The sequence below is a fragment of the Phascolarctos cinereus genome, unplaced genomic scaffold, assembly GCF_003287225.1.
Source record: "Phascolarctos cinereus isolate Bilbo 61053 unplaced genomic scaffold, phaCin_HiC Scaffold_2;HRSCAF=192, whole genome shotgun sequence".
NCBI lineage: Eukaryota > Metazoa > Chordata > Mammalia > Diprotodontia > Phascolarctidae > Phascolarctos > Phascolarctos cinereus.
In genome coordinates this window covers 41,690,604-41,834,173 of record NW_027555625.1, presented here as the reverse complement: position 1 = coordinate 41,834,173, position 143,570 = coordinate 41,690,604, and the positions used below count along the sequence as shown (strand labels likewise).

At 43.6% G+C, this 143,570-nt stretch overlaps 2 protein-coding genes across 6 annotated transcripts; both read left to right on the top strand.

Annotated features, from left to right (window-relative positions):
- The first annotated feature begins 30,679 nt into the window (after positions 1–30,679).
- On the top strand, positions 30,680–74,768 carry CSNK2A2 (casein kinase 2 alpha 2). Of its 4 annotated transcripts, none has more exons than XR_013484498.1 (12): positions 30,680–30,833; positions 32,152–32,263; positions 44,007–44,108; positions 46,275–46,325; positions 58,832–58,891; positions 61,506–61,589; positions 62,188–62,298; positions 62,465–62,566; positions 65,207–65,307; positions 66,036–66,184; positions 67,825–70,656; positions 72,636–72,935. XR_013484498.1 is itself a non-coding variant. In XM_020963706.2 (12 exons), exons 1-11 carry the CDS (start codon positions 30,730–30,732, stop codon positions 67,899–67,901), a joined length of 1,053 nt encoding a protein of 350 aa, XP_020819365.1. In that variant the 5' UTR covers positions 30,680–30,729; the 3' UTR covers positions 67,902–67,918; positions 74,290–74,768. The 4 variants fall into 4 exon arrangements, 3 of the variants coding, with proteins under 3 accessions (XP_020819365.1, XP_078005466.1, XP_020819366.1); XM_020963706.2 differs by lacking the exon at positions 72,636–72,935 and adding an exon at positions 74,290–74,768 and having other exon boundaries at positions 67,825–67,918; XM_078149340.1 differs by having other exon boundaries at positions 67,825–67,918.
- Positions 74,769–92,888: 18,120 nt separating this feature from the next.
- On the top strand, positions 92,889–131,642 carry CFAP20 (cilia and flagella associated protein 20). 2 transcript variants are annotated; one of them, XM_020963708.2, is made up of 6 exons: positions 92,889–93,244; positions 103,817–103,896; positions 104,424–104,535; positions 105,185–105,373; positions 105,775–105,885; positions 129,051–131,642. In XM_020963708.2, exons 1-6 carry the CDS (start codon positions 93,161–93,163, stop codon positions 129,060–129,062), a joined length of 588 nt encoding a protein of 195 aa, XP_020819367.1. In that variant the 5' UTR covers positions 92,889–93,160; the 3' UTR covers positions 129,063–131,642. The 2 variants fall into 2 exon arrangements, with proteins under 2 accessions (XP_020819367.1, XP_020819368.1); XM_020963709.2 differs by lacking the exon at positions 129,051–131,642 and adding an exon at positions 106,839–107,341 and having other exon boundaries at positions 92,893–93,244.
- Positions 131,643–143,570: the final 11,928 nt, after the last annotated feature.

Here is a 143,570-nt window from a genome sequence, read left to right as displayed (position 1 = left end):
CCATTTTTCAGTGTCAATGGCTTATTTAAACAGGTCAATATCCTACCCATTTGGGGAATTTAAAGGCCTTGAGAAAGAATCTAAATATAAGACACCTTTATTACAGCTTTGTTTTCATTCACATAAGAGAAGGTCTTGAGATTTAAGAGGAAATCCTTTGTAGTAGTACTGAGGGGGAAGCAGAGGGAAGAAGGGAAGAAAACAAGTGTGGTGGCTGAACATTTTTAAGTCATAGGAAGAGGAAGGGGAATCCAATGATGGACCTATAAAGAGGCTATTCTTGTACCTTGATACCCCCAGCTTCAGCTCTCCTGTTCTTCTTCCTATTTGGTGTGGGGGTTAGCTCAGTTTTCATCTTCTCCAACCTGACAGCATGCAAATAATTCATATTGAAAACATAAGCTAATCTCTCATAAACTACAAAATGTCCCCTTGCCTATGCTGCTAGGGCCTCTCTAGGACAGAAGACCTCCCGGAACAATGTAGAACAGAAATGAAATGGTTCAGGACCAAAAAGGATTCTGTGAGAGACAGGGTCTTAGGCACATCTGGTTTCCTACCTCTGATATTATCAGTTATGAGATACCAATTACCAAGGTTGCATGAGAAATAGAAGTTACTGGCATGGAACATTCCAGGAACAGAATATTCTAGAAAGGAAGGGGGTGCCAACAGGAGGCAGAGGAGTACAGATATAGAGCAGAGACAGCTTATTGCAAAATAGATTAGTAGTCAGGTTGGATTAGGTTCTGTAACATGCCACATCTTTTTCTCCTATTTAGAATTTCTTCTAATTTGGTATTGATTCAGGTCTTTCTCTAACTTAAGGGCTAGGGTCCACTAATTTCATAAAATATTTTGATAACTGCATTTCAATATAATTTGTTTCCTTGACTTTATTTTATGCATTTCAAATATGATTCTGAGAAGTTTTCCCCCAACTGTCACCAATGGGGTCTGTGACACAAGCCAGGTTAGGACTCCCTATATTAAGTCAACAATCTCACTGCATATGAGCAGCTGATTGAGAAATGACTCCCACACTGGCGGCCAGCCATTTTTCTATCTGTTAAAACAAGCAATCAATTTCAATTTTTGTAGTGTTGAGTGGTGCTTGCTGTGTTTGGCACCTCCTGATTCATCTTTAAGAAAACACTCATGATCCATGACTACGAGATTTCTGTATAGCCTACATAAGCCTTTAGCCTCACTCTTTTCTTACTCCTGAACCATGTTTTCCAACATATTTTTGTTGTCTCTGCTATACCTACCTTTGCAGTTAAGTCACTGGTTATTATAGGTTTTATTTTTGTTTTGTCTTGTTTTATTTTGGCAGAAGGGAACCAGTGATTTTGTTGGAAACCAGTGCTTTTGCACACTGGCTGTCTCCCATGCCTGGAATGCATGCCCTCCTTATCTCTGCCTCATTGAATCCCTCTCTTCCTTGAAGATGCAATTCACCCCCTACATGAAGCCTTTCCTGATCTTCCCAAATGCCTGTGCCCTCCCTCCCAAACTACCTTGCATTTGTCTATCATATTTATTTTGTATTTATTCTATATACTTATATAGGGCTTCCCAAAAGTCTTAGTGGGACTTTTGGGATATACCGTCTATGCTCATATCTCTTTCAACAGAATGTAACTCCTTGAGAATGGTAGTTGTCTCATTTTTCAGATATTTTTTGCCAGCAATTGGAACAATGCAATATAGTGGTATAGAGGAGCTCAATAAATGCTTGTTGATTGATTATTAATTGATTGAGATAGGGAACTTCCAGTGAGGAAAGTCTTCCACCAGTGCAGTTTGATACCTGCTTTATGGTTTAGTCTTGGAGACTTTTCTGGGGGGACTGACTCATCCAGGTCATATCTCTCAATCAGCTGATAAGCATTTATTAAACACCTACCATATGCCAGGCAATTTGCTAAGTGCTGAGGATACAAAGAAAGGTACAAACACAGCTCCTTCCCTCAAAGAGCTCACATTTATAATATGCAAACAACTAAGGACAGAGAAAATTCACAGTATAAATGGGAGATAATCTCAGAGAGAAGGCACTAACAGGACAGGGGTGGAGTGGGAAAGGTCTTTTTAACAGAAGATGGGATTTGAGCTGTGTTAAAGAAAGCCAGGGGAACCAAGGGAAGAAATGGGGAGGGAGGGCATTCCAAGGGTGAGGGAATAACCAGTGCAAAGACAAGAAGTCAGTCTGATAAGAGTGTCCCACGTGAGGAACAGCAAATTGAGGTGGAAGACTTTGCACTGAGGTTGTTCTGAGTTGAAGGCTGGCTCTCTATCCACTACACAATCCTGCCTCCCTACAGACTATGGCAATTGAATTTGGAGGATCTAAGAAAGTTCTTCATAGAACTCTTTTCTTCCACAACAGAGATTGGTGCATAAACTACAATTATCTTGAACTGGAGTCTTTCTGCAAGTTTTGTAACAGTGCAAACAAAAGGACCAGACATCCCATGAAATAATGCTTCTTCCTTTGGATACCTGTGAAAACCCAATTCTGCTGTTTCCTTTCTTTGGCCCTCCAGGGAGAACCTGGGTGCCATCTTGCCTTTGAGCTACAACTTTCTTTTTTGTCTTCTGTATTATTTTATAATGTTAAGATTGCTTCTATTCCTCCAAATAGGAGGTTCATGCAATGGTCACTGGACAAGGAGGTGGTTTGGTATAAAGAGAAGAATACTATATTGGAAGTCGAGACCTCAGTTGTTTCTAATGTGATATTCACTATTATTGATTCTCATTGTGGATTTTTCCCTCTCCAGGTCTCAGTTGCCTCCTCTGGAAAATAAGAGGGTGGGGCTGGCTAACCTCCAAGCTTTCTTCTAGCTCTGAAATTCTATAATTCTATTATTATGGTCTCTTCACATAAAAGAAAGATATCACTTAGCGAGGTTTGACTCTCACCCTAACCTAGAACCTTTCCGTCTCTTTCTTTTTTCCACCTCCCCCAGGAAAGCAGGAGCAGAGTCTAGCCAGATTTTTTTTTCTTCTGAAAAGAAACAGGACACTGGGCGTGACTACGAAATGAAAGACTGTATAACCTCCTGTGTTTTCAAAGCACCCAAAAATAGATCTAAGTCGCAGCTGAAGCAACGGCAGCCAGAGTTCCCAAGGAGAGCGCCAGTACAGGGGAGTGTTGGCCAATTAGCACCCACAAATTGTGAAAAGCAGATGCCAGAGGGAAATGCCAAGAGCCATAGGACACCCAGTCCTTCTGTTCTCCTGATGCCTTTCCCTAATTCTCTTTGGGTCCCAGCATGGTTGGCAGTATTCTTTCCCATCTCTTGGTCATGGAACAGGGAACCAAGGTCTTTTCCTTTAAGCCAATTTCCACTCCCAGGGTTGTTCTCAAGATCAAATATGTGTGATTGTGTGTGTGTGTGTGTGTGTGTGTGTGTGTGTGTGTGTGTATGTGTTGGGAAGAAGAGGAGGGTTAGCACTGAGACATGTGATCCAGAAATGACTGGTGGGGGTGACATGTGGGATATTAGCACTCAGTTCCTCCATGGCATTATCACCAGGTTGAAAGTGCCAAAGCTTAGCAGTTTTTTTTTTGATGGGTTCCTGATTTCATTTGTGTGAATAGTCTCTCCACCAGTGTAAATTTGATTCAATTCAGTTCACTTCAGCAAACATTTTATAGACATCAGCTGATGGAAGAGTGGTAGTCTTCAAGGAGTTTACCCATTCTTTTGCTATTTGTAACATCTCTCTATCTTCTCTTCCTGGGGAATCTTGGTTATGTTATTCTATGAATCCCTCCATAGACAACCCACTCATGGCACCAAAGGCCTTCTTCTGGAGCTATTGATATTTTATTAATTGATTAATTTAAATTAATTAATTATTGATTATTATCTGTGTCTTTTAGGATAATATATTTCCTTGATAATGTATTTTAGGCCCTTCTTGCATATAGGTCATTATTGGTAATATGCTCCAGCTAACTTAAACTCATTTCTCCAGGACCTTTTGGATTACCTCCATTTCGATCTTCAGAGATTTTGTTATTCCCCTACTCTAAAATCCTCAGTGGTTCCCTATTGCTGACCAGATCAAATATAAACTCTGGCATTTAAAATCCTTCACTTTCTAGCTCACATACAATTTTTTAATTTGCATTAATAAAAATGTAATATTATAAAGTAATTTTTACAAGCTTTTTTAATCAGTCACAATGAAGGTGGAAAAAGGTAAAATTATAAGGCAGCCATCCATTGAATCATTTCATGTTTAGGAAGAGTCAAGAAAAGAAACATTTAGAGACTGGTTAAGCCTCTGAATCAGGGGAACAGCAATGTCACTCATGGGGGCATCCAACTTGTTGGAAAAATGCCATTGGGAAAAAAAAACACAAAGTCAATCTGTTTATGTTATGCATTTGCATTAGGCTGAGAACAATTGGAAATGCATTCAAAGTATCATACATCCCCTTTCCATAAATAAAACAAGTTCCTTCCTGTTTTCCTAAGGTTGACATCAAGATACCCAAAGAACAAAGGAATAACATTGCTTATTTTCAGTTCACAACATCTCCAGTTTACTCTCTTTGTCTTAGGCACTCTTCTAAACTTAATTTTTTTTTATTTTTTATTTTTTAAAATTTTTTATTACTCCCCTTCCCACATTCTAACCAAACCAGCATCCTAGCTATTCCTAGAACTTCATATGCCATTTCACATTTCTATGCCTTCGAAATGCCTTCCCCATGCCTGGAATGCCCTACCTTCCCTTTTCTGCCTCTTAGAGCTCCTAGTTTCTGTCAGGGCTTAGCTCAGGTGCCATTGCCTGTAAGAGGCCTTTCCTGAGTCCTAAGGTTTTAGGGAAGGGGGAAGGAAATAAGTATTTATATATCACCTCTCAAGTGCCAAGAGACTGTGTTGGTGCTTTAAAAAAACAACCAACATTTATTAAGTGCCCATTGTATGCCAGGCACTGTGCTAAGTGCTTTAGGAATATCTCATTTATTAATACCCTTCCCCATGGATGCCCTACTGTGGGCCCTTTAACTCACTTGCCAATTATTTATTTGTTTATTCTTTCATTCATTTATTTGTTTACTCATTTATTTACTTATTTATTGATTGACTTATTTATTTACTTATTGATAGATTTACTTACTCATTTATTTCCTTGTTTACTTAGCATTTGTGTGTAGCAAAAGAATGGTCCTCTTTTACCTGAAGGCCATTGTTACTTAGAGTACTTACAGAAGCCGAGCATCCTTGCAGATGTAGACAAAAGCTATATTTGATTTGTTTTCCCAGAGGCAACTGAGCTTGGGAGCAAAAGGAATCAAAGAGATCTGATCTGGGGAGAGACTCTCAAATAAACCTGGTCAATCAGTCAGTCAGTGGCAAGGTTTTATTATGCATTTACTCCGCATCAGGCACTGCAATAAAGGCTCCCTGGATATGATGGGAAAAAAAGAACAAAAAAACCCTGCTCTCAAGGAACTCTCATTCTAGTGGGCAAGACAACATGGTAACAAATAGGTCCATACAAGATAATATATACAGAGTAGATGAAAGATAATTTCAGAAGGGAAGGTAGCTGAAGGGACCAGGAAAAGAGATGGAGCATCCAGGTTGAAAAACAGCTAGGAAGCCATTGACACTGGATGATTGAATTTGTGGGAAAGGAAGAAGGTATAGTCCAGAGGTAACAAGGGCCTGAAACAGGGTCAAGGTGGCAGCTGTGGAAAGAGGCTATAGATGAGAGATTACGAAGGTAGAAGTGACAACATCTGACAACAGATGGGTGAGAATGAGGAATGACTTGTGGATTGTGAACCCGAGTGGCTGGGAAGTTGATGGTGACCTCAACAGTAACAGAGAAATTGAGAAGAGGGAAGAGAGGGTTTAGGGTCAAGATAATGAGTTCAATCTTGTGTGTGTTAAATTTGAGGTACTTATAGGACACCCAGTTTGGATGTCCAAAAGGTAATTGGTGTAAATCCAGAGACTAAGGACTTAGGTTGTGGGTTTATATGCAACTCTGTGGACATAGAGCATCCTTCCACTAGACCAGAAGATCCTTGAAGGCACAGGATTGTTTTGGATTTTGTTTTTGTATCCCCATCATCTTGTATGCTGTAAGTGCTTCATGTTTGTTGAAACTCTGAGGTGCCACCTCATCATATTGGCTAATATGACAGAAAAGAAAAATGACAAATGCTGGAGAGGATGTAGGAAAACAGGTACACCAATGCACTGTTGGTGGAGTTGTGAACTAGTCCAACCATTCTGGAGGACAATTTGAAACTAGGCCTAAAGGGCTACAAAACTGTGCATATCCTTTGACCCAGCAATACCACTAGATTTATACCCTAAAGAGATTTTTTTTTTTGAAAAAGAAAAAGGATCCATATATACAAAAATACTTATAGCAGCTCTTTTTGTGGTGGCAAAGAATTGGAAATTGAGGGGATGCCCATCAATTGGGGAATGGCTGAACAAATTATAATATATGAATGTGATGAAATACTATTGTGTGTGATGAATGGGATGGTTTCAAAAAAACCTGGGAACATTTGTATGAACTTATGCAGGGTGAAGTGAACAGAACCGAGACAAGATTCTATACAGTAACAGCAATATTATAATGACAAGCAACTGCAAATAACTTAGTAACTCTAGTTGATACAATGACCCACTACAATAATGTATAACGTATAATGTAAAATGCTATCCTCCTTTTTATAGGGAACCGATGGACTCAGTGCAGATTGAAGCATTTTTTTTTCCATCCTAAATTTTTCTTGCTTTTTTTTTTCAGATCATGGCTAATGTGGAAATGTTTTGCATGATTTCAAATATATAATAGATATCATATTTCTTGCCTTCTTGATGGGGAGGGGAGAGCTCAAGGGAGGGAGAGAATTTGGAACTGAAAATAAATTTTTTTTAAAAGTTTGTTGAATGGAATTTCAAACTAATAATAATAAATATAATTATTATAATCCCTTCTATCTGTACCCAAATTTCAAAGGCACTATCTTATCTGGTCCCCTAGATGTTTCTTTGAGGTCAGCAAAGGGTGATTAGCCCCATTTGACCGATGAGGAACTTGAGACTCAGAATTAATATTACAGAGCTAGTAAGTGGAGGAGTTGTCTAGAACTCAGAATGTCTGATTTCAAATCCTGTGCTCCTTCCTAGTTAGACAGAATTTGAAAAGGCAAAGAATTCTTTATATGGCTCATGTGTTCATATTCTGCCAGGCTAGGCAGGCTTCTTGCCAAAGGCAAGTCCAGAAAAGGGTAACCAGAATGGTGAAATGACTTCAAATTCACACCATATGAGGACCTATAAGGAAAGGTGAGCTTGGAAAAGTGGAGACTTAGGTGGAACATGATAGTTGTGTTTAGGTATTTGAACAGTTACCACATGGAAGAGATTTGTTCCACTTGGTCCCAGAGAGCACAACCAGGAGCAAAGACTGGAAGTCACACACAGATGGACTTAGCCTTGATGTCAAGAAAAACCTTTCTATCAATTAGACCTATCCAGAGGTTGAACAAGCTATCCTTTGGAGGTATTGGTACCCACTCCCCTAGAGATCCTCAGGTAAAGACTGGATGATTACTTGTTGGCTATATTATAGAGGAATGCCTATGAGGGGTATCCCAAAAGAAAGGCAACAGAAGTCCCATCCAGCTCTAAAATGCTGTGATTCTGTGAAGTTTTACCTAATTCTTTCTATAACCCTGGATTCTCTACACCAGTGATGCTTAGACCACACACTTAGCAGCACTTGAGATAAGTTAGCTTGTATTGTTACATTCAACAACATTCATTCAACCACCAATAATTAAGCACTTGCTACATATAAATGTGTTCGCTTTCCCAAACTAGATCATAAACATTCCATTAACCTTCAAAAGGCAGGGATTATGCCATACCTTACAGTGATGCAGTCTTTTCCAAGCTCTACATTAGGACACATGGTCCAACAAAAGATATTCAATCCCTTTGCAAAGCTTTCTTAAAAGCATTAACATTTTATTTTCTTGAAATCAGGGAAATCCCAGACCTCAGAGTGGTTATACTTGGTTTTTCTTGTAGTCCAGTGCCCTTCACATAGTAGACATTTCAAAAATGGCATTGGTGATGCTGTGACTTTTCCACAGGGATGTCATCAGCTCATCAAGTTGTCTAATTCCTGTTTTATATATATTAGAATATACTGCATAATTAGGCTTAATTATACAGGGTGTGTAGGAGCTGTGTAACCCTTTTAGTTAATGACCATTATAGATCTAAACCAATTTCAGCCAAGTGTATCTGCAGCATTAGGAGTGAAAAGTCTGTGGGTAAGGTTCCATCTGTCAGCTCCTTGGCTCTTGCCTTTTACTGAGAAGGATATTGATACATGAATAAAATGACTTAACTAGGGCATAAGCTGGGTGGGGTGTAGTAAGATCTCAGTTCTTATAAACCCAATATGGGACTTCAAAACAGCACACAGACTTTATTCCTTCCATCTTCTTGTTTCTTCTCAAGAAATGGTTTAAGAGATGTTTTTTCTATTACCATCAGACCTCTTTTTAGCCATGGTTTAGGAAAGAGCCTAGGAGTAAGGGACAGTTTGTGAGACCCACCCACACCCCAATGTTTGGGTACAAGGGAAATCAGGCAGGTATTGCTATCCCCCTTTTGTTGTGTTTTTTGCTGAGTCTTTTTGGTCTTTGTGACCCCATTTGGGGCTTTCTTGGCAAAGATACTGGAGTGGTTTGCCATTTTCTTCTCCAGCTCATTTGACAGATGAGGAAACTGAGGCAAACAGGTTTAAGTGACTTGCCCAGGGTCACTTAGGGTCTGAGGCTGGATTTGAACTCATGAAGATAAGCCTTCTTGGTTCTAAGCCCAGTGCTCTCTGCACGCTATGTCCCCCTTTTCCAGGTGAAGAAACTAAGGGGTAGAGAGGTCATATGACTTGGGAGAACCTTGAAAGGGAAATTACAAAAGGGCAGACAGTCTTGAAGGAATCATGTATGGAAAGTGACAGGAGAGGGGAAGGATCAGAGAATCACAGACTTTTAGAATTGCATTTCCACCATGTTCTCCATGCCTGAAACTTTCTCCCCTCTTCCCTCTCCCTCCTGGATTCCCCAGTTTCCTTCAGCTTCCAATTAAAATTCCATTTTCGGTAAGAAGCCTTTTTCTTTTCTTTAATGTTGGCTTCTCCATTCTAAGATTATTGCCCAGTTTAGCATGTTTATAGTTGGTTTGTACATAATTGTTTTCACGTTGTCTCCCCAATTACTGTGAACTCCTTGAGCACAGGCCTGAGTCTGGGGTTAGGTTTTTTTTTTTTACTTGTCTTGATCATTTCTGAGTCCCCTTCCAGCTATAAAATCCTATGGCCATAGGGGTCTATGGGAACTTAGGAAAGTGAGGAATATAATTGCTTAATAGGTATTCAAGCATAATCTTCCAGATAATGAAGGGAGGAGGAACCAGATACCCCAGTAGACTAGGAAGGTTCATCATTATGTGTAGCTCCCCACCCCCACCCCCACCTGTCTAATTCTGGTGTAACACACACACACACACACACACCCCTTTGTATGACAGGGAAAACACCTCCCATTTAACTATCTACATTTTAGCTAGGGGGTGCCATAGTGCACAGAGCACCGGGCTTAGAATCAGGAAGACTCATCTTCCTGAGTTCAAATCTGGCTTCAGGCACTTACTATCTGGGTGACCCTGGACAAGTCACTTAACCCTGTTTGCCTCAGTTTCCCTCATCTGTCAAGTGAGCTGGAGAAGGAAATGGCAAACCACTCCAGTATCTTTGCCAAGAAAACTTTAAATGGGGTCACAAAGAGTCAGACAACTTAATAACAACAGTATTATAGATTAGGAAATGAAGGTACAGAGAAATCTAGCTACTTGCCTACAGTTACATAGAGCAAAGACTAGCACCAAAATCTCTTGACTCCTACTCAAGGGCTCAGTCTACCAGACTAGGCTGCCTTCCTACTGACTCCCAAGTTATCATCAGAATGGCAATTCGGCTAGAAGGATGGCTTTGCCTCTCTGTTCTCCTATTGTGACCTCCTCTGTGGGTGTTGGCCCTGTGGCTTGATGGAAAGCACGTTGGACTAAGTCACAGGGGTGGAGAACCTGTGGCCTTGAGGCCCTTTTGAGTGAGTCTAAGTTTTACAGAACAAATCCTTTTATTAAGGGAATTTGTTCTGTGAAGTTTGGAGTCAGTCAAAGGGCCGAACTTGAGGACCTAGAGGACCACACGTGGCCTTGAGACGGACTATGAGTTAGGCTACCTGAGTTAAAATCACCAGATCATAGCTCTGTAAGCTGGAAAAGACCTTAAAGCCTATGAAATGGCACCCTCATTTTATAGGTGAGGGACCAAGGCCTAAAGATGCCAAATGTCTTGCCCAGTGTCATGCATGGAGTAAGTAGCAGAGCTGGGATTCACACTCAGGTCCTAGGTCTCATTCTGACCTCGAGGTACTACCTAAAAGGGTCTTGGGGATCCCCAAACCACACTTTGAGAACCATCGAAATAGACTGCCCCTCTCTTTTCTTGAAGAAGGAAAATAAAATCCAAAGAAGGAAGTCAGTGTCCTTTCCACACCTCCATTGCCACTATGCTACTGTGTGACCTTGTAAAGTCACTGAGTTGACTCAGTTTCCTCATCTGTAAAATGGGGTCATTAAATTCATCTTGCCTACCACATAAGGTTGGGAGGTGAGGGGAGTTGTTAGAGGCCAGGACTGATTCAGGCCAGTTTAGTGTTTCCTGTTCAGAACTGGAATGAAGTCAGATAGTCCTTGAATTGCCTACTAGATAACAAAAGGAGCTTAGCCATCACATGGAAAAGATGGAGCGCTGATTCACTTGAATGTAGCTTCCATCTCATCTCACCAGAGAGAAAATAACTCTTTTTTTTGTTTGTTTGTTTTTTGCTTTTTGGTGAAGCAATTGGGGTTATTGCCCAGGGTCACATAGCTAGTAAGTGTCACGCATCTGAGACTGGATTTGAACTCATGTCCTCCTGACTCTGAGGCTGGAGCCCACTGTGCCACCTAGCTGCCTCGGGAAAATAATTCTTGCCTCCTCCTTTTAGAACTTAGACCACTAGGAACCCATGTCAGGAGTCTCAGCCTTAGTCCCCTGAGCCACTTAAATTTGGAGGACCTCTTGAGGGAAGACTAGTCTCATCTACATGATGAGCATTACACCTATCCCAGGGAGTGTCAACTAGCCCCAGAGCCCTGAACTACAAAGTATAGTATAAGTCCAAATGATTATTTATGTCTTTCCTCTCTAGCCCACTTCTTGCAAATCCAGTGACCTCTTAATTTATTTTGTGTCTTTCCCCTAGCTCCACCTTCACACTCCCTTCCTCCCCTTCCTTTCCTCTGATCATTGAAACTTATCCAACTCCCACTGGCTCATTCCTTCCTAGGTGGGATGGAAATCACCATTTGTGCTTTTACACCATCAGGGGTAACTCCTCCTTTTATTGTCACAGAGACTTGGCTCTTAGACAGATCTGGCTTCATCGGTGGCTCCCTTGGAACAAAAGCAGTGAGCCACTTCCAATCTTCATGAAATCTTAGTCATACCGTCAACCCATCCCATAGCAGTCACTTCGGGTTGGACTAGATTCTGGTGAAGTAAAAGCCACATTCTCCCAAAACTGAGAAAAAGACTTTTGGAGAAGGAAAGAGAAGGAAAAATCCAAAGCCCCCAGGAAGGAATGTTAATGGGACTCAGGCCCTTAGGACAAAATTCAGTTATCACCATTCAATCTCTTCATCCCTCTTTTCTGGAAGAATGCCCTCGAGGTAGAAGAGGAGAGGGGAACATAGAATATCTCCAGAATGTAGGACAGCCTCTTGACTGAGATTCTAAGAAGATCTGTTTCTTGCCTGATTCAACAAGCATTTAGGATACTCAGGGAATTAAACAGCTGGAAGCCATTTTATGACATAGAATGTTAACCTTACAAGACCATCTAGTTCAACACCCAGGTTTTAAGGGTGAAGACCCCAGTTTGTAAGCTCCTTAAAGACAGGGGCTGTCTTTTGCTTCCTTTTATATCCCCAGCATTTAGCACAGAGCCTGGCACATAGTAGGTGCTTAATAAATGTTTATTGAATTGAGTTGAACCTACGACCCACAAGTTTTTGTTGAGTGACTACTATACTCCTATCATTGTTAGGCAACAGGGGCTTACACTCCACTGGTAGGAGAACAACACTTTCACAGATAAGTAAATACCTATATACAACATTATTTGGATGAAGGAAAATCAGAAAGGCTCTGGGTACCACCAGGTGGTACTTGATATCAAACACGCAAGCAGGGGATCATGGCTATGCCAATTGGTCTGGACCAGAACTGTGCCTTGGGAAGATCAGTTCAGCAGCTCTTTGGAGGATGGAGGGAATGGAGATAGCAAGAACACTTTACTGCAATAAAAATTCCAGAAGATAGGAAGTTATGAGGTCTCAAACCTTCGTGGCCCTTTGAGTAGAAGAAGGGGATGGACAGATGTGTGAGATATTGTAGAGACAGAGTCCACAGGACCAGGCAACTGATGTATTCGGAGAGTAAGGAAGAATGAGAAATTGAAGATGACTCCAGGACTGTGAATGAGTGACTGGAGGGAGGATGGTACTCTTGACAGAACTGACTAGCTGTAACTAAACGGTGCTATGGATACAAGACTAGAGCTGGAGTCAGGAAAACCTGAGTTCAAATTCTTACCGGCTGTGTGACCCTGGGCAAGTCCTTAACTTTTGCCTGCTTCAGTTTCTCCATCTGTAAAATGGGAATAACAGCACCCACTTCCCAGGTTTGTTGTAAGGATAAAATGAAATAATACATGTTAAAGTACGTTGCAAACCTTGAAATGCTCTCTAAAGGTGAGCTATTATTATTAAATCAGGAAGTTAGGGAAAGGGATAGGTTTGGGGGAGACAGTTAAAAACAACGAGTTCTGGTTTTTTGGACTTGTTGAATTTAAGATTCCCGTGGGACCTCCAGGCAGAGGTGTCTAACGGGCAATTGGTGATGGGGGACTGGAGCTCAAGAGAGAGGTATGGGCTTTATATCTAGAAAGGGCAGTTATCTGCCCAGAAATCACAATTGCCCAATCCCCTCCTAGGACACTAAGCCTCTCTGCAGAGTCTCTCTGCGGCTCCACACAGACACCTTTGGCCAAGGTATGTGGCTGGGGATCTTTGATTGTTTCAGTCAGTAAGTATGGGTTGGATTGTCCTTGGAGATGGTGCTTAATGAGTTTTTGGTTTTGATTTTTATTTTTTGCTTTTTTTCCCCCTTAAATAAAGCTATCTCCAATTTATGGACTAAACAGAACAAATTTCTAAACTTAAAAGCAAAAAAAAAATCATGGAATATCGGAACAATATTGGAACAAGTGACTTTCCCTGTTTTGGCCTCAGTTGCGTCATCTGTAAAACTTTGGACTAGTGAAGATAATCTCTAAGGGCCCTTCCTGCTCCAAATCGTCCCCTTCCCCGTAAAGCTGGAAGCTCTTAGAAAAAGGAACGAACGTCAAAATGCAAACGGGTGGGGGATGGGGAGAATCGAGAGCTGAGCTTTTCTACATTTTTTCACCTTCCAGGCACAAGAATAAATCTGTACGCTTGCTGCAGCAGGTCTTGAAGGAAAGCTCACATGATGACCAAGAAACTGTGTTGGTAGAGGAGACAGTCAAAACGTGGAGAAAAAGAAGAGGAGTCGATGCGTTGCCAAGGGTGAAGAGGAGAGAAACTATGTTTCAGCCCGTATTGATTACGGAGAAGCCACATGCCAGGGAACGAGGGGAGGGGCCGGAGTGGGGAGTATGGGTATGGGGCATTCTCTTCTTTCCTCCTCCCCCACCCCCATTATGTGGAACGCTTCCTTCCGTCCCCTTAGACCCCTGAGTATCCATCAAGGCTCAGTCGTCCAATCTGTTCCCCGTCCCACCCCTCACCCAGTTGCCGCTGCCCCATTCTCCAGACTCAGCCACCACGCCTCAGCGGCCTTCTGACTCCTCCTGAGCGTTTCTTCGCCAAAGCATAGGGAAGGACCCAGACCGTCCACCCCAACACCACAGACCTTGTTGCGTACCTCCTCCCTCCCCGACCCTACGCCCTACTTTTCAACTCCCCTTTCACATGTGCGCTTTTTGGATCCCTCCGGCAGAGCATAAGCTCATAGAGGACAGGGACTTTTTTGTAAACTGGACAGTGTGGCTTGCACATATCACAAATACAGTAGGTGCTTAATAAATGTTTGTTGGTTGAAGCACATAGTGACAGGAACTCCCAGTCTCAGGAAATCAAATCAGTGAGCATCTATTAAATGCATACTGTATGCCAGGCACTGAATATGCCTTGCATCTTGTGGTCAAAACTGTTCTCTGGAGGTGTCCTGAGGACCACTGTGCCTGGCACACAGTAGGTGCTTAATAAATGTTTGTTGACTGATTGTGCCCGGGGACTCTGAAATGTTTTCTCTTGTTCCAAGTCCCATTTCCTGCAGTCCTCCAACGTAGGCTTTCTGCCCTAGCCTGACTGGTGACGTACTGGGAAGGAATCGAGATTTCAGCATCAGAGGGACTGGGTTTGAATCCTGTCCCTGTTCACTATTGCTAAACCTTCCACCTTCTCTGTATGGATCTTGTATGTGCCTCGTTATTTCCATGTCATCTCCCCCTATAGACTGTGAGCTCCTTGAGGGCAGAGACTCTCTTTTCCTGGTCGTTATATCCCTATCACTTAGCACAGTGTAGTACACAGTCATCCCTTAGTAAGAAATGTTTGTTGAGGGGTAGCTAGGTGGCATGGTGGATAGAGCACCAGCCCTGAAGTCAGGAAGACCTGAGTTCAAATCCAGCCTCAGACCAAACACTTGACACACACCCCGGACAAGTCACTTAACCCCAATTGCCTAAGAAAGAAAAGAAAAAAAGAAATGTTTGTTGACTGACTAACTGACCAGCTTCCTCTCTCTCAATCCTATTTTTCTCACCTATATAAAAAGGGGGGAATTAGACTAGATGTTCCCAACCTTCAAGTAGTATGACCCTTTTTAACATCAAAGACTTCCACATACCCTGCAAGATAGAAATTGTATTATTAGCATCCACTGATTGAGAAAACACATAACAAAAAGCTATTAGGAATTCAGTATTGCTTTTAAATGAATTTGTGTTTTATTAATAATATCAGCATCTATTTACATTTGAATTGTAATACACAGTCTTAGAGACATTCAGTGTACAGAGGGCATGCTTACTTGTTTATGGATTCACATTCAATTCAAAGAATTGACATTTTAATTTTATATATTCTATTCATAGGATGAGAGATTTAGAGCTAGAAAGACACTGGAGGTCATCTTGGCCAGACTTCTCTTTCTACAGAGGAAACAGAGAACGAGAGAAGTTAGTGACTTGCCTAAGGTCACACTGATGGGGTGATGGGACCTGGACTCCTAAAAGGAAAAGACAGTGTCTTTGAAAGCAATCCAGTCCCTGAATTTTCCCAGCATTTCAGCAGCCCAGATCACTGGCACCTCTGCCCAAGGCACCTGGCCCACCCCAGCCCACCTAGATCACCTAATTGGCCTACTTGATAGTCCTTTCACAGTAACACCTGGCCCACCCCATAGCCCCTTTTGTACATAATCGTCAGTCTCACCCCTATTAAGTAGCAGGTTCACTAGGAACCGGGCCTGCTCTTACTGGTGTTACAATAAACCTTGTCATTTGACTGTAAGGTTTAAGTGCATGAATTTATTCCAAGTGAACGATGCTCTGTACCCTGACATTTCAGGGTCCCCAGCAGCACCAAAACCGCATCAACACGGCTATTAAGAGTCAATGTCAAGACTTGAACCCAGGCCCTCCAAATCCCAAATCCAATCCTGGTAATACTATCTTGCCTTTCTACTTGCAAGGCATCATAAAAGACAAAAAACAAAGCAATCCCTGCTCCATTCTACTGAAAGTCCCTCATTTGCACATCAAAATGGGGGACTAAGCTCTTATTTAGGGAGAAAGATAAAGGCATACTTGAGACTAGGTTCCTTGCCCTTTAGACATAGCATTCACGGATCTCTAGGCAGCTGGGTAGTCCTGCAGTGGATAGAGTGCCAGACCTGGAGTCATGAAGACTCATCGTCCTGAGTTCAAATAAGGCTTCAGACACATTCTGGCTGTGTGACCCTGGGCAAGTCACTTAACCCTGTTTACCTCAGTTTCCTCATTTCTAAAATGAGCTGGAGAAGGAAATGGCGATCTACTCCAGTATCTTTGCCAAGAAAACCCCAAATGGGGGTTTTCTGAAACAACTGAACAACAGCAATTTTATAGATTAGGAAGCTGAGATACAGAGAAATTCAACAATAACAACAAATCCACGGACCGCAGATCAGCCTTTGACCCACAATTTGGGAGCCTGAACTAGCGCATTTCTCAGGTCTCCTTCAGCTCTAAATTCTGTGATCTCCTCACTGTCTCCCCCAGTACATTCCTCTCCCAGAAGCTTCTCTTCCGTTCTTCTGGCCTGCCCTGCCCTCCTTATTTCTTTCCATCTGTCCTTCGAAGGAGTCTGCCCATGCCATTTCAGCTCACTGAATCCCACTGAGTTTAATTCAGCAATTGAGCTTTTATTGTGTGCTAGGTACTATGCAAGGCCATGAGAATACAGAAATAAATAAACAAATAACAAAAACCAATCCCTGCCCTGCATTCTAGGAGATTACTCTAGTGAAGAAGAAACCATCTGTACACAAAGAAATAAATACAAAATAATTGTGTTGGGGTAATGGGGCAAGAGCCCTAACTATTGGGGGACTCAGGGAAGGCTTCCTGTTGGAAGTGGCCTTTGAGATATTTTTTTGAAGGCCAGTCAAAGGTGAGAAGGGAGAGCATTCCAGGGAGGGGGAATAACAAGTAGACCACTTAGGCTGGAAGGCCATCTTGAGAGGAAGTAATGTGTGATCAGTCTAACAAAACAGATTGGAGCCAAACTATGGAAGTATTTAAATTCCTAACAGAGAAGTGTGTATTCTATCCTAGAGGCAAATGAGAGCCCTTGAAGCTTCTTGAGGGACAGAGTATCAATTGGCAGCTGTATAAAATGTGGGTTGGAAAGGGAAGAGACAGGCTAGGGAGACTGGTTTGGAAGCTATTGGAATAGCTTAGATTAGGTGGGTCTGAATAAAGGAGATGGAGCATCTTCCCTAGTTGTTCCCCGAGCTCTCCCTCCTCCTCTCTGCCTCTTGGCTTCCTTCAAGTGCCAGCTAAAATCCCACCTTCTACAAGAAGACTTTCCTATTTTTATCTTAATACCTTTCCTATGAGACCACCCCTCAAGTATCCCAAAGTTCTTGGTAGATTATCTCCTCTTAGATTGTAAGTTTCTTGAGTTGCCATACATTTTATCTCTAGTATTTGGCAGTGCTTGGCACACAGCAGGCACTTAATAATTGCTATTGACAGGTGACAGAGACATCTTGGAGATAGAAATGACAGAACTTAGTAACTGGTCAAAGTTGAGAAAGTAAGGAAAAGAAAAGAACTGAGCATGACTCCAAGGTTTTGAATTTTGGCGAATTTGGTGAATTTGGGTATATGATGACAAAAACTGGGAAGTTAGGAAAAGGAGTAGTTTTAGAGGGAGGATGTTGGACATGTGTTTGAGATGCTCATGGGACATCCAGGAGGCAGCTGGTGATTTGGGATTGGAGCTCAAAGAGAGATGAAGGCTTTGTGTATTGATTTGGCAATCGTTTACATGGAGAAGATCATTGCACCCATGGGATCAGATCAGATTACCAAAAGAGAAAGCAAAGTGAGAGAAGAAGGTCCAGAACAGAACCCTGGTGCAGATGTCTATAAAGCAGGGCAGGACAGTGATAATACTCCTTCGGTGAAGGAGACTGAGGAGCAGAACAGTCAGACAGGTAGGAGGGGAACCCCAAGAGCATAGTGATGTGAAAACCCAGAGAGAAGAGCATATCCAGAAGGAGAGAGAGCGGTCAACACTGGTCTTACTTTTCTGAATTCTAATAGTCCTTGGAATCTATACCATTTGCCAATGTACTAATTATATAGGATTCTGAATTTTTTCTTCTTCCTATGTTTGTTGATCTTATCTTCCCAATTGGGTCCTAGAATCCTTGAGGGAAATGACACCTTCCTTCTATCTGTCTAAAGCAACAAATACAATAGGAGAGACTTAATAAATATAGTAATTAAATGTTGAAATTGAATTTTTTTCTCCACAGGCCATTTTAGTGAAACAAAAGCCCCCCCGGGGTACTTCCCTTTTCTGTTTCTACTTGTTGCTACAAGACAACCTACACAGAATAAATAAGAAGATGGGTTTTAGAGGTTTATTAATGATCAGGTCATGTCATGGGCAATTCTATATGCAGGAGGGCTCTCAATATGGTCCTGGAGAGGCCACCAGCTGTCAGATTAATGTCTATAACATAATGACACCTACACTTTGTTTGTGGCATTAATGAAGGGATAGAATTTGCCCAGAGAATCTCACAAGAAAAGCCAAGTACATGAAGGATGGTTATTGCCTAGATGATGACATTTGGGTAGATGAACAGCTGGTTGAATTAGTCCATTGGTACATATTATCTTGGACAAGCACTGCAGGTGAACAAGGAGTCAGACCCAGAATTGAGTAGGAAAGTGGGTTAGATTGTACTTGGAAAATTGTTCAATGTTTTCAATGATCTAAGCTTCCATTAAGGCCCATTGTTCATGGTAGGGTGGAAAGGACATTGGTAATGGAGTCAGTGGACCAGAATTTGAGTCCCAGCTTGGCTACTGGTACAACTTTAATGAAGTCCCTAGATCTCAGTTTCCTCATCTGCAAAATGATTAGGTTGGACTTGCTGTCTTGGGTCCCCTCTAATTCTCAATCTGTAAAACCACAGTCCCTGAAGAATCAGAATCACGGGAGACCTAAAAGCAATGAAAAGAGATGAACGTGGGGGGGGAGGGGGGAGGGGTCATGTTATGAAGAATGATTTAGCTATAAAAAGTAAAGATCTCATGAAGGTATGGGAGGTGGGCCTGCAAAGGTGCAAGATTGAGCAAGTAGAAAATGCTGAAAAACACTGCTGAATTTGTAGCCACAAAACGTCAGAAGACCTGGAGGAAGTCCTCTGGATCATTGGTTTGGGCCTCTATGGAGGACGAACAAGAAGACATTGACAAGGATGAGAGAATTTGGATGTGTCGCAATCTTAGTAGTGGAGGGACAACCTCATGAAGAATCAATGAATAATCCTTTTATGATATTTCACCCTGGCCCTCCCTCCATGAGTGTCCCATTAAACAGATGCTGTTCTAAACCTGCCATTATTGGTTCTCTACAGTGGCTTCCAGATGACGAGTTCTGCCAAATGAGATTCCCGCCTTCCCCTCTACCAGGACACGGCATTGGGATAGTTGATGCTTCCCCATTTTGCTGGACTGCCCCAGGGACAAGGAGGGCCAATCCAAATGTTTAAGTGTTCCTGCAACTGAAGAATCAAGGGCTGTTGCTTGACATTTGATGGAGGTATGACACCACTTCTACTTCTGGGAACTGTTTACTTTTTGTTTTGGGAGCTGTGGGGGAAGAAGAGAAGAGAGACTAAAAGACACCTAGGAGAAAGGGAGAGACAGAAAGAGGGAAAAAAGGAAAGAGAGGAAGGGGGAGAGAGGATAAAGGGAAAGAGGACAACAGAGGTAAGGGAGAAAGAAAAAAAAGAAAGGAGACAGAAAGAAACAGAAAGGAAGAAAAGAGGGGAGAAGAGAAGGAAGGATGGAGGGAAGGAAGGAAGAAGAGAAGGAAGAAAAGGAGGGAAGATCTCAAGCTCAGAGTCCTAGTGACTGAAAGGTAAGTCGAAATAAATGTGGCTCTAGTCTGTACAGGATGCGATAGGCAGGACCAAAACAGCCAGGAGCCAGGGCCCAGGGCCAGCTAGGTCTGACTCCATTGCCCCAATTACCAATATCCATTTGCTTTCTTCCTGTCCAGGGCCCTTTGTTGGTCTGAGAGGCTCTTTAGCCAACAGAGCCCCCCGTTACCTGCTTTGGCTTCCTTTGTTTTTGGCTTAACCTCATGAACGACTCTCGGAGAGAAAAGAGCAAGGTCAGAGGTCGGCCTCAGTGGTCTCCGTGGGGGACATGGGAAGGGGCCTGCTTCTCCAAGAGATCTGTAACTTGTGTACAACATGATTCTTCTCTTCACTGAATGAGGCTCATTCCCACAGTAAGCATTCGTTCCATGATTATAGGACACCTTTCTCACGTAAGCAGCACAAAGGCCTTTGCAAAAATGTCTAAAAATTCATGTCTTTTGGGTCCTGGAACTATTAGAGTTCAAGTTATGAACTTTGTGGTAAAATAATCATACCCTTGAGCAATGTTTGGATAGAATTTTGGACTTGAAATCAGGGAGTACTAGGTTAGAGGCAGCTAGGTAAGCACATCAGATAGATTATTGGACCTGGACTCAGAAAGACCTGAGTTCAAATCCTGCCTCAGATACTTACTAGTTGTGTGACCCTGGGCAAGTCACTTAACCTCTTCCTCAGTTTTCTCAGCTGTAAAATGGGGATAATAATAGCACCTACTTCATAGGTTTATCTCAAATGAGATAATATTTGTAAAACGCTTAGCAGTGCTTAGGTACTTAATAAATGCTATATCCTTCCTTCCAAAGCTGCCTTTGATATTGACTAGCTGTGCAGCCCTGGGTAAGCCACTTCGATCTCCTTAAGCCTCAGTTTGCTCATCTGTAATATGGGGATAATGATGAGATTAATGCATAGTCAAAGTGCTTTGCAAACCTGAAAGCATTCTATAAATGCCAGCTATCACTACTGATTGTTGGGACTGTGTAAAGGGAGGCAGGGAATATGGTATTGCCACAGGCCTCTGTGTGTGGGCAGACACGTAAGTCAGCCACGCAGTAGGATGTGACTTGTGCCCTACCCAGAAATTACTCCTTTATGACTGCCATTAGAGATTTATTCCTTTGGGTTATTCCATCACCATTCTCTTTCAAAATGCAAGTGTCCCTTATCATTTCAACTAATGACAGCTATGAACTGAGAACCCTGAGGGAAATTGGATGGGAAGAAGGAAGGAAAGATTTGGGATCTCCAACTCTCACGCAGAGAGCTAGGCCAAGCATGGTTTGGAAGTTGTATGCCCTGTGCATGAGTACTACCACTTTACAGAAAGGTGGAAGGGGTCAGGGAGAGTGGAATGTTAAAAGTGTGTACATTTATGGCATTGGAAGAATTTCCTTTTTTGTATCATCTTGGCTATTTTGTGCAGCCCTAGACTTTGTTTTTTGGGGGAAAGTGTGGGCGTGAGAGAGGAACTTGGGATGGGGGGAGCCATCCCAAGGGAAGGGGCAGCAACAGTGGGGTGGAAGAGGAGGTGGGAGAGGGCCGACACTTTTACCTGCTTCGTTTTTGGCCTGAAAGCTGCTATGATCTGGCAGAAGGTGACAGGTGTAGCAGAACAGACTTTCCTGGTTCCCACTCTCTTCCCTTGCTGGTGCCTTGCTCCTGAGATCACCTCCCATTCATCTTGTATATCTAATATGTATACACTTGTTTACATGTTGTCCTCTCCATTGGAATGCCAGCTCCTTGATCATGGGGAGCTTACCACACGCCTGTTTCTTATTTGTTACTGCTGTTGTTCAGGGGTCTTCTTGGCAAAGACACTGGAGAGAGTGGTTTGCCATTTCCTTCTCCAGCTCATTTTGTAGATGAGGAGACCAAGGCAAAGAGGGTTAAGTGACTTGCCCAGGGTCACCCAGCTAGTAAGTGACTAAGACTGGATTTGAACTCAGGAAGATGAGTCTTTCTGACTCCAGGCCTGGCCTCTCTCCACTAAGCCACCTCTCTGCTCTCCTCACTATTAAGTAAGCACTTAATAAAAAAGTGGGGCAGGTAGGTGGCTTAGTGGCTAGAACACCAAGCCTAGAGTCAGAAAGTCCTGAGTTCAAATCTGACCTCAGACACTTACTAGCTGTGTGACCCTGGGCAAGTTGGTTAACCCTGTTTGTCTCAGTTTCCCCCTATGTAAAATGAGCTGGAGAAGGAAATGGCAAACCATTCTCTCCAGTGTCTTTGCCAAGAAAACCCCAAATGGTATCACCAAGAGTCAGACGACTGAAATGACTAATAGCAAAATAATAAATGAACGCTTGTTAACTCAGAGCTTTGCCAGGGATGAGCCAGCTTCTTCCCCTTCCCACCTTTCAGGCTATGTACTTCTGGCTTGGGGGTAGTTCACATCCATTCCAATGATGGATAGGAAAGAAAGACCCAGAAAAGGTCATCCTAAGCATAGCAATTCACATGTAAATAATGTCAAGCAGCCTTATTCTTCTTGGAGGATTTCATCTGAGGTGGCTGCTATTTCTGTAGACTCTACTGAGGGGACTTCAGCAGGCTGGGAGTCAGGATCGCTGACCTATTTTTAATAGAACTAATATATAGGACCAGAGACTAGAACTGCATGGGGTCTGGGCCAACACTTGCCCAAGGCCACTTAGGTAAATAAACATCGGAGAAGGGATTTGAACAAAGGTTCTCTGACCCCCAGAGCCTTTGATCTTTCCACTGTAGCCTTCAGATAGTTTTAAACTACTCTGAGACTTTTGAGACACCTGGATTATGTTACTTTCCTTGGATGTACCATGTACTCACTAGCTAGTGACATTTCCCATGATACTAAAAGCTCCTCTTTAGACCACAAAGCACACACACACATACATATATATATATATATTTACGTGCTATATAAAACATTATAAGATATTATGTATTAATATATTATATATAACAAAATAATATATATGATACATGTACATATAATGTATATAAATATATAAGGTATACATGGTATACCTTATATGGTATATTGGTATGGTATATGATGTACATATATACTATATGCATATCTAATAGATCACATATATAAGATGTGTACATAATATATGTTACATATGTAATTACATATGTATATCATATATGTATATGTGCGTGCATCCATCCATACACACACGTATTGTATACAAATATATTTTTGAGCTTTATCCTATAAAAAGTCCCCAAAGTGGGCAGTGCAGATATCATTCCCATTTCAGCTAAGAAAACAGAGACTCAGAGAGTCTCAGAGTTGATATCAATGCCCTATTCATGAAAAGCTCCTCTAGCTCATGGGTGCTTAGATAATTTAAAATGTTGAATATGATTTGTCAAAGCTTCTGAACTGGGGGACAGGCCCCATGAAAATGCGCAGTATTCCCATCTTGGGGAGTTTGGGGATTTGGGGGATGGAGTTTGTGGAAGTAGGAGTAATTGAAAATAATTTGTAGGATTACTTGGAATTCAGTGTCCTCATCACCCTCCTCCTTGTGCAACCCCAGGTTTTACACATACACAATAATTACGATGAATATTTTAGGGAGTTCATCAGATTGGGTTTCTGATGTCCCACCCCACCCTGTCACCACCCATTTAGGGCTTTCTGCCTACCTTTCACCTTTGATGAGTGAGGCCTTCTTTCTTACTAATGATTGGATTCTTGCCATCTTAAACTACTGGCCTTCCCTCTTGCTAGCCTGGCTATAAGTCCCCGAGGGCATGGTTTGACCCTTTAGCCACCTGTAGGGGTCCCTGCCCATGACCTTCTCCTCCAGGATTTCATTTTTCTGCCTGTAGAGAGGTCCAGGCTACTCCTGACACATTGTTGTTCATTCTCTGTTTTTCAGACAGGACCAGTGATATCACAGGGTGATGCTTCAACTCCCAACTGAATTGGATTGAAGTGAGCCAGAGTCGCACAAGGTCCTCAGTCTTGCTCATTCTTCCAGAGTCATCAAAATCCAGCGGCAAGACAAAAATCAGGACGACTGGCGATGGCTTGGAACAGCAGAGAGCCTCTGCATCTTCAATGTCTGATCAGGCTTTAAGCGCTCCCCAGCACCTGCTTCATGGCGGTTGGAACCAATTGTTCTCATCCGTCATTCTACCAGGAGGAGTCTTCTTGTGCTCGGGGTAGTCATGCCCCTAACTCACTGATGGGTTTGTGGCCCTTTGGTTACCCTCCACCTGGCTTGAGACGGTCTACCAGGGTGGGGTGTGAGGGTGTTCAAGGAGGACCAGCACCTCTGCTATGAGAGCTGTTCAGCCACCTTTGGTGTTCATTCCACGGAGGGGCAGGAGGTGAACGGTGGGGGGAGACTCCTGACATACAGGCTTTCAACCTAGGACTCACACCACCACCGCAATGTCCAAGGCCTGCTGCTTTCACCTTTGCAGTATCTCTCAAACACTCTCCTCTCTAACACTGCCCCCCACCCTGGTGCAGACCCTCACACTCTTACCCCTGGACTGTTATGGCAACAGCGGCTGGTGGGTCCCTCGCTTTCAGTGTCTCTCTTCCATTCAGCCACCAAAATGATTTTCCTAAAGGCAGGTCCAATCATGTGTCACATACAGCACCCCTTACCCCCTACCCCCTACTTAATAAATTCCAGTGGCTCCCTCTTGCTTCCAGGATCAAATAGAAAATGCTCTGTTTGGCATTCAAAGCCCTTATAACCCAGCCCCCTTTCCAGTCTTACACCGCACTCTTTGATCTAAAGACACTAGCCTCCTGGCTATTCCCCAACAAGACCCTCCGTCTCTTGGCTCTGGGAATTTTCTCTGGCTGTCCCCATGCCTGGCATGCTCTACATCCCCTACTCTGACTGCTGACCTCCCTGGCTTCCTCTAAGCCTCAACAAAAAGCCAGTCTTCTATAAGAAGGCTCTTCCTCTCTTAATTTTAGTGCCTTCCCTCTTTATTATTTCCTATTTATCCCACATATGGCTTGTTTGTATGGATTTACTTATTTGTTGTCTGCCCCATTAGACTGTGAGCTCTTAAGGGGAAGGGTCCATCTTTTGCCTCTTCTTATCCTTAAGGTATTTAGACAGTCCTTTGCACACAGTAGGCACTTAATAAATATTTTATCAACTGACTGACTGACTGATATTACGTAATAGCCAATTATAAAGTACTACCCCATTTTGTGCTGTGAATGGCTCCTAGGTTCAAGGACCAGTTGAAGCAGTGTCTGACACAAAGTGACACCTGCACGGGAATGTGTGGGTGACTTGCCAGGTAACCAGGGATGGGGTGTGCAGGTGTGGAAGCAGGTTCTATGAGATGGGTGTGGGTGGGGTGCTGAATGACATGCAGAGGAGAAGTGGGTGGGGCAGAGGTGGGCCAAGGGTTGGGATGGGTAGTGGGAGGACTTCAGAATTCAGCCAGCTAGAGAGATCCTGATAATTTTATAGCAATGTTGGGGGTGGAGGAAATGGAAGATTTTTGGAAGAACTCAGGAGAGTTGCCAGAGATTCCAGGAGAAGAAATTTAGGGCAATTGGGGATTGGCACTTGGTTTAACAAATGTTTTTGGAGTGACTTCTAAATGCAGAGCTTGGTCCTAGGGGAGAAAGAACTATTAAATAACAATAAGGGACCTACTTTCATGGAGTTTACAGTCTAGTGGCCAGATACCACACATACAAGCATAACTGTAGTATAAAACAATGTGGTTAGCATGCGAGACAGGCCCACACAAGAAAATAGGCCAGGACCAAAAAAAGGTAAAGCCATTTGTGACTGGGGGGGATCAGAGAAGAAGGAATCTGAGCTGGGTTTACAGAGTGGAGGAGGGAAGGGTGCCTAAAATGGTCATTAAAACCGTGGGGATGGAAAGGAGAAAGAAGGGTGGGGGTGGTGGAGGGGGGAAAGGAACATTTCAAGGAATAAAAGCAATAAAGAGAGAGGTTTTGAGGTTGAAAGGGAAGAAAATATGAGAGTGAGAATCTGGAAGGGAAGGGAGATGTTGGGGAATGAGCTCAATAAGGAGAAGGGTCTCAAGGTTGGACAAAGACACAATAAAAGTGAGAATGTCAAATGGAGGGATATTTAGGGTATATTTATAAAATATCCCTCCCTTTGACATTCTCACTTTTACTATATCTTTGTCTTCCACTGGCTTAATCCTTCTCCATTATCTCAACCTACTTCTTCTGTCCAGTGGAAGAGACACCAAATTCAACTCAACTCAATTAATGAAGCACTTCTAAAATTTCCTATTTATGTCAGACTAGTGCCTATACCAGGCAGTGATAACACAAGGACAAAAAAAATTAAATTTTTAATGGTTTAAAATTTTAATGGTTCCTGCCTTCAAGGAACTTACAATCTCCTGTGGGAAGGAGAAGAAGACATACACATACACATACACACAAACACATATATGTAAGTAACTAAAAAATAGGGCAGCTAGGTGGTGCAATGGATAGCGTGCTGGATCTAGAGTCAGAAAGACTCATCTCCCTGAGTTCAAATCCAGCCTCAGACACTTACTACCTGAGTGACCCTGGGCAAGTCACTTAACCCTCCTTGCCTCAGTTTCTTCATTTGTAAAATGAGCTAGGGAAGGAAATGACAAGCTACTACAGTATCTCTGCCAAGAAATCCCAAATGGGGTCACGAAGAGTCAGACACCATTAAAAACTGAAGTTTCTTGGGCTAGGGTGGTAATTGGTCAAGGCTGATTTTATCCATTTTGCACAGTGTGGAAGATAGATTGGAGAGAGGAGACCTGGAAGGAGATAAAACAATGAGCCTACTGCAGAGAGACCACCTCCCAAGAGGTAATAAAGACCTAATTCAATCAATCACCAGCATTTATTAAAGTGTTTACTGTATGCCAGTACCTGCTTCAGTACCCCTCCCATAGAACTCACCACCCATCATTATTCATCTCTTCTGACTCTTACTCGGGAGGGAGAGAATAAGCATTTATTAAGGGCCTCCTGCGTGCCAGGCACTGTGCTAAGGCATTACACATATCTCATTTGATCCTTACAACTCTGGGAGTTATTATTTCTTCCTTTTATAGCACTTAGGAGGAAACTGAGGCAGACAAAGGTTGAGTGACTTGCCTGGGGCCACATAGCTAGTGTCTGAGGCTGAACTTGAACTCAGGTCTTCCTGACTGCAGACCCAGAGTTCTATCCCACTGTGACACCCAGCTGCCTCAATAGTCTAGTGCCAGACACCACCCTGGGTCCTAGCTAAAATGCTACCTTCTCCAAGAAGTCTTTGAGACCCCCCTAAAAGCTAATGTTTTCCCTCTGAGATTGTCCCAAATCTAGCCTGTATTTATCCTTTGTTTGGATAGCTGCAAACCTAGTTGTTTACATATCGTCTCCTTCATTAGACTGAGACCTTCTTGAGAAGAGGGACTGTCTTTTGTCTTTTTTGTGGTTGTTCAGTCATTTTCCAGGCAAGTTGGACTCTCCATGACACAGTTTGGGGTTTTCTTGGTAAAGATATTGGAATGGTTTGCCATTTCCTTCTCCAACTCATTCTATACATGAGGAAACTGAGGCAAACAGGTTTAAGTGACTTGGCCAGGGTCACCCAACTAGTAAGTTTATGAGGCTGAATTTGAATTCAGGTCTTCCTGATTTCAGGAAGATGCTCTATGCACCTTGGCGCCACCTAGCCGCCCCTTCTCTTTTTGTATCTTTATCTTAGTTCAGGGCCAGGCACGTAGTAGGTATTTTAAAAATGTCTGCCGAATTGACTTAAGTGGTGGTACGCTCATACCTGGTATACACCTGGTATACAAGGACAAAAAAAAAAGGAAACCTGAACTAGAACACCATGAATGGATGGACAAGATGGATCAATGTGAAAGATGTCTCAGAGAAAGAATTGACAGGTTTTGGATACTGACAAGTCATTGGCTCTGGTAGGGTGAAAGGCAGTGTGACATTAGGATGCCGCTGAGGTTGCAAACCTAGGTGAACAGAAAGATGCTGATGCTCATAACAAAAAGAAGAAAGGTCTAAGAAAGGGGATCCGTGGGGGGGGAGATGGGGAGATGGGAATGGATTCTGTTTGGGATATGCTAAGTTTGAGATGTCTGCTAGACATCCAAGTGGAGATGTCCAACTGGCCACTGGAAAATGTGGAAAAAGTGGGACACTGTAGGAAGTCCCAGGAAGTAAGAAGTTTGTTATGTGGTTCTCACGTGTGTGTGTGTGTGTGTGAGCGAGAGAGAGAGAGAGAGAGAGAGAGAGAGAGAGAGAGAGAGAGAGAGAGAGAGAGAGATAGTGAAAGAGAGAGGGAGAAAGAGAGAGAGAGACAGAGACAGAGAGACAGAGACACAGAGAGATAGAGATAGATAGAGAGAGAGAGAGAGAGAGAGAGAGAGAGAGAGAGAGAGAAGAGAGAGAGAGAGAGAGACAGAGAATTTCATTTGGGAAGAGATCTGGAAACCTCCAGCCAAATGTCAACATGGGCAAAGACTGTGGCAGGTACACCTAGAATCCCTGTTCTGAGTTCTTTCTCCCCATTAAGTGGTGCCTCCTTCATTTGAGCTAAAGAAATGAAGCTCTAACTATAAGTTTTCAGGCATTTGGAGTATGGATAGTGGGAAGCAAGAGCCTTTCCTGGGTTCTGCAGCATTTTGTCTGAGTCCAACTTTTACAGAACACATCATTTTAATCTGTGAAGTTTGGATTCCGTCAAAGGGCCATGCCTGAGGACCTAGAGGGTCACACATGACCTAGAGGCTGAAGGTGTTCCACCCCTGTTCCAGACACAGTTAGCTGCTGTAGATAGAAAGAAAAATCTGCTATCCTTGCCCTCATGGAGTTCATAGTCTCTTAGGAGAATGAGGGATACAGGGGAGTGGAAAGTTCTGGATGAAGAATGTTCAGGAAGACCTAGCTTCAAATCCTGCCTCAGACCTTTGCTTGCTGTGTGACATTGGCCTCAGTTCCCAGTCTCTGAAAGGAGGAAATTGGACTGGATTGTCTTTCAGATCTCTTCCAAGTCTAAATAGATGATCCTCCTGAGCACCTGAAGGGGCAGGCACCTGTTGTTTGCCTTTCTTTGCATCCCGAGGGCTAGCACAGTGACTGGCATATAGGGAGAATTTAAGAAATGCCTGCTGACTTAGCTAGGGTCATGATCCTGAGGTCTGGACTGAGAGCTATAAGGGAGGGACAAGGAGTAGGAAGATGTAGCTGGGGGGTCTAGGGAAGAGGAAGGTCCAGTTTAGGAGGTCTACTAGAAAAGGAGGGGTGGCCAGGGAGCATATGGGATGTAAAGGGTGGCCAAGAAGGTTAGGACAGACAGAGGTCTAGAGGAGGAGAGTCTGGTTGGGGGGCAGAGTGGGGGGTCCAAGGGAGGAGGGTCGGGGGAAGAGGACTCGGGGAGGAGGGTATGAGGGGATCCGAGGAAGGAGCGCCTGTCTTGGGTCAGGGTCCGAGGGAGGAGGGTCTGGTTGGCGGGGGGGGGGGGGGGGGGGGGCGCCAGAGGACCCGGGGAAGAGGGTCTGGGGGGGACCTAAGGGAGGAGGGTCTGGCTTGGGGCGGGGTCCGAAGGAGGAGGGTCTGGGACTAGGGTCTGACAGGGGCGGGGGTCGAGGGAGGAGGGTCTGGTTTGAGGCGGGGTTCCGAGGGAGGAGCGCCTGGCTTGGAGCAGGGGTCCAGGGGGAGGTCTAAGGGAGGAGAGTCTGGCTTCGGGCGGGTCCGAGGGAGGAGCGTCTAGCTTGGGGCGGGGGTCCAGGGGAGGAGGGTCTGAGGGTAGGGGGGGCATCTAAGGGAGGAGGGTCTGGCTTGGCGCGGGGTCCAGGGGGAGGAGGATCTGAGGGGGTGGCTCTAAGGGAGGAAGGTCTGGCTTGGGGCGGAGGTCCATGGGAGGAGCGCCTGGCTGGGGCGGGGGTCCAGGGGTCCGGGGGAGGAGCGCCTGGCTGCGGCGGGGGTCTAGGGGGAGGAGGGTTTGAGGGTCGGGGGGGGTCTAAGGGAGGAGAGTCTGGGACGAGGGTCTGACCGGGGCGGGGGTCGAGAGAGGAGCGCCTGGCTGCGGTGGGGGTCCAGGGGTCCGGGGGAGGAGCGTCTGGCTGCGGAGGGGGTCCAGGGGTCCGGGGGAGGAGCGCCTGGCTTGGGGCGGGGTCCGAGGCACGAGCACCGCCTCCTTCGAGGAGGGCGGGAGGCTCGGGCGGGCTTTGCCAGCGCGGGGAGCCGGGCGCCGCGTCCTCCCTCCCTGCAGGGGGCGCTGTGGGCGGGGCCGGGCAGCGGGGCGGGCGGCCGGGGCCCCTCCTGCCGAGCTCGGCCCCTTTTCCGGGTTTCCTCCGCCGCCGCGGCCGCCGCCTCCACCTCCTTGGCCTCCGCCGCCGCGGCCGCCGTCGCCGCTCCTCCTCCCCGCCCGCCTCCTGCCCTTCTCCCGGCCGCCCCCGCCGGTGAGGCCGCCGCCGAGGAGCGCGGGACGCGAGCGGAGCGGAGCCGGGGCCGCCGCGGAGCCGCAGCACGAGCGCCCTCCCGCCGCCGCCGCCGGCCCGCCCCGCCCCGCCCTCCGCCCGCCGGCCGCTCCAGGGCCGGGGCGGCCCGGCCAGGCCGGCCCCGCCGCCCGCCCCCGCGGACCCGGCCTGGCTCCGCCGCCCGCCTTCGCCGCCCTCGCCTGCGCCGCCGCCTCGTCGCTGCTGGGGCTCCTGCGCTCGGCGCCCCGGGGCCGCCGCCTGCTGCTCCTGCCGCCCGTGCCCTCGTCGCCGCCGGCCAGCGCCCCCCGCTGCCGCCCGGCGCCGCCCGCCATGCCCGGCCCGGCCGCCGGGAGCAGGGCCCGGGTCTACGCCGAGGTGAACAGCCTGAGGAGCCGCGAGTACTGGGACTACGAGGCGCACGTTCCGAGCTGGGGGTAAAGAAGCCGCCGCCGCCGCCGCCGCCCCGGGCCCATGTGCTCCGGGCCGCCCCCAGCTCCGCGGGAGGAGCGAGCGCACGGCCGGCCGGGCCCCGGCGGGGCGAGGCTGGGCTGGGCGGGGGGGGGGCCGAGACCCCGAGGAAGGCCCCCGGAGGGGGAGGGGGGGCTGCAGGGGGTCCACTTGTGCGAGCCGGCCCATTCCTGCCCCCTTCCGGCGAGGGTCAAATAGAGCCGGGGCTCCCACCCCCTCCCAGTGGAGCGAGGGTTAATGAGAATCGGGGTTCTTGCCTCATTCCCCCTTCCCACTGGGGTGAGAATCAGTTAGAGTTGGGGTTCCCATTCCCCCCCATGGAGTGAGTCAATTAGAGTCAGGGTTCTTACCCTACCTCCCCCTCCCAGTGGGGTAAGGGTCAAATAGAATCGGGGCTCCCACCCCCTCCCAGTGGAGTGAGGGTTAATAAGAATCGGAATTTTTGGGGTTCCTATCCCATCCACCCATGGAACGAGTCAATTAGAATCAGGGTTCTTACCCTCGCCCCCCCTCCCAGTGGGGTGAGGGTCAAATAGAGTCGGAGCTCCTGTCCCCTCCCTCCCCGAGTCAATTAGAGTCGGGGTTCCTATACCATCTCCCCTCATGGAGCAAGTCAGCTAAAGTCGGGGTTCTTATCCTAGCCCCCCCTCCCAGTGGGGCAAGGGTCAATTACTGTCAGGGCTCCTACCCCATTCTCCCCACACCCCTGGAGTAAGTCACGGGGTTCTTACCCCCTCCCCATGGAATGAAGGTTAGAGCTGGGGTTCTTACCCTATTCCCCCCTCCCAGTGGGACAAGAGTCAGAGTTGGGGTTTTTACCCTAGCCCCCTCCCAAAGGAGCAAGGGTTAATGAGAATGGAGTTCTTACCCCATTCTCCACTCCCAGTAGAGTGAGGCTCAAATAGAGTTGGGGTTCTTACCTCCTCCCAGTGGAGTGAGGGTCAATTAGAGTCAGTTTCCTACTCCATCTCCTGCCTCCCGTTGTAGGGAGTGTCATTAGATAGAGTTGGGGTACCTATCCCAACTCTCCACCCAATGGAACAGGTCATTTAGAGAGATTTGGGTTTCCTACTCCCTTTTCCTGCAGTGTAGCAGGTCAGTTAGGGTCAGGTTTGGAGCAAAGTTAGGAGAGCCAGGGGGAGGCTTTGACACTCATTTGGGGGAAGGAATTATGGCTGAATGCAGTTCCAGGGGCTCCATCTGGATGAAGTGTGTGTGACAGAGATTAATGAATTAGTTGACACCAAACCACGGTCACTCAGATGTGTCTCTTGCTCTTCACAGTAATCAGGACGATTACCAACTGGTTCGGAAACTTGGTCGGGGAAAATATAGTGAAGTGTTTGAGGCCATTAACATCACCAACAATGAGAGAGTGGTTGTAAAAATTCTCAAGGTGAGTCACTGTCCTGTTGATGGTACTCTTGTGATTATTATAATAAGAGCAATGACAGCTGATAATTCTATAGCTTTTGGAGGTTTGCAAAGCCATTTACATGTCTTATCTCATTTGAGCCTCGCCATCCTTATGATAGCATGAGCTGTTTACCCATTTTGCAGATGAGGAAATTCAGACTCATAGAGGCAGGATCACATAGCTAGCGAGTGTCTGGGGCAGAAGTCTAGCTTGAGTCTTCCTAATTCCAGGTCCAGTGCTCTATCCACACCACCACCTAGGTTTTAAATTTTATCTAAAATTTCATGTTAGTTTTCTAGTTCACAAGGGAAACATTTACTACCACCTTCCAGAGTAAGAAGTGATGTTTGACTATGCAGAAGATCTTATCTTTGCTTTCCATCCAACTAAAAATCTTCCTCCATTAATCTTCCCCATCCCATTTTCTATTCACCACCAAAAAATGACGAACTAGGGGTAATGTTGACAAAATCTAAACATGGTGTTTTAGGAATGGACCTGTTACTAACATAAAGATTCTGGGTCCCCCTAGCAAACATCTCAGGTGGAATTCCGTTACCTGTTTTTCAGTTGCCAGGTCAGTAAATCGCCCTCAGTAACTAGTTCCTTTATTTCCTGGGCCTTCCTTTGGGCAAGGTTTACTTGAGCATTATTTATGTTTAATGGATGTTTTTATTCATTTGTAAGAGGAAATTTCATCTGGCATTGAGATGGATTCAAAGGTTGAGTGATGCTGGTCAGAGGTGGGGAAAAAAAGGCCACATAACCATAACCTGTTCATTTGGCTGTGGGGATGATGTGCTGTGAGGTCATGATCTTGTGTGTTGGGATGTTTATTATTAGTTTGTCAGGAATGGTAGAACACGGACTCATTTGGAATAGGTCTTGACACTAACAACAGGAGGAGCCCTCTGGAATCAAATGTTGCCTCTGTGGTGGCTGTTTTCCTGGCAGAAATCAACACTACAAAAGAATGGAGCTAAAACAACAACTTGAGTATGGCATTTTTAATGGAGGATGTAGTGACGTGCTCTTATAGCCATGGACCTTTTTGTTAACTCTTACATAACCCACCTAGGGTAATTATCCCACAGCATAGCCAGAACAAACAGAAATACTGGACTGAAATTTCCCAAGTTGATAATGGAACTGGCTCTTGATAATAATGTTTGATAAGGGGCACAGCAGAGAAACTCTTGGAATCTAATGCTCATGGCAGGTCAGTTCTGATTTATTCAAGTAATTATGAAGAATAAAGGGAATTAAGTGAAATGAGCTCGGCTGGTAGCTGTGCCTTCCTGGTCCAGTAGCATTTTGAGTAGTTTTGCAGACTAAGAGTATGATTAAAACATTTTTTCATATCTTAGTGTTAGTACTATCTATGAATGATGATCCTTGTTTGGTGTGTATTCCTGAGTTTCTACTCTGGCAGTATTGAGGGGGGGAATGGTTTCCCAACAGTGATCCATCCTTCTGCTGGAGGAGCAGGGACATGTGCCATGGCACAACGAGGGAGGGCCGATGATAGATTGAATTTTACTTTCCTCTTTGTGAACACAAGGGATAATCATAATGCAAGCAGTTTTTAAACAGACACACACTATCTTTTGTAAGTATTGGCCTCTTCAAAGTAGTCATCTTTCGAGTTATAGACATTTTTTCTAAGGATGTTCCCACTGTACGAAACATTTTAGAAACTTCTTGAGATTGCATCCAGAACCAGCTGTGAGCATGACCAAAAAAAATCAACCTTATTTTTCTACCTCTTTTTTTTTAAGATTTTTTTTTAACCCAAAATGCTGTTCCCAAACTTGATCACCCACCCTCTTTCACTTGAATTGGCTCCACATGCCTTTTGGTTATTTTCTTAGCTATTGAGGAGGTTTGTTCCAAAAGCCTTTTTTAGTTTCCAAAAGTGTTTTGAGCAAATGGCAACTTGATTGGAATATGTATGTAGTATCATAAGGTTAACCACTTTGAAGAATCTGATACTTGTTGGCAGACATATCTTACCTGTAAATTGAGGAATGTTTATTTCAAAAATCAGTTTTGTTTAATAGTCACACCTTATAATAATTCTGAGTAGTGGCTTCACTGGGCAAATTATACCCACCCCCCCCCAACAAAACTAACACTTGGCTGTTGGTTCTCAAAATAGCTTAGTGAGATGGAAGCTCTGCACCCTGTTTTTACGGGTGGAGAAGCTTGCCAGAGGACTCTCTTTGTGTACCTGAAAGAGATGCAGTACACTGAGGTTTGCTGGGTTTTAGGCTAATGCTTTGTTTACCAAGCTGCAGTGTCTCTGGCTTCCTGACCTAGGATCAGAACACTAGATGATGTTGAGGACCGTGTCAGATTAAGAGCTGGTTCTGGGGTTGATGGGAGCATTGGCTAAGTATCCTTTGGATGAGAACCTCTTGACAAACACGTTTTCATCAGCATGGGGTCAGGATCACCTTGCCTCCCTTTGTGAACACTAATCAGCACAACACATTACACAAAATCCTGACATTTTATGCCTCTTTACCTGCATGGGTTGAGAAACCACAGTGAAGTTAGTGCTTTTTCATTGTATGTCTGACAGGCTGGATTCAAGTTGGTGTAAGTGACTTGAAAAACATTAGAATCTTTGTTTTTGAAATGCCCTACTATATCCAGATAAGGTATAGTTGACATTCCTCCTTTTTGGGTGTGTCTTCTGATAATCGATTAGAGAAGAGTCAAGTCTGTTGTAAATGACTAACTGCATTTAGTACTGGGGGGACCTGAGAAAAGCTGCCTCTTTCAAATAATCCTGCTGTGAGTTAGCTACAGCTGGAAAATGAGTGAATTTAAGGGAAATGCACAAAATGATAAGTCAATTCCTTAAGAAAAGAGCCTACCTTTTTCAGTATTCTGTAAAGTGAAGAGGACCATGGATATTTGGAAGGCAACTCAGAGGCCGTGGAATCTAACCTCCTCATTTTACAGATGAGGAAACTGAGACCTAGAGAGGAGGGACTTACCAAGGTCACACAGAGTGAATGGCAGAGTTGCTCAGTTTCATTTTCAGAGGCAGCATCAGGAAGCACCTGTGTTCAGATTCTGCCTTTGACACTAGCCGTGGGACTCCACGCATATGTTTGCTTGTTCTCTTCTCCTTTAGATGGTGAGCTCCCTAGGGGCAGAGACCATCTTTCTTTTAAACCCCAGCACTTAGCGGGGAGAATGGTGGTACATAGCAGGTGGTTAATCAGTGCTTATTGACTGACTTACCCTGGGTGAAACCACTTGACCCCTCTTACCCTCAGTTTCTCTATCTGTAAAATAATGATAATAGCATTTTCCCTCCTGGAGTACATAAGATCAAATGAGATAATTATGTAAAGTGCTTTCCAAACTGAAATGCCACCTTAGTGGGAGCTATCATTATGAACAGAACCTACTGGATTTACTTCTGTAGGTCCTGTGCATAGTCTGCTGCGCCTCGAGGCCACATGTAGCCTTCTAGGTCCTCAAGTGTGGCCCTTTGACTGAATCCAAACTTCACAGAACAAATTGCTGGCTCTGGCCCCACACGGTGCAGCTTCCATCAAGAAGACCTGGATTTGAGCCCCTCCTTGGGCACATCCTGCCTCTGGGACTCTGGGCAGGGCTTTTAGGACGGCTTGTGCCCATTGGACTCTACTGCTTGGTTTCGGAAGAACAGGTGCTAATCTTGGAATTCCTGTACCGGGAGTTCTCTGTGTTGGTGAAATCACAAGTATAGTTTGATCTGGATTTGTAATGCTCACCTGTTGTCTCTATATGCAGATCCTAACCGTGTGTGTTAGGATTCTGAACTGAGGAAGTGAAAAGTCCACCCCCCCCATCAGTCAGTGGGGCATGATTAAAAAGAAAAAGCCCAATAACTCAGCAAGCTCGCATGGCCCCCAAGGCACAAGAAGAGCCCGGGAGGGTTCTGTACCTTTTTGTTTGATACAGAAGTCTGTGAGAGAAGCGGGGGTGATGTATATAAAGGAATGGTGGGAGAGGTGTGCCCTAGATTTCAGTTGACCGGTATTGAGCAGCACCTGTGTGAATTGGCATTCCCATAGAGCACTGACAAAGACATTGTCCTTGCTGAACATTGGGAGGAGAAATTTTTAGAAACACTTACACGTACAGTGGCTGGGAAATTGTTGTTTTAAAATTGTCTGTGAATTGTCTTCTTGGTAACAGCTCAGCTGACTAGTGTTTCTGTTGGCTTTCTGAGCACGTGACCATTTTTTTACAGAGATGGTAGGGATCCTGGGGGGGTTCTCTCATAAAGGGTGAGAAGCCTGCCCCTTCCCTACCTGCTCGAGTTAGTGGCTGTTGGTGGCTTGAGAGCTGGGCCACCTTCCTCTTCCGAGCCCTGCGTGGTCCTTTTCCTCTTTTATTTTCCCTGATGATAAGTTCTCTCCTTTACATTCACACAGGCAACGAGTTATATAGATCAAAGGCTGTCTCTCTCTTCCCCTTCCCCCGGCAAGATATTCAGGCTGTATCTCTTTGAATCTGTTGTGGAGTCTTGTTTTCAAAAAATCTTTTTCTCCAGGCAACCCTTTAAGACTGCACATTGCAGTGTTCTGATAGTATTGTCAGGTTTCAGAGTGACGCTGCCCTGGATATTTTTAAACAAAATTTCATAGATACTTGGCAGAATACGGAACCACGTATATGAAATATGGTGTGTATTTAGATTCTTAAAGTAATCGATTCTCCGTGGTTAGTTACTTTGGGAGTTGGAGGAGTTCTTATTGATTCTGTTGGACCTGAAGTCTCAGAATTGTGGACTCCCAGTGCCGGGGAAGGCCTTTGGAGTCACCGAGTCCGAGCCCTGGTCTTCGAGGTGAGGAAGCCATGCCCAGGGGCACCTTGAGGACCTGGAGGTCTCTCCTCACGTGGTAAAGTTGTCACAATCCTCTTTGGTTTTTTAGTACAAATTCCAAAAACAACTTTCATTTTACTCTGTGAAAAGTAAAGTTGCTTTTGGTAATTCCAAAAATGTCCTGACTTCATGTAAGTAGTTGGGTTGTGCAATTAGCAAATGTACAATTAATTGAAAGTAGGCTGCATCCTAGTAGCCATTGTTTTCCACAGTTGCTGGTGATGAAATGAATGCTTTGGTGATGTAATCAATGGTTTGTTGGTAGTGGAGCAAAAGGAACTCAACCGGTTTGAAATACCCTGGCTGCTGGAGTCCAGTCCTAAGTCTGCCCCTCCTGCTTCATGGATGTGCCCTTAGGATGGGCAGGAGGGACTTGAGTGCAGCTCTGATGGGACCGGTCACCGAACTCCGTACAGAGTTCATGGCATAGACTTTTTTATTTTGTCTTTGTATTCTTAGTACCTCACACATAGTAGGTCCTTTGGGCTTAGATCATGTACACTGCACCATTAGTGTTAGCATTATAAGGGCAAAAATGAAACAGTCCCTGCCCTCAGGCAGCTTGTATTTTACCAGGGAGGTGCAATGTGTATGCCAGATAAATAAATACACAGTATATAGCAAGTGATACAAAGTAATTTCAGAAGAGCCAGTGAAGGAGAGCAGTAACAACTGGAGCAAATCCCCAAAACCACCTGTTGAAGGGACCCTCCAAGCTTACCTTGAAGGAAACTAGGGAATCAAAGGTACAGTCAAGGACAGAGTACTCTCAGACAGAGGAGACAGGCTGGAGACGGCTTGTCCCCTCCAGGAAGGGCTCCTCACAGTGAGCGTGGGTGTGTACAGAAAGCAGACTGGAACACTAATGGGGGCTCAGGGGGTGGGGCGCTTTACATCCCAGCCTAAAGATGGGGACAGCAGAAATGTGAAAGTGAGGTCAGAGGTTTTAACTGTGCTCACATGTCCGAGGAGTTTGAATCTGCCCGGCAGTGTTAATTACTTGGGATTGCTTGGAGAGTTTCAGCTTTTGCATTTCTTAACAGCTGTCAGCAAGGTTGCGTCTTGTTGCTGTGGGTCTCAGTTTTCATTTAAAAAGTTCAACCTCACATTGGGGAAGGCAAGAGCTGCAGGAGCGACGTTATTGTCCCTGGGCTGCCTAGCGTTAGGTTCTCCCCGAAGTGCTCGGATTTGATGTTTATTTCTGACACTCTAGGGCAGGCAGATGATGGGAAGAGGAAACTTGTTCTCCTTCTCTGACTTGTTCCACAAAGTTTAACGTGTGTATTATTTTCTTTAAGCATATTGTGCTTAAAGTATGCTTTGTTCTCTGTTGTACTCTTATGTAGCTAGATTTAGTGTTTCAAGTTCTCAAATTTAGATACTTTTGAGATATCTGTTCTTCATTTTATCCACTAAAATTTAAGTAAAGAAAATACAGTGGTATGTTAACATAGCCGAACTGCTTTGGTTCAGACTTTCTAAACAAGGCTTCTATGAGCTGAGATCCAACGTGGAGTAACAAAACTTAAAATAGGAATATTTTTCCAGAAGTAAGGGGTTGAACCAGGAGATTGCCATGGAAGCCTTTGTATCTCATCTCAACTTTGAATGGCTATTGTGCATATGTGTTGGTTTGTTAATTCCTGGCGAGAAGTTGAGAATTCTCATATCTGTAAAAAAAAAAAAACCCGAAATAATTCATCTTACCAGATCAGGGTCCTTCATTGGTGTGGAGTTGGAAGAAAGTAATTTTATAGCTCCCTCTGCTCCATTATAAGACCTTCTGTAAAATAATGAAATGCAAAATCATTAACTTTCTTCTATGGTCATGCTCTCCAATTCCATTTGGAAGATTAAAGTTACCATTCCCAAGGAGCTCATTTGTGGTTTGGCTGCTGGAACATCTCCCAAGTTTAAAGGGCTGAGCATAGATTAGATGGAGTCGAAGGTTAATTCAGGCCAAAAATTAGGTGCCTGCACTTTCATGGTATTTGCCTTTGGTTTGGGCTACAGGACACTTTGTGGTCCTCTAGGGAAGGGGCAAAGCCAAGAAAATATAGCCCTGTCCTTGCACACCAGTCCTTCCAGGTATGGGCTGCCATCCCCAACTACCAGAATGGTATTTGAAAGTTGAGATCCTAAGCAAGTGAATAGGTTTTACTCATATCATGGCAGAAATGGGCCATCCAGGAGCACTGTGTCTGCCCTCACTGTTGTTAACTAAGAGAAGAATAGCTAGGATTCATGGAGCACTGGAGGGTTTGGAAGGGGCTTTACAAAGACTACCTCAGAATATCTGGTTTGCATGAGAGATGCTCTTTATTTGTATGGGATAGCCTTGCTAAAGCATCTCATTCAGGGGACCATTCCCTACAGCTGGCCTAGTACTTCTGTATCAAGATTACAGTTGGCAGGGTTGGTGCTTTCTTTGCTGTTATTTCTAGGAAGTTCCTTGCTGTTTTCTACTGCCAGATGACCACTCCACGAGTTGCTTTCCTTTGAAAAGCATTGCTTGTTGTGTTAGCATGTGCTGAATAATTGATAGGCAGAAGGCCCCTTTCTCTAGGTCACTGGGCCTCAGCCTTTGTAGGGAGGAGCTCATTTTCATGGAAACCCTGATCCCTGGGGGCAGGTGTTCCTCAGACTGTGAGAGTGGGGGAGGGGGCTACTGTGGATTTTTTTTTTTGTCAGTTTAGTAACCTGGAGCTAAGCTATAGCACTGTGGTAAACTATAGCTGAGGCAGCTGACTGCAGTGGAAAGAGCACTAGCTCTGGGGCCAGGGGACCCAGAAGCTCTGCTTCTGGTCCTTAATCCCTGGTGTGACCACAGGCAAGTCATACGCCTTCCCTGGGCCTCGGCGTCCTGATCTCTAAAAGGGGCGGTGTGCGCTTGCACTGCATGGTCTTTGAGCTCTGTGAGCGCAGTCCTGGACGCCGTCAGGAGAAGCGTGTGATTGGTGACGGTCCCTTTGGCTTGTGCGTGTGTCTGTGTGTATGTGTGTATGTGTACCAAGTTCACCTGAACAGAATGCTCAGCACATCTTGTAGCACTGTGGCCCGCCAGTTGGCATCACTTTCCGTTTGCCTGTGCAGATGTGTGGATGGCTGTTGATGTCTCATTCTTAGCTTGTTGTTCCCACAGACACATATCTTTGCAGAGTTCTCTTCTGCCCCTGCTCGTCCGTGTGCTTTGCACTCTGCAGTCATGTTTAATGTGTTGTTCTGGAGGCCTTGTCTGTCACTCACTGAAAAAAGGGACGTGCAGTAGGGATAATGCTTTTCTTCTGAAACATCATTTGAGTCAGTACACTGCTCAGCTGGCAGTCTCCTGCTGAATCCTAAATGTGAAGAGGTTTTCAGTCAGTGTCAGAGCACAAGCTGATCTCTTTTGTGCTGATCCAACATCTGTTTCTTTAGAAATGGGATCCAGTGGGGGGCGGGGCCACAGTGGCAGAGTGAAAGCAGTGACTTGCTTGAGCTCTCCCCCAAACCTCTCCAAATACTCATAAAAAAAGTGGCTCTGAACAAATTCTGAAGCAGTAGAACCCACGAAAAGACAGAGTGAAACAAACTTCCAGCCCAAGACAACCTGGATGATTGATCAGAAAAGGGTATCGTGCTGGGCTGGGAGCGCAGTGAACCTGGAGCGGGCCTCAGAGGACTGAATCACAGGCAGCTGTGGAGGTTTCCAGACTCCTCAATCCACCAATGCCAAAGAAAGCTTAGAAGGTCGGTGGGAAAAGTCTGTTTCTGTCAGTGCTGAGAAAGGAAGGTGGGGTCAGTTCCCCAAGAGCTTGGCCCGGGGGGGGGGGGCAGCTGCTTCCCAAGCTTCCAGCCCAGAGACTGAGGGGGAATCCAGTGGCTGATCAGAGAGGGACTGCAGGGATCTCTTGCTTTGCCTGTGTTTGGATCTGGGTTACAGTTCTGGGCGGTGGTGCTGGGGTGAGGAGGATTGCTGGCATGGTACAGCTTGGAGTGGCTGTGGAGAGGAACCCTCCTTCACAGTTACAGGACAGAAAGGAATACTTGTGGTCACAGGGCAGGAAAGGAGTAAACACCTCGCCCCTTATCATACCACCTTGGAAGAACTGAAAATTTACAGGTCCCTACAAGTATCTCTGAAAACAGCTACACAAACCCCTGAAGCTTGGGACAGTACATTCTCCACATTGGAAGCAGACTCTTACCTTAACAAAGAGTTTAAAACTCAAGTAATTGGCTGGGATCATGAGCAAGCAGTGCAAAAAGAGTCAGACTATATTATCTTTGGTGAAAAAGAAGATCAAAATATACAACCAGAAGAAGACAACAAAGTCAAAGCTCCTACATCCAAAGCCTCCAAGAAAAATATGAATCAGTCCCAGGCCTTGGAAGAGCTCAAAAGGGATTTTGAGAAGCAAGTAAGGGAAGTAGAGGAAAAACTGAGAGTGATGCAAGAAAATCATGAAAAACAAGTCAACAGCTTGCTAAAGGAGACCCAAAAAAATACTGAAGAAAATAACACCTTAAAAAATAGCCTAACCCAAATGGCAAAAGAGGTCCAAAAAGCCAATGAGGAGAAGAATGCCCTAAAAAGAAAAATTGGCCAAATGGAAAAGGAAGTCCAAAAGATTACTGAAGAAAATACTTCCTTAAAAATTAGAATAGAGCAATTGGAAGACAGTGACTTTATGAGAAATCAGACATGTAGAACAAATCCAAAAGAATGAAAAATTAGAAAACAATGTGAAATATCTCATTGGAAAAACAACTGAGCTGGAAAATAGATCCAGGAGAGAGAATTTAAAAATTATTGGACTATCTGAAAGCCATGATCAAAAAAAGAGCCTAGACATCATCTTTCAAGAAATTATCAAGGAAAACTGCCCTGATATAGAACCAGAGGGCAAAATAGAAATTGAAAGAATCCACAGATCTCCTCCTGAAAGAGATCCCCAAAGGAAAACTCCTAGGAATATTGTAGCCAAATTCCAGAGTTCCCAGGTCAAGGAGAAAATATTACAAGCTGCCAGAAGGAAACAATTCAAGTACTGTGGAAACACAATCAGGATAACACAAGATTTAGCAGCTTCTACATTAAAGGACCGCAGGGCATGGAATATAATATTCCGGAGGGCAAAGGAGATAGGATTACAACCAAGAATCACCTACCCAGCAAAACTGAGTATAATCCTTCAGGGGAAAAAATGGTCATTCAGTGAAATAGAGGACTTTCAAGCATTCTTGATGAAAAGACCAGAGCTGAATAGAAAATTTGACTTTCAAATACAGGACTCAAGTGGAACATGAAGAGGTAAACAGGAAAGAGAAATCATAAGAGACTTATTAAGATTGAACTGTTTACATTCCTGCATGGAAAGATGATATTTATAACTCATGAGACCTTTGTCAGTATTAGGGTAGTTGGAGGAAAAAATTATATGTATGTATATGTAGATAGATAGATAGAGGGCACAGGGTGAGTTGAAGATTAAGGGGTCATATCTGGAGAATAAAATTAAGGGATGAGAGAGGATTATACTCGGAGAAGAAGAAAGGGAGAGGTAGAATGGGGTAAATTATCTCACAAAAAAAAAACAGAAAAGTCTCTTAGTGGAGGGGAAACGGGGAAGGTGAGAGAGAATGAGGAATCTTATTCTCATAGGATTTGGCTTAAGGAGGGAATAACATACACATTCAATTGGGTATGGAAATCTGTCTTACCCTACAGGAAAATGGGGGAGAAGGGGACAAGAGAGCAGGGGATGATAGAGAGGAGGGCAGATTGGGAAAGGGAGTAATCAGAAGTAAATACTTCTGAGGAGGGACAGGGTCAAAAGAAAGAATAGAATAAATGGGAGGGCAGGATAGGATTAAGGGAAATAGAGTTAGTTTTTCACCATGTTGCTTATGGCATGTTTCGCATAACTGCGCATGTACAACCTATGTTGAGTTGCTTGCCTTTTCAATGAAGGTGGGTGGGGAGGGAGGAAGAGAGAAAATTTGAAACCTAAAGTTTTAAAAACATATGTTTAAAAAAAATGTTTTCACATGCTACTGGGAAATAAGAAATACAGGAAATGGGGTACCGAAGTCTGTCCTGCCCTACAGGAAAGTAGAAGGGGAAGGGGATAAGAGAAGGGGAGAGAGATAGAAGAGAGGACAGACTAGGGGAAGGGAGATTCAGAATGCATGCCATCTTGGGGTGGGAGGGGGGAGATGGGGTATAAATTTGGAATTCAAAAACTTGTGGGAGTGAATGTTGAAAGCTAAAAATAAATAAATTTACATTAAAAAAAAGAAAAGAAAAAAGAAGTGGGATCCAGTGTGAGAGCTTAGTGAGTCTGCTGCCGACTTCACGTCCTAGATCTGAAGTCCATGGGAGCCAGCAGCTGAGACTAACCCAAGTTCGAAATTGGATTGCCATGGACTGGCCTCCACTTGCTTGCTGGAAGGTGAACCAGTGCAAGAACAGGTGTCTTCCTGCCTTGTTTCAGTTTTGGGGTGGGGGGGTCTGTGGACTGTAAGATGTATAGCTGCTAGTTCAGAGATGTTAAGATGTTAGAGAGTGTTAAGATTTTCCAGGTGGCATTTGTCTGTCTAGCAGACAAGCCAGATCTGGAGAACAGACTGACCTGAATGGGATGAGTTTAAGGGTCTCTGGCATCCGAGCTCCACGAGGCTGCAAAGGCCTGGAACTTAAACTCACTCTAATGGGCTCGGATGTTTGACCTCCTGCCTTCTTGAGGTTTAGAGAAACATTTTATCAAACAGCCTAGTTGTGTAGGATACAAGTAAACCAGAGTTAACTTCAAAAGGAGTCTCACTTCTAATTGCTCTTATGTATTTAAGCCAGTGAAGAAAAAGAAGATAAAACGAGAGGTTAAGATTCTGGAAAATCTTCGAGGTGGAACAAATATCATTAAGCTCATTGACACTGTGAAAGACCCAGTGGTAAGTGCCTGAGGGGCTTTGGGGTCCCACACTAGGGTAGTGAAATGTTTTTAAGCTGTGCTTATAATCTGGGATTTTTCTTCTGCCTCCGTAGTGCCTCAACAGCCTGCCATTTTTGTGGTTATTTTAAAAACCAAAGAGAACAGAAATACCCTTTATTTAGGATGCTGATCATGCTTATCTTTTGTGGAATGATTTTTTTTTAACCTGAAAAGAGTTTTGGCAGTCCAAAATACCAACTACCGCTAATTTTTCTTGGAACCCTCGGATTCCATAGAGCATAGTTGTTTGAAAAATACCTTCAAATGAAAATAAGACCCCTGTTCTTCATCCTAAAGATTTAATGCTATAACAATATTGCAAGTATTTCAGGGTTTACATATTCTGTATTCTGCTGAAATTTCCCAAGGATTTTTTTTTAACCTATTTCAGATTTGATGTTGCTGAATTAGTTTCTTTAGTGGGATAACTAAATTTTAGTTATTTTGACTGACTAGTTCAGGTTGAAGAAGTCCCTCACTTTTCTTCCATCTCATGTCTTCTTCTCTTTTGCTTTTCTGTTTTTCTTCAGACACCCCTAGTTACTTTCTCCTTTTCCATAATAACCTAATTTCCTTTGAAGAAATTTACTAGTCTTCATCTGTGGTGTGTGCTAAACAAATTAAGGTGTCTCTTCATTTTTTCTTAAAGACCTGAGACAATTGGTAAGATAAGCCTAATTCAATCCAGCAAACATTTGTGAATTTTTCTTCTTGTGTATAGAGCACTGTGCTTGGATGTTAGGAAGATATGGAGAATGAGTAAAACATGATACCTGCCTTCTTGGAGTTTAGAGAATTAAAATGACAGCATGTATAGCTGAAATTTTTGTGATGCAGCATTGAATTACAGCTGTCTCCTTGAGAGAATGGTCACCATTAATGCCTAGAAATCAATGCCTGCTGCAGGATTGTCACATTTAAAAGCAACTCCATGTCAAACAGTGTGGATTCAAATGACATTGTTTTCTCCTGTGGACACACTTTAGTGGCTCTTAACCATACGCAGAATGCTAGAGAACATACTTGTGTCCCATTCATCCTTGGTGTAGGGGCCATTACCTGGGCCTGAGAGGTAAACAGCACCCTCAGGATGAATGCCCAGCGAGCATGCTTGCTTTGGCTGTGGCAGCTCCTGATCATTGCAGTTGGGATAGCTAAGGGAGCAATAGTCACCTGCCAGCCTCTGGGTGACAGAGACCTGTGCTGGTGGTAGAAGAGGAGGAAGTGGACTCTTCAGTCCACCTGGATGGTGTTGGTGGTGAATCAGTGTGTTAGTTCCTGCCACCACTGTTTGTTGGGCTGGTTAAGGGGTAATCCAGATGGGGCCTGTTCTGGACTTCTAGGGGCTTAGCTCCTAGGTGACTACTGCCCGTTTCTATCAGATCAGACACGAGCTGTAAAGCTTTTCATGACTACTGTCTTCTCTCTTGTCTCCCTCTCTAAACTATAACCTGCTTTTTTCCTTCTATTTGAGAATGAACTTGACCCAAGTTGATCATTCCTTGATTTTACTTTTGAACCAACCTGGTATATGAACATCAGGATTTAGACAACAGATTTGGGGTGGTTGTACATTTTAGGCAAAGATTCTCAAGACTTCTTTAACTAGATAAAGTACAGCATTTACAGTATTAATTATAAACAGCCTTTCATCACCTGGGTCATATGAAGTCCAGCAGTGTCCAGAGTCTAGTCTCTCTCAGCGAAGGGTCCAATTTTCTGCTTTAGCTCACTGAATGCTTTCTAGACAAAATCCAGAATCACTCTGTCAGCTTTTTTTGATTTACTCGGAACAGGCCAAGATATAACACTTAGAACATCATTTCTGGTCACCAAGTGGTAATGCTGAGAAGTGCAATTTCTAATTTAATGGGCCAAGCCTATTGATAATCAGGAGCATTAGGCGGGTTTCATTAGGCACTCATTTTGTATGTCTTCGCCTCGAATACATTGTGGCCCAACTCAGCCCGGATTCTGATCAGAATTATTAAACCGTGGCTGATGGCATGAACTCTTCATTGAGATTCCAGAGCATTGTGGTTTTGAATCTAAGTGGGAACTTGGGAGTATACAGCAAAAGCAAACTGTATTTTTTTTTCTTAAAAATCACTTCTATCTCTTACAGTCAAAGACTCCAGCTTTGGTGTTTGAATACATCAACAATACAGATTTTAAGGTGAGTATATATATCTAAGGATCTATCTATAGAAATTCATTTGTCATCTCTTAGGTATACAGATTAGGAAGGAAGATGCATTTTAGATATGCTAAAACTCAAGAAATGTTGGAAGGACTGGAAAGACTATAATTGGTGAGGGTAGGAAATAATAAAATTGATGAATTACCACGTTTTGTGATAGTCTGGCTAACAGATTAGGGCCTTCACAGAGTAACAAAGTAGAAATAGTACAATTGTTGTTCTTCCTGGTAACCACCGAAAGTAGTGATTAGAAAGCAGAAAAATGAGAAGGGTTATCGCATTTCAAAAAGTTACTCACACCCCTCCCACTCTTAAGATAGCCCTGCCTGCTCTACTGTGTCTTCAGTCTAAGATAATCCCTCTGCTGTGATGGTCTATTTCTGGCCAACCTGTTGATGGAGATGTAGCTTCGATCTGTTCAGAACTCCTGTGGGGCTAGTATGGAGCAATGATAACCGTGGACTGACACGGCCCTTTTTTGGTTAGAAAGAATATGTTATGTATTAAACCCAAAGCACTTACAAATGTATTTGTACACGTCTAGTCTAGTGTCTAGTGTGTCTTCCTTCAAGCCAGTTACAGCACTTGTATGTTGGTGGCTTTTTGGGTTTATGAAGACTAAAACCCTCCTGTTGTGAGTTTGGAGCATGAGATGGAGGCTCTAGCTGAAACACACACCTCTTTATGGTGACACTGTCCAGTCAGCTGTTATTGAGGCAGCATGGCATCTGGTGATCCGAAGGCCTGCTTCTGATGCATACTCACCTCACAGTGCCCCTGGCAGCTTTAAGACTAGCAGATACAGTTTGCTCATGTGCGTTGGCTGGTGGAGTTTACACACTGAGAGTTGCTGAAGCCCATGAAATCACAAGTCTGGAGCAGACTAGACTTCTTAGAAGTACCTTGTAGAACTCTGGGTTAATCTTGAAAAAAAAATCTCAAGTTTTTGGAGGTAAATGGCAAAATTATAAGTGATTGAAATGAGTTTACTCTGCTAACCCTGTATCAGGGAATATGAGGATTCTGTTTTGTTGTGGTTGCCATGATTGAGAAGTGAACTAAGGTGGGTCGACGCTTGAAAAACTTAGGTACTTATTGGAAATGTTGATTTCTGGGGGCAGCTAGGTAGTGCAGTGGATAGAGCACCGGCCCTGAAGTCAGGAGGACCTAAGTTCAAATCCGGGCTCAGACACGTAATACTCACTAGCTGTGTGACCCTGGGCAAGTCACTTAACCCCAATTGCCTCACCAAAAAAGAAAAAGGAAAAGGAAATGTTGAATTCTGTTGAGAATGAAAGGATTTAATCCTTACGTTAAATTTTCCTTAGAATAGTCATCTCTACAAGGTAAGGTTAACAATTACAAAAAGTAAGGAAGAACACCCACATAATAACATGTTGGCAAATTTCACATAATACACGATGCAACTTTTTCTAGCTATGACAGCTTTTCCATTTAGGATTGCTTTGTAGATGTGAAACATTCAATAGTGAACAGTTCCTCTGAAACAATGAGCTCTCTGCTGCCCCTTCCCCTTTTTTCCCTCAGAGTGGTCCTAGAGTATTTTTTTTTGTTTTGGCTGGGCAGTGGGGTTAAGTGACTTGCCCAGGGTGTCGTGTGTCGGAGGCTGGATTGGAACTCAGGTCCTCCTGACTCCAGGGCTGGTACTCTGTCAGAGTATTCTCACTGATATATGGCTCATCGCATTTTGCAGCATGAGTGACCCAGTTTCTGGACATTTTTAATCGGTCGTGAGTGGGAATACGCAAAGAGTGACTCTTTCTTGATGTGCCAGATCTTCAGAAGCTTTCTGAACCCCACTAGGCGGGTGCTGTGGTGGTGCTGATGCCAGCCCGACCACATCGTCTCAGATGGCTTCCACAGGGTTCCGCCTGACACGCCGGAAGCATTTCCTGGCGGGCCAGCCATCAGTTGCGCTTGGCTTTGTCTCTCGCTGCAGGACCACGCCCCCCTTTTTCAGTTCCCGGTGTCTCAGACTAGGGCGTTTGCTCTCCTCCCGAGTGCTTCTTTGTATGTACTGTGTTGCAGCCTGCTTGGTGCCCACCGTGGAAGAGGCAATCTCTTCTTGGTGTACTTGCAACTGTAAGGCTTTAGAAGTGATGGTGTTCCATTTGCTCCTAGACATGTGTTGTCCCTGAAAGAATACGTGTCGGGAAAAAAATGGGCCTTTTTCCCTTTTTTGTCAGGGAGAAGCTTGGGGTCAATGTAGTAGGTATTACACGGTTTCCCAAAGATGATGTAGCCCACTGTTCTCCCATTCCGTTTTGGGTCCCGTTCACTGCCTATTCACTTGTGTCTGTTGAGATATACACGTATACATAAATGTATGCCCCACCAGCTCTAAGTTCCTTAAGTGATACAAAGCCTTTTATTGGAGACATTTAAAAGCAGATCTTAACGGGAGGTTTGTAGTGCCATCTTCCAGTATTAAGATGTCTGGCTGCTTAATGGGGTCTTGTTCATTGGCTCACAGATCACCATGCTCTTTCAAGTGGACAACATGCTTAATTAGCTGAGGTCTTTTCAGACGCATGGCCAGGTTTTTGGATGCTATGGAATTTCATAAATTCCTCATAACAGAAGATTTAGGAAATGATAGACCTGGCTTTCCCCAGGGTCTCTTCACCTTTGGTATGAAGCGGTAAATGTTTTTTTTTTCTTTTTAATTCTTCTTCCTAGTCTCAAATCAGATTTAAACAGAATAATTTCAGTCAGGTTAAGTGGGTTTCATTAAAGAAAACAGGGCTAAAGATTCACATCATTGAGAGCCTAGGGGAGGTGATTATAATCTATTTATAATTAAGCATTTGGGTGACTTGGAATGTTTACAGATCAGTCTTTCCTTTACTGCCAGTTCTGCCTGGTTCCTGACTTAGACTCTTCCAGATATTCTTAAATAGAAATGTCAGCTCTTACAGTTTAATGGCAGTACTTGGGAAATCATTAAAAAAAAATCATCAGTGTTTCATCACCTAGAAAACTAAAACACTAGGTTGCAGAGGTGGGTTTACTAGATTGAGAAAGGAAGTGATAGTTCTCTTCCAATTTTTTTTTTTTTGGTTAGGCAGTGGGGTTGAGTGACTTGCCCAGGGTCACACAGCTAGTAAGTGTTCTCTGTCTGAGGCCGAATTTGAACTCGGGTCTTCCTGAATCCAGGGCTGGTGCTCTATCCACTGCACCGCCTAGCTGCCCCGAGGTGGGTTTACTAGAGCAGTCGGCAGACCATTTGTTGTCCTGATGGTCTTTCAGCCTCACCTGATTTTTGCCCCACTCTTAAGTGGTTAAGCAGCTTGCTTAACAGCAGCATCTAAAAGGCACCAGTGGTTCACTGTCAGCTCGAGGGGACGCATCAGGTGGTCCACGGTGATAATTTGCAGACACTGCTATTTTCGGTCTTTATTGATGATCTGGAAGCTACAACATGTCATTCACATTACTAGGCGGGCTTCTTAGTATTTTGGAAAACAGGACTAAATCAGTTTGGAGAAACTGTCCAACAAATGCTGGGTAAAATTGGGAAGAAGCACATATGATAGGGAGCAAAACCCAGCAATTAAAACATGGGATAGTTTGGTTTAGGCCTAGAATTATGGAAGAAAAAGACCTGAGGGTTAGAGACAATACCAGCATCTTTGTGATATTGAATGGGAAGGTAAGGAGCAGTATGATTGGAATGGGTTTAAATGAGCAAGGCCTGGGAAGCTCTTTTCCCAATTTTAAAAATTACTAGATTCTTTTATCTAATTTGAAAAAAAGTGTAAAGGCCCATATGGAGGGAAAAGATGTCAGGGATTTGGGGTTGTTTAATAGTCTTGAGAAGAGAAAGTGAAATGGTGATTTCTATTATTCTTATGAGGTATGAGAAGGGTTTTAATGAAGGGAATGTGGGAGTGCTCGTGAGTTGTTTTCCATGTCTTTAGGAAATTGGACAAGAGGAAACGGACATAAACTAAAACAAGAGAGCTTTCATTTGGCTGTGTGAGCAGACTTCCCCATCAGGATGATACAGTACACAATGGGCCCACTGAGTTAAGTGGCTTTGCTGCTTCTGTCCCTGGTGCCTAGACCGGATTCCAGCTTTACATCCTGGTCAGATCTTTTATGTGGCTTGCTGTGAAGAGAAGCCAGGATGTTGGGAATAAAGTTAACTCAAAGTGTGGAACAAATTAATAAATAATAGTTTTCAAGATCTAGGGAGGGCATCACTCTTGTGATTTCTTAAACTGTGTCCTTAGGACCAGTTGGACACTTGTGGTTGATACAGTTATTGACTCTTATCTGTACCTGTTTCTCATTACCATTGATGTCTCTGGTACGGCTGGAATTAGATTGTCTTTCATTTCCTTAAGTTGGCAGCATTATTGACTGGGGAGTCACTTTGGTTCTCTGGAGGGCGTATGCATTGCTTTAGCTGCAATTCCAGCGGCAGTTCCACCGTACTGTAATTCCTTTCCCAAGGCCCACTGGAATTCTTTAGTGTACAGGCATGTGTGTGTGAGAGAGAGAGACAGACAAACATAGACCTACTACTCAGCATATGTTTGTGGATTTGCCAGTGGGTGGACAGTTAACTGTGGCAGAGAGACACTCCTAAGCTTAGAGTCTGTTCCTTGGCCATTCTGGGCCTGCGGTTCTGAGCTAAGGAGCCTCCTGAGTATGAGTCTGTGGATCCAATTGAGATTTCCTGCACTTGAAGACTTAGACCAGAATGATTGGAGGGAACGTGGCATTTATTGACTTGAGGATCCTCTTGGGGCCAATCACTGTAGCTATGCTGGGAGGCCCTTGAGCCTCTGAAGCAAACCTGGTATGGGAAAGCTACTGTTTGATAATTGTAGGAAAAGTAGTACAGAGCTTAGGGTGGCCTGTCTGTGTTTCGTACTCAGATGGAAAGGTACTGTGATCCAGGGAGCAGAATGCTGCACTGAGAGTCTGGACATCAGGATGTGAATTCTTTCCTAGAGGCTTAGTTTGACCATTGGCAAGTCACCTAATGTCTAAGCCTCAGTTTCTTCATCTGTAAAATTTGGATGATACATGCTCTACCTGCCTCACAGGGTGTGAGGAAAAGATTGAGCAGATCTTAAAAGGGCTACTAATAGAAGTGTGAGTTCGTAGCGAAAGCTGAAGAGACCTTAAGAAATCAGCTCCAGCTCCAGCCCTTCTCCTTACAGAGGAGGAAACTGGCTGAGATTGGAGAAGCAGTTTGTCTAAGGTCATGTATCCTATGAGTAACAGAACTGGCCTTCCCACCCAAACACTCTGGTTCTGAAGCCAGAGTTCTCCCTCCCCCACCTCACACTTCCACTACGGACATGGCCAGAGACTGAAGACACCTCTTCTCATTGAGAGGATGAAAAGATTCTGATCTGAGGAGGCTGTTTCCCTGTCCTCACTCCCCTCAGCACTTATTAGTTAGACTGTGTGGGTCCAACTTCTCTGCCTCATAAATGAAACTTCTTTGATAGGTGAGAAGAGATGAGTATACTTTGAAAAATGCAAAACTACCGTGCAAGTGGTTTTTACGTTTTTTTCCCCCATTCAGATAAAATTCTATTTTAAAATCACTACTTTCCTTTCCATTTTCACAGTTTGTTATTCATGTCTTGATCTGGCAGCAGGATGGGTATTCTGAATCTCACCTGTCATTTTCAGTATCATAAGATCACATTGGTCAGTCACATTCACATTTTATACAAGTTAGATTTAAGGGGTCGAGTGTGGCCTTTATTTGGACCAGTACATTTACCTAATTGGTCTTTTTCCCATATTTTTCCAAGGAACTGGGCTAGAACAATTTAGATTGACTTGCAAATGGAGTGTATCCCATTTTATATCCTTTTCTGTTGTTTCTCTTCTTTGGTAATGCTCTTCTGGAAGCACAGTGATTATGATTGGCACCTTTGTTTGGTTTGGGACAGAAGCCCTTGCCTTTGGAAATTTCAGTGAAACCTAACTTAGGAATCCCCACCAAGGGCTTTGCTATTATTCCTGCTCCTTTTGTGCGGGCTTTATAAATGTTCCCTCCCAGCTGGCTAGAAGAATTGGGACAACATTGTGGACTCACTCTTAGTAGTGACAAATCAGTTTTCCTAATTAAAACTACCCAAGGGTACAAAACTGTATTTGTTGTAGTAAATACCATGGCTGGGATTGCACATGAACTTACAGTAAATTTAGTTTTCCATAGTCTCTTTACTGTCTCCTTTTTATATCTGAAATTAGCCTCATTTAAAAAATTGGGACCTCAGTCTGAAAAAGCAGAGAAAGGGAAGTTAGATAAAATATGAGACTTTGTTTTTATTTTTAATATTACTGTTATAAAATCTAAATGTGTCATGTAGATCATGTTGAAGTTGGTTGAAACATTTTACTTACTATTTATAGGAGGAGAAAATCATTTGAGTAATTGATGCAGGCTAGTGAGTGAGAATTGGCTTCTTCCTGCGGTACAGCTAGTGGGCACCAAAGGCATTGTACCAACCTGGATTTGCATCCTGGGTCTGACTTGTTTATGATCGGCGTCTTTGTATGTAGATGGGCCTTTGCCGGCCTTAGCCTCTGGGACATTCCTGAAGCGTTCCTAAGTAGCTCATGTATTCCAGCCTCGTGCAGCCACTGCAGTTGGTAGCTCTGAGCGAGGTTGTGCTGTGCTAGACCCCAGACCCAAGAGAAGGCTGGGACCCAGGGCTGCCTGTATGTGAACCCTCACTGTAGGTAGCCTTTCTTTACAACTTTGGTTTTGATAGAAATAAATCGTAGGGCAGATTTGCTGAGTGCAGTGTGGCTTTCCCTCAAATCTGTAGCCAAATAGATCGGTGATTAAATTTCAAATAAAGTTTAAACATTTGGAAAGAGAACTGCTGAACATTTACAGGCATGTGATTATTGGCTTTGGAGTTGTTCAGTCATTTATTACAATGTAGAGGCAAGATTTGTGACTTCTATTTTTAAGAAAGATACATAACTAAGGTTAAAATATGTACTGTCTGACTCTGGACATGTCTGTCCTTGGTTTGACTAATTATGTCTTGAAGGAATTTAACAGATTTTTGACCAGCATAGTCAGTCTGTTTGATCAGTGGTTCAGACTCAAAGAGAAACAGATCCCTTCCTCACACATGATGGTTTAGGAAACCACAAATTAATGTTATCTATGTTGTATTGTATTTTAATTTATTTTGTTGCTTGGAGTGGCCATTAAACATTGAATGTTAGATTGAGGTGTAAAATTAGGAAAATTGAGGGCTGCTAAACCCTTCTGTCCTTAAAAGGTCCAGTGATGGTATGGGCCTGGCTGCTGCCTCTCACAGGACAGACTGTAACCCACCCGCAGCCTCATCCTGTGCTTCTCTTAGCCAGGGGTATCTGCTGAACGTGCTTCTAGCATGCAGGTGCTCATGCAGTATGCGTGCTGTCCGCTAATCTGTGCTTTTTCACTCTTTCTGGATCACCTTTTCTAATCATACGTCTCTCAGATAAAGTATATTGTGCCATTTCTTGTATTGCATCATCTTTGGTAATAAGCTATTGACTCCTTACATCCACTGTGTGTGTTTTCCATTGCCTTTTTGGTGACTGCCAGTTGGAATTGTCGTTTGTCTGACTGCAGGTGTCTGGGAAAATGGAGATTGGAGATTGGCCTTGATGAATGGGTGTGTGGGATGGGGAAGGAAGGGTGAGCTAAACAGGACAAATACCACCCACAGAAGTAGGGGATCACAAGGGGCTAAAGTCACATGACTGGAGTATGTAGGGCAGAAGAATAGTGGTATATTAAAAAAAAAATGGACTTTTATTTCGAGGCTCAGCTAGTACAGTTTCCCCAAAAGCAATACAGCCCACTGTCTTTTCATTTTGGACCCATTTGTACAACTGCAGTGTCTATCCTAGATATATTATACTCAGTTATGTCACAATCAGCAGTAGGTATTTTTTTGCCTTTATTCACATCTTCGGTTATCTTTTAAAATGAGTATATTTTATAATTTCACGTGAAAAGTTGTTCTAGGGGCACACCAGCCCTGAAGCCGGGACGACCTGAGTTCAAATCCGGCATCAGACCAAACACTTGACAGTTACTAGCTGTGTGACCCTGGTCAAGTCACTTACCCCCAATTGCCTTAAAAAAATAATTGTTCTAGATGTGAATTTCTTAGATCTAAAAGAGCCATTTCCTTCTGATCATGTCATATTCATTGTAGAGCAGGATGCTGTTATTTCTGTTGACCTGTTGAACCTCGAGCATCAGCTGTCATCAGCACACATTAAGCCTATACTTTGTCAGGCACTGTGCTAAGCTATGGGGATACAAAGAAAGGCAAAAGGTAATTTCTGCTCTCAGGCAGCTCACATTCTAATGAGGAAGACAACATGCAAACGTGTATGTCCCAATGCAGTACAGAAAGGATAAGTTGGAGATAATAAACAGAGACTAGCATTAAGGGGAACTGGGAAAGGCTTCTTGGAAAAGATGGATTTTTAACAGGACTGTCAGGGAGGACCTGAGATGGAGACGAGGAAGGAGAGAGTTCTAGGCATGGAAAGTAGCCAGTGAAAGTGCACGGAGTTGGGAGCATCTTGTATAAAGAACAGCAAAGAAGCTGATGTCACTGTATCACAGAGTACATGGAGGGGGTTAAGCTGTAAGAAGACTGGAAGGGCAGGAGCAGGACAGCTGATGAAGGGCTTTCAAAGCCAGAAGATTTTACAGTTGATCTTGGAGATAACCTACTGATTATCTATTGATAAAGCTATTGAATAGGTGGGTGACAGTCGTACCTGGGCTTCAGGAAGGTCACTTTTGGCGGCTGAGTGGAGGATGAATTGGATGTGACAGGCAGACCCACTGGCAGGCCATTGCAATAGTCCAGGAATGAGGTGAGGAAGGCCTGCACCAGGGGGCTGGTAGAGGGGTATGGGATGAGAGGCAGTGGTGGTGGAGATGGATTTAAAGAGGTCTTGGCAGCAGATTGAATACAAAGTGAGAAGAGAGTGTGCAATTGCAGATGACACCTAGGTTGTGATCCTGGGCCTAGGTGCCCTTGACAGTAATAGGAAAGTTAGGAAGAGGGAAGGTTGAGGAAAAAGAGAATATCTTCATTTTTGGACATCATGATTCAAAATAACCAGTGGGCAGTTGGTGTCGTGATACTGGAGGTTAGGGCTGGATGAATAGGTCTGAAACATTCTGTGTAGAGACGGTAAGTGAATCCATGGGAGCCAGTGAGATCACCAAGTACAGAGGGAGAAAATTAGAGGGCCCAGCATGGAGCCTTGGGACACTCCCATCCACCAGAGGAACCGAGAAGGATTGGCCAGATAGGTTGAAAGGGCACCGGGAAGAGCAACGTCATGAAAACCTGCTGAGAGGTACGAGGTGCCATGCTGCAGGCCGTGGGGACACGAGGAAGAATGGTGAGGCACAGGGGCCATTCCCTGCTTGACATGATACACGTGAAAATGTCAGAGTAGCCTCAGTGCCAGATCAGTAATGCAAGGCATCGAGTGCTTTAGGTGAGCTAAACAGGACAAATACCCCCCACAGAAGTAGGGGGTCACAAGGGGCTAAAGTCACATGACTGGAGCATGTAGGGCTCAGGTAAGACAAAGTAGGGTGGGAACTTAGTTCCTTAGTTAGGGAACTTGAGAGCTTGGAATACTAAGGAATTTCTGACTCTTAGGAACATACTTTCTATAGCTGGTGGCACAGTGGATAGAGCCTGCACCTGGAATCAGAAAAACCTGAGTTCAAATCTGGCCTCACCCCAACCTCTCCCTGCCTCAGTTTCCTAAACTGTAAAATGAGGTTAAAAATAGCACCTGCCTCAAAGAGTTCTGAAGACAAATGAGGTGATAACTGTAAAGTGCTTTGTACAGCGCCTGGCACATAGGAGGTGCTAGATAAGTGTTACTGTGTGGAGGATAAAAAATTTGGTGTTGCCTTGTGTTTAATGAGATTAACACCATTTAGCATGGACAGGCTGATGGCATTTATCCCAGATACATGGTGGAGATGACTTAGGATCCCATTGTGCAGTACCAAATTAGGAATAAATACTGGCTCCCATGTTGAGGTGCAGCTCCAGTGTTGAAGAGGTCCCTCAGTCACCTCCATTTTACTGATAAGTGAATTTCAGTTCCCTTGAGCTGAAACCAACATGTCTGGAGTTAGCAACTGTTCTTAAAATTATTTCATTGAGCTTCGAATAAATGTATCCTTTTTTTATTTTCTGAGTTTGGGGTGGGGGTTTGTTTGTTTGTTTTGGGAGGGGGGTGAGGCAGTTGGGTTTAAGTGACTTGCCCAGAGTCACGCAGCTAGTGAGTGTTATGTGACTGAGGCCACATTTGAACTCAGGTCCTCCCGACTGCAGGGCCAGTGCGTTATCCACTGCGTCACCTAACTGCCCCAAACCTATCCTCATTTTAAAAGAAGACATTTAGAAATGCTTATCTTAAAGCTTGATAGAGATTTTATTCTTGGAGAAAATAGTTGCTAGGATAATTGGAGTGACCTCTTAAAATTCATAGCCTTCTTCTGTGTGGAGAGTGGAGAAGGATAAGGTTGGTGGAGGTGCTGATACATTGTAGGATGAGAAGTAAAATGCCAAGACTGAGCAAGTTAGAACATAGGAAATAGTTCAGTTTTTTAAAATTTGTCTTTGTTATGAACTTAATCATTAACACATTTTAATATACAAAGCAAAAAAGATTTATAAGAAGCTGAACTTGGGTCATTTTTTGTTTTGTTTTGTTTTTAGGCAATTGGGGTTAAGTGACTTGCCCAGGGTCTCACAGCTAGTGAGTGTTATGTGTCTGAGGCCGGTTTTGAAGTCAGGTCCTCCTGACTGCAGGGCCCGTGCTCTATCCACTGCGCCACCTAGCTGCCCCAACTTAGGTCATTTTTAAAAAATATAGATTAAATTGAACAAAATTGCCTTGTTTATGTCCCCTTCTGAACTTGTTTTCTTTGGATTATTGAATGATTTACTGGTGTTCTTTTGTATTTGGGTTATGCACGGACTCGGCTTCCCCTCAACTAGGCTCACCCCTCTGGCAGCTGAAGTATAATCAAGGGAAGCAAAGCAGCATTAGCTGTGTCTCAAATGTGTCCCTCTGATCCTTCAGATATTGTCCCTTTATAAGTAATGGGGTAGCAGAAAGATCAGTGGTGTTTTCTGGCTGGGTTCTATGGTGACTAGAATGGATTGAGTCTTCAAATGCCTCTCTGATCTCTCACAGCATTTAAGTGACTAAAATTCCCATTGGGAACCTAGATTCTATTGTAGGTAGAGGTGTGTCTGGTGGACCATCAATAATACAAGTTTCCATTTTTATGCCATATTAGCCTGTGATTACTTAATCTTTTCTGAAGGCTCCTCTTTGAACACGTTTTCTGCCAGAAATGCTTTATTCATCTTCACTTCTTAACTATGGCCAGTTCAGCATCTTTTTCCCTTTAGAGAATGGTTTGGGGAGGAGGGAAGAGGAATTTTGGGAAAGTGCCTTACTTGGCCCTTGCCAGCTTTACAGTGCCAGCCTCATAGTCCCTAAAGCAGCCCCAGCTTTGCAGTTTGTGTCTTTTCTTCAAACAGTTTCACCAGCTGGTTAACAGAGTTCCAAGTAAGCCAGTGATATGTCCTCAAGACTTGATTATCAGCTTAGCAACTCATTGTGAATGTTGTTCTTTTTTTTTTTTTAATTTTTTGCTTTTTGAAGAGGCAATTGGGGCTAAGTGACTTGCCCAGGGTCACACAGCTAGTAAGTATCAAGTGTCTGAGGCCAGATTTGAACTCGGGTCCTCCTGACTCCAAGGCCAGAGCTCTATCCACTGCACCACCTAGCTACCCCTCACTGTGAATGTTCTTAAATGAACTGTGGTGCCATATAGGGCTAGTTTGGTAGCTGGTGTAGTTTTTAATGCTGTCTTTATTGTGGGGCAGCTTCTGGGCATTGTTTATGGAAAGACTGCATTCATAAGCAGTCAAGAAGTTTTAAACAGACTCTCTGAGGGAACTGATCCATTGAGAGAGAAGACTGGGTGAACCTGAACTTTGTACACCGTTTCTTACAGGCCAGCTGGATCTATTTTTAGACAGATTTTCAGAAAATCTCTTGAAGTTGTGGTTTGAGCTGTTGCTTTGGGGGGCCCAGGTTACCTCTGTGTTCTGCAAGGAAAGATGATGGGAAAGAGAAAGGCAGGGTCCTATATGACCTCTGGTAGCTTCTTTTTTTTCTCCTCAACTGAACTTTTCCCTCCCTCTTCTCAAAAAGTGTGAAATAACGTTAGCTTTTTGCCATTGGTTTCTGAATTTTCCCTGGAAGCTCTCTACATCCTGATGGTAAATCCTGTAGGGACTTTGTCACTGAAGAGGTATGATATAGAAAGTGACAGACACTGGGGGAAATGCAAAAGAGCATCATGATTGAACTGACTTTTTTTTTGCCATAATTCATTTCAGCAACTATACCAGATCCTTACAGACTTTGACATCCGGTTTTATATGTATGAACTGCTTAAGGTAAGTGACATTCATAAGCAGTCAGGAATTTGTAAACAGACTTTTTGGGAAAACTGATACATTGAAAGAGAAGAATGAGCAGATGAACCTGAACTTCTCAAAACATTTTTTACATCCCAGTTGAATACATTTTCAGATAAGTTTTCGGAAAATCTCTTGAAATTGTGGTTTCAGCTGTTGTTTTGGGGGGTCCCAAGTTACATGTGCTTTTTAAAAGGAAAATTGGTCAGATGCATTATAAAAATTTTTCTAGAGATGAGAACCTCCTAATTTCTGTTACTTTTCATGATGTTTTAATTTTTTTTCCACTTAGTTCCTCTTTAGGATGAGACCTGTGGCTAGCTCTGCCCTAATCCGCAGCTGGTTTGGGCCTGATGTGTAGTCAGAAAAGACTGAGGAAGCACATTGAGAACCACAGGCATTGTGAACCTTTGCGATCTTTCTGTAGTTTACAAAGGAATTAAATGGCTCCTTAGCAGCAAACAAATAAGCGTAAATGGGGAAGTCCAGAAAGGTTTTGGAATGAAGTACTTATGGGTCGGCGGGTTATTGTCACTGTGGAAGAAAATTATCAGAACAAAATAGTGCTAATGTTGTGTCAACAGTTTCTAAAACAGAATCCCAGAGTTGAAGGTTATATTTTCTAAGGAAAAGGATTATAAGGAGCTATAGCTCTGAAATGAATGTAATGTTTACTTGTAGGCATTTACTTGAGACTTTCCTAAATTGGTGGACAGACCCAAAGCAATGATTATAAAAACTCCCTTCTTGCCTTAGTGTTTTTGTCCCATGCCTAACCTTTTTGGGGGGCATCTCCTTGAGCAGTCTCTCCTGCTGATGAGGTATATGGCACAGCAGACCCACGTTTGCACTCTTAGTGGTCAGTAACTGAGAGAGAGGACTGTAGTGAAGTTACTGATTTAAAGGCATTAAGTACTGATGCGTTTATTTTGTTTATTCGTTTGTCACCTTTGCAAAGCACTTCTTAAATCCCAGCCCTACTTGTTCCTAAGTTCCCTTTTTTTTTGCAAAGGCTAAATACAAAACCAGCCCATGTTAACATAAGTAATAAACATAATGTCCGTTTGTCCAGCATCTCGGTGAGGAAAGTCGTGGGATGGAGAGTGGGAATGAGGAAGGCTGCCCAGTTATGCAGGCGAGGAAAACCTGAAACAATGATTGCTCAGTATTTCATTGAGAGTTGGTTGCATGTTCTGGTATGAGCTCCTGATTCACATCCAGAATCCTTTCCATAGGAGTCTCGATTTCATAAGATATTTTGAGCAAAACATTGGAATCTCACTGAGGTAACACTTCTCCAGTGCAAAGAGTAATCTCTCCAGAGGGCTTTATTCTAGGCAGCATGGTCCTCGCCGTGATAGCATGGAACTCCCAGGGGTTTCTGCACCTGTGCTGCAGTGCCCTCTGTCCCTTCAGCAGCTCCACGCTGGCAATAAGGCACAGTGGGGCGTTCCCTCCTGTCCCCGCTCTCCCGCTGAGCCCAGGGCACTCTGCCCACAGTGGGGAACGGGAGGCAGAGTTTCTGCAGATGAGAAATGAGACAGCTCCAGCTGAGAGAGCTCAAAATACTTTTCATCAACACAATTATCTGAGCACTGTCAAAAACTCAAGTGCTTCTATGTCTGTAGTCTCTGTTATATATGTGTTTGGTGTCTCTTTCCAATAGGTTAAGGGGACCTTAATTTTAATTTTAAGGTTTTTCTATTTTTCGCTGTCTCCTTAGAACACAGTTTCCACGGGAGCACTTTTCCCCTTCTAGGACAATAGACTCAAAATGTCTTGAGCCCCTTCCTCTCCAGGGGTGGTCATAGGAAGCTAGTAATAATTCTCAGAATGTCGGGCTGGAATCCTACATGGGACACCTAAGGGCACAGCTAAGAAAGATGCTTTGGCTGCCATTTCTTCCCATTCTCATGGCCTTGCACACGTGGCTGGCTGCTTGAACTGTAATTAGGGACAGATCCACTGTTTACAAAAGAGTAACTCCGCTAAACAAACGGATTCTTGCTTAAAAACAATGTATGGGGAACCGAGTAGGTAGAAAGATATGTGGGACAGGGCCGAGCATTACTGTTGCAAAAGGGATTGCAGTGCAAGCAGGGGACGCCGCCCTGCTTTCCTTTCTTCCCTGATAACTTTCCTCAGCTTCTGACAGTTTGGCATTTTGAATTGTCTTCTGAGGCTGAAGATGAGTGCTTGACTGCTCAGTGCCTCGGTGACCTTGGGCAAGTCTCTGAACCTGGTCCCTGGTTTCTTTGGCTGTATCAGTATTCTAGGGAACATCATTCAGTCCTAAACATTCTCCGTGGGGTTAGAGTTGCTTTTCTTCTCCTCCTTGCCCTTCAAGGAGGGCAAGTGTTGCTCTCAGCTATCAAGAATGTGGCTTCTGAGTCGTGTAACTTAATATTTTCTACTTCATCTTACATGAGACGACATCTTTGTTCTCAACTGATCGTAATTTGTTATGGTCGTCTGCCCTGGGTTCCATTTACTTAGGCTGGGGTGTCCCAGGGGGAGGTGGAGAGGCCAGGGCCAGATCACGAGGGTCCTGTACGTCATCGTTTCTCCTCTGTCTGTGTTCTCTGTTGACCAGGCCCTGGATTACTGTCATAGCATGGGAATCATGCACAGAGATGTCAAACCTCACAACGTTATGATAGATCACCAACAGAAAAAGGTAATGCCCTCATGCTCGAGAGCAGACTGAAACACTGGTGCGGGCTGTGTGTCGTGTTGCTGTTCTTTCCTCACCTCCAAGTGCTGGTTTCCAAGTCACTGCTTCAGACCCCAGGAGGGTGCAGGCTTCACCCCAGACTGGAATTCCTCAGCCCATTGTTGTTCAGCAGCCATGGGTTTGTGTTGGGTCCCCAGGAGAAAAGATGGTCAGTGGGTTCTGTCTCATCTTTTAAGGCCTTCAGGCCAAGCCAGAGTTCTTGTTAGGCTTTTCTAGACTGTGGTCATTATCCTAGTGATCTGTGGGATGGGGATGTCCATAGGAAGTGGGTTGGTCGTCTGGTATTAGACAGTGGACAATCTCAGGAGATGAGAAGCTAGCGTAACTTTAAAAAACCTGGGAAATAGCAGAACCGGAGACCTTTGCACTGGAAATAATGACCATCCAACTAATAAAAGTTAATGTCATTTTAAGTAGAAAACTGTAAAGAAATTTAAAATAGTTAGGAAATGTGGCCTGTTCCAGTATGTTGGGCCATTGTCTTAAAGGGCAGAAATCTGGAAACATTCTTGATGCATTTCTGTTTTTGTCCTGTCTTTAGCTTCGACTGATAGACTGGGGGCTGGCAGAATTTTACCATCCTGCTCAGGAGTATAATGTGCGCGTGGCCTCTAGGTACTTCAAAGGGCCAGAGCTCCTTGTGGACTACCAGGTAACACTGCCCAGTTGTTGGTTTGGGCTCTGTTGGGAAGGGTTCGCCATAGCCTTTGTTTTCAGTCTTTTCTCAGTGGGCCGTCCCAGTGAAGGCTGGGAGAGCTGGGCTAGGGGGAATGGGCTCCTGCCAGCCTGGCTCACTGTGGCCTCCCTGGTCTCCTCAGATGTATGACTACAGTCTGGACATGTGGAGCTTAGGCTGTATGCTGGCCAGCATGATCTTCCGAAAGGAGCCCTTCTTCCATGGCCAAGACAACTACGACCAGGTGAGGAGGCACTGTCGGGCCTTTGTGCTCTGCCAGTCTTGGAGAGCTGCCTGGCTCCTGAGAGAGGAGACTGAGGGACGTGCTTGTCCCCCAGCTAGTGTGTCTCACAGGCACCGCAGGCTGGCCCCTTCTGTTATACTCTGCAGCCCCTGGCTCAGATAGCCCCAGAGGGGAAATCTGTGGTTCTGAGATATTACCTGAATTGCTCTTGATCACAGCTCAAGAAGAGCAGGGCCAGATCTGGCCTTTGAGAAGTCTCTGATTCCCCCTCAGCTGCCTCTGCCGTCACAGTGGGGTGGGAGGATGGCTAGGGCAATTCCTTGGGCTTAGTGGTAGAGAGCCCAGCATCCTGTTATCTGTGTCCCTGAAAGACTCGGGCCTCTCCACCCACCATGCTCCCTGAATTAGAGAGGGGGTGTGGCAGAGGCTGCAGGTCTGGCCCCTGGCTCTCTGCTACTTGGAAGCCTGAGGACTTTGAGCGGGCCGTGTTGCAGTTTTGGCTCCTCTGCTGCAGAGCTGTCAGGCGTGGGAGGGTCAGATCTCTTTGAGAGCTGGGACTCATTATGTAAATGTGATGTGGCGGTAATGCCATCGTTGATAAGTGTCCTGTCACTTCTCAGAACGTTTGCAAAGGCTCCCCATCTTTTCCAGAGAAAGCATGAAGAAGCATCTGACGTTAGGAGGAAAGCCTTTCACAATCGGCCTCCAGCTTACTTTTCCAGTCTCGTTTCAGTAACAGCTCACGGTTATTCACAGGCTACGATGGTAGACTGTGGTAGTCCTCTCTCCTCACTCTCTTCTTAAGCCCTTACAATCTGGCTTCTGACCTCATCATTCCACTGCTCTCCAGAGTTACCCCAGATTTCTGAGTTGCCAAGTCCAGGGGCCTTTTCTGTGTCCTCATTCTCCCTGACCTCTCTTGACTCTGTTGATCACCCTGTCCTCCTTGATATTCTCTTCTCTCTTGATTTTCAGGACAATACTCTGTCCTGATTCTTCTCCTACCTGACTGCCTCTGCTCAGTCTTCTTTGCTGGATCGTCATCCAGATCATACCCTCTAACCATAGGTGTCCCTCAGGGCTCTGTTCTGGGCCCTCTTCTCTTCTTCCTCTATATGTTTCCCTCGGGGATCTCATCAGCTCCCATGGATTTAATGACCATCTCTATGCTGATGATTCTCCAGTCTACCTTTCCTGCCCCAGTCTCTCTACTGGTCTCCAATCTCACATCTTTTTTTTTTTAATGCTCTGTTCTTTTTTTTTATTTTATTAATTTATTTTGATTTATTAGCAATCACTTCCATATTCTTTTGAGTTGAAAATTTTTCTCCCCCTTCCTCCCCCCCACCCTCCCCAAGACAGCGCACAGTCTGATATAGGCTTTACATTTACATTCCTATTAAACATATTTTCACATCAGTGAAGTTGTAAGTAAAAATTAAAACCAATAGGAGGAACCATCAGAAAGATGAAACAAAACTTAACAGAAGGTAAAAATAAGTGATAGCAAATCAACTTCCATAGTTCTTTCTTTGGATGTGGACAGCATTTTCTATCACGAGGCCGCGGGAAATGTCTTAGATCCTTGTAATACCAAGAAGGGTTCAGTTTAATAATATTTGTCATCGCATAACGTGGCTGTTATTGTATACAAAGTCTTCATGGTTCTGCTCACTTCACTCAGCATCAGACCATATAAGTCTTCCCAGGTTTTTCTGAAGTCAGCCTGTTCATCATTTCTTATAGCACAATAGTATTACATTACATTCATATACCACAACTTGCCCAGCCATTCCCCAATGGATGGGCATCATCTCCATTTCCATTTCTTTGCCACCACAAAAAGAGCTGCTGTGAATATCTTTGTACATGTGGGTCCTTTTCCCATTTGTATGATCTCTTTGGGATATAGCCCTAGAAGTGCTATTGCTGGATCAAAGGGTATGCACATCTTTGTAGCCCTTTGGGCATAGTTCCAAATGGTTCTCCAGAATGGTTGGATCATTTCACAACTCCACCAATGATGTATTAGTGTTCCAATTGTCCCACATCCTCTCCAACATTTCTCATTTTCCTGTTCTGTCACGTTGGCCAGTCTGATAGGTGTGATGTGGTACCTCAGAGTTGTTTTGATTCGCATTTCTCTGATCCGTAATGTCCAATCTCGCATCTTCAGTTGCCTTCCAGCCCTCTCATGCAGGATGTCCAGTAAACATCCCAAACTCAGCATTTCCAGAACAGCACTCACTATATTTCCCCCACCCCTCCCCTCTCTCCCACCTTCCCTATGACTGGTGAGGGCAGCACCATCTCCCCAGTCCCCCAGGCATCATCCTGAACTCCTCTCTCTCTCACCCCCCATAACCGAGCTGTTGTCGGGGCCTGTTGATTCACCTTTGTGGCGTCTCCCCAACTCCAGCGCAGGCTGTCATCATCTCATGGTGCTTAATGTGTACTCAGTTAAAGTAAATAATAATGGGAAGCTTGGATACCAAATTTGTTCTTGGTGTAGTTGATGATATCGATTTAATTTGGCAGAGACATATCGGTCACTGTGGCCATCATCCTAATACAGCTTCCTTGACAGCTGGCAGGGAATTTGCTGCATGGTGGTTTTGTTAAATCTCTGTTGTGTTTCAGCTTGTCCGGATTGCCAAAGTACTTGGTACAGATGAGTTATATGGATATCTGAAGAAGTATCACATAGACCTGGACCCACACTTCAACGATATCCTGGGGCAGTAAGTAAGAGAGTGGGAGGGCTTTGCAGTTTATCTTATTTCAGAGGGAGGTGACACAGTCTGTGAAAGTACATCTTTAAAATTGCTTCATTCAGTTTTACAGTTATATTGAAATTAAAACTGAAAATTTTAGTTTCTCATGGTAAAACATGCAAATGGAATTTACTTGTGTCTGGAAATCAGAACTGTTTCTCCATACAATATGAATGACTTTGTTAATTCAAAAGCAGGTTCATATGGGGAAAATGATTAGTCAAAGTTAATAATCCTGAGCAAACCCATAGAATTAAACAAAGAAAATGTAGAAAAGAGAAAAATGAGGGGAAGAACAGGCTTTTTTTCAGGAAGAAAGCTTTGCTGAATATTAGAGAGTGATTGTAAAGTCACTAGCACTTTATGTAGTAGATTTAATACAATGTGATGGTTTAGAAAATGATCTAATTTTAAAGCTACACTAAGTGTCCAGGTGTTGCACAGCGCTTCTAGGAGGGAACCCCTTAGATGCCAGAGAACATCTCCTAAAGGTCATAATCAGGGTGGATTTACTTACATTGTTCTGTCACAAAACTGAAAAAAGACTTAGGAAAAAATGTTTTTTAGTATAGAAGAAAAGCTCTAAATCAAATTTGGAAGGTTTAATTAATGAAAGAGGCCGTTATTTTAATATGGTCATAGCTCTAGTTGGGAGTTGTTTAGGTTCAGACACTAAGGCTTCATTCGTCCTTCAGACACTCTCGAAAACGCTGGGAAAACTTCATCCATAGTGAGAATAGACATCTCGTCAGTCCTGAGGCCCTGGATCTCCTGGACAAGCTTCTGCGCTATGACCATCAACAAAGGCTGACTGCCAAAGAGGCCATGGAACACCCTTATTTCTGTAAGTGCAGAGATCAGTCTCTAGTCTGTATAGAAATAGAGATCAGTTGATGGATGCATTGTAGAAGTTTTGGTTGGACTGTCCTTGAAAACCATCATTGGCCAGTCCCATCTATCTCACACTAATGAGATCTGTAAGGGGCCTGCTTCCCCTTGAAGAAAGGGGGCTATTTGTAGAACTGGATAATGTTTGGCTAGAATTAATGCCTGTGTGCTGTTAACTTAAAAGCTAGAGAAAGCAGTTGATGTTGGCCCACAGACATGGGATCAAAGCTTAACAAAAAATATATAAAAATATTCACATAAAAGAGATGAAGATAGTGTGTATTTCAGAGTGGGATAAATCGCTTATGAAAGAAGGAAATGAAAAGTGTTTGCAGAAAAGAAAGCAAATAAAATTCTTACTGGCCTAACTTCTTATTATGTCTTTAATATTCAGGCATGTGCAGTTTAGGTGGAGGCTTCACTGTTGAGAATTTTTATAGTCGTTTGAACTTTTGAGGTGTGCTAAATAATCTTAACTATCCTTTCTGTGATTGGGATTACTACTTAATGGTAGGTGAAGAGCTCAGGGCCTAGGGAAGCTAACTGTGCCAATGTTCAGTCTGTAAAATTGAGATTGAAGCTGCCGGCCGCTTTGAGTTGGCCTCTGTGCCATAGGCTGTCTGAGCATTGTGTAGTAGGGGCATGACCTGGGCTGGGAGGCTTCTGCCTGTGGCATTACTCTCTTGATGTGGGCAAATAGCTCAACATCTCTGATCTTCCTTTTCCTTTTTTTTAAAACAGGCATCAAGCCTGTAGGACGTTTAAAGCGCTTTGCACAGCTTAAAGTCACATCTGTAGGTCAGCGATTATTATTGGCTGGTAAACAGTATTAACAGCAAACTGCCAGGCATGAGATCTTAGCCTCAGTGGAGGAGCCAGGGTTTCCTTCGCCTTTTTGTAGGAATTTACAGTCAGCAGTCTCAGCAGTTTGGGGAAATATTAGCGTCAGATCAAAAGCTGATTGCAGGAACGGCTGAGCAATTTAGAACATGAATGTTATGGAATAGTGAGGTGCTGTAAGAAATGGTGAAGGGAATGGTTTCAGAAAAACCTGAGAAGACTTTTATGAACCAATGCAGAGCAAAGTGAACAGAATCAGGAGAATAATTTATACAGTAATATTGTAAAGATAAAAAAGTTTGAAAGACTCGGGAACTCTGATCAGCACAGTGATCACAATTCCAGAGGCCTTGTGGTGAAACGGGATGTCTACCTGTCCGCTTCCTGAGAGAGATCTGAAGGACTCAATGCAGACTGGACATGGCCAGTGCAGGGATTTGTTTTGCTTAACTGCACGTGTCAGGGGATGAGATGGTGGGGAGGTAGGAGAGAGAATAATGTGTACCTGAAAATAAAATTGAGTTTTTTTAATTGATTGTAGGAGCAATTTTAGCAATTTGTTTTTGTGAAATTTTCTTTTTTTCTTTGAGTAGTATTTATTCTTCACCACCACATTCATTCCTTTCTGCTTGCTGACCCTAGGTTTTTCCGTCTTTCTGGATCTTTTAGTATTTGAAATTGGAAAGTGACCTAAGAGGCCCTGTCCACCTATTTCACCTTTGCTTCCTGGTTGACACTAGTCTTACTCTTTTGTAGACCCTGTGGTGAAGGAGCAGTCCCAGCCAAGCTCAGAAAATTCTGTGCTCTCCAGTGGTCTCACAGCAGCACGATGAAGACTGGAAAACGACGGGTAATTCAAGATTGATGATAACCAATAAAACATCCAACCAAAAAAAAATCTTGAAGGAAAACTACAGTGTGATATGAGAAATTCTGATCGTTCCTTCTAAATGCAAAGAAGAGTTAAGAAATTTTTTTTAGCTTATCAAAAAAAAGAGAATTCCCAGTAAAAAGGGAATAGCCAATAGTCTGGCACACTTTAAGATCTAGGGAAAGGCCTCTTCCCTTTGGAATGAATGGGAGATGAGAAGCTCAGAGTTGTTGTGGTGTAATTTTCATTTTACAGGAAACCACTGTTCAGGTGACCAGCCCAGCCAACAAACTCTGACTGTCTGACTTCCTGTCTATTCCATTGTGGTCCTGGTTTCCTTTGGGGAGATGCAGGCTCAGGTTTGAGCAGAATGTCGGCCGCTGCTGACCCAAAGGAGATGGGAAAAGTGACAGTATTTCTTTCTTTCCTTTTTTTTTTTTAAGCTCTTTTACAAATTCATGTTTTACACATTTTCTTAATGGCCTGAGCTCTCCAGGGACTGTCCCTCATCACTGCAGTTTTCCTTTAAGTCTCCGAGAATATGCGAGTGACTGAGATCTTTGCTGCAAACCAGTCCTCTTGGGTGTCATCTGTCATCACTTTCAGTCACTTGATGTCACTGCCCAGGGCAGTTGTTCTTTGTATAAGTGTGTGTGCCCCAAAGCTCGCTGCAGCCAGTGCTGGTTTGTATGCTTCTAAGACTGTGGGGTTTTTTTCCTGGCTTAGCCTTTTTCTGTGTCAGCAGTGGCGGAATCTCAGAGGATTTCCTTGCCCCAGACTCTCCATGTACATATTTTAATGCTGAAACATAGGCTTATCGTTTACAGCCAGCAGTGTTGAGGAAAAAAAGTCAGTGCCTCTTAATTGGGATAACTGGGTTGAAACTGGTGGCCACCCTCTGGTTTATAAAAGGAAAGAGAAGAGTGTGCCACCTTAGTTCATTCAGAAAAGACTTTGGGCAGAGTGTCAGTAGGGAACTTTTCTTCCCCCTTTCCTCCTTTCCCCCTGTGAAAGAAATGACTTCTCATGGAAATCAGAGAAATGTATTCTTTCAAGTTCTGACGTGTTAGATGCAGAAACCTACAGTATTCTGCTTGGATGAGATAAATATCATTCGTGTGTCAAGAATCTGGAGTAGTGTTAGAAAGGCCCTGAAATAACCTCGGTTACTGAAGAAGAGATTGGGGTGGGGCATGGGGATGGGGACATAGGACTTCAGTTAAGGAAAGGAGTAGCACCATTGGAACAAGTGTGAACAGATTTGAATCTGGGATGCTAATCCACATGTGTTAGCAGAGTAAGCTGGATTTTTGAGCTGTAAGGCTGTGATTTCATTTTATGGGCCTGCCCTTGAAACTCCTCACCAGCACTGTTCAACATGGGTTGGGCCTGTCAATCACAGCTGCCTCTTGGAGGTCTCTGCTGGAAAAACTATCTGGCAACAGTGGAGACTTTACATATTTAGGCTAGAACTAGAGGTGTCTACCACCCTGTAGGATTTCTTTATTAACTATTTAATAATGCCATACTTTTTTACATAAGGTTAGATTGTTTGTTTGAAACATCTGTTTACATTCCATATTCCAATAAAGTCATATTGGTATTGGTAGCAGGTCCTATGTATAAATGTAAATTCTATTTTGTCTTCTGGTTTGTGGGAATTTAAAATGCAAAAAACACAAACAAAAAACCTAAACACAAACTCCCTCTGTGTTAAGTTGAATTTACAGATGAGGAAACAAATTCCAGAGCCAGGAAATGCAAACGGGTAAGGTTCTCATACCACCACTCTCAGGCCTACATTGCCTCTCCTGCATATTGACCTATATGTCTCACTCTACCTGAAAATAAAAATGAAAGAGGTATAACGTCTCCACGTGTCAGACAACAAGACGGTTTCCAGTCGTCTGCCCGTGTGCCTTTTCCAGAGCCAGGAAGGGCTGCTCTAAAGGCAATGGGTTGTTATTTCTTTCTTTTTCTGCTCGTGCCTGTTGCCCTGGACATAGTGTCCTCTGTGGGACCCTGCACAGCCCTCCCCTAGGATGGGGGGCGGGGGGTCCTAGTCAAGTCCCGAAGCCGTGCTAGCACATTTCCTTCTTTTTCCCTATTTTCTCCCCAAAGCAACAGAAGTATATGCAGAAGAAAAGTCACCTGATTGATCTCCCTGTGCTTCCCTTGCGTTGACTCATTCCTGAGTATCTGCAAGCCCACTTCATTGGCCTGTCCATGGCATTTTTAACCTCAGCTTTGATACAGGACTAGATCCTCATTACCTTCTTGTTGAAGCAGTTTCCCAGCAGGCCCTGTCTGCATGTCTCGGCTTCTTTCTTTTACAGTGTGTTGTTCTGCATCAGAGTCCATATAATCTGGATGTTTACATACCTCTGCCTCAAAACAGTTGTTGTCTGGAGTAGCTAATTCTCCTTAGCTGCTGAAGCACTGAATTTAATGTGGGGTAAGATGAATCATAGATTCCCCAAAGGATATTTATTACTTCATATATTGTAACTGATTGTCCTACCTTAGAAAAAAACCAGTGGTGTTTCTCAGACTAGATCACCTCCCAGTCATTTTAATCTGAAATTCTTTCTAATAAATAGGAACAGAAGCAAAGTGCCTTTGGTAATGAGCTATATCTATACTTTCCTAAGGAAAGGCAGAGGAACATGGAGAGAACGGAGCAGTGTCGTTAAGCTAGTGTTTCACTGCTATCTCAGGTACTGCCCATGTTCCTAAGCCCATTTGGGTGGGATTTAATATATGTGATGGTTTATTAGCAATTAATAAGCATGATTTCAAAGCAATATTTTTATTCAAGAGTTTCTGGAGCTGCTAAGTAACCATAAGATTTAATGAAGTACTTGTGATATTTCACTTCTGGTCTACATTAACCTTAGTCACAGAAAGACTCCAGCCCTGGAATTTGACAGTAATAGTTAGAGCCAGGGGTGGGGAATCTGCAGCCTCGAGGCCATATGTGGCCCTCTAGGTCCTCAGGTGCAGCCCCTTTGTTCTGTGAAGTTTGGTCTCAGTCAAGGGGATAGACTCATCCTCACCTTTGTTCCTGCCCTGATTGTTAGTCATTAGAGTGGAAGAGAATTAAGAAGCCCAGTTTGACAAGATGGTCCAAACCTCTTCCTTTGTTCCTCCCTGTCAGTCATTTCAGACACATCTGGTCCTTCAGTTGAGTGTCCTAGCCGTGGTGTTCTGTGCCGAAGACACTTTCAGGGCCCGGGGCAAACAGTTTTGACTAGTAATAGAATCCTGGCTCTAGAGCCAGAAGGGTTGTCGGAGGCTATCTAGAACAACCCCTGACTTTACAGAGGAGGGGGAGGACGCTGAGGCCCAGGGAGGGGAAGGGTCTTGAGCAAGGTGATAATCGGGTTGGTTCCAGTGATTTTACTGCTGAGCATTGGCTAGGAGTCAGGAAGATCTGCATTTGAGAACCCTACTCAGGCACTTCCTAACTCTGTGACTCTGGATAAGCCCCTTCACCCCTTTCAGCCTCAGTTTCCTCATCTGTAAAATGGAAGTAATGGCACCTACCTCACAGGGTTGTTGTGAGGGTCAGATGAGACTTAACCTGTGTAAATGGAGTGCTTTGTGAGCCATAAAAGTGGCCTTGATGTGCCAGCTGGGCCATTGGACCTGGACCGTTCTGGAGTGCTGTGTTTGGAGAGGAACTAAGGAAACGTGGGGGCCTTAGGCAGAGGTCCTGTATGGTGGTGTCAGGGCAAAGGATGGTTGGGGGAAATGTAAATTAAAAGAATTCTATGTACTACAGACCAAGCAAGTGAAGAAACAAGCTCTGAGGGGAGGAGAGGGATGCCAGGAAGTATTCTTCAGAGAAGGCAAGCTTGGGATGAGTGTCAGGATGAGCCTTCTGGAAGTGCGAGCCAGAGATACAGTGTCATCCTTTTAGAACCCAAGTGAGTGAAGTAATAGGGTCTAGGATGACACTGACCCTGTGAACAGACTGATGAGGTCCCTCACAGGTGTCTGAAAGTGTGCTTATTCAGGTAATAAGGGTGGGGTGGAAACGTGGAGGTGCTGGTGCCAAACCATTGAGGGGCATTACATGGGCATCCGCTGGGGGAATGGGGGTGGGAGATTTAAAGTAGGCTCATCAGGAAAACCCAAATGATCCCAGGTAATGTGACTTGTTGCCAGGTGTGATGAAACCTATGTTTAGGAGCAGAAACCTGGGATACCTTTTGTGAGCATGCAACCTCTCCTGCCCATAAAAATGGCTAACAGCTTTAAAAGGCTAGAGGCCATTGAAAACAAATCCCACTCACCATTAAAAATGTTACATCCTATTCTCAGAGCTGCAGAGAAGGGTTCCACCCTGAATTTGGTAAATTATTAGAAACTGGAAAAAAAAAAAGTAACAACCTGTGGGAGAAAGAGCTGAATTAAAAAGTAGGAAGTAGAAGTGTGGAGATGTAGCACTGTAGAGTCTCCAATAATTGCTAGATTAAATGTGGTTATTAACTGTATGGTTTTCTTAAAGAAAATAAGACCCCCATATCCTGGAAAGTGGAACCACACTTCAGTAGGAATATATAGGCATGCACTTGGGGAAAGAAATAGAGGGCCATAATAAAGTTTTCTACAAATGTGATCCTTAACCCCTAAATGAATTGTGTAGGGATTATTTTTTAAGCAGTCTTTTACAGTACCAACAAATTGGCAGGTTTTTTTTTACTGCTGGCCATCTTGGCTGAAAATGGCGCTTAAGACTTTGGGGACAAATTATGACGCCCACCTGGAAAAGCACGGATAAGCCACCAAGAACTAGGATGCTGACCGTGTCCTGCTGACCGAAAAATCACGCCTGAGCTGTGAGCTAGTTAAGACAAATGACTCCTTAAGATCTGATGGTCACGTATCCCTTGTATGATCTGTGCTGCTACTTCTGCCCTTAGAGAAGAGGGGAGAAAAATGCCATGTTCAATCAAGCCTGTTGTCATAAATAAAAAATCTAACAACCAAATCTTTGGTGTGGGGAGACTTGGCTGCTGGTCGCTGTGACAACCTTAACTCTTGCATTTCCCATTTCTTGAGTCTTACTCTGAGACTGTTTCCATGGTGTTTGCATTTGATTCCCATGATTTAAAGGAGTTGGAGGGGTATCCTGTTCGGAGCTTCCCCTTTGCTATAGACAGCATCACTTGGAAGAAATAGGCAGGCCCTGACTCTTCAAATCGAGTGTCTTATTCTGTTGCTCACTTTTGGGTGACATAGATGAACTAAAATGCTGCTTTTATAGAATTCTGGTTGGCAGTAAGTCTTTGCTTTTCATTTTTAAGTTGAACCATATGCATAATTCTCAAAAGATGATTTTCCCTTTCAAACTTGGAATCCTGAAAGTTCAGCTTCCTTGAGTTTCTTATATATCCTCTTTCTTGCACACTCATTCTATCCAGGCCTCATAAGGAAAAAATCCCAAGAGAAAGACCTATTTAGGTTTATTCTTCCTACTGTCCCACATACTGGAGTATTAGTGAGGCTTAATTATTTTTCCTCAGATTTCACACCCATGTTTTTGTAGATTCACCAAAATATCTGAGTAGAGATGAAACATTTTTATCTTAAAAATAAAATTTTTACAAAAATGAATTTACTTTATATACCGACTTCCCAGAGAACTTTGAGGCCTTCTCTGGTGCTTTAGTTGAGTTGTGTAGACAGCTTTCAAGATTTCCTTTTTGGTATGTTGCTGTCCCTACAACTTTACAATGGAGTGCAAAGTGGGGAGGAGGAGAAACATCTCTCTAACTTCTTGGACCTCAAAACAAAATTCCCTCCTCCAGCCCCCCCCCCGAAAAAGTAGAATGGGAAACAGCCATAGTCAGACTTCATTATCACAGCTAAAAGGAGATTTAGACGTTTCTTCTTATGGGGATTCCTAGCCTTCAAGAGAGGGGCTCCAGAGTTTGGCTGCTGTTACGAAGCTTCCCATGATGGTAGAGGGGTTGTGGAACCCCCAATATGGCCTCTAGAATCTGGGGAAGACTAGCTCATAGTTGTGTTAAGAGGTATGGAGAAGCATGTCGGTCAGTCTGTAGTACAGCATCGAGTCGCTGGACCCCATTCCATCGATGGGGATGCTGGCACAAAGCTTGCTATTGAGAAACATCGTGGGAAAGGGGAAAGAGGACTAGAAGAAAAGCTAGAGTAATCCTACATTCAAGAAAATGGCCGGTTGGCTCTTTCACTAGCTTTTGGAGCTGAATAGGAAGTGGGCATCCCGTCAGCCAGCTAGCCCAGATAATGGTGGAGGCACAGCCCCGAAGCATGATGAGCCTCGTTAACCTCATCTCTCCCCTCCTCCTATCTCTCCCCAGGTCTGATGCTGTTTCTCCCACTTTTCCATAAGCAGAACAAGAACCAAATCAAATGTCTTAAAAACGTGTGTGTACAGAGACCACATGCAGCGGCCAGACACGTTATGTGGCAGGTTACGAGAGCAGGAACCACACCAGCTGAATGCCAACCAACAGTCTGTAAAACAAACCTTACTTCTGAATGTGAAAGGTTCATCCGCCTTTGACTTCCTGTTGACTTCCTTCTGACCCAGAAAGCATGGAAAATGTGAAGGGTATGCAAAATGGCTGTGGGTTAATGTTGCTCCCCCACTTCCTATATCCCCACCTCAACCCACTGACCTTTGGTTCCATGGTCCCGCCCCTTCCCCAGCAAACTGTATTAACTAGCTGGCCACAAACTCCACCGTGGGGAAATGGGGGGAAATATATGGCATGATGGACAGTTATATATTATAATTAAAAAATTATATATTATTGAATAAAAGTTTTAAAAGAAATGTATGAGGAGTTTTCAGTATGGAAGGAGCTATGAGCTGAGACCCAGAGGGGCAGCTGAGAATACCCGAAATGGTTGTGTTGAAATAGTGGCCTCGGCGGAGGGGGCTGCACCATGTCCTTGCCCAGGACGGAACAAGGACAGACCTAGGAAGAGAATGTGACAGCAGTTTTGTACGGAGTAACTCCTCAGAAAGGTGTCCATTGTTAGAGGTGTTGGGCGAGCTCATTCTAGGGAGAATGGGGAGTGGGAACATTCAGTGAAACGTGCAGGTTTCACTTTGGTACCCTAACTTCCCACGCAGGCCTTGATGGCTAAGAGCAGCTTGTCTCATCACTGGGGGAGAATCTTCCCCTAGAGGTTGTATCACTGGCTATCATCTTAGCTAGCGAATAAAGCTTGTTTTGCTCTTAACAGTGAACTCAGGAAGATTATTTAGCTTTTCCCGGCTCTTCCCTTCCTCCTTTTCCCTCAACTCAGATATTCCATTCCGCACCTTCCATCCTCCTTATTCCTTCCCTGCCTCACCCCTAATACTTCTGAGACAGAGTTTTGCCATAAGAGTTAGAAGTTTTAGAGAGAATGAGTCTTTCATCCCGGGTGGGGGGGGGGGTGTCTCAGATCAATGGGACTGCTTACTTCTGACCATACTCTGAAGCTTGAAGACTTCAGTGAAGTAGAGTTATAAGACCAGTGGATCAAAAAAACTAAGTGACTGCCCGACATGGGGAAGGGGGACAAAATTGGGAAACTACTTGTTTTAAAATAGGCCTTTTTTATTTTTTTGTCTTGAGCAAAAGTATAGTCAATGAAACTACAGAAAGGCCTCTCTCTCCTGCCCCTCACCCTCCCAACCAGACAGGACCAATGGAGAAGAAAGTATGTGAAAGTGTGAGCTGATCTTTTGTTGTTCTGAATTCTGCCTTTTCCTCCTGGTTGTGAGGAGCAGAAGAGAAAGAAAAAAAAATTCCTGGGCATTTTAATTGGAGCAGATCAGTTATGTAACCTAGGTCTCCATTACTAGTCAGTCCCCAAGGCGTTATTCTTCCTTTGTTTCAACAAGTGCTTATCTTGAAATAATGTAACTGTAAACCGGTATGTATACCCATTTTTTTTTCTGAAGGAGTAGGGGGTGGGGAGTTATCTGCCAAGAGGAGTAGGTTCTTATCTGTGACTTCTCAGAAGTATTAGAGCTTGAGGCTGTAGGCATTTTCAACCAATGAGCTACAGCCTGGAGTATTAACAAAAGTAGATACTTCAAACTTATTTTAAGACCCAGTAGGACTCTGTTCAACTGAATTTTGTGTTTCCCAGCTCCCTCTGTTGCTTTGTTTTCCTCTAACATCCCCTATATTCAATCTCTCTGTTGTAAGGCTACCTCTGATTCAAGGTTCTGCTCGCCATTTTTTTTTTCACTTCCTGACTCTTTGAAAATACATTATAGTACCTCTTTATAACAAGTACCTCCCTGTACCATACATTTCATACCTTCTAAACCTTACAGATGTGGTTCTTTGTATGTGTGTATATATAAAACATGTATTTATTATCCGTGTGTTGGCCTATGTGTGGATATGTGTATCAATCCAAAGAATACTGTTATAGATGGTGTGGGCAGCTGATGTCTTTTTTTTTCCCCCGAGGCACCATGTGGATCTTTGACATAGACTCTTTCCTTTTAATTCAGGTCAGGATCCTTCACAGTTTATGTACCCGTCAGATGAGGGGGGTTGCTTTAGATCAGGGTTCTTAGCCTAGCGTTCCAAGACCCCTCGCTTCGTGGATAGATTTTAGTGGATCCGTGAACTTAGATGGGGGTAGGGGGTGGGAAATGACATTTTTATTTTCATTAACCTCCAACTGAAATTTAGCATTTTATTCAATTATTTACAAAGATTATTCTGAGAAGGGATCCATAGGCTTCATCAGACTGCCCAAAACATCCAATCACACACAAAGATTAAGAACCCCTGGACTGGACAATCTCCAGCTAGGACTAGATGGACCTTTTCAGCTCGGACATTCTATGATTCCAGGATCCCTTTTCAGTTAGGGCCATCTTTGCCATTTTAAATCAACTGTAAGCATTTATTTAAGCACTTACTGTGTGCTAGTTGTGTTAGGCCCTGGAGATACAAAGAAAGACCAAAAAAAAAATCTAGTTCCTGCTTTCAGCTCCTGGTTTAACAATGGAAGACAGCATACAATTATGTACAAGTAAGAGATATACAGGATGAATTGGAGATGGTCAGCAGAGGGAAGGCAATAGTTCTCGCAGAAGATAGGACTTTTCCTAAAGCCAGGAGACAGAGATTGGGAGGGGAGAGGGTTCCATTGGTGGGGGACACAAATGCTCAGAGTGCCACATAGGCCAGTGTCTTTCAGTCAGACTATATGGAAGGGGAATAAGGTGTAAGAAGATTGGAAAGGAAGGAAAGGACCAGGCTATGATGAGTTTTAAAAGCCAAACCCAGTAGTTGATATTTGGTCCTGGAGGTAATAGGAACCCTCTGGGGTTTACTGAATTTTAACTGTGGAGTTCCTTTTCTGGAACCCCATGCATGAAGTATATCAGAGAGCCACATTTACATGTAGGCAGATGTCAAATGGGGAGGTTTCAGGTGGTTGGAAAAATGCTTATTAGTAGGAGCAAGCCTAGGAGGAAGCAGCTGCCATTTTTGGTCTTTGGGTTTGAGAATGAGATGCTTTGGTATATTTGTTCAGGTAGCCAGTAATTCAGTAGGTTCCTTCAAGTAGTAGTACTCATCACAAACTCCCTAGGGCTGTGCTCAAACAGCCACAGGTGAAAACAGCCAGGACAAAAGGTGCCTCTTCCTGCTTCCTTTTTTAAGAAGGGTGCATGCCTATGACTGACTGAAGGAAAAAAATCCCATCTCTCCCTCAGGTTTCAATTTGGTAACCTACTTCCTAATGGAGTTTGCAACTACTATTAATTTCTTTGTTCCTAGGTTCCGGATATATTTTCAATCCAATAAACATTTTATTAAGTCCCTACTCTATGCAGAGCATAGATTTTAAGTCCCTCTTCTATGCAGAGAAACACTTGAATCTTCGCAGTTGTGGAACTCCGAACATCTTGGGAAGGTAGAGCACAAACACAGATAACTGTGTCATACCACAATAGAAACAGTTATAGAAACACAAAAACAACGTGTCCTCTGGAGGCGAGAGAAGGTCATTACCCGTTGGGATGATCTAAGGAAGTTTTTTGGAGGATGCGACATTTAAGTTGAGCTTTGAAAGTTTGATAGAAATTCAAAGGGGGGACCTTCCAGGTACAACTAACAGTATGAATAAAAGCATAGACTCGGGGTATTTGCCACCAATCCTCATGTCCGAGGGCTTGGTGAAGATGAATGCGATAATTCTCACCCAACTATGAGAAGTTCTTGGGTGAGCAGTATTTTATAGACTGTTACACAACAAAACTTCCAAGCTTTAAAATTTGCAAAGCTCTTTATATATTCTATGTCTTTTGGTCCTCACAACAGTCTGGGGAGTTAGATGCTATTTGCATTATTTCCATTTTACAGATGAGGAGACTGAAAACAGATTAAGCAATTCTTCCAGAGTCATGCAACTAGTAAATGTCCAAGGTGGGATCCACAGCCTGGTCTTAGTAACTCCCAAATCCAGCACTCTGTCTACTATAGTGACAGCTAGTATCTATATAGGATTTGAAGGTCTGCAAAGCACTTTACAAACAACCCTGGGAAATAGGTGGTATCGTTATCCCCATTTTACAGATGGGGGAACTGCAGTAGACAGATTAAGTGACCTATCCAGGGTCACAAAGCTAGTAAGGTTTGAAACTCAGTTGTTTCTGAGTATTCTGCTGGTTTAAGATGTGTTAGAATACTTAAATGCAGCATCACTTTAAGGCTGCAGGTTTTAAAAACATCTCTCCCTCAATCCTCAGTCCCCCAGAGTCCCCTGCTGATAAATCAGCTCAGACCAGCATTAGTGATGAACCACAGTCATTTAATGCTATACATCGTGCAGTCCCAGCTTCATTCCATTGAAACTTTTCCTTTTAGGGAAAGAGTCATTCCCTACCCTTTGCCCCTAATTGCTTCTTGCTCTACCTCTTACTATCTCCCTATAAAAATAACTGGCATTTATATAGAGCTTTAAGATTTCCAAAGCTCTTTACATATGTTATCTCGCTAGATCATCACCACAACCTTGAGAGGTAAGTGTTCACATTATCCCTATTTTACAGATAAAGAAAGAAACTGAGGAGGGCAAAGGTTTAAATGAGTTACCGAGAGTCACACTCGTATCAGAAGCAGAATTTGAAACTGGGTCTTTCTGACTCCAGGTTCAACAATATCTGTTATAACCACCAAGCGACCTCTCAGTCTATAAGAAAGAGAGTAAACTATGCACTTGACGATGTTTGAAGGGGGGAAAAAAACAACCCTTTGTGATTCCTTAGTTAAAGTGTTCTCTGAAAGAATTCTTTTAATTTTAATAATATTTAATTAAATTTTAATCTTAAAGTGACAAATGAAATTATATCAGCAAGATTCTCAGTTCTTATAGAACCTAAGTTGTAGAAGTAGGTGGATTTGCTTGGGTACAATCCTCTTAGGATTCTTTGTTGATGAAAAGTGGAACTCAAAGTGCTACGGGATCAAAATGCAATTGATGGTTTGTTTGATGGCAGTGGTAATGAGAATCTTCCACAATCCCTCTTTTCCCACTGCTACCCAAGTGAGGTAACCGGGGCAGATGTCGTACTCTCCCATTTCACAGATGAGGAAACTGAAGCTCAGAGTAAGGAAGTGTCTGCCTCCAGTTCCAGGGGCAGGGGCAAAGCAGGATATGAACTTGCAACATCCACTATTCCAAGTTGTATTTAATTCCATGATTTCAATTAAAATCAGTAAACATCAGGCACCTAATATGGACTGGGCTAGACCCTGGAGGAGATACAGAGATGAATGCCTGTCCTTGTCTTTGAGGAATTTATGCTCTAATGGGGAGGCATCAGGGAATAAGATACCAATCAATATACATAAGGAACACAAAATAGATTGTGCTTAATATATAGAAGTGCTTGCTGCTTAAGGTCTGAGAAAAGAAAGGAACAGTGAAAGTACGGAGGCCACTAGGTGGCACCACAGTGCACAGAGCTCAGGACCTGGAGTCAAGAAGATCTGAGTTTAAATCCCCTCTCAGGCATTTACTGGGTTGTGTGACCCTGGGCAAGTCACTTACCCTCTGCCTGCCTTAGTTTCCTCATCTGTAAAATGGGCGTAGTAATAGCACCCTCCTACCTACCTACCTAGTTGTGTGAATCAAATGAAATATTTGTAAAAAGCACTTAGCATAGTGCTTTTATAAATGCTAGTAATATCATCAGTATTATTATTATTATAATTGAGCAGTTCATGGAGTTCAGAGAAAGGTAGGCTTCTGTGCCCAAAATTCTAGAGTAAGTCACTTCTCCAGGATGTAGGAACACTATAAAAACACAAAGAATCAACTCCTGTGAGGAGGGGAAAAGGGGAGCTGTGTAAATCTGAGCCTTCTGTGAGTGCACAAGAAACTCCCCAAGCAGCAGTGTTTGTTAAAGGAATGAACAAATTTATATTAAAAATAAACAAGCAAACAAGCTGAAGAGAGGAACCAGGGGCAGGTGGTTTTGTAAGAATCATGCTGGGAGTTCTAAAATTCCAAGGGAGCCAAACCTGGCAAAAGAAAATTAAGGATAGTAAAAATGGGTACTTTTTCTTTTTTTAAGCTGGATTAGGGGAAAAGGAGGAGTAAAGACGAATTGGACCATTGCTTGGGAATAAGAAGGATGATGAGAGATGACTGGGACGAGCCAGAACCTCTCAATTTGCATTTTGTTTCTATTTTCCCTTCCAAAGAGAATGGTCTTTGGACCAGAAAGGATAGATCAAAAATGGTTAATAGGGAGTTGGTAGACAAGCCGTAATGTTAATAAGTATTTCAATAAAGCTGGTTTTCCTTGCAATTCTCTGTATTTTATTTTATGCATTAAAAAACGTCATTCTGAGAAGGGTCCTATCCGTAGGCTTCACCAGACTGGCACCAGTTGGGTTCATAACACAGAAAAGGTTTAACATGTTCAGTTCAATCATTTTCAGTCATGTCTGACTCTTCATGACCCCATTTGGGTTTTTTTTGTCAAAGATGCTAGAGTGGTTTGCCATTTCCTTCTTTAGCCCATTTTACAGATGAGGAAACGGAGGCCAGCAGGGTAAAGTGACTTGCCCAGGGTCACACAGCTCATAAATGTCTGAGGCCAGATTTGAACTCAAATTTTCCTGACTCCAGGCCAGGTACTCTGTCCACTATGCGCGCGCCGCACCCCGCCCCCCCGCAGCTGCAATTACAAAGATGCCGTATGCCTTCATCAGGAACAGATTATGCCAAACTAGACATGTTTCCTTTTTCAATCCCTTTCTAATCCTTTTTCTAGGGTTAATAGATGGTAGATCAAAGGAATGTGGTAGATGTAGTTTACCTAGGTTTGATTGACGCCTTGGGCAAAGTCTCTTTTGCTGTATTTGTGGGAAAGATGTACTTGTCAAAAGTATAGTTAGGTGGGTTCAGGAACTGGTTGATGACAGTCTGAAGAGAGGAGGGATGTGATTACTGTTTTTAAGGTTATGAAGAGCTGCTCCACTGAAGAGAGATCAGATTTGTTCTACTTGGCCCCAAAGGACAGAACTGGGTGGGTAGAAGTTACAAACAGACTTAGATCTGATATAAGAAAACCTGCATTAACGGAGCTGTCCAAAAATGGAATCCGCTGCCTCCATAGGAAGTGGGCTCCCCAGTGCTGTAGGTCTTCAAACAAAGGCTGGACCAGCACTCCTGTATATTATACAAAGTCTGGATTAGGTGGTCTCTTTCCACTGTGACCTTCTGTGATACCTGAACGACCTTCAAATCAAGAACCCCTACTCTAGAGGAAGGGTGATTTCAGGGAGTGGGAGGCAATGATGGAAAGCTACAATTGATACGAGGTTGTATAGTTTGTGTGGCAGGAGGGGGTATCAGGAAAGGTTTCCAGCTAAAGTGGTACTTGAGTGGTGTTTCAAAAGAAGAGGGAGTTTCCATGAGGTGAAGGTGAGGAAGGGGTACGTTCTAGGGAAAGGGGACAGCCAGTGCGAAGTCTCAGAAAAAAGAAATAGAATGCCCAACCTGTAAAGAACAGCAATGGTTTGGCTGGATTGAGTCTGAAAAGATAGTTTGGGGTCAGGCTGTATTAGTCTTTAAAAGCTAAACAGAGAGTTTATATCTTACCCTAGAAGCAACAGGAAGACACTGGAGCTGATTGAGTCACATGGTCAGATCTAAACTTAGGGAAAAGTTATTTTAGCAGCAGTTTCAAGGAGACCAATTAGGAGGCTATTACAATAATCTAAGCAAGAGGGAACGGGGGCCCAAACTAGGAGAGTGGCTGTGTGAGCAGAAAGAAGCAATCAGACGGGAGACATGTTGTGAAAGTAGAAAATGGCTATGAGGGGTGAGGAAGAGGAAGAGTTGAAGATAATTCTGAAGCTACAAACCTGGGAGACTAGAAAGATGAGGGATTTCAGCAGAAATAGGAAAGTCTAGAAGAGGGTGGATAGGGGAAACGGAGGGTGAGTTCAGTTTGGGATACACTGAGTTTAAGATACTTTAGGGACATCCATTTCAAAAAGTCCAGTAGCTAACAGGTGATAGGAAACTGAAGCTCAGGTGAGGATGGATGTGTTTGTGTGTGTTCTGGAGAGAGATGATAGTTAAACCCCATGGAAGCTGATGAGGTAACTAAGAGAGCTAGGGTGATCATGTCCTTATGTCACAATCATCCTGGTGACATCACAAAGAATAAATCTTAAAAGATAACTGAGGAGGAAGTGACCACTGTTTTGTTGAAAGAAACTACTCTCAGGGGCAAACGTTTCATTGTTTGCAGTTTCTTAGGATGTCACAAAAACTTCTTAATGAAAAGACATTTATTTTGTTTCAGTCCCTTCAAGCCATACATTTCATTTAGATTGCCAAGTGTTCATCAGTCTCAGTTTCTGTGTCTGAAAAATGCTGCGTTTTTGAATGGCAGAGACTGTTAGGTTTTCAGCATGGTAACAGGTTGGCTTTGATAATGACATTGCCCCAAAGGTAAGACCCCAAGTAATTACTTGTTGCTTGTTGTGGGTGTTTTTTTCTTATTTGAACCTTATCACAGTAGTAAATAGTAGACAAAATATTTGTTTAAAGGCTTCAAACCATGTCATATGAGAAACGTTTGAAAAAAAAAACCTAGATAAACACGTTGTCTGTAATAAGAGGTTCCGTTTCATATGTGATCATCTTTTTGTATGTACGTTGATCTGTTCATGTGTGTTGATACTTGTTGAGTTCATAATAAAAGAAAATGTTTAAAAGAAATAACGAGAGATGAATAGCCCGAAAAAGAGGGCAGAGTGGCCGTGTTCACTGCTTGTAAATATTTGAAGAGTCATCATGTGGAAGAAGAATTGTCATTCTGATTGGCTCCAAAAGAGTCAACTGGGACCCATGGGCAGCAGTTACAAACAGCCAGATTTGGCTCCATGTAAGGACAAGTTTCACAGAGGGACTGGGAACACAACAAGGAAAGGCTTCCTGCAGAAAGTGGAATTTGAGCTGAGTCTTGGAGGAGTCAGAGGTGAGGAGAGAATGCATTCCAAGCGTAGGGGACAGCCAGTGTGAAGGAAGAGAGGTGGGAGATGGGCTGTGGAAACAAAGGGTCACTGGAGTACAATACATAAAGTATAACAAAACTAGAAAGATAGAAAGCAACTGGGTTGTGAAGAGCTTTAAAGACGATTTTATATTTGATCTTGAGGTCATAGGGAGTCACTGGTGTGTGAGGGATGTTGGTGACATAGACCTGAACTTTGCAAAGATCACTTTAGCAGCTGAGTGGTGGTTGGACTGGAGTGGGGAGAGACCGAGGTAGAGTCTAGTTAGAAGGCCATTGCAATAGTAGAGGCAAGACATAATGAGGGCCTGTACAAGGGTGGTGGCTCAGTGAACAGGGAGAAAGATTGACAATTAATTTTAGATGTGTGGGGTGAGTTTGAGAAAGTTGAGGATGATACCAAGGTTGTAGGCATGGGTGACTGGGCAAGACGGTGGTACCCTTGACCATAATGGGAAAGCTGGAAAGGGGGGAAGATTTGGAAGAAAGAATGAGTTATGTTTTGGGTGTATTTAGTATGCGATGCCTACTGAAGTGGTCCATTCAGGAGATCCAAAAGGCAGATGGTTATGCTCAGAAGATTAGGGTTAGATAAAGAAATATGGAAACCATTGGCATAGAGATGATAGTTGAGCACATGAGAGCTGATAGATCAGTAACCAAGGGAGAGGAGAGGGAAAAGAGAAAGAGCCCAAGTGGAGCCCTGGGGAACAGCCATGCTTAGTGGGAGTGACCTCGATAAACATTTCACCAAGGAGACCCAGAAGGAGTGATCAGATAGGTAGGAGGAACTGACAACATTCTATATTTTGTGAAGCTGGTTTGAAACCTGAATGTAGGTGGACCATATATGTGCCTAGGCACAGATCTCACAGAATATCACAGCTAGAAGGGAGGGAGGATGGACCTTAAGATAGACCATCTAATTTAGCAGTTACTGAGGCCCAGAAGGGAAGAAGAATGCTCAGGTGAAGTGACATGCCCAGAGTCACTTCACAGCCACATTCTTTTTCTTGCAGCATACACTTAGAGGCTACCTGTGGGCATGAACAAAGGGATTAATCATGTGGATTTATATATAGAAATGGAAGGGGTTATGATAGCAAGTCAAGATACAGTCATTGCTACCAGAAGTTGTGGAAAAGTAATCTTCAAGGAACCCAGACTTATTGTCAATTAAATTGCAAAGAAATGAAAGAAACCGTGCAATGTATCAATTCAGTCTGCAAAAATTTGTCACCTACAAAATCCCTCAACCCGAATTCTATGGGCTTTGGATCTAGGCATATAGAAATGCCAAGTTCAGTCCTAAAGGAGGCTGACCCCTAATGAGGAGTCATGCTCTTTTCCTTATATTCTTTGTGCTTTTAGATTCCCACCCTGAAGCCCTGAAGAAAATAGGTTATAGCTTAGGTTCAGCTCACATCTAGGGTGTCTCCGAAAAAGGGGGAGTACTCAATGTACAATGTAAATCAGGGAATTTTGTACACAAAAATATGGACACAATTGAAATGACTCAACTACCATGAAATCCCAGGAACAAAAGACCGCTCAGAGTTTGCTGCCAAAGTGCTGGTCATTCAGCATTGAGTCACGTGTTGTCAGGGGAGCTCTGCCCATACTTCATAAGGTGGCTCCTACCTGTAGGCCCATCCCCACACTTGCTCCATGGAGTATAGTCCAAGCCAGCCCTCACTGTATATAGCTGTATTAACCTAAGGCAAATCTTAGCTGGCCTCAACTTCCTCTTCTAAAATGAAGGGGTTGGGCAAGGTAACCAAAAAGGCCCCCTTTCAGCTCTAAATGCCTATGATCCAGCTCTTAGAACAGCACCTGGTACACAGTAGGCACATAATAAATATTTATGGCCTGACTGACTGATCCTATAGAGAATAGCTGCTCTTCCATGAGTTAATCCCAGCAAACACTGCTGTGTCCCTGCCCTCAGCGGGTGGGACAGAAGAGGAACGTGTTCCAGGTATGGAAACAGTGAATACAAAGGTACTGAGATCAATGTTGTGCCCTCTTTGAGGAACAGTTTTAAAAAAAGGCCAATTTGATTGGACCTTGTGGGGCAGGAGGGTCAAGCTAGAAAAGTCAGCAGGGACCAGATTGGGAAGATTTTTAAATACCAAGCACAGGGAGTTTGTACATATGTGATCACGGAGGTACAAGGAAACCCACAGGAGCTTCCTGAGAAAGAGAGTGGCTTGGTGAGACCCAGGCTTTAGGAAAATCACTTGGGTTGTGGTGTGCAAGCTGGGTTGGTGAGAGGAGAAAGCATGAAGACCAGTTAGGAAGCAAAAGGTGATGATGGTCTGCATTAATTAACTAACAGTCTCCAGTTAGTTTATTTAGGCCCGATAAGGCGTGGTGAGTTCTGTTAGCTAGGTGAGCTATGATAAGTACAGTCCTTCCCCTTCACAGAGAACACAGGTTCCTAGGAGACAGCAACAAGGTAGTTAACAGGAAGACATAGTTATTAGTAACAGCAGCTAGTTATAATAGCAGCTAGCATTGCTATAGCAGGCCACTAGGTGGTGCCATAGTGCATAAAATACAGGGCCTGGAGTCAAGAAGACCAATTTTCCTGAGTTCAAATCTGGCCTCAGACACTTACTAGTTGTGTGACCCTGGGCAAGTCACTTAAATGTGTTTGCTCAGTTTCCTCATCTATACAATGAGGTGGAGAAGGAAATGGCAAATCACTCCAGTATCTTTGCCAAGAAAACCCCAAATGGGGTCATGAAGAGTTGGACAGGACTGAACAACAAAAATATATATAGCAAAGAGCTTTACAAATATCTCATTTGGTTCTCACGACAATCCTGGGAGGAAGGTCCTGCCATTTATCCCCATTTTAGAGATGAGACAACTCAGGTGAGGTGACTTGCCTAGGGTCACACAGCTGGTTAAGTGTCTGAAGCCAGATTTGGACTCGTTTGGTCTTTTTCTGACTCCAGGCCTAATGCTGTATCCACTATGCCACCCAGCTGCCCAACTATTATAGTTAATAATTTAAAAAATTATGTTGAGGACAAATGATTGAGTATGATGTATGGTCCTCAGTTTGGAATTCTAAGAGGCTGGAGTCCTCAAGGAAAGCTTCTGGGAGGAAATAGTAGCCCTTTTTAAAAAATAATAATAGTAATAATAATTATCTTCTTTGCCAAAATTCTCTTAGGCCAGTGTTTTTGCAATGTTTCAGGTGAAATTATAGAAAGATCCTTGAATTAGTAGTCTTAGGACCCTTAGGTTCTAATCCCAGTTCATCCATCAACTCCCCCTTGACCTCTAGAATTTATATTGTGTCTTACCTAAGGTTTGCAAAACATCCTTCTGCAGCTGTTTGATCTCCTATCAAATACTTGAGACTCCCTATGCTTCTGTGACACTGCTCTCTCTCTCGCTCTCTCTCTCTCTCTCTTTTTCCCCCCTTTCTTTCCCTCCCTCCCTCCTCCCCTCTCTTTACCTCCTTCCACTACATATCTAAACACTCCTTTTGAATCTCCTTTGCTCAATCATCCTCATCTATGTCTTACCTCCTACCTCTTGGTGTTCCCCTGAGTTCAGTTATCCTCTCCATGCCAACAATTACCACATCTATCCCAGTCTACCCTCCTATCAGCCCTAAACTCTCTCCAGTCCCATTTCACCCACTGCCTGCTGGATGTCCTACAGACAACATAAGATGACCCAAATTCAAATGATCCAAAATGGAACTTATCTTCCCTCCTAAACCTTCTCCTCTAAACTTGCCTGTTTACGTTGAGGGGACCAGCATCTTCCAGTCACACTGGCTTCATTTCAGAGTCATTTTTCTCTCTTCCCTCTCCCTCAGCCCTCACATCTAACCAGTTGCCTAGTCTTTTCAATTCTGCCTCTAGCACATTGCTCACATCTGTCCCCTTCTCTCCTCTCATGAGAGTCACTACCCTGATTCAGGCTTTTATATCCTCTTGCCTGGACAGTTGCAGAAGTCAGTTGGTCTCCATTCTTCTAAGGTCTTCTGTCTCTCTTCCACACAACTGCCGAAATAATCTTCTTGAGACACAAATCTAACCCCATCACTCTCCTGCTCAAGGACCTTTCTTGGCTCCCTATTGCCTTCCCAGACTGGCTGCAAACTACCTTACTTCCTGTACTGCCTTCAGTCAAATTAAACTGGCTTGTTTTCTGTTTCCCGAATTCAGCATTCACCTTCTGCCTCAGCTCTTGCACAGACTGTGCCTTGGTAGACGAGAGGAGACTGATCGACTAGATGTGGTTAAAGGGATAAAACCGTTTGGACTTTTGATTATGTGCAAAAGACCCTGATTGTGCTTCCTCAATGATAGGAACATCTCCAATGGAGCAATACATTTCACATCACCATGGATTGATTGACTAGGTGTTGGCATCTTTGCATCTCTCCATGGAAGGCATTGTCGCACCCACTGAGGCCTTCTTGAGATGATCTCAAAGTCTCCTGGACCAGGCTAGAACACTGGACCTAGGGATCTGTTCCCACCTATTGAGGATGACTAATTAAGTCTGAACATTGAGCACTTTCCACCTGTGTGATTTGGGGTAAGGCATTTCACCTTGCTAAGCCTTAGCTTTCTCATCTATAAAACAATGGGGCTGAACCTCTGAAGTCTCTTGTAACTATTAATTTTTTAAAATTATTTTAGGCAGTTGGGGTTAAGTGACTTGCCCCAGGGTCACACAGCTAGTAAGTGCCAAGTGTCTGAGGCTGAATTTGTACTCAGGTCTTCCTGACTCCAGGGCTGGTGCTCTATCCACTGCACCGCCTAGCTGCCCCTATCAGTTTAGTTTTGGACATGTTCAATTTAAGATGTGGGTGGCTAGGTGGTACCACAGTACATAGAGCTCTTGGCCTGCCCTTCAAACTGGCCTCAGACACTTATTAGTTGTGTGACCCTGAGCAAGTCATTTAACCCTGTTTGCCTCAGTTTCAAATGACGTTAGTATCTTTTCCAGATGGGCTCACAAACAGTTGGACGTGACTGAAACAACTGAACAATAGTAACAACAGTTTTCTTGGTAAAATAAGAGGCAAGGTCCTCAGCTTTGATAGAGGTAAGGGGCGGGCAGGGGGTGAGGGAGGTGGTGGTGGTTGTCTGTCCTTCATTCCTGAAGAGGACCAGTGACATCATGGTGGTAATGTCTTGACTTGCAAGTGAACTGGATTTAAGTGAAGCAGAGTTAGGAAAAGTCATCAGCCTCACTCTCTCCTCCAGAGTCCAAGAAGGGGAGTTTGGGGGGCTTAAAGAGGGAAGAGAAGGTTTGGAACAGCTTCTTTTAGCAGTGAATCAGTTAGAGAGGAATAAAAGAACTGAAAGGGGCTAGCTAAGGGGAGTAGAATGGTGAGAGTAACTAAGGGCTGAAGTTTGAAGGTGAATTGGGATAGGATGATTCAGTGAACACTTAATAAGCACCTAACTATATGCTGGGCATTGTATTAAGGGCTGGAATTGAAACCAGCTGTGATAATGGAGAGTTACTTAGAAAGTCCTTTCCCCTAGTTAGAGGCTTGTGTCAGAGTCTGTAACTAAAGAAATGGAAGACCCATGGCCAATGATGAGATCTAGAATGGGATCAGGTGTGGTTGAGGCAGAATGAAGGAGGGGAGTAGGTCACAATTTAAGATGGTCCAGGAATTGGGAGGTTGGCAAGTTTGAGGGAGCATATTAATATGAAGCTATTAAAGCCCTTTAATGTAAAGGTAGCAGGGATATGTTAGAAATAGGATGTTATAAAAGATAACACTAACAATAACAATGTTGACAAGTCTCTAGCCAGGGGATAATGTGATGATGGTTCAGGCTGCTGTGGGTTGGGTATCAGGTTTGTCTTTGATTTATAGAAAGGGGCAGACAAGACCATTTAGAAGGTGCAGAGAAAGCTGAGACCAGAATCATGAAAGCCAACTTTGATTCCTAGGGGTGAAGCCTGAGCTGAGACTGGCGCCTCCTCAGTCCCAGCTATGACAGCTGTGGAGAGGCCCCCGGCAGAGCCTTTCAGTCTGCAAGTCGGCAGCAGACAGAGCTAATGATTGAGCGACAAATGTTTCAGCTCCTCAAATTCCCAGATCGAGCTGTGGGGACCAGGAACCTGCCCCACAGGGGGTTGAGTAGGGGAGTTCTCAGACCCCAGTCTTCCGGGACCTGTTGTTCTAGAGAGAGAAGAAAGGGGTGTGCCTGGGCTGAGGAGGAGAGCACTGAGCATTTGGCCCCAGAGCTGAGGGATGCAGCCAAGGACAGAGCCATGATGTGGGGAAGCAAAGCTGACTATGAGCCATTCGGACAGTGCACATCTAATGAGAAGGAGGGTTACCTTTTGAGCACCGTCAAGTTTGTGTTCCCTTAGGAGGGCATTCCAAGTTCATCGAGCCTATATCAGTCCCTGGAGTGAAGGCAAGACCACCTGGAATGACTGGATTTGGATGAGAATTGTGTTCAGTGCTGATGGATTGCTGGGAGTCCATTCTGTTGTTTTATACAGAAAGTGTTGTGGCATGAAGTCAAGGCTTGTCTTCTGCAACCAGAGTCGGAACTTGGGGTTCTTGGCTTCTGGCTACACCTGGAATATGACCTTGTTCCTCACATCAGCCTCTTCAGAGCTCAACCCAAGCATCACCTTCTCCATTGAGCTTTCCCTGATTCCCCCTCCTGTCATCCCAAGTACTTTCCCCTTTCTCAAATTAGCTCAAATTACCTGGTCTGTTTCCATGTGGGGGATATCCTCAGTGGAACAGAAGTTCCCTGAAGTCTGTGACTATTTTTCCTTTTTGTCTTTGAAACTTCAGAACCGAGCACAATTCCTTGTTCGTTGAAGGTGATTAATAGATGTTTGTTGTTCAATTAAACTGGCTGTCACTTAATTTGATCCTCAGTGTCCTCCTCTGTAAAAATAATAGGTAACATTGCTATAGACTTTAAAGTTTGCAAAGTGCTCTAAATGCTATCTCATTTGATCTTCAAGACAACCCTGAGAAATGTTTGTTGTTATCAGACTGCAAGCTCCTTGAGAGCAGGGAACTGTTTGGGGTTTTTTTATGTTTGTTTGGTTTTTTGTCTTTTTGCATCCTCAGTGCCTGGCACATAATAGGTACTTAATAAATGTTGACTGATTGATTATTCTCATTTTACAGATGAAGAAACCAGGGCTGAGAAAGCTTAAGTGACTTAAAAAAAAAACAAAACAAAACCCTGTGAAGTGGGTGCTATACTAAGTGGAGATGTGGATAAGTGTTGAAGTCAGGAAGACCTGAGTTCAAATTTGGCTTCAGACACTTTACTAGCTGTGTGACCCTGAGCAAGACACTTAACCTTTCTCAGTCTGTTTACTCATCTATAAAATGAGGATAATAACTTACAGCATTGTCAGTCAATAAACATTTTTAAGTGGCCACTCTATGACAAGGACTATACTATGAACTGAGAACACAAAAAGAGGCAAAAGATAGCCCCTGCCTTCAAGGAGCTCACAATCTGATGGAGGAGACAACATACAAACAAATAAATTGTAAGCCAAATACAAGATAAGTAGGAAGTAATTAAAAGGATGAAGGCACTAGAATCATGAAGGCTTGGGCAGGAGAACACTGTACACAGTGACAGCAAAATTATACAATGATCAATGTGAATGCCTCAGCTATTCTCAGCAATATGATGAGCCAAAAAAATTCAAAGTACTCATGATGAAAAATGCCATCCATCTCCAGAAAGAACTGATGAAGTCTGAATGCAGATCAAAGCATACTTTTAAAAAATATATTTTCTTGATTTTTTTTGTTTTTTGGTCTGTTTTCTTTCATGACTTGACTAATATGGAAGTGTTTTGCATGACTGCACATGTATAACCTATATAAAATTGCTTGCCTTCTCAATGAGGGGAAGAGGGGAGAGAGGGAAGGAGAGAATTTTGAACTAAAATTTTTTTTAAAAGAATGTGAACAATTTTTACATATAATTGGAAAAAATAAAATATTAAAAAAGCGATTGAGGAAAGCTTTCTGTAGAAAATGGGATTTTAGTTGGGACTTGAAGACAGTAGGTAGAGATGAGGAGGGGAAGCATTTCAGGTATGTGGGACAGCCAGAGAATTTTATTGAGTAGGTGGGGAGTAGGTAACATGATCAAATCTATATTTTAGGAAAATTATTTTAGTGGCTGAATGGAGGGGGATTGGAGTGGAGAGAAACTTCAGGCAGGCAGGCCTTGCAATGCCCAAGCATGAGGTGATGAGAAGGTCTGTATCAGGGTTGCTGTCAGAGAGAAGGGGGCATACTGGAGAGAGGCAGTAGAAGTGAAATTGACAAGAGATGCAGCAAGAGGTGAAATTGACTAGAGATTCTGCACTGGTGAAATCGACAAGCCTTGGCAACAGTTTGTGTATTGCGGGGCAGGGTTGAGAAAGTGAGGAATCCTCGACTCCTGGGTTGTGAGCCCAAGGGACTGAGAGGATGGTGTTAGCTCCGTAGTAATAGCGAAGAGGGGTGGGGGGCAGAGAGAGTTTAGTGGGAAAGATAACGAGTTCCATTTTGGACATGTTGAGTTTAAGATGTCTACTGTTCATCCAGTTTGAGATGTCTGGAAGGCAGTTGGGAGATGCGAGGTTGGAGGCCAGCATGGAGGCTGGGGCTGGAAAGGTAGATTTGAGAGTTACCAGAATAGAGATGGTAATTAAATCTATGCGAGTTGATGAGATCACGAAGTGAAACTGTAGAAGGAGAGAAGAATGGCTAGGCCAGACCACGGAGATAACAGAGTGCAAAGTGCTTTGCAAACCTTAATGAGCTATCTATCTATCTATCTATCTACCTATTCGCTATTATTTTACAGAGAATAAAAGTAGTTAAGAGTTCATTACCACCCTGGGAGGTGGGTGCTGTTATCATTATTTTACAGAAGAAACAGACGGTCACCGTCTCCCCAGGTGTCACCCAGCTAATAAGCATCTTAGAATTTCCTCCCGACTTCGAGCTCAGGAGTCTATCCGCCCCGCCAGCCTGCGGTAGATCTATAGTGAGGACCCGCCCAGTCTCTGAACCCCTTCCAGGCTTCCCCAGTCCGTCAGGGCCCTCTTAGCTCCTCCTCCCTCCCTTCCTCCCCTGACGCCTTCCTCCGCCAGGGGGCGTGGCCACCTTGCTCCAGATCTCCATCCGCCCCGCCCCTTGCGGTTCCCATGGTATCACGCAGGCGCCGACAACAAACTGTGCCTCGGCCAGCCGAGCCGGTCAAATGTCAAAAAAAGTAGTTCCCAGGCAACGAGGCTTCTTTCGCGCGGGGCGGGGTCGGGGGCGGGCCCCCAGAGTCGCTGGGCGCCGGAAGTCGAGCGGGGCCCGGCGGAAGGATCTCTGTGCGCGGCGCTCCGCCCCACTTGAGCGTCGTCGGTCGAAGCGGAGGGCGGGAGGCGCGACAAGCGGTTGCTTGGCGGCGGCGGCGGCGGCGGCGGCGGCGGCGTCGGGAAGCCGAGGCGCGGCGGCGGGGGCTGGAGCGGAGGTCCCTCGGAGCCGCGCACGCAGCGTGCAGGCCGCCTGAGCCGCCGGGCCCCCCGCTCCCCGCGCGGAGCCGCCTCGGGGCCTAGGCCGGTCCGGGCCCGCGGAGGGTGGGGACCGGAGCGAGGACCGGGGCGAGGAAGAGGCTGCCGGCGCGATGTTCAAGAACACGTTCCAGAGCGGCTTCCTCTCTATCCTCTACAGCATCGGGAGCAAGCCCTTACAGATCTGGGACAAGAAGGTGCGGGCCTGCGGGGACCCCCGAGCTTCCCCCAGCCCCCCATCCATGCCCTCATCCCTCCCATCCCCCTTTATCCCTTCATCCTTCCCATCTCTCTATTCCTACCATCCCCCCTCTGTCCCCTCATCCTTACCATCCCCCCCTCTGTCCACTCATCCTTACCATCCCTTCTCTATCCCCTCATCTCTCCCATCCTCCTCTATCCTCTCATCCCTCCCATCCTCCCATCCCCTCATCCCTTCCCCTCCCCTCATCCCTACCATCCCCCTCTATCCCTTCATCCTTCCCATCCCCCTATCCCTACCATCCCCCCTCTATTTCCTCATCCCTACCATCCCCCCTCTATCCTCTCATCTTCTCCATCCTCCTTTCTATCCCTCTCTTTATCCTCCTCTTCCCTCCACCACCTCCATCCCTTCCCTGTCCCCTCCACCTCCTTCATCCCTTGTGCTCCTCTCCTTCACTCCATCCCCTCTGTCCCTCCATTCCTCCATCCCTTCTGTCTCCATCCTCCTGGCCCCCTTCTTCTGCATCCCCTCCATCCTCCTCACCTCCCTCATCCTGTTCTCTTCCCCCTCCGACAAAAATCTCGCCTTCCCAAAATTCTGCCTGAGCTTTTAGAAAGTCCAGTCTTATAACTAATAACTCCTTAGTCTATTTGTTATGACCCTGGGTGATTAATTTCTCCATGCCTCAGTTTCCTCCTCTATAAATGAGGATAATGATACTTGCTGGATCTGCCTCACTAAGGGTGGAGGTGGAGATCAGAGGAGAGCATGAAAAGCTGGTGTGTAACCATCCAGGCTTCGTGAAGGTAGGGAGAATCCTTGTGGTCTTGGCATCTTGTGAAGCTTTATAATCCAGGTAGTTGGAGAAGACGTGACATACATCGGTGAGCAGGTGACTGTGGAAGGAGGAATTGTGCTACAGTGGAAGGAGCACTTGTTTTGAAGGCAGAAGAGCTTGTTTCACATTCCACCCCCACCTCCCTTTAATACCAATATGATCTCCACTAAGTAACTTAACTTCTCTGGGCTTCAGTTTCCTCATCTATAAAATGGGAAGGTTGGACTAGATGCCTTTTTAAGGTCTTTTCCACCTCTAGGCGCTTGACCCTAAGTAACTTATCCCATCTGGCAATGAAGGGATTAGACCAGAGGATCTCTGAGGTCCCTTCCTATTCCCTGCCTGTGGTGATTAGCATACCCCTGCTGGGGAGGGGCACGTATCCAGGGCATTTGAAGACAGCAGTGTTTTTCTCAGCCTTTAGTCATTTTTGACAGTAGGGTTAGTAGGGACCTTAGAGATCATTTGGTCCAATACCCTAATTTTACAGATCAAGAAACAGACCCAGAATGGTCATTGGACTTCACCAAAGGCCAAGTTAAGTGTTTTTCTTAGCTCTCAGTTCCTATTGGGCTTCCTTCTGCACAACTTTTCCCACCTTTGTAAAACTGCGGATTGGAAACAACTCTTCCCTTTCCATGTATGGGTTTCAGTTATTTATTCCTTTTCATTGATTCTGGAAATAATCCCAAACTAACTGGAGGCTGATCTGTTATGTGATGGAGCAAGCAGGGAAATGCAGTGAAATTAGCATGAAAGGGTTGGGAAGCTGGTTTCAGGAAACCTGGGGCCAAAACCCAGCTCTCCAATTGACTGAGTAGCTTTGGGCAAGCCTCAGTTTCCTCATCCTTAATATGAGGGGGCTAGAAAGAGGTGACTCAAGATCTCTTCCATTGGTATTTGAGTACATGATTCTGTAGGCTTTGGGCTCTGAGCTGAAGTATTTGAGCCTTAGTGTTGTCTGAATTTTAAAAAAAAAGAGGAAAATAGTGAGAGAAAAAGTCACCAAGGACATAAATTCTGAGCTAAATGCAAGACCCTGTTTTGATTGCTACTGCTTGTTCTCTCAGGTTGGGAGGATGGAGCTGGAGGATGTGGAGCAGAAGCTGGTCAGTTTTCCAGCTTCAAGCTCTGGCTCTTTGGGTGGGTTTTCACAATGTGGATTGTTTTGAATGTGTGTTCCCAGAATATCCACCTGGCACATATTCAAATGTAAACACAAAGTGAACGTCCTGAAGTCAAAGAAATAAAAATGATTTCAGTTATACACAGCCTTGCTCCCCTCTGTTAGCAGGGATTGCTGAGAAGTGAGTGTCACATTCATGGTATCTGTACTCAGGAAGTTTTCTCATCAAAAATGTGAAACTTTTTTTTTAACCCTTTTGAGTATCTTGCTTTTCTTTAACTTTCTCTGATTTTGCTCAGCAGAATAATCTTGCTTTTCTGTAGATTTTAGCAAACTTTGTATGGAAAAGCAACATTTAGGGAGACTGAATATTCTAGTTTAATATAGTCAGACCCCTATCAAATGCTGTTGTCCAGAAACAGGCCTCAGGCTTGCCTCACAGGTGTAGGTGCACCCTGTTGCACCAGGCTTTCACAGTCCAGAGTGTTAGGCTTTCAGGTATATCATTGGACCTATGTACCTGAATGCATGGGATGATCCGTGCTGGAAGAGGGCTCTGAAGTCTCCTCAGTCACTCTGTCTCAGATTTTCTTTGTCCTTCTGGTGTGGTTGTGACTCCCTGGTCCTCTTGCATCAGACTACAGTGCTGATGACAATACGTGCACAGAGATCAGCTGGGGAAGGCTTGGTGTGGCTGAAATCAGGGCTGCAGATTTGTTTCTCATCTGGTTCATTTTTCTTTGCGCAGAGGAGATTCTGGCCCCCTGAGCAAGCAGCTATTTGTTAGGTACAAGTTCTTGGTCACAGAGTGGATGACGAAATTAAGTATAGATGGCCTAGGTTAGCCCATAGAATGGTGTACTGCACACCTGCTTCTTCATGGTGAGTCAGAGGCATCATCTTCGTATCTGAAAGCTCATTGAGAGAGATTTGGAAAGCTAAAAATATGGGACTGTGCATGTGAAATTTGACCAGCCTCTTTCTTATACTAAGAAATTGCACATGTGCTAAGGCAGGGTGTACTTCTAGTTCCAGTGAATGAGAGCGGTAGATGTGAGCCAGTGACTGACCACGGCTCCATCTGGCTAGCTTATCCAGCTTTGACACAGTGGGACTAGAAGCGTTCACATAATGGAACTGAGGGCAAGAATGCAGTAAAATTGGGGAAAGGAGATTCAGGTGAATGCCAGGGAGCTTGAGGAAAGTTCCGAAAGCCCTCTTGGTTTTGGAAGTTTCAGCATTTTGTTGGGAGCAAAGCCACAAAAAGATTTAGTGAAATCCTTCTTAGAGACACGTTTCAATGTTTTTATTTTGGACTTCATCCTATGTTAATATTGAGTCAGCATGTTTACATGTGAATTGTGAAAGCTAGTTACCATGGTGCACTGTGCATCCCTTAACATGCCACTAGAGGTCAGATGATACCCTGACGATATAAACACACACACAAGATATTTGTTCATCCACCGATTACAAATGATAAATTATACAACAGATGAACATTATAAATCTAAAATAACCATATTAATAAAGAACTTTTAGAACCACAAAACTTTTTGAAAGAGACCTTCATGTAAGAATTATCAGTGTTTTTACGTTACCATTTTGAATACACGGGATTTAAAAGTACTTGGGGATTTTTTTTTAAGCTCTGAGCATGCAGAGGACTGGATGCATAGAATAACCATACTGAGATTATGGACAGTGTATATACGTAATCACCGATTCAGTGCTGTGGCCAGAACATGAGTTTAAACACTTGCCAGATTTCTGGAAGCATCTTGAAATTGCAACAGCTTGAAAACAGTCCCAGGGCCAGGGATTAGGGCCACATGAGGGGCAAAATGTGTCAGGAGTAAGGATGAGATGTGGGGAGCTCATGGAAGAGCTGGGCTGTGACCTTAATTTGTACCTGTTTGGTAAATACTGACATAGATAATTACATCACGATTGCAGTGAATATTACCATTTAACACTTACATACTTCAGTGGACTGAGATCTCATCATCATGGGAACTTTGTCCACTGGCGTAGATCAATCTACATGCTCTCTTCCTCAGTGGTAGTTGATTCACTGAGCGTCAGCCTCTCACAGCGATATGCTGGTCTGTGCCCACCAGAGATGTTTGGCAGTCGTGTGAGGAGACTCCCCTTGGATGGAGAAGATGGTTCTGCTTGTGGATGAAATTGTGCTCCTTTTAATTGAGCCCTGATAGACTCCTGAGATTGACTTCTAGCCAGATAGATGAAGAATGCACCTCGTGCATATTAATAGAGGGTGTCCCAGAAGTCTCAGTCCTGCTCTAAGCTGTTTATGGAGAGTTGATTTCTCCCATCCTTCTGTATGGTGAGTTATGCCCATCCTAGGAACTGGATACTTTGGCCTCTGGCCAGTAACCTGAATGTGAAAAGTGTGGAGAGCGCTGATAGAATGTATGCATCATTTAAGCCTTTCTCCAGGATCATCCGCTTGATCTACAGATAACCCTCACCTGATGGGTAGCTTTTTGAGGATATTCAGAATTTTATCATGTCTGTTAGCATTTTGCTAACATTTTTATCTTCATTACTATGTTTGAGGCAGTTACCTGCCTAGAAGAAGAAACTTCCTTTGAAAGTCATAACAACTTGTAACTAATCAAACTAGAATGATGTTTTCTAACTCCTTAAGAGTAGTGAATCTAGGGGCAGCTAGATGGCGCAGTAGATAGAGCACCGGCCCTGGATTCTGGAGGACCTGGGTTCAAATGTGGCCTCAGACATATAACACTAGCCGTGTGACCCTGGGCAAGTCACTTAACCCCACTGCCTAGCCAAAAAAAAAAAAAAGAGTAGTGAATCTGTCTAAGCCCTGATGTAAAACTGAAGTTCAGACTCCAGTTAACTGAATTTCAGTAAGTGGTTACCATATACATTCTTTTTATTGGATAAACAATAGTTTAAAATAATTTCTTCTAAATTTGCAGGGATTTGTGATCAGAGATAATGTCTTTAACTGCTGAGGCCAACAGAACTCGTTCTTCATTCTTTTTTTAAACAGTTAATTCTTCTATGATAAGTAGTGTATCATTAAGATACTAATTTCAATTGATTGCAGGTGGGAGGGCATGCTTAAGGGATGCCAGTAGTTGTGAAAGTGCTGCATGGCTTAACCACAAGATGGAGCTGTTACTCCATGAAGGTCTTTCTGGCCCATTTGCTGTAACTGTGTGTCTGAATATTTTTTCTAATTGTTTTTCTCCCCCCTTCTTCTCCCTTAATTGGTCATGACATAGAACAGAAGACCATAGTGGTCTTTTTTTGGGGGGGGTGGAGTCGGGCTTAATGAATAGTGTCTTATGCTTTTTGTTTTGTTTCATAAAAGCAGATGAATGAACTTCTAATTTTTTTTTCCAGTTCTCTTTTACCTCAGTGACCCTTGATTTCTGAACTCCTCAAGTTCTTTATGGAAAAAATTCTCTATTCTAGCTTTAAATAGTGATCTCTATGTTACTTTTAAAAATAGTTCACATTTATTGAGTGTTTGACATTTGATCAAATGTACTCTTGCACAGGGGAGGGGGGGTGGGAATTGGAGTATATTCCCATTTTATAGATGAGGCCTCTGAAGCTCAGAAAGGTAAGTGACTTGCACAGAGTCACAGGGGAAATAAGTGGCAGAGTTGGTAAATGTACAAAAATTCCATATAAACAACTTTCCAACAGCCTGTATAACGAGGAAGGTCAGGCACATTCTAATTATGTGAAAGCAAAATATATTTCTTTAAAAACCTACTTTTGCTAAGTTACGCTTATCAATCTAAACTAGTAAGACTTTAACAAGAAATCTTGTTAACCATACATGGATATATAACCTCACAAGGCTGGCCTTTACTTTCTGAAGCAAAAAAAAAAAGTTAACTTCTGTTGCACTGGATAGTTATCTGATGATTTAGATTTGCTGATTGAAGAGTCGCTAGCTGAAAATGCATGTAGATTTGTGCCCTCAGTAATTACTAAGTAATGATGCCTAACTGTCTGCAGAGGTCTCCCTCAGCATGTTCCTTCATTGAACACTGTCTGATCTAGTGCTAGCTTCTGTTGGGATGTTGACTCTGGTTGAACGTGAATCTGACCATGTCATTTGGTTTGCTGGATGGCAGTGGGGTTCAGCTGCTGGGAGAATTGGGTGGGACTAGAAAGATGAGGCAAGGGGGAGGGGGTGGAAATATGCGGAGTAGATTCAACTGATTTTATTTTTAGAATGCTTTTATAAGCGCAAAGCATTCAACAGATCCTTTTCCTGTTTTTCCCCTCCTACCGACCTTCTTTGGTGGTCAGATTTTTTAAAATCAGTGTTCTCCCACTGTTTGCTGCAGCATAAATTGTCATCCAAAGACAGGACTGTTTGTAAGATAGGAGTTTAAAGATTGTTTTTCTCTCATACAATTTGACAGAATCCATTATTGGCATTAGGAAGGCTGGGTGTCACTGTTAAGTGATTCTAAGACCTGGTTTTAAGATATGTAGGGTATCTCTAATTTATTTCAAAGTGCATCATAAAGTTAGCAAAGTAAACTTAATTTGCCACACTGCATTTTGGGTCTTGGGGTAGATACGTCTTTAAATTAAATGATGTATGGGAACTCCAAAAAAAAAATTTTGAAAAGTCAGTAATTTAGATAGTGGGAGTCAGAAAAAACTGTTTCCAGAATGGATAGTTCTAATTGAAGAGTGATCTGTCTTTGGTGCAAATTAACCCAGTGACCTGATCTATGAAGAGTTTAAGAAAAGAAGTAAATATTTTCCAAGAACCAGTATCACATGCAGGCTCCTGAGGTAGATATAAAAGGTTCTTTGGAAGTTGGCTCTTAATCTTATTTTTGAATTAAACGTCAAGGCAGATAACCAATTTTTCCAGTTGCTTTGGAGGTCATTAGGTAGCCTTTGCATAGTTGATAGGGACCGGCGACAAAACCAGGGCCATGGAATTTGAGTGACTTGAAGTTACATGAGCTGATTAAGTAATGGTTCAAATCCAACCCTCTTTTCCAGTGCATGGAGCTGAGAATGGTTGATACAGTTAAACTAATAATCTTGGAGAACTGTCCTTTAGGAGGTTTCTTCTGCTTCCTTTTTCTTATTTCTTCTTACTAGTTAATACTAATTCACATTCCATAGTACTTTAAGGTGGGCAAAAGGCTTTCCTCAAAACGATATTGAGGTAGATAGTATGCGTATTAGACACATCAGGAAACTGAGGCTCTGAAAGGTTAAATGACTTGCCTGTGGTTACATACCTAATTAAATCTTGGTGGGATTGGAACCAGTTTTCCTAACTTTGGGTCCAGCACTGTCCATTTTGCTGTCGTATCTGTCTCTCAGGTTAATCTTAGTCAGATTTACCTTTGCAGTCCTTGAACCTTGAGGAAATAAGCTTTCACTAATGAACCTTACTCATTTGAATTCCATTTCCAGCCTTGGCCACTGAGGAATTGGCAGCTTGTGATGTAGAGATCCTTTACTAATTGGCATCAGCATTCTCGGTTTCAACTGAGCGCCCTTGAATTAAATGGGCAGTGGAGAAGGCGTACCAGTCTCTCTTAAGGCTGGCTCCTCAGGACGGGTTGAGGCAACACTGCCAGCAGCCAGGTTGTATGTCTAGGACCTGGGAGACATCCACGTCCCGAAACTTTCTTGTCTGCGGATCTGGATCAGCTGGGTTTTAAGAGTGTCACTTGTCAGGGTTATCCCCCAAAGTAATCTTTCCCCCAGGAAGTTACTGCCAGTACAGAGATATAGGAAGACGGTTGGCTGGCTGCAGCTTCCTGTTTGTTGGCTTCTGCATGCAGTGGAAGGCATTGCTTTTATTCTGGAAACCCTCGGCGGCCTCAGTATTCTGGAGTATTCCTGGGAAGTCATCTACTGTAGACTTGGGAGCTGGTGGAAGGCAAGGATGTTTTGTGTCCCAAGTCTCCTTAAGCCTGACAGAGCTGTATGTGGGTTGGTGAATCAATAAGCATTTATTAAGCACCTCCTGTGTGCCAGGCACTGTGCGAAGCTCTCCGTCAGAGAAGCCTTATTGCTTCTGTTGACTTTGGCTCAAGTAGCTAAGGGTGTCTTCCTTAAGTGTTCCCAAAGCCAGACTTGAAGCCCATCTTAGATGCTTGTTGTTGTGGATGTGTTGATTGAGAATACTTGGGCTGCTTTTCAGCAGCTAGCTCTCGAAGCCCTGAGGGTATAATTCCCACTGAGTTCTACAGACTTTCCTAGTCAGCTGTCACACAGATAACTTCTGTTAACAAAATGTTCAGAAATTAGGTTGTTAAGAATGATTGTGTTGTTTAAATTAAGGTCTGTCTTTCCTTGTTGATTTAGGAAGGTCATATTGACAGCGTCAGTGCTGGAGGTAGTTTTCTTGGTTGATGTTACCCCCAGCACGTTCCATGAGTGTCACAACGGCCACCCCTCACTCTAGACCCTCTCTCTCCCGCCAGGTCTTTTCATCTTGAGCTCTACTTCCTTCACAACCAGCAGCCGCCGTAGTCCTGAACGTACCAGAGATGTGCCACTTTTTCTGAAAGCGCTTGGCAATATTGACTCGTCCTAAATAGAATAACCATTTGTGATTTTAACCAGGAGCCTTCGCCAGATTCATGTTTAAGAGCAATTTGGAGTTTGCTTTTTAAACAATGTGGAAAATGCTGTCTTTGCTGAGGTGAAGGGTCTGTTCCACTGTTCTGTGAATAGAACTCTACCAAGGGAATTTTTTTTCTTTTAGGAAAACATGGTTCTCCACAACAACTCTGACTCTAAAATAATTTTTGGTAGTTTGATTGGTATGGCACTGAATAAGTAAATTAGCTTAGGTAGGATTGTCATTTTTATTATATTAGCTCAGCCTACCCATGAGCAGCTGACGTTTTTCCAGTTATTTAGATCTGACTTTATTTGTGTGAAAAGTGTTTTGTAATTTCCATGACAGCTCTGAAAGGTTAGGGTGTGTATTAAACATCTCTAACTTCCCTTAATAACTCGTTATCAATCTTAGGAATTATTTAAACCCTTCTTCTTGAACCCACACACACATACACACACACACACACACAATTATTTCCTAGAGTAACTTTAAAAAATTAGATAATGTTTGTGAAATGCTTTTGTAAACCTGAAAACTCTGAACATCAGCTGTTAATATTGTCATTGATAGTGATTGCTGCTGATTAGGCGTGTGTGCAGAAAAGTGTGGGAAAGGGAAAAGTATGATTCAGTTGCCAGCCGTTAGTGTTTTTTGGAAAAGATAATGCTTGTGTGCATGAAACTGTGTTTAAACAAAAAGGCTAGATGCCATTGGGCACTAGATTGTACAGTGCCAGCCGTTAGTGGTTTTTTGGAAAAGATAATGCTTGTGTGCATGAAACTGTGTTTAAACAAAAAGGCTAGATGCCATTGGGCACTAGATTGTACAGTGCCAGCCGTTAGTGGTTTTTTGGAAAAGATAATGCTTGTGTGCATGAAACTGTGTTTAAACAAAAAGGCTAGATGCCATTGGGCACTAGATTGTACAGTGCCAGCCGTTAGTGGTTTTTTGGAAAAGATAATGCTTGTGTGCATGAAACTGTGTTTAAACAAAAAGGCTAGATGCCATTGGGCACTAGATTGTACAGTGCCAGCCGTTAGTGGTTTTTTGGAAAAGATAATGCTTGTGTACGTGAAACTGTGTTTAAACAAAAAGGCTAGATGCCATTGGGCACTAGATTGTACAGTGCCGACTGGTAACCGTGCTTGGAGGGGTGGAGATGAGAGACATGAGTGTGGTCTAGAGTGGTCTGGGAAGACCTCCGTGGCAGTGTATATAATATGCTTTTTAAGGCACGTCGTTTTTTTTCTTTTTCCCAAAAAATACCTGTTTTGAACTTCAAGGGCAATCCCATTTCTAGTATTCCATGACTTAGTCGCATTAACCCTACTCATACCCTTAGAGATTTATAAATATGGTCTCTTTTGACATTCATCTTTGCAGACTAGGGTTCTGAATTTTTTTTTTAATTTTATTTTTATGGTGAGACAATTGGTGTTAAGTGATTGCCCAGGGTCACCCCACTAGTAAGTGTCAAGTGTCTGCGGCTGCATTTGAACTGACGTCCTCCTGACTCCAGGACCGGTGCTCTATCCACTGCGCCACCTAGCTGCCCCAGGGGTCCTGATTTTTTAAAGAAAACGTCTTCATAGGAAAATCTTTCTGTTTTGATATTATTCTATTTTTTATTAGATCCTTTATTCTGGTGTACTGGTAAGCATCATTTCAAATATAGAGGTGTATACAAGGTCCATTGTGCCCAAGGGAGAGGATGGGTTTTTAGGGTTGGCCTTCTTGACTGAGGTTGTTGCACGTGTTTGATCTTTTGGTGACCCCCCAGTCCCTTTCCTGGGTTTGGGACTGTGTTATTGGAGGGAGCAGCTCTGTCCACTTAGCAGTGCCGCTCTGAAGCTGAAGCAGAACCATCCCAGGCTGGCAAGCCATTGGCATAGCCCCCCCGCCCCGCACCTCTCCTCCACGTCCTGCTGATTTCATACATTTGAGTTCTGACCAATTCCGTTCCCTCTCTGTCTGTCACTAGGTGCGGAATGGCCACATCAAAAGAATCACCGATAACGACATCCAGTCCCTGGTGCTAGAGATCGAAGGGACAAATGTCAGGTAGCTTACCCAAAGCTTTTTGTTCTCCCAGACACAAGGTGGGTGCTGTGTGTTCCCCAGCAGAGGTGTCCAGGGTTAAGAGAAAGTGCAGACCCAGCTCCCTGCATTGCATGACTTGGAGTTTTTTGTGCTTTGGGGATGTTGGGGAAGGCTTTGGTGGCTCTGTGGCCTCAGATCTGGATTGTTTTCACATTGAAGGAGCCATCTGATGAGATCTATTGAGTATCCCTCTGAATAACATCAGTCTTTTGGGTTGTTAAGCTGGGTGATTACTTGAAAGTTTTTTGGAGCATAAACTGCTTCTCCAAAAGGTTGAAGGATCCTCTTAAGCCCCGGCTTGAGACATCTAGATGAGGTTAATTTCCCTGTGTTTTCCTTAATCTGATCTTGGTTTATTTTCTTCACATATCGCTTCTGTGCTGCAGAGACACAGGGCTCATCCAGCTGGGGATGGATTGAAGAGAATCCAGACAGTGGTAGGGAAGGACAGTAATCAGGCTTGTTCTCTGTGTTGTCTGTTTCCATAGCACTACATATATCACCTGCCCAGCGGACCCAAAGAAGACGCTGGGCATTAAACTTCCCTTCCTGGTCATGATCATCAAAAACTTGAAGAAGTATTTCACTTTTGAAGTGCAGGTAAGTGAGAGTGTGTGTGTGTCTGTGTGTCTCTGCTGCCTTGGATTAAGGAGAATTATCCTGTGTCCCTTGTCAGCAGCATTGAATGAGCACTTACCAGGTGCCAGGCCCTGCACTAAGCCCTGGAAATAGGAGAAAAGCAAAAACAAAGTCCCTGCCCTTGGGTCCTTGCTGGAAGAGCTGAAATGTCTCGCATCAGGAGGGCATCTCCCTCTTTGTCTATCTTATTTCCTCTGAACGATAGAATGTGTGATGTGCATGGGGTAGTAACAATCAAGGCATTTAGTCTGGTTAGAGAAACTCTAGGCATTAACTGCTAGAGAAAAAGACAGCGTTCATGCTGTGATTCATGGCTCTTGCCTGGGTTACTGATGGCCTCAGCTCTCCACTGGGTGTTCAGTGGAGAGGAGGTTCGTGAACTCATCCTGTGGTCTGTGTGCCACCTCCCATGCTGTCATGTGCAGATGGTGTGACAGGATAAGCTTGTTGCTCCTTCCTGGCCATCTGTGTCCAGCATGGACTGTCTCTGGGCTATGCATTTGTCCTCCGTGCTTCGTGTTGAGGGGCTCACCCCATTGGGTTTAGTTGCGCTGTTTGAAGAAGCCCTTCACTTTCTTCCTCCTCTCTTGCCCCGTTCACCTGATGACAGGTTCTAGACGATAAGAATGTGCGTCGACGGTTCCGGGCCAGTAACTACCAGAGCACCACGCGAGTTAAGCCCTTCATCTGCACCATGCCCATGCGGCTGGATGACGGCTGGAACCAGATCCAGTTCAATCTGTCCGACTTCACCCGCAGGGCATATGGCACAAACTACATAGAAACCCTCAGGGTGCAGGTACCCCCTCCTTGCCCAGGCGTGAGTCAGAAAAGCCCTGCAGGAGGCATCTGCTCTGTCTTCTGGTGCCCCGCTATGGATCCTGAGATAGTGTCAGGCATTATCAAGGGGCTTCTGCCTTTAGGAGACCCAGATGATGGGGGGGGCAGGGGGGCGCCAAGCAAGGGAGTTTTGGGTTCTCAGGGATAGCGTTTTCTGGAAGGAGGCTTTGAAGAGGAGCTAGAGAGAGACAAGGCCAAGAATACGGAAATTAACTTGAGGCCAGGATGTGTTTTAGAGCCAAGCTGTTACCGAAGGAGTAGAAATGCAGCATCACCACAAAAGGTTTAGGAGTCAGGGAGAGGAAGAAAGAAGAGACAGTCGACCTTTTTAGCCTTTGAAATGCAGTTTTGCATCTGCAGATCCACGCCAACTGTCGCATCCGGCGAGTGTACTTCTCAGACAGACTCTACTCAGAGGACGAGCTGCCAGCTGAGTTCAAGCTCTATCTCCCAGTTCAGAACAAGGCGAAGGTGAGCTAGTCTTAACCCTGACCAGAGAGCAGAGAAGTAGTTGTGGAAAGCACTATTTTGGGTCTTCAGGCTATGTTAAGATTCTGCTCCATCACTGCAAGTATTTCTGCTTCCCACAGGGCCTTTACAAAACTGATTTTTGTAATAAGAATTTTTATTTTTGCTGGTTCTGAATGCCATAACTGCATTGTGGCATTATGGCCTCAGCCTGCACAGGCCTCATCTCTTGACACATATTTTCGGGTGACCCCAGGCAGGTCACTTACCTCTCAGTGCCTCGAGCGGTTGCAGATTTGTCTTTGTTAAGGGGTGGGGGGATTAAGGAAGGGGTCCTCACCAGGCATTCCCTGTACTGATGAAATCACAGGTATGGCCAAAAAAGGGTTCTCGGTGCCCTTTGATCATAAGGCTTCAGGTGAAGTGACCTGCCAGGGATGGTCTGTGAATCAGATTTGTAGTGGTAGCATAACTGTCAGGCCACTTCTGACTTTTAAAGTTGGCAGGGAGGGAGGAAGAGCTGGTCTTATTAGATATTCAGCTCTTGGCCCCCTTCCTCTTCTGCCTCACTTCTTGAGGGTATCCTGTCTTATGCTCAGAAGACAAATGCAGGCATTCTTACTGCTCTTTTCAGAGACCTTTTCTATGGAGAGAGGCTTTTTTCTCTAAAGCCTGGCAGACTTGCCCCTTTCACCAGTACGTAATTTATGTTAACAGTCTGATCCAGAATGAAGGGTGTGTGGGGTCTCCATGTTCCTTCTAGATGGTAGCAGGGGCCCTTTGTGCTACCTCAGTTGTCTAGACAGATCAGCCACGCTTACCCTCCATGCTCTGGGTAGCTTGTGCCAGAGGTCATGGGGGCAGGCAGCTTTTTTTTTTTTTAAGCTCTCTACATGCTTGATCATTTACATGTTGTTTGTATATGTTATCTGTGTGTTTTTTATTTCTTCCCCCAGCAATAACCCAGTACCAGAACACAACATGAGGAATAAGCCCTGGGCCTAATGCTTAATTTAAAAAGGAAAGTAGCTGGAGGACAATGTGAAATACAGAAATATTTAGATAAATTCACTGTGATAGGGTCCTTTTATTTAATAATTTGGTGTCCTTTGTTTTAGGACACCAGTAACCATGTAATAACTCCGTAATTGCATTGTAAGTTCAGTGGGAGATCAGCAGTTCTTGGTCACAGGATGTTTATCCAGCACTTTACTAAAAACCTGCCCACTGTGTGCTAACCAGGCATGGGAGTTTACCCTTCTGCCCGTCCCAGGACAAGCGGAGGTGGCATTTACCATGAAATTACAGAGTTAAGTGTACCTGTAAAGCAGATCCATTCCAATATTTTCTCTTACTGGTTTCTTGTCTTTTTGTTTTATATGTTATCTAAATATATATGTATATCATATGGAATACTTAACAATCTTGAAGTGAATAAAATGTTTTATTCTGTTTTTAAGTCTGTTTCTAGCCTGTACCTTTTTAAATGGTGATATTTTTCTCTCTGATTTAACAAAAAAAATTGAAAAGCTAATTCCTGAGACCATTCTCAATGGACATTGTTTTGGGATTTGGTTTTGCTCCATGGTGGCCAGATTGGAAGTATTGCCATTTAGTTGTTTGGATTTTGGAAAGAGGAAAGAGTTACAAATATTTTGTAGCCTCAGTTATCATTTCTCCCTTCTGGGAAGCCAGAGCATGTAGCCAGAATGAGTCCTCATCCCCACCTCTGAGGTGAACCTGGAGAATGCTTTAGGTAGGCCTTGGCTCATACCAGACTGGTCTGAGTGTTTGCCTGTCTGCCTCCCATCTTTGGGGCCCTTCTTGGTGTTCCAGCATCTGAGGGCTTCCTCTGCCTCTCCAAGAGTAGTCCCATGTGAATCCAACCTGTGTAGCTCTCTGTCTGGGAATAGCAGTGCCTCCCTCTTCTCCACTCTTCAGTACTGTGCCAGGTCAGGCCTCTAGACGTCTTTGGGCAAAATGGGTATAGCAGGCTCCCTTGTACCTGCCTGCTGTAAGTGAAAGTCCTTCTGGGCTGTGGCTGGGTGTATGGTGAATGAGGCTTTTGTCAAACAGAAAAAAATGGAGTTCCTATTCTTCTCATTTCAATGTAGATGCCTTAATCAAGTGCTTCTGGAAGTCCTGGGAAGTAGAATCAGTCATGTCATGCCCACTCTTATACAGAGTGCCTTTCTCCCTCCACACTCTGTGACCCACTATGTATAGGGATGACCTCACCATCCTCATTAGTGTGGAAGGGGGCAGCTCTTGGCCTCCTGGTCTCTGCATGGCCTTAGGAGAGGAAATGTGGGAGCTTGGAGGCTGATGGGTTGTATTTATCTCAAGTGGCCTTGAAGGGGCTAGTTGGGGCTAAGAGGGGAAGAGAACATTTTCTCCTTCAAAATGAGGAAGGTGAGAGAGAACTGAGTTGATTTTGGCCGTTGGATATCAGAGGATATCTTTATGTTGAATATCGGATTTAAGGCCCGAAGTGTTAGGGATCTCAGCCTGTGCTCTACCTGGAGGGTTGTTTACCCAAGCTAATTTTCACTTAGGATTTTCATTAATGGTTGGAATTGTTTTGGGGTTTCTTCCAGGCCGAATGGCCTTGGGGATTGGAGAGAGAGCTGTGCTGGAGATGAGGAATAGGGACAAAATGCTGCGGAGGGCTTGAGTCTGGGGGGAGAAGGGGATTTATGGTAGTTGCGGTTTCCTGGGAAACCGTTCCATGGAAAGAGGTAAATTCTTGCCTGAATCCTGCACAGATGAAGCAGTGTAATCAGGGCCTTTGTTTGCTCCTCTGTAACATGGGGGTGATGATAATTGCACCTACCTGTAGGGGAGTGTGTGTGTGTGTGTGTGTGTGTGTGTGTGTGTGTAAACAAGTATTTATTGAGCACCTTAGATGTGCCCAGTGCCGAGCGCTGTTTATATAAATATGATCTCGGTTGATCCTCACAACCACCCTGCAAAATAGAGGCTGTTAGGATCCCCCTTTTACAGCTGTACAGGAAGCTGAGGCAGACAGAGGCAAGCTCAGCACTCCTGTCTACTAAGGCAGGGGCTGGGGCACCTGTGGCCTTGAAGCCAGACATGGCCCTCTAGGTCCTCAAGTGTGGGCCTTTGACTGAATCCAAACAAGGTGCTGGGATTACAGGATTGTGACATCAAAGTCATAGATTAAACTCCCCATTCCTCCCCAACCCCCACCCCCAGCTAGTGCTCATGGCAGCTGGGTGGTGCAGTAGATGGAGTGCCAGGGAGGACTCACCTCCCTCAGTTCAAATCTGGCCTCACATACTGTCTGCCTGTGTGACCGTGGGCAAGTCACTGCTCCCTGTTTGCCTCAATTTCCCTGTCTATAAAATGAACTGGAGAAGGAAATGGCAAACCACTCCAGTATCTGTGCCAAGAAAACCCTCAGTGGGGTCACAGAGTTGGGTAATGGCTCACCCAGCATATACAAAAAAGGCTCTGAGGCTTTCATACCTGCCACTCATTTAAATTGCAGGTCTCCCAGTTAGTAATAACTGGCATTCGTTGTTCCAAAGTTGGGGGAGGCTTTCTCTTCGTCCTTTCACACCTAACCTTAGACTGTATTTTTGGGGGTTATTTTCCATTTCCAGGCTGTTCTAGATGAGTTTCTAAACTGGTTTTCCTTCCATGTCAGTCTGGGGTGAGGGTGGCAATACCTGGTGCTTTCCCTCCCTAGGGATGGTCTTATGCTCTGTACAGCCTGGAGAGATATGGGGGAGAGTCTTTCCGGTCTAGGGGGTAGGGAAACAGCTCAAGTGCCTAGGGCCCTCCTTCCTGGGCTGTCTGTGCACAGGCTTTGATCAGGGCTCTGAGGGCAGGGTCTCTACTTCAAAGGCCAAACTTTCCTTTGAAGCCTTAGCTGGGGGCACTGCTGGAGCCTGGCCTGGAGCTCTCAGGGTGGGAGGAGATCTTCACAAAGAGCCAATAAAGAAGGAGGGAGGGGGACACTTGGAAGGCCTGGGGTTTAGCTTGTGTCTTTCTACCTTGGGTCACTTGGCAGCTCCCTAGAGGTGATGACATATTTAGTGTGGCTTTGTGCTAGGCTGGGGAGTGGGAATGGGTCAGGTCAAGCCGGCCCTACCTGGGGAGAAAGCTAAATTGGGTCTGCGGTGGAAATGCTTTGGGGCGTTTACTTGCTGGTTTCCCCCATGGCTCTCTTTGCCTTCTCTCTGTTCTATCTCATAGTGATTTCATCTGCTCCCACGTGTTTATTTATCTCTATGCTGATGATTCCCAAATTTATCTATAGCCTTTATTTCTCCCTAACTACAATCCAGACTCATCAACTGTATTTTCTACATCTTCTGTGGGGTGTCCCGTGGGCAGCTCAAGCTCAGTCGGCACAAAACAAAGCTCATTCTCTTTACTCCCAAGTCTTTCCTGTCTTCCCAGTCTCCCGATGGGGCATCTCCATTCTCCCAGTCACCTGGACTTGCATCCTTAGTTATCCTCTGCTCCTCGCTCTCATCCTGTAAATGCACTCTGATGTCAGATCTTTTCCTTTCTTCTTGCACCTCTCCTCTCTCCACTCCAGCCTTCACCACCTCTCACCCATGCTACTGTGATAACCTGCTGGCTGGTGTCCCTGCCTCACATTTCTCACCTCTCCATCCTTCCTAACTTAGCCGCCAAAGTGATTTCCCTGAATTGCAGATCTGACCATCACACGCTCACATTCAGTAAATTCCAGTAGGGCTCTTACCTCCAGGATCAGATAGCAAGTCTGTGGGCATTTAAAGCTTGTCATAACCTGCACCTCTCCTACCTTTCTGTTACTCCTTCCCATTGTATGATTTAGCTGCACGGGCCTGTTTGCTGTCTCCAATCTCTGTCTTTGCATTTGCTATCCTCTCATGCCTTAAATGTCCTCCTCCTTCACTTCTAGTGTCTTTCTACACTGAGCTCAAATCTCACCCCTGTAAGAGGTTTTTCACTGGCCCTCCTTCCTCATTCCCTCTCAGATTACCTCCTGTCTGAACTGCCTGTCTTGTATGTATCTAGCTGTTTGCGTGCTCTCTCCTCTGTTAGAGTTCTGTGTTGGGGAGGCAGGGGACTCTGTTTATGCTTTTCTTTATGTTCCCAGCATTTAGCACAGTGTCAAGGCAAGTGCTTAATAAATGTCTATTGCCCAGAGAACAGAGCAGTAGATGGAGCTGGAGTAGGACAGGTGGGTGGAGGTGGTGAAACAGGATGGGCCTGTAAGCCACTCCCCAACTACCCTGAGGGCAAGAGCTCAGGATCCGGCTGGGGCTGGTTGTGTCTTCCCAGATGTCCCTGGGAGGCAGAGACCTAGGGAGTCAGAATGTGAACAACAGGGGAAAATGAAGCTAAAAGACTGAAATCCCGAAGATCTCAGAAGGGAGAGAACTCAGTTAAAGACCTTGAACATAAGCAGATAAACCAATAGGGAAGATATCAGTGACAGAAGGGGAATTGGCCTCCAGATCTGGGGAATGAATTCAGGCATCTATGAATAAATACTGCACAACAAAGGGAAATGAACTGGATTTGGAAGAAGGCATAGACCCACAGCAATGGTCTTGAATGATTTAAAAGAGAAATGACTTTTCAAAGCAGAAGTTATGGCCTGTACGGTAGAAATAATTGATAACTTGAGTCCATGGTGGTTAAGTCCTAGGGTGCATTTGTCTCTTCTCTCAGAGAAACAAAAGACAGATGGATAGATTGGGAATGCAAATACATGGAAGTGAAAGATAGAAACAAAATACAGTGACCTTAAAAGAAAGCACAATGTCTGTACAAGCAAAACATTGATCTTGAAGACAGGATGCAGAGAGACAGTTTAGGACTCCCAAAAGAAAATCAGTCAAAAACCCTGAAACCATAATGCAAGAAATAATACAGGAAAACTGCCCAGAATCTATGAAAGCAGACATTGATACTGGTCAACTGACTAGAAGGGACTTTAGAGATTACCTAGAGCCAAAGAGCCCAAAAAGAGCGTTTTTGTCAAAGGCTGTTGTACGGTCATGAAGAGTTCAAAGCTCAACTTCCTGGAGGATGCGTGAGTCTAGCTCTGGCGTTCTTCCCTGTTTCCTGAAGGCTGACGTTGCCTTTAATATGTGTTCCTTGCAGATAATTTCTGGATCGTATCCTTTAAGCTGATATTCAACCTTTGAACGTGGTCTTTGGGTTAGGGAGTTTGAAATGGGGGAGAGAAAGGGGAAGGGATGGTCTTCAACAGATATACCTTCTTGGTCTGCCTCTTCCAGGATGTGAAGGAGATTGGATTGTTCCAATCAGGAGCCACTGATATCTGAGGGTCTGCTGTGTTAGGCAAAACCTATGCTTCCTTCAGCCTTCTATCAGAGCTTTTGAATGGGACCATTTTTTTCTGCGCCTTTTGAATTTTGGGGCTGGGGGATTCTTTCTTTTTTAACTTTCCCTTCTTAATCCTTTGCAGCTGTTATCTTGCCCAGAGAAGACAGTTGTGTGGAATGGGATGGAAATATTTATTTTGAGTTGGGTTTGCTGGCTTTGGACCAGGAAAAGTGAATGACCATATTGGGGCCTCTGTCTTGTTTCTGAAAATGAGGTGGTTGGGGGGCAGGGTTAGGAATGGGGAGAGGCTTAACGGTGAGACTGATCCAGGCCTGAAGATCTAGTCAGAAGAGACCACCCAAGCAGAGTGGATTTCCTTTGAGTGGAAAAGGGTGGTGGTGTCCTGGGCAGGGACACAGGAAGAGGTAACTAGACATGGACTAAAGGCACCAGGGGCGTTGCTCAGAAAGTGAATTGGGGACTACTGGGCAGTGGATAAACTTGCCTGGGTGGAGGGCTGGATCGGAGGGGTGCCCCTGATGGGATTGTCATGACGTATCTCAGTCCCAACAAGCAGTTCCTTAAATTTGGTATTTCTGGAAAGGGCCCATTTATGAAAATCCTGCCCATTAATGCCTGACATTGGGCCTTGTTTCTTCATGCCACGGTGCCTTTGGTTTTGTGATATGGGGAAGGCTAGGGCTTCAAGTCGGGATGGCTGGTTCTGGTTCTGATTCTGTGACTCATTTACACGGGAACGGAAACTATTCCCTAAGGAAGGGAAATCCAGTAGAATTGTGAATCGTAGGGAAGGGAAGCCCAAGCCCTGTCCCTGGTATTTCTCCATGAAGGGGCAGGAAGCCAAAGAAGCAACCAGATTCTCAGGAAGTGCGAACATCAGAGGACATCCTGTGGTAGAGAGTAGGTTAGGACCGGTTCCCAAATTAGGAAGCCCCACGATGAGACTGAACACAACTTTTCCAGAAAGGGAAAAGCAGTCACTGCAATCGATCCCTGCCTCTTGGCCTGCCAGTCCTTAGAAAGCCCTGTCTCTTGAGTACCCGTCTTGTGAGGGAGAGGAGAGCGGTGCTCTGAGCAGCGGGATCCCCAGGCCCGCCAGAGTGCTTGTATAGCCGCCAGTAAAGGCAGGCAACACCGGTGAAGGCTTGGTCAGCATTGGACGTGGCAAGGGTGCGTCTAGGAGTGACTGACCAAAAGGGTTTGGAGCCACAGTGGGGAAACAGCTGGGATGGGGATCAGTGAGTAGACTGTAGGCTGTAAGCATGCATGTATATCAGCCCTGCCCTTACCATCCTTAACCCTGGACCAAGAGCATTATAGTGTGCCATCTTGGGGTGGGGCGGGGGGGAAGAGAAATGTCTGGAGCCCTGATTCTGCTGGCTGAAAGCCCGCTCCAAGTGTCATTCCCTTACCGTACCACATTGGGGCCACACAAGATGGCAGCCGGCATGACCACGAAGAACTGCAAATCATCATTTCCTTCAGTGAGTCTTTGTTGAATACCTATGATGTTGATCCCAGGCTTGTGTGAGGCACGGCAGGGAAATAAGAGAAAGTGATGTGGCTCCTCTTGAGGCTCTCGCTGGCTGGGCGAGCGAGACGTGGGATTTATTTCAATAACCGTACTTGACAGTATTGTATATAATGGAGTGCAGATGAAGAGCTGAAATAATAAATCAGACCATGGCTTCACAGTCCCACGATAGCAGGCAAGCGAGTTCTTACCTGTTTTTGTACTTGCCAGTGTGGGGCCGGGAGCTTCCCAGAGCATCAGACGAGGCCTCAATGGAATTGTGGCTCTTTGACTGCTCCGCACTTGGAGGCTATAGGCTTACCAGACAGAAAGAAGATGGCATAATGGAAAAAAAGGCCGGCCTGGCAGGTCCTAAATGTGCCACCTAGATGTGGGTTCTTGGGCAAATCCCTTAACCTACTTGTCTGGGCCTCACTTTTTCTTTACATAAGATTAGGGGGTCTTCCAAACTCTAAAATTTTATTTTAAATCAGAGGAGATAATGGGATGGGGTTGTATAGGGAAAAGAAACAGAAAGATAATCCCCACTGGGATTAAACCCGCCTTGCTTCCCAAACCTGGAGGTTACAGAGCACTAAATTCCTCTAGGGCAGGGACTGTGTTTTCTTTGTATGGGATATGAACACAAGCAAGCTAGATTCTAATAGGAGAAGACAACAAACACATTCAGGGGCAGCTAGGTGGCGCCATAGTGCATAGAGTACTAGGCCTGGAATCGGGAAGACTCATCTTGGTGGGTTCAAATCTGACTTCAGACACTTACTAGCAAGTCACCTGTTAACCCTATTTGCCTCAGTTTCCTCATTTGTAAAATGATCTGGAGAAGGAAATGTATCCAGTATCTTTGCCAAGAGTTAGACACATCTGAAAATGACTGAATGACCACAGGGGCTACAGCTGGAGGTAGGATGGGGTGGGAGATGAGGGCAGCGTGGCTTGGAAGTGACCGGGAAGGGGCGAGCGGGGCCTGGGACTAGACAAGATAGGCTGAAAGCTCGCCAGTTAGGGCCTAGGGTCCCGGGGGCAGACGCACATTTCTGGTGGGGAGGGGAGAGGACCAGCACAACCACAAGTGTGAGGCGCTCATGGGTCTCATGGGGACTTGGCGAGATGTGACTGGAGGCTAAACAATGGCTTTCTAAGGGGCACCTTATTTTTAAAAGCACAAGACAAGTCAAGTGTGTGCTTTGAGGGGGCTTTGGGGGTGGAGGGAGAAGATTGGTAGAATATCACTCTATGAAGAAAATGTAGTTTTGAGGAACAAGGAACCGGAGAAGGAAACGTGGATAAACATGAGTAATGGGAAGCATTCGGCTAAAGAGGCAGAAATGGTAACAGCATTGTCATGGGTATACAGTGTGGCCCACTGGGCCAGAAAGAGGAAATAGATGGCCTGTGGGAATCAGAAGGCATGATGGGATGATATAGTATTGATAAAGGTACTTCAATTATCCAGGCATCTCAGGCAGCTAAGTGGCACAGTGGGTAGAGCACCGGCCCTGAAGTCAGGAGGACCTGAGTTCAAATCCGGCCTCAGACCAAACACTTGACACTTACTAGCTGTGTGACCCTGGGCAAGTCACCCCCAATTGCCTAAAAAAAAAAAATTATCCAGAAGTCTGCTGGAAGGCCTTCTCTGGCAAAAGCAGAACAACTAATATTTCTTGACTTGCCTCCTCCTTCAAAAGCTAGGAGGAAAGGGGAGGGGGAACCACTCTGGTGATCCTGAACTTTACCAAAAGTAGAGCAATCCATTGTTGGAGTAGAAACAGGGATCTTAGCAGGAGCATGACCATCATAGAATTTAGAATTAGAAAAGAAAGAAAAGGCTAGGTATACACAGTCCGACATGCAACTCTTGATTTTAGGAGAGTAGATTTCAGAGGGTTCAGAGATAGGTTCAGACAGATTCCCACAATCTAACATTCTTTGCAGGGAAGTCAGCCCGTGAAGGGTAGTAAAGTGAATGAATTATGAAAGAATTTGAAAGACTGGAATGATGAAGATGCAAAGAGGAACCATTATGATAAGAAAAAGGGAAGGTATCTAAAGAGACTCATGTCGATCCTCAGGCATCCCCTTCACCTACCAACTTAAGATTTGGAAAAGATGAGTTCAAAATTCAACAAGCATGAGAACATCACAACAAAGTAGTGAGAAGACCTGTGTTCAAATCCCAGATCTGGTGCTTAGTACCCGTGTGACCTTCGACACAATTTGTGGACCTCAGTTTCATTTGCAAGATGATTGGGTTGGACTAGATGTCTAGGTGGTGCAGTGGATAAAGTACTGGGCTTGGACTTGGGAAGACTCATCTTCTCGAGTTCAAATCTGGCCTCAGACACTAGCTGGATGACTCTGGGCAAGTTGCTAACCCTGTTTGCCTCAGTTTCCTCATCTGTAAAATGAGCTGGAGAAGGAAATAGCAAACCACTCCAGTATTTCTGCCAAGAAAACCCATAATAGTCACCAAGATGGGACTGAATGAGTAGCCAAGATGGCCCAAGAGTAAATAAGACTTGACCACAGTCACACACTTAGCAGCTCTCTGAGTCAATTTAAACCCCGATCTTCTGACTCTGGTTTGGGTACTCTTTATACCATAGACCTGCTGTTAGCCAAGCCTCTGTTTGTGCCTCGTTGCTCTCACTAAATTGGGAGCTCTAATGATGGCTTCCCTGTGATATTTGTGTTGCTCATAGTACCTAACAGCACCCAAGAATCAAACTCCAGAGTAGTAACTACAGTCCTTGCCTGAAGATCTATTAGCAGTATTTCAGGGGCACAGAAGTAGACAGGGCCCTAGGCAAAGAGCCTAGTGGCCTAAACTCTTACTCCTGGACCTTCAACAAATTAGTTTTGTGACTCTGAGTAAGTGGGGATCACTTCCTTGGGCCTCAGTTTCTCCCTCTGTCAAAGGAAGCTGTTTGACCAGATGCTCTTTATGATCCAGTCCAGGAACTGACATTCTGTAATTCAAAGATACTTGGATATGGAGATTGGTTTTCTAGAATATGGCTAGGCCTGGGTTTCCGTAAGATCAGCTGTGGGATGCAATGTCCTAGGCAAGCACCTTCCCTGAGAGGGTCAGCCTCCTCTGTGGTTCTGAAAAGAGATTTTGAGACCTCTCCACCTCCCTTTGGAGTTTCCATCTTCCATCCCTCACCTTCCCCCCAGGGTCAGTGTGATACAATGGAAGGAACCGCAGTCTATGAGTTGTAAGGCATGAGTTTTTTTATTTTTAATAATTAAAGTGTCCTGGTTATATGACCTTGGATAAATCACTTCCCTTCTTTAGGGCCCAGTTTCCTTTTTTTTTTTTTTTGGAAGCAATCAAGGTTAAGTGACTTGCCCAGGTTCATACATCTAGTAAGTGTCTAAAGCCAGATGTGAACTCAGGTCCTCTTGATTCTATGGCTGGTGCTCTATCCACTGGACAATCTAGCTGCTTCCACCAGTTTCCTTTAAAAAAAAATTTATGTGGAAGATTAGGTAATCTCTAAAGGGCTCTTTCTGCTTTGATATTCAAGGAGTCTCTAATTCTTGGCTCCGGCTGATCACTAAAGGGTTAATGAACTCCAGTACCCACCCTCAGGTCCTCTGATCCACCTTCATTGCTCCCTCTATATCCCAATCTCTTTGGCCTCGCCAGATGTGTCCACGCCCGGCCTTCAGATGTGGCAGGCTGGCTTGTTCAAATTTCCTTGAAGTCCTAAGGGGTTGTTGGCTGGATGCCTGAGAGTTTTCTTTCATGGGTGTCCCTGGAGGGGGGGGGGGCGGGGTCGTGGGTGGGGAGGGCTCCCCCGACTCTCGCTCCCTCCAGGCTCAGGGGTGTGTCAGGCAGTTGGCCCTCAGCCAGACAACTGGAGGCACTGGACCCTCTGTGTCCTCTCCTTTCCCCTGCTAAGGGAGGATTGCAAGGCCAGGAGAGAGACGGGTGACAGATGACTTTTTGGAGAGCTCCTGGCTCAGCCCAGTAGAAGGTGGTGGCTGAGAGGACACCTGGAAAAGGAGAGGAGGAAGGATGGTGAGTGCCGGGCTGGTTCCTGGATGTCAGCCTGCAGAAGAGGGGTTATACAGCCCCCTATCCCCCTGTCCTGGCAGATGCGAAGGGCTGAGGGGGAGAAAGATGCCAAGTTCTCCTCTTGTGATGGAAAGCTGTTGCTGTGGGGACAGGTTCTGGAGTCAGCCTGGAGCTGTCAAGCTTCGCCTCCTGATTTCAATAGTTGCTTTTCATGAGTGATAGTTTCCAGATGGCCACTGGCCTGGCAGCCGCTTGCTTAGCAGCCATTTCTGCCTCTCCTCCCCCCCACTCCAGGCCCATCCTCTCAAAAGCACCCCCTCAGCTCCTTGGAGAAGGTCACAGAAGATGGAAGACCTGGCCAGCACCTATCACCTGGGCACATCTTGGCCCTGATAAAGGGAGAGTCCCCGCCTCTCCCTCATCTCTCTCCTCTCTTTCCAGGGTGGGGCTGGTGTCTGTTGGCTCTAAGGGGCAACCAGGTTCTGGCTAGGGAGGTGACCCATTAATAAGCAGGGAGATGGCAGCTGTGAAAGTCCCATTGTTCTTCAAGCCGGTCCTTCCTGCCCCCGGTGTCCCTCCAGCGCTGAGCGCCTCACTCCTCTGGCATCCCCTTCCCCTCCACCCATGTACCCGTTTCATGCAACAGAGCCCAAATCCTAAGGAAATCATGAATAGGAACTGGTCCCTTAGCTCAACTAGGATTTATTTCACTGATGCAAGGAACTCCCACCTGAGGATCCCCCTCCGCCAACACATGTAGGCACCTTCTTTACGACTTAGGAGTCTTCCTTAGAGCACTTAGAAGTTCTTGGCTCTTAGGTCAGCTACCGGCCAGAGATCAGGTCTTTTTTTTGGCGGGGGGGGGGCTAGGCAGTGGGGTTGAGTGACTTGCCCAGGGTCACATAGCTACTAAGTGTCAAGTGTTTGAGGCCAGATTTGAACTCAGGTCCTCCTGACTCCAGGGCCGCCACTTAGGGCTTTCTTAAAGCCTGCCCCCTAGCCCTATTGATCACTGTGATTGGGAAGAAGAGGGAAAGATCCCTGAGGGTATTCACTTTCACCTGGTTTCAGATCTCCTCTTCCCAGCAGAACAGTCATTGATGGCAGGTCAAGGCATAGGCTGATAGCTTCACCAGAATAGGAACAGCTGAGTTTAGCACCTGGTTAGAAGAATCATCCATTAGAATAATAAGCCCTCACCAATGGAAAGCTGAGTTCAGAAGAGAGGAAGTTTTCTGAGGGAGAAATGAGTTCTGTTTTGGACATGCTGAATTTGAGGTGTCTCTGAGACATCCAGTCTGAAATGTCCAAGAGACAGATGATGATGTGATTCAGAACCCAAAATAACTGAGGGTTCCCCCCCTTGAATGCATCCGTTTGGTAAAATTGATAAAAGAAGGGAATGGTAAATGTTGGCGGGGCCTTGGGAAGACTTGTGAATTGGTCCATCCATCCTGGAAAACAATTAGAATTATGCTAGAAAAAGGAGTAACATTTTGCTTTAGTGATACCACTCCTAGGACCCTAGAGAAGCCGAAATACCAAGGATGAAGGCTTGTGTGTACCGTTTATTCACTGAAGTTGCGGAGCATCTCCAGTGGTCCTCATCTGTATCTGGCCACTGGCCCCTGATGGCTCCAGAGGAGAAAGTGAGGCTGGTGACCTTGCACAGCCCTCCCTGTCTTACATCCAGGGCATTTGCAAGTCATGACATTGCTTTCCTGATGCCGTGGTCTTCCTTGAGAATAAAGGGCAAACCGCCACACAGTATTCACCAAAGCTATCAGAACCAGGAAAATAATTTTCACAGTGACCTCCATAATGTAAAAGTAAATAGTTGAAGACTTCAGTACAATGTAGTCAATTGTGACTTAAAAGAATTATCAGTCAGTCAATAAATATTAATCACATCCTATGTGCCAGTCACCATGCATGGCTCTGGGCATACGCAGAAAGGCAAAAGACAGTCTCCATTCTTAAAGAGCTCCCATTAGGGGAGGGCAGGATAGGATTAAGAGAAACAGAGTTAGTTTTTCACAACATGTGTACTATGGATGTGTTTTGCATAACTGCACATGTACAACTTATATTGAGTTGCTTGCCTTTTCAATGAGGGTGGGTGGGGAGGGAGGAAGAGAGAAAATTTGAAACCTAAAGTTTTAAAAACATATGTTTAAAAAAATATATTTTCACATGCTACTGGGAAATAAATATAGGAAATGGGGTACAGAAGTCTATCCTGCCCTACAGGAAAATAGAAGGGGAAGGGGATAAGAGAAGGGGAGAGAGATAGAAGAGAGGACAGAGTAGGGGAAGGGATATTCAGAATGCATGACATCTTGGGGTAGGGGGAAGGGGGAGATGGGGTGAAAATTTGGAACTCAAAAACTTGTGGAAGGGAATGTTGAAAACTAAAAATAAATAAATTTATATTTAAAAAAAAGAGCTCCCATTAGAATGGGGAAAACAACTTGTGAACTAGTGGATACAAACAAAACATGTACATAGATACATAGATACATAGACATGTGATATATATATATACACATAGATACATAGATATGTGATATATATACACATAGATATGTGATATATATATATACATAGATATGTGAGATATATATATATATACATACATACACACACACACACACACACACACACAGACACACACACGAGATAATCAGCAGAGAGAAGGCTCCAGCATTAAGGAGAGGGTCAGGAAAAGCTTGTGGTAGAAAGTGAGATTTTAGCTGGCACTTGAAGAAAGCCAAGGAGATATCAATCAATTATTCAATCATTCAATCAGCTTTATTAAGCACCAGCTAGGTATGCCAGGCACTATCGAGGCCCTAGGGATACAAGTACAGTGAATGAAACAATCCCTCTTGTTCCTCTTTCTCTCAAGTAGCTGAGATTCCCAAGGGAGGGATGGCAAAGCAAAGTTCTCTCCTTACCTACGGAGCTAGGGACTCTAGGTTTGGAGGAAGCAAACACTGTCAGATGTGGCCAATCTTCATTTGTTTTGCTTGATTCTACTTTGTTACAATTAAGAGTTCCAGTGCCACTTGCATTTTGTGGTAGAAAGATCGTCATTGGGAAGTGAAAGTGATATTTTTTTAAAAGGCTATCAAAATCTTTTTTATAAAAAGCTAAAAAGCCGAGGCAGCTAGGTGGCACAGTGGATAGAGCACTGGCCCTGGATTCAGGACAACCTGAGTTCAAATCCAGCCTCAGACACATAACATTTACTAGATGTGTGACCCTGGGCAAGTCACTTAACTCCATTGCCTAGGCTGCCCCCCTAAAAAGTCGAAAAGCTATTAAAATATTTTTCAATGTGCATAAGAGAACAGAAGGAAGTTCACAAGGAGGCACAGGCAGGCAGAAGTTTTGAAAGGAACCATGTAGAATTTATTGTGTACTTCATTCATTCATTCATTCATTCATTCATTTAGTATTTTGCTAGGCAATGAGGTTAAGTGACTTGCCCAAGGTCACACAGCTAGTGAGTGTCAAGTGTCTGAGGTCAGATTTGAACTCGAGTCCTCCTAACTCCAGGGTCAGTGCTCTATTGTATACTTAAAAAAAAGGAGGGTCAGCTAGGTGGCACAGTGGATAGAGTGCTGGCTTACAGTGAGGAAGACTCATCTTCCTGAGTTCAAATCTAGCCTCAGACCCTTATTAGCCGTATGATCCCGGGCAAGTCGCTGAATGCTGTTTGCCTCAGTTTCCTCATCTGTAAAATAATCTGGGGAAGGAAATGGCAAACCACTCCAGTATCTCTGCCGAGAAAACCCCCAGATAAGGTCAGGAAAAGTTGGATACGACTGAAACAACTCAACATCCCCCACAACAAAATGTTTGTAGGTTAGTGAGAAAGGTGGCAAAGACAAGCCTGAACATGCAGAGTGAGAAAGGATAACTTCAAAGTGGCAGAGAAGGCGGGAGGGAGTAGGGTCCACACTCCAGGCAGAGCATTTCACCTTCTCTTCATTGATTTCAGTCCCAGAAGGACTAGAGAGAGGGTGGTGTCGCTGAGGTGGTTGGAGGGGTGGAGGAAGACAGCGGGGAGGCTTCTAGGCTGGGCTGTAGAAGGATGTGGGTGGAACAGACTCTATGGGGAATGAGATAAACAGTCTATAAGAGCTGAAAGGAAGGATTGTTGAACAACAAGAGGGACCTTCTGGAAGGGATGGCTAGGAATTTGCAGTGAGTGAAATGAGTTTGATTCTGTGACTTTGTCCAGTATTTTCATCAAATCTGGGGCAGGACTGGGGAAACTGAATGGTAGGGGTCACCCAAGGATGTGAACTTATTTCTTTTTCATAAGAAGAAGAGCGGAAGGTCAGAGGCAAGAGATTATAGGCTAAGAACTAGTCAGAGAGGAGGCCATGGGTTAAGGGCAAGGTATGGAGGTCATTAAAACTAGAATGGGGAAGTGGCCTGGGAAAATAGGGATGGGTCAAAGGGTCAAGGGAGCAAAGGGTGGAAGAGTAGATTTAATGGGAGCTGGAGAAGTGAAAGAACGGATGGTTGTGGTAGGAAATTAGAATTTCAAAGCTGTGTACCTCGGAGGTGCTATAATTCAGAGAGATAGTGAGGGCTTAAATGGGGTCCCTGGACTTGTAAAAGAATAGTTAAGGGACCCAGAGGTAATCTTGCTAGAAATCCCTGAAGATAAGAGAAGGGGTGAGAAGACCAGGCACAGAATCACTGAAAAGGGTGGGAGATGAGATGAAAAAGGCCAGCAGATGAAAGCAAGGAAGGGGAGTGGATGCTGCGAGGAAATGGATAGACAAAGAAAAATGAAAGGCCCTTAGGGGGATGGAAGAGGAAAGGTCTGAAATGGCAGCGACACCATTTCATTCATTCTCTCTTCTTGGTCCTCGGAGTCACGGACAGTGCCAGGATGAGTTGCCACCAGCGGAGAAAGGAGTTGCAAAGGATGTGGGGTCCTCAGAGGAACTTTAGATTTCTCTGAAATATTTGTTGAAATTTGGAGGTGGGTGGAATTTGAAGGGTGGAGAGTACTTTTTTGGGGGAGGTGGGAAGGAGGAGCAGAGAGGGAACTGTAATGCTTGTATTAGTCCTGGATGGAGTTGTGTCGCGATTGCATGAGCCCCTAGAGGCTCTATCCAATGGCCTGAATCAGCTTCACTTTCTCATCTAGCCAACTTGGTAGAAAGGTGGCAAGTCTGAAATCTTTACCTAAGAATTAAAAGCCAAAAGGATCCTCAAATTAACACATACATACACACACCAGAAGCCATCAATCAGTTATTCTTTTTTAACTTCTAAAATTTATTTACTGTTTTATTTTCCCCCACTTACATGTGAAAACAATTTTTAACATTCGTTTTTAAAGCTTTGAGTTTCAAATCCTCTCCCTTCCTTACTCCCCCCCCCCATATTGAGAAGGCAAGCAATTAGATATAGGTCATACATGTGTGGTATACAAAACATATCCAGGATAGTCATATTGTGAAAGAAAACACAGATTAAAAAAAAACCTCAAGAAAAATAAAGTAAAAAAAATATGCTTCAATCTGTTCTTTCTCTGGGGTTGGATAGCATTCCTCATCATAAGTCCTTCAGAGTTGTCTTGGATCATTGCATTGCTGAGAATAGCTAAGTCATTCACAGCTGATCATCTTACAATATGGCTTTTACTTTGTACACAGTACATGTCACTTTGCATCAGCCCATGCAAGTCTTTTCAGGTTTTTCCATCAGTTACTATTATTGAGCAGCTGATGTTCTTACCATTTGTATGTGTAGAGGTTTGGGGGCTAAGGATCTCCAAATAAAATATAGAAATAAGAGGCTTCTGTCTGGCCATTGATGGACTATACCCAAGAAGGTCTGGTAATGCGTTGGCCCTGAATCTTCAAAAGGACTATAAACTGAAAAGGAAAGGGGAGGAAGAAAACTGTCTTTGCCTGTCCACCAAGTAAGAGATCATATACAGGAGCTGCAATGTAAGAAAAAGAATACTGATCAGGAGATCACACACACACACATACACACACACACTCCAAGAGAAATAGAAGTCATGTCCTCAGATGCATCTGTATACAAATGCAAATGATATGGGGAACCAATAAAGAGAAGTAGAGATTGTAATATGAAGCAAATTTAATCTCATAGGTATCACTGAACCTTGAATTATGTCTCTCAAAGGTTACACCTAATTCAAAAGGAACAGGATAGGTGAGGGGGTGAAAGAACGGCATATCTGTAATGGAGAAGGACAGCTAGGTGATGCAGTGGATAGAACGTCAGGCCTGGAGTCAGGAAGACCTGATTTTAAATGAGGCCTCAGATGCGTACTAGCTGGGTGACCCTGGGCAAGTCACTGAACCCTGTTTGCCTCAGTCTCCTCATGTGTCAAATGAGCTGGAGAAGGAAATGGCAAACCACTCCAGTATCTCTGCCAAGAAAACCCCAAATGGGGGCATGGAGAGTCGGACATGATTGAAATGATTGGACGACAACAATGCAGGGGCAGGTGGGGACTGGCCAATGAGGGCCTGGCCCTCAAGAGTGTATACAGTATGCCCTAGTCAGTAACAGTCCACATGGAGGCTGGATGAACATGCTCTTAGAAATGCATGATGGCGGGGGGCCTTCCCCTCCCCCAACCTCAGACCACCCTCCGGTGTCTTCTGACTATTTCCTGTTGGCTTACTGCATGGTGACAAAAAGTCTTGTAATTAGCTGTTGAGCCAGAACTTAGAGTGGATACAAAAGTAAGATCTCTTTTTCCCAGGTGGCTTTTGAGTGGGAAAAAAGAAATATTATGGGCCTTCAGGTTGGGGAGGTAAGAGCAGGGTCAATGGCTTGTCGTGGCTGCCTTCTCTCCCTACTCAGTTACCATGGGCTGTGAACACATCACACCTCTGCTTCCTTTGTGTCCTTGTGTTTATTCATTACTAATCTTAGGTAAATGAGTATCTGGGACAGAATGGACCAGGTTCAGACATTGTGACTTTGAAAGGTCGGTAGAACCTATCAAAGATCCTCAGTGACCAGAGCTAGTAGCAGCAGTAGTAGGGCCCATGAGGAGTCATGACCTGCTTAATCCTTAATGCTTAATTAAGCAGTGAATTAACCTGGCAGTAGAGAGATAATGTCCTGCCATCAAGGGAGTAATTTGTCCATGAGCTATACCAGACCCAGAAGTTAACTTTATGGGGACTCTTCAAAGGGAGAAAAGAACTCTCAAGGCAAAAGAGGTATCTTCCCCTCCAGGGCTGGGGGTCCAAGGTGGTGGGATGTTTTACAGCAGCCAATCTAATCTTGGGTCCATTTTCCCCAAAGATTGAATGGGTACGTGAAGGGGAGAGTACACCTCTAGGTTTGGGGGGGATGTTTTATATTTCAGTCATTGCTATACCTTCTCAGTAAATATCACTTTGTAAAAGCAAATTGGTGTTAATTGGTTTATTTATTTTGGAGAGATGTTAGCTGGATAAATAATAATGGGGGGCTGGATGGGGGGGGTCCACCAGTGCCTCAAGATTATACCTAGGATCTTGAATGGATAGCTATCCTTTGGGGATCTGACCTGCTAAGGTGAGTAGGGGTGGGAAAGTAAGCCCAGAGACTCACTTTCTAAAGATGTATAGCATATATCTTTAGAAGAGAAACAAGACCCAAAGGGGAAGCCTGGTGGAAAGCTTTTGAGTGAAGATTAATGCTCTCAGAAACAGCAACAATAATGCTATCCATCGCACTACACAATAAAGCACCCTAAGAGAAGTAGAAATTGATGTGTTTGGGAAGTGGATTTCAAAGTACTAATTACTTCAACTATCTGGATATTTTCTGGAGCTCCCTACCTGAAGTAGAACAGTGAACACTTTCTTGACATGTCTTAATGATAATTTCATCTTTCCAAAAATGGAGGAAACAACAAGGAAAATTGCTATTCTGGATCTAATTCTTATAAACAAGGAGGCCATGTTTGCTGGAGTGGAAATGATGGCATATTTTTTTGAGGAGGGTGGGGGATGACTACTCCATCTCATAATGATTGTGTTATAGAAGTAGAGGAAAGCTGAGCCTAGACTGAAATGTACCTTGTTGGGAGAGTAGATGTTAAAAGATTCAGAGAAAGGACAGGTAGAATCCCACAGACTGAAATTCTATAGGGCAAGTCATCCCAGAAGGGATGGGATGCTCTCAAAAATGAAATTCTGAAAAAGCTCTAAATCACTATTGAATAAAGAAATGCAAATTAAAACAACTCTGTGATACCACCTCATACCTATCAGATTGGCTAATGTGACAGAAAAGAGAAATGACAAATGTGGGAGGGTGCGTGGAAGAATTGGGACACTAATGCACTGTTGGTGGAGTTGTGAACTGATCCAATCATTCTGGAAAACAATTTGGAACTACGCTCAAAGGACAATCAAACTGCATACCTTTGATCCTGCAGTACCACACTTCAATCTGTATCCCAAAGAGATCAAAGGAAAAGGAAAAGGACCCACATGTACAAAAATATTTGTAGCAGCTTTTTGTGGTGGCAAAGAATTGGAAATTGAGGGGATGTTTATGAACCGGGGAATGACTGAATAAGTTGTGGTCCATGATTGTGATGGAATGTTATTGTGCTGTAAGAAATGATAAGCAGGAATGTTTCAGAAAAATGTGAGAAGATTTACATGAACTGATGCAAAGTGAAATGAGCATTGTACATTGAAGAGAACGTTGTGCACAGTAACAGTGATATTGTGCTATGATAACTGTGAATGACTTAGCTATTCTCAGCGATATAATGATCGAAGACAATTCCGAAGGACTTATGATGAAAAATGCTATTTAGCTCCAGAGAAAGAGCTGATAAAGTCTGAATGCAGATTAAAGCATATTTCTTTTACCTTATTTCTCTTGGGTTTTTGTCTGTATTTTCTTTCACAACATGGCTAATATGGAAATATGTTTTGTATGACTGCATATGTATAATCTATATCAAATTGGTTGTCCTCAAGGAGGAGGGAGGGAAGAGAGGAAGGGAGATAATATGGAACTCACAATTTTGAAAAGCAGATATTAAAATTGTCTTGACATGTAATTGGAAAAATATATTAATTTTAAAAAAGAATGAAATTCTAAAGGCACTAAGATTCCAGTGAGGAGGGCAAGGAGGGATTGTCTAACATGATCAATGTGAGTGACAAATAAGACAAGTAGAAATGATGGGGGATGAATTTGTGGCCATGTCCTTTACGCAAAATGTCTGTGGTATAAACCTCCAAAAGAACAGAGGCTGGAAATCCTAAGGATCTACACAGGAAAAAACCAAGTGGCCGAAGAACACCTATTGCCTAAACTATGATATAAACTTGAATGGATAATTCTTAGAATTGGTCCATCATCGTCCAAGGACAACCAAAAATTGTTTTCAAGCTTGGATAGTTATAAGAACTGATGGAGAAAGGACTGAGCCACTCAACACTTGGCTTCCTTTCTCTCTGCCAAAGAGGACGATATGTGGACTGGAAAGGGAAGGATAGAAATAGCTAATGGGAAATGGATACCATATAGAAGTAGAGAGAAAGGAAGAGAGACCTTGGGGCTCCATCTCCTGATTCTGGACATTTTCTCTGGATGTTCTCCGTGCCTGGAATTTATTCCCTCTTTGTTTCCATCTCCTGACTTTTCTGGCTTTCTTCAAGTCCAAGCTAAATTCCTACCTTATGCAAGAAGCCTTTCCCGACCCCCCTTAATTGGAGTGCCTTCCCTCCAAATAATCTACAATTAATCCTGTCTGTATCTTGTTTGGATATAGTTGTTTGCATGCTATCTGTGAGCTCCCTGATAGCAGGAGCTGGGTTTGAGGTTTTGGATATTTTTTTTGTTTTTTCTTTGTATCACCAGCACTTAGCACAGTGCCTGATACAGAGCAGGCTCTTAATAAATGCCTGTTGACTTAACTGACTTGAGTTCAGGTCTCTAAGCTCATTTGGATTACCTGAATATTGTGGTTGTGGATGTGAATGTGATTGTGGTACCACTGTCAGTGGTCTTTAAAAGATAGTTGAGGACGGGAGAAGCACCATATGATCAGAGAAGGGTAAGTGTTATGATTTTCCAAAAAAAAAAAAAAGTGGGGTCGAGAAGAATAGAATCTTTAAGGTCAGGGAGCTGGAATTAAATGCTTGGCAATAGTCTAGAACATGGTAGTAAAGAGATTGTTAGTGGACACCTTAAGAAAAGGAAGTCGCTATCTCAAAGGGGCAGCATGACTTATCAAGAACAGGTTATGCTAGACTAACCCCATTTCCCTTTATAGCAAGGTTACTAGACTGATGTGACACATCATGGCGCAGTGGATGAAGAGCTAGCCTCAAAGCCAAGGGAGATCTGGTTTCAAGTCTTGCCCCTGACTTGTCAAGTAAACAAGCATTTATTAAGCACCTACTCTGTGCCAGCCACTGTGCTAAACGATAGGAATATAAAGAAAGACAAAAGACAGCTTCTGCTCTGGAGCAGCTCACAGCCTTATAGACTGTGTAACCTTAGCAGGTCACTTATCCTCTCAGTACTCTAGACTTGGGTCAGCTAGGTGGTGCTATCGTGCACAGAGTGCAGGGTCTGGAGACTGGAAGATTCACCTTCCTGAGTTCAAATCCAGCCTCAGACACTTACTAGTTGTGTGACTCTGGGCAAGTTACTTAACCCTGCTGGCCTCAGTTTCCTCATCTGTCAAATAAGTTGGAGAAGGAAATAGGAAACTACTCAAGCATCTTTTCCAAGAAAACCCCTCATGGAGTCATGAAGAGTCAGACACAATTGAAACCACTCGACAACAATAACAACCCTAGGTTTCAGAGAAGGTACCACCCTTCATTGGTAGAGGGAGTCCTCTCCCTTGGGAATTCCCTATAGGAATGAAATCACACATCTAGTCCTGGCAGGTGAGGGGAATGGGGTAAATATATTAACTTAGCGAGGTTTTAGCAAAGCATTTGACAAAGTCTCTCGCTATTCCTGTGGAAAAAGATGGCTAGACTGATGTTTCCCAAATTGTGCTGCAAGGGACCTTGAAACGCCCCGAGTTGGGTAGTGGGTTTTTTTTTCAAATAAATCTCATTGTTTGTTAACATACACTAAAAGCAATAATTTTAGATGATTTTACTATAAGGGTTCTGCCAAAGGATTGTTTAAATTGAAGGGTGTTAACATTTTGGAAAATGTTGAGAGCCACTGGGCTAGACGAGCATTCAGTCAATAATTTAAGTGCCTTTTGTCTTCCAGGCATTGTGCTAGACACTGGAATACAAGTACAAAGAATGTACCATCCCTACCTACTGGAAAAAACACTCGGATCTGTTTGAATGACCAAACCCGGAGAGAAGTCCTTAATCGGTCAGTGTCACTGAGGATGGAAGTCTCTGGAGGAAGGCCTCAGGGAGCCATGCTTGGGTCTGTGCCGTGTAACATTTTTATCAATGACTCAGATGACCTGACAATCAAATTTGAAGATGATGCAAAACTTGGAGAAACAGCCAGCACTTTTTATGACAGAGTCAGGATCAAAAAAAAAAAAATCCTGGCAGGCAGGCTAGAATGTTGGGTGGAATCTAGTAATATGAAATGTAATAGAGATTAATGTTAAGTCAGTTGTTAGGCCATCTACAAACATTAATTGCCTTTGTCTCCCTAATCATGAGATAATCATACAATGACTAATAATGATTATATAGTGCTTATTATATGCCAGGAAGATTTTCACAAGAAAAGACAGCAGAGGATTAAAGGAAATTCCAACCAAGCTGTATGATGGCTCATAGGTCTTTGGTGGTCGAACAAATACAGTGAAAGATTTGGTGGAGTTAGTTTAATCTTGTTTTCAAAGGCAACAAAAACCATCATTTCCTGAGCTATTCGGTCATCTTGTATTGCATTACTCATGAGTATTTGTATTTAATTTTCTTAGAGTTATAAAAATTATTTTGAATTATGCACTAACAACTGTTGTAGGGGATGAAAAGTTAGAGAAATTCCATAAAGAATTCCATAGGCTGTCCAAATTAAATCGACATATAATTTAATACCTAATGGTTTCAATGAAAAGGTGTTTATAGACAAGGATAGTGAAAAATATATTGGCGAATATGGTTTAGGGGCAAGAAACGAGAGGTGAAAGGCTTGTGGTCTACACAGGAGCCTCACACCTGTGTTTCATGAATGCCTTCTTTAAAAGTTAGTAGGTGCTAGACATGGTGAATGCCAAATAACATCATAAAAAAAGATATTGATTGTATGTTGATACACAGGAAATGACTAGTTACTGATGTGGGTGACATTTGCAAATCCGTTTCTGGGTACAGTCAGACTGCTGATTTGGTAGAGAAAAATCAATACCACACTAGAGGAAAGCATGAAAATGAGAATATATGACATACAATAGAAGCAACTCAAGTATGATTTATTTAAAAAGCTATGAAGAGGTAGTTTCAAAAGGAAGAAATGAAAATTATCAGTAGCCAAATTTGAAAATACTTCATATGAATATTAATTAGAGAAAAGCAAATGAAAACAATTCTGAGGCTCTACCTAATAAGTGAATTGACAAAGTTGGAAAAAAAAAAAAAGGAAAATAACATGCTGGTGAGGCTGAGGGAAATCAAGGCCCATTGATTCACTGTTGGTGGAGTTGTGAATTGGTCCAGCCATTCTGGAAAGCAATTTGGACCTATGCTCCAAAAAAAAAAAAATCACTAAATTGGGGCAGCTAGATGGTGCAGTGGATAGAGCACCAGCCCTGGATTCAGGAGGACCTGAGTTCAAATCTGGCCTCAGACACATAACACTTACTAGCTGTGTGACCCTGGGCAAGTCATTTAACCCCATTGACTAACCCAAAAAAAAAACAACCCCCCCCCAAAAATCACTAAACTGTATGTCTCCTTTTAGATGTCCCCTTAAATGATACCACTACTAGGCCTATACTCCAAAGAGAACAAAGAAAGAAGAAAAGGGCATATATCTACAAAAATACTTTGAGCAGTTCTTTTTGTAGTGGTGAAGAACTGGAAACTAAAAGCTGCCCGTCAATGGGAGAAATGTCTAAACAAATCATGGCATGTGAATGTAATGGTATACTCATGTTTTAAAATATTTTATATTATTATTTTATATTTATCATCATTGTTGTTATTATATTTTATGTTTATGCTTTATTTTTTCTTATATTTTTTGACATGGCCGAAGTGTGAATTTGTCTTGCTTGACTATGCATATTTGTTATAATAACTTTGTTTTAATTTTTTCCAAAAGATTGAGAGGTGGGAGGGAGAGAAAATAGATTTCTGTTAATAGACAAAATTTTGTTAGTAGACAAAAATTCAATTAAAAACAAATGTGACTTGTTTAAACATGCAATTGATGCTGAAATATGGGGAATGGATAAAAGAACAAAGTATAACTATTCCCAAAGAAATTGAACTGATAAAAATCAATCTCTATAACAAAGAAACCAAAAGAACCTAATAGCTATGTCATCCAAATGGAAAGATATGACAAAGGTCACGTCAGTGTTGAATGCGCAGTCATTTGTAAGATTTCGTAGAGGTGGTTATTGGATGTTTTTGAGCAGTATGACCTCACACAACACCCTGATCATGATGGAATACTACTGTGCTATCAGAAATGATGAGTTGATGATTTTAGAAAAACATGGAAGGAATTGCATGAAATAATGAAGAGTGAAATTAGCAGAACCAAGAGAACATTGTATACAGTAACAGCAATATTGTTTGAAATTTCATTTTTAATTTATGGAATAAAACAAGCATTTCCATAACATAGTACAATAAAATAGATGGTCGCACATGAAACTACAAATCCACAGCTTGCTGTTCCTTTCAAATATACAACAAAATTATCATGTAAATTTCTTTTTTCTTTCCCTCCCAACCTTAGAGATGGCTATCATTAGATCCAAATAGATATTATGTATATACACACATATATATGTAAAATTATTTTATACATACTTCTATTTATCAATTCTTTCTCTAGATACAGATAGCATACTTCTTCATATGTCCTTTATAGTTCCATATAGTTCTTTTTTTATATAAATTTATTTATTTTTAGTTTTCAACATTCACTTCCACAAGTTTTTGAGTTCCAAATTTTCACTCCATCTCACCCCTCCCCCCACCCCAAGATGGCATGCATTCTGAATGTCCCTTCCCCTAGTCTGTCCTCTCTTCTATCTCTCCCCCCTTTTCTTATCCCTTTCCCCTTCTATTTTCCTGTAGGACAGGATAGACTTCTGTACCCCATTTCCTGTATTTCTTATTTCCCAGTAGCATGTGAAAACATTTTTTTAAAACATATGTTTTTAAAACTTTAGGTTTCAATTTTCTCTCTTCCTCCCTCCACCCACCCTCATTGAAAAGGCAAGCAACTCAATATAGGTTGTACATGTGCAGTTATGCAAAACACTTCCACAGTAGACATGTTGTGAAAAACTAACTCTATTTCCCTTAATCCTATCGCCCTCCCATTTATTCTATTCTTTCTTTTGACCCTGTCCCTCCTCAGAAGTATTTACTTCTGATTACCCCTTTCCCAATCTGCCCTCCTCTCTATCATCCCCTGCTCTCTTGTCCCCTTCTCCCCTATTTTCCTGTAGGGTAAGACAGATTTCCATACCCAATTGAATGTGTATGTTATTCCCTCCTTAAGCCAAATCCTATGAGAATAAGATTCACTCATTCCCTCTCACCTTTTCCCCTCCACTGTAAGAGACTTTTCTTTTTGTTTTTTTTTGTGAGATAATTTACCCCATTCTACCTCTCTTTTCTTCTCCGAGTATAATCCTCTCTCATCCCTTAATTTTATTCTCTAGATATGACCCCTTAATCTTCAGCTCACCCTGTGCCATCTATCTATCTATCTATACATACATATAATTTTTTTCCTCCAACTACCCTAATACTGACAAAGGTCTCATGAGTTATAAATATCATCTTTCCATGCAGGAATGTAAACAGTTCAATCTTAATAAGTCTCTTATGATTTCTCTTTCCTGTTTACCTCTTCACGTTCCACTTGAGTCCTGTATTTGAAAGTCAAATTTTCTATTCAGCTCCATTCTTTTCATTAGGGAATGCTTGAAAGTCCTCTATTTCACTGAATGACCATTTTTTCCCCTGAAGGATTATACTCAGTTTTGCTGGGTAGGTAATCCTATCTCCTTTGCGCTCTGGAATATTATATTCCGTGCCCTGCGGTCTTTTTAATGTAGAAGCTGCTAAATCTTGTGTTATCCTGATTGTGTTTCCACCATATAGTTCTTAAAACAATATTTCTATTACTGTATACAGTGTTCTCTTGCTTCTGCTCATTTTGCTCTTCATTATTTTGTTCAATTCCTTCCATGTTTTTCTAAAATCATTGAGTTCATCTTTTCTTATAGCATAGTAGTATTCCATCACAATCATATACCACAACTTATTCAGCCATTCTCCTGATGGGCATCCCTGCAATTTCCAGTTTTTTGCCACCACAAAGACAGCTGGCATAAACATTTTAGAACATATAGATTCTTTCCTTTTTCCCTTAATTACCTTGAAAACAGACCAAGTAGTGGTATTGCTGGGTCAAAGGGTTTAGGCAGTTTAATAACAATTTGGGCATAATTCCAGATTGCTCTCCAAAATGGTTAGATAGCTCACAGATCCACCAACAATGAATTAGTGTGCCAATTTTTCCACATCCCCTCCATTTGTCACTTTCCCCTTCTATCATTTTAGCCAATCTGATAGGTATAAAATGACATCTTAATGTTGTTTTAGTTTGCATTTCTCTAATCAATAGTGATTTAGATCATTTTTTCATAACAGCAATATTTTTTAAGAACAACTTTGAGCAACTCAGTCATTTTGACTATTATGAATACCCAAAACAACTACAAAGGACATATGAAGGAACATGCTATCTGTATCCAGAGAAAGAACTGAAAAATTGAAGTATATTTAGAATGATTTTACATATACATATATGTATATATATGTATATATATACATATATATACATATACATACATATACATACATATACATATATGTGTATATATACATATGTATATATATACATATACATATATATGTATATATACACACACACATATACATATTAGTGTTTAATGGTAGCTATCTTGGGAGAGGAGAAAAAAAGAAATTTACATGATAACTTTATTATGTATTTAAAAAGAAAGGCAACTTGTACATAATAGATTTGAAGTTTCATGTGTAATCATCTGTTTTTATTCTACTATGTTATGGGAAAGCTTGTTTTATTTCATGAATTAAAAATAAAATAAATAAAAATTTTAAAAAAGTAACAATGAAAGAGGGGAAAAGTTTCCAGAATGTTTGACAAGAGACCCAATAAGGAAACTGGAAGGTAGACAAAAAAGTAAAAACTGCAAAAGCTCTATAAAAAATTGTATTAAAAATTCCTTTTCTCTATCAACAATAGTGAAGTCACCATGTTGGTGCTCTACCGTCATAGTCCTCAATATGCCTCGAAGAAGACAAAGGTGGAAAGAACAGCTGAACTAGACCAAGTATGCATAGAAATCTGAGCTGGAGGTGACACAGTTTTGAGGATGTTGGGTGCCAGGTCCCAAGATATGTATGTAAATGTGAATGATACCAAAGGTTTAGAAAAATCTTGGGCATTATTGTAAAACAAAGTAGCCGTGAAAATATGTCTAGCTGCCAGCCTCCATGTCTACTTTCTTAGCTCTCTAAACGCTTTATGAGAATAGACCACTCATAATGGGAATCTTTGATGAAGTTTTGAGAAGGGTACAGGCAGTCTTTCGAAAATAATGATCCACATCTGGCCCCATCCTTTAAGTCACACAGTTGACTGAAAGGGGCAGAGAATGCAAGATTCCCACTGTGCTTGCTTGTTGATTATTAAAAAAGCATTTGATTAGGCAAAGCAATATGGCACCTTAAAGGCTTTCTTCTCAGCAAGTTGTCTCCCATGCATGTATCAAAAATTAAACAAGAAGCTTTGAAAGATATGACAAAGATAACTTTGGGGGAAAAAAAAGATAACTTTGTTCAATTCCCTTATTGTTATGGCCATGTGAAACAGGACAGGGAAGAGAATGTTGGTGGAAATGTTTACCACCGTCATGGCAGATGTCCAATGCAGAGTGTAAATGGAACAATAATGATGATGATGAAAGCTAACATTTGTATAGCGAATATTATGTGTCAGGCACTGTGGTAAGCACTTTACAAATATTTCATTTGATCCTCATAACCCTGGGAGGGAGGTGCTATTATTATCCCCATTTTACAGATGAGGAAACTGAGGCAAGCTGTGATTAAGTGGATTAAGAATGCCGATTGCCCCCTTGATAATGATATACAGTTGAATGGATAATCTTTAGAGTTAGCCCATCATTGTGTATCTCTTGGACAGACTCTACAGATGAATGAATTGGGTCAAAAAACTGAACAAGAGAAAAAAGAGTTGGTCATCAGAAAATTGTTTGGTTTTCTTAAAAAAAATGAGTCAGCTCACTTCTCCCTGAAACAAAGGCCCGTTTAAAAAATATTTAATTAAATTTAATTAATTTAATTTAATTAAAATTAAATTAATAATATTCTTCTGGGAGTGCTGTATAGCTTAGAGTCGATGGGATAGTGTAAGGATGATTCTCCTGAGGTGTGGAGAAAGACATTTCTTTGCCTATGGTTCCTTCTTTCTCCTGAGATTTAGAATGGGAGTGAAAGCTAGACCGGATCTTAGGGATTTTCTAGACTAATTCCTACATTTTACAGAAGAAGAAACTGAGGGGAGATGACTCGCCCAGTGAGTCACTGGCAGAGCCATGACCAGGTCCTCTAATTCCATATCTGCCTTCCTCTCCCTTCCTCAGTCTCTAACCCTCAATGAGGACCCAACCTGTGAAAGAGTCCATGCCTCACTTCTTCTACTGAGGGGGCCCAGCTCCTGCCCTTTTGAGGTTTTACAAAATGGTGAAACAGAGGCTGGTGTATGAAGAAGTGAACTTGGCGATACGGTCTGTGTCTTGTAATCACACATAGAGGCTCATTTTATGTTCTCTCTCTAGCAAATATAGTATTTAAAAGCTATTTTGTTGTGTTGCTTTTTGGTCATGTTTGGCTCTCTGTGACCCCATTTGGGGTTTTCATGGCAAAGACACTGCAGTGGTTTGCCATTTCCTTCTTCAGCTCATTTTACAGATGAGGGAACTGAGGCAACCAGAGTTAAGTGACTTGCCCAGGGTCATATAGCTAGAAAATGTCTGAAGCCAAATTTGAACTTAAGTCCTTCTGATTCCAGGCCTTGTGCTCTATCCACTGTGCCACTTAGCCACCCATAAAAGCTATCAGAATCCCTAAGTTGTATAAAGCAACCTGCATTATATGTCTCCCTTTTGGTTTTTTAAATTTAATGTGAAAGCATTAAACTTCTTTTTGGTTGGAATCCTTTCTCCTCAAGTCCCACCGTCCCTTTAAATCCAGGGAGAGCTCAAATTGTCCTTTGAATGGGGCTATTATCCCCCAAGTCAGAGTCTTCAGGGAATTTGAAAAAATCATCTACCTAGGACTGGTCCTTGCCCACAGCAGGACCCACAACAATCTGGATGAGACATCTGTCTGCTTTTCTCCATTCCAGCGTGTAACAGCCCTCACAGTTAAGGAAATTATCCTTCACATCCAGCCCAAGTCCATTATGCTGCATTTGCACCAGTTTCTTCTTCAGCCCCCTCCCCACTTCCCCATTTCTAACTCGTTTTGAGGCTGGATGCTGGCTTCCCGTCCTCCCTCTTCCTTATCTCCTTTCCCCAAACTAGAACCTGCACACCCCCTCATCTCAGTGGGGTGGGGGTGGGAGCAGGGAAGGAAGGAAAGTGGGCTCAGGAGGCAGCAGGAGGAAGGCAGCTCTCTGCCGTGGCTTTAATCAGGATCTAGAGAGCTAGAAAGCGAGACTTTTTTTTTAAATCCAGGAGAACATTTTGGTGGGTAGAGAGGTCATTTGAAGAGAATCAAATGTCAATCCACTATCATAAAGATGCTTTTTTCCTATTGGGCTCCCACGGCTGGTCTGGGAGGAGGAGGGGTGGTGGAGAGGGGGAGAGAGAAGTTGTCCTTCCCTTTTAAAGTAATTAGTGACTCTCCAGGCAGCCCCAAATAACGACTGTGATTTATAGCCTCTGCTCTGGCGGGGCCAAGCTCCACACTCAGCTCCAGTCTGAATGGCATGGGTTGGGACAGCCTGGGCATCCCCCATCGCAGCCAACAGTCTTCCCCCCAACATCGCAGCCTTCCCCCTGCTTTCCTTCCAGGGGAGGGAGGGAAAGGAGAAACAAGGAGAGGAGGTCCCAGTGAGACAACCCAAAGCTACTCTTTCCTGGTATGTTACAGCTGTGACGTCAGATTCAAATAGAAGGGCAGGCTGCTAAGCCATAAGTAAGGATCCCTGCAGCCACATATTGAGTCAGAGAGCCACATATTAACATTATCTATGTTCTATTGTATTTTTATTTATTTTGTTAAATATTTCCCAATTTGGTTCCTGCAAGTTTGACAGCTCTGTCTTAGAGAATCCTAGGTTTACTTGGGAAGGGCATTAGGCATCATCTTCTCTAACCCCCTCATTTTGCAATTGAGGAAACTGAAGCCCAGACAAATGATGTGATTTGCCCAAGAACACACAGGTGATAAAATGTAAAGCTGCGATCTGAACCCACTTTCTTTTACTCCAAATCCAGTGTTCTCTCTACTGTCTTTGAAATTCTAACCCTTCTTTTGACAGAAGGAAAAACTGAACCCCAAAGAGATCAAGGTGACTTACCCAAGGTCCCACAGGTGGTAAGTACAAGAGTCAGGACTGGAACCCAGGGCCTCTGGCTCCAAAGTCCACCTTCTTTTCTACTGAATCCTATTGCTTCCTTTCTGAGGTTAAAATAGTTGGCCTGAGGTAGAGTGTGAGTGGGGAAATTCAGAATATAGACTCACTTTGGTAGCTCCCCAGGGACCCAAAATCCTGGCTGGGATGGCATTCAATTTCTCTGCTTCCTATTAGGGAGACAACCCTAAAAAAAGAAAGGGAGAAGGAAGGGATTCAATCCACCCCACTAGAAGCTGCTCAGAATTGCTCTCCCAGGAGAGGAATCGGGTAGAGTAGAGAAGGGGAAGCTGGTGACACTTCAGTGCAGAATAAAGCAAAAATGGTCATTTAGAAGACCTTCTGGCCTCCATTTTGGAGTTCCTTCCCACCCCTTAGCTAGGGAGATACAGCAGTGGTTTATTTGGGGGTGGGGGGAAGAGATAGAGAAGAAAGGGAAAGACGCCAACGAGCTGTTCTCCAATAGTACAGGGGACCAGGAAATGAAAATGAATGTAAAATTGCATTGAGAGAGTAATTGATTTTTATTTCAATACTCATTTCTTCCACCTTTCAACTCTTCCACACCTTAGTAAACAGTTCAATGAATTCCTCAAAGCTATAACTAGGGCAGGGTGACATGGCCTTTGCCCCAGGGTGCTAAATTTCCATAGGGCTGACTCACTTGCAGGCTTTCAGTGAGAGAGAAACAACAAAACTTCATACCTTGTTAGCAAGAAAGCTCAGATGAATCTGAGATCCAGTTGATTTGGGAGTTCCTTCCAATAATCAATCCAATCCATGCCCACCCATCCTTTGTGACTGTCAACCACATCTTTGCCAAATTTTAAGCTGCCATGCTGAAGGCTTTCCTTACCTTTTCTCAATCTAGGGAGAATACCAAAGGAGCGTTCTGACCAGCTTCCTGTTATCCCTTGCCCAAGACCAGCCCCTAAAATTCTCTGGGCACATCCTTTATTCTTGTTCTATGATTCCTGGTTGGTTATTTGTGGTGTTATACCCTGGTGATATGCTCATCAGGTTCTATTCTGAACAGTGATAAAATGTTTGTATTTATTTTTAGGCAGTTGGGGTTAAGTGACTTGCCCAGGGCCACACAGCTAGTGAGTGTTATGTGTCTGAGGTCAAATTTGAACTCAGGTCCTCCTGACTCCAGGGCCGGTGCTCTACCCACTGCGCCACCTAGCCGCCCCAAAATGTTTTATATTTAAAAGATGGACTTCTACTTTAGTGAGGTCAGTAAAAGAGCATTTTTAATTTTCTGAAATCAACCTGGGTTGCTCCTCCTTCACAGCTCTGTACCCAGGTCACTGTCTATCTCTACCATCTGTCCAAGATATGCATACTGTTGGGCAAACTCTATAAGGTGTTCATTTGGATTTATGTTGAAACCTGGGCCGTGGCATTCTTCATCTATTTGATAACGTCCTGTGTGAATTGTCAAGCTGAACTTTGAATGTTTACAGATCCTTTTCAGATGGTTCTTCAATGTCTTGGGTGGGGCTTGATGCAATCAGTACAATGCCATACACAAACAGGAGCATCTGGAGCCCCTCCCTATCTGTACTCTACATTGGACGTCTTCCATCACAAAGATCAATCTTTTACTTAATTTACATCTCCCCATTTTATGCCTCACTGATATTATGATGGCAGGTATTGGAATAGAGTTATTTCTCTTTTTTAATTTAATTTTATTTTTTTTTCCTGAATTTCATGTAAACGTTATTTTTAACATTCTTTTTTTAAAATTTTGAGTTTGAAATTTTCTCCCTTCCTTCCCTCCTCCTTGAGAAGGCAAGCAATTTGATATAGGTTATACATGTTGTAGTCATGCAAAACATTTCCGTATTAGCCATGTTGCAAAAGAAAACAGGCTAAAAAAAGATGAGAATAATAAAGAAAGTAAAGTATGCTTCAGTCTTTATTCATATGCCATCAGTTCTTTTTCTGGAGGTGGATAGCATTTTTCATCATAAGTCCTTTGGAATTGTATTGGATCTTTGTATTGCTGAAAATAGCTAAATCATTCACAGTTGATTGTTGTACAATATTGCTGTTACTGTGTACAATGTTCTCCTGGTTCTGCTCATTTCAGTTCATATGTTTTCCCATGTTTCCCCATGTTTTCCAATTGATGGGCAGCCCCTCAATTTCCAATTCTTTGTTACCACAAAAAGAGCCGCTATAAATATTTTTGTACATAGAGCTCCTTTTCTTTTTTCTTTGCTCTCTTGACCTAGTGGTGGTATTGCTGAGTCAAAGAGTATGCACAGTTTCATTGTCCTTTGGGCATAGTTCCAAATTGTTCTCCAGAATGGTTGGATCAGTTCACAACTCCATCAACAATGCATTAACAATTTTCCCATATCCTTTTCCAACATTTGTCATTTTCCTTTTTTGTCATATTAGTTAATCTGATGTGTGGGGTGGTACCTCAGAGTTGTTTTAATTTGCATTTCTCTAATCAATAGTGATTTAGAGAATCTTTTAACATGACTATAGATAGCTTTGGTTTCTTCTGAAAACTGCCCTTTAATATCCTGTGACCATTTATCGATTGAGAATGACTTGGTTTTTTTTTAATAAGTTTGACTTGGTTCTCTATATATTTGAGAAATGAGGCCTTTATCATAGAAACTTGCTGCAAATTCCCCCTGCTCCCCAGTTTCTTGCTTCCCTTCTAATCTTACCTGCATTGGTTTTGTTTGTGCAAAAACTTTTAAATTTGATGTAATCAAAATAATCCACAGGGTTATTTCTCTTGTTATGCCTTCCAAGCATTCTTGAATGATTTAGGTGTGTGGATGGGAGACACCTTGTACAGGAGCCTGTAAGGCAGAATTTTGTCCTAAGTAATCCAATGCTTTTCCATAATTAACAAACAAAATGCAATAGGATCTTGTAGATCCTTCAGTCAATTGTGAGGTGGCAAAGGTGTGATTCCTTGTTGAATATCATTTGTGAAAGCCAACTTGTTCCCTACTTTTTGAGTTCTCAAAGAATGAATCAATGACCTTCATAAAGATCTTGTTTAGATGGGAGAGTAGTTATTTAAATTGGTGGTTATTGATGCCCTCTCAGTCGCCATTTTTGGGCATTTACAAGTTCAAGAAAATAGTTCAAATAGGAAGCCGCCGACTCTTCCCCTACCCTGGCACGCTCTTCCCTCAGTCTACAAATGAGGGTATGCTTTGTGCTGGTTTGGGGTATTTACCTAGAGTGCAAAAAATGTCTCTAGTTCCTATAGCTAAAATATTTGTCCCAAGACACAAATCCTCTGGTGATGAGCCGCTGTACTTAGGAAGACTGATTCTTGGATGATGCTTCCAACAGTGAACTCATTATCTTTCCCTCCAAACCCTCTCCTTTTCCAAAGTTCCCTATTTCTGCCAAAGGCATCACCAATCTTCCATGTTCTCAGATTCAGAACCTTGATTTTATCTTTTTTTTCCTCACTCTTCCTGACCTCCTGTACCTAAATCAGTTGCCAGATCTTATCTTTTCTGTCTCCAATAATCTCTTGCCTTGGATTCCTTCTCCCTCCTCACACAGCCACCATCTTGGTTTGCATCCTCACTGCCTCTTGTCCAGTTCATTAACAGCTTCCTTAGTGCTCTCCCTGCCTCAAGGCTCTTCCCATTCTATCCATCCTCCAGTCAAGTGCCAAAATGATTTTCTCAAAGCTCAGATCTGGCCATGTTATTTCCTTACTCAATAAATTCTAATAGCTTCCAAGTTGCTCTAGAATGATCTAAAGTCTTATTTAGCTTTTAAAGCCCTTAACAACTTGACCCCAACCCATCTTTGCAGTCTGATTGTATGTTATTATTTCCCTTCTCATAGTCTGTTCCTTTCTCTATTCCTCACACTCAGTACTCCACTTCCCATCTCCAGGCCTTTGTACTAGCCATCCCACATACCTGGAATGAACCCTCTTTTCACCTTTGCTTCATGGAATCTCTCTGTACCTTCAACATCTTCTGTTTGAAGACTCTGCTGGTCCCTTCCAGGGGTAGTGCTGCCTCTTCCTTACCTTAACTACCTTACACTTCACTACTTTGTATTCATTCTCTCCATACTTATTCTGTATTTACTTAAATGTGTCTTTGTTGTCTCCATTGATAGAATGTAACTGCCCAGTAGGCATTGTTTCATTCTTTGTACTGAGAACCTAGCACAGTGACTGGTACATAGCAGGCATTTAATAAATGCTGATTGAATTATTTCAGACAAACAATCTGGACATCAGACTGTTGCAGAGGCCTGCAGAGGCAGGTGCCAGTCACACTTGGCTTCCATTTAACAACTATTAAGCCTATACCCTAAAGAGACCGAAAGAAGAGGAATGTACACATATACAAAATACGTGCAAAAATACTTCTAGAAGCTCTGTTTATGGAGGCAAAGAACTGGAAGCCAAAGAAGCACCCATCAACTAAGAAAATGACTAAACAAATTATGGTACGTGAATAGGATGGAATTCTATTGGGCGGTAAGAAATGATGAAGAGGGTGGTTTCAGAGAAACCTGGTACAGTGATGTGAGACAAACCAGGAGGACAATTTGTACAGTAACAATAATATCCAAAGCCGAACCACTTTGAAAGATTCCAGTCTTTGATCAGTGGGATGACCAGCCATGATTCCAGAGGCCTGATGATGAACCATGCTGCCCATCTCCTGGTGAGAGATGATGGCGTGAGACATACCTTTTTGGACACAGCCAATGAAAGTGTTTGCTTTACTCTGATGATGCCTATTTGTTAGGTTTGGATAAGTCTTTTTTTTTTCCAGTTGGGGGAGGGGCAGTGAGAGGAAAAGAATATAAACACTTTGCAATTGGAAAAAAATAAAACTAAACTAAAAGGTAAGAACAAAAAACCCAAGCCTGAGTCACTTCCCTGCCACCACCAAGCATCAAAGGAGGATTCTGGAGATTCCGTAGTTCGGTTTCTTGACTTTAATGTTCATTTGTATCCGTCTTTTTGTGGCAAAGATACTGGAACTGTTTGCCATTTCCTTCTCCAGCTCACTTTTTTTTTTCTATCAGCCTGTCATGTTAGCTGAAAGTGACTTTATCTTGGTATTAAAACAAACAAACAAAACTTCCCTCCCCTTCAACACATGGGTGTGAAGAAGCAAAACCAAAGAAGGACGTGGGGTCCACTGGGACTGGGCTTTTCTTTAAAGAACTGTTAGTGTGGTGCTCCTGGTTTCCTCAGGCATCTAAACTAGTTTACCACCAGATAGCAGTCTTATAATGCTAGTATCGCATTACACCCTCTAGCTCATTTTACAGATGAGGAACTAAGGCAAACAGGGTTAAATGACTTGTCCAGGGTCACACAGCTAGGCTGGGTTTGAACACATGAAGATGAGTCTTCCTGATTCCAAGCCCAGTGCTATGTCCATAGTACCACCTAGCTGCCCCTTGACCCTCAGGATGATTAAATAAATAGTAAAAGCTGGTTGATGTACAGGGAAGAGTTCTTCAAAAATTGGATAGCTAGCCATCTGATTGAGGGTTGAGGTGGAGACCTGCTCAACACAGGAGACAGGATCAAACTTCCTCATCCTCCCTAAGTCAAGTGCACAAGCATTTGTTAAATGCTTGCTAGGTGCTGGACTCTGCTCAAATTCCAGGGCCTGCCTTTTCTCTATGATTTTCTGCAGCAGCACCTTAGTGGAATCTACCTTCCTGTCCCCGACCTCTGCTTCTCCACTTACAAAAGGGGGCAAGTCCCGTCTGACTGTTTCCTGGGGATGTAGTCTGTGTGGGGCAGGAGGGGGTCAGTGTGAGACAGTAAATAACAGAGACCAGTGACGAAAAGGACGCTGCCAAACAGCTGCTGGGTGG

Excerpts from the sequence above, each read along its gene's own strand:
- CFAP20 (XM_020963708.2), top strand. The coding sequence starts at position 93,161 with ATGTTCAAGAACACGTTCCAGAGCGGCTTCCTCTCTATCCTCTACAGC. Across the intron at positions 93,245-103,816 it reads TACAGATCTGGGACAAGAAG|GTGCGGAATGGCCACATCAA; the intron begins GTGCGGGCCTGC and ends GTCTGTCACTAG. Across the intron at positions 105,374-105,774 it reads TAGAAACCCTCAGGGTGCAG|ATCCACGCCAACTGTCGCAT; the intron begins GTACCCCCTCCT and ends TTGCATCTGCAG.
- CSNK2A2 (XM_020963706.2), top strand. The coding sequence starts at position 30,730 with ATGCCCGGCCCGGCCGCCGGGAGCAGGGCCCGGGTCTACGCCGAGGTG. Across the intron at positions 44,109-46,274 it reads ACACTGTGAAAGACCCAGTG|TCAAAGACTCCAGCTTTGGT; the intron begins GTAAGTGCCTGA and ends TATCTCTTACAG. Across the intron at positions 46,326-58,831 it reads TCAACAATACAGATTTTAAG|CAACTATACCAGATCCTTAC; the intron begins GTGAGTATATAT and ends AATTCATTTCAG.